Source organism: Pollachius pollachius, assembly GCF_949987615.1.
Source record: "Pollachius pollachius genome assembly, chromosome: 13".
NCBI classification, from domain to species: Eukaryota; Metazoa; Chordata; class Actinopteri; order Gadiformes; family Gadidae; genus Pollachius; species Pollachius pollachius.
The window spans coordinates 11,637,428-11,781,039 of NC_136946.1; the positions used below are offsets into that span (position 1 = coordinate 11,637,428).

The following is a 143,612-nucleotide window of genomic DNA, read 5'->3' on the forward strand; positions in this document are numbered from 1 at the left end:
CTCCAGAGAGCTGGGACCAAAGTAACAAAGGCTACCATCACTAACACACTACGCCGCCAGGGACTCAAATCCTGCAGTGCCAGACGTGTCCCCCTGCTAAAGCCAGTGCATGTCCGGGCCCGTTTGAAGTTTGCTAGAGAGCATTTGGATGATCCAGAACAGGATTGGGAGAATGTCATATGGTCAGATGAAACCAAAATAGAACTTTTTGGTAAAAACTCAACTCGTCGTGTTTGGAGGAGAAAGAATGCTGAGTTGCATCCAAAGAACACCATACCTACAGTGAAGCATGGGGGTGGAAACATCATGCTTTGGGGCTGTTTTTCTGCCAAGGGACCAGGACGTCTGATCCGTGTGACGGAAAGAATGAATGGGGCCATGTATCGTGAGATTTTGAGTGAAAACCTCCTTCCATCAGCAAGGGCACTGAAGATGAAACGTGGCTGGGTCTTTCAGCATGACAATGACCCCAAACACACCGCCCGGGCAACGAAGGAGTGGCTTCGTAAGAAGCATTTCAAGGTCCTGGAGTGGCCTAGCCAGTCTCCAGATCTCAACCCCATAGAAAATCTTTGGAGGGAGTTGAAAGTCTGTGTTGCCCAGCGAAGGCCCAAAAACATCACTGCTCTAGAGGAGATCTGCATGGAGGAATGGGCCAAAATACCAGCAGCAGTGTGTGAAAACCTTGTAAAGACTTACAGAAAACGTTTGACCACTGTCATTGCCAACAAAGGGCATGTAACAAAGTATTGAGATGACCTTTTGTTATTGACCAAATACTTATTTTCCACCATAATTTGCAAATAAATTCTTTAAAAATCAGACAATGTGATTTTCTAGATTTTTTTTTTCATTTTGTCTCTCATAGCTGAGGTATACCTATGATGAAAATTACAGGCCTCTCTCATCTTTTTAAGTGGGAGAACTTGCACAATTGGTGGCTGACTAAATACTTTTTTGCCCCACTGTATACCATGATAAGAATAGGCAAAATGTAAATTTGTCCCCTTTTTTATTTCACAAATACAACAGATCAGATATTTTGTTGATATATGGACCACCAAACCACAAAGTACTATACGCATAAGAAAAGTGTGCATGATTACACAGGTATTATTAAGGCAAAAATAATGAGAAATGATTGTGTGAAGCTGTATATCCATTTATTATGCAGGCAGAATTGCAATGGTACCACAATGCTGAAGGTATATCTGTGCATCCCTAATGAGGTGGCCCTTATTAGTCCCTGTAGGGGAATTTCATGGAAATCAATGCGCGTTGTGTTTTCATGTGTAAACACAACAGTTTCACAATTCAGTTCAAAGGCTAGCTGCTTGCTTCAGTGCATAGGTAGCACATGATCACTCATCAAGAGCCACCAATGGGAAATCTGATTATACTATTTCGAATCAACCAACCTCGTTTGTTGTTGTGACAATGTAGCTTTCAAACTGTGATGCTTGGTCCCCCCTCCCCCAAGCCATTTTTATCAGGTTTTTTTTATTGCTGTAAATGTCAGGGGTATTAACAGCGGGGAAAGGTGTGTGAGTGAGATTATCCTCTTGGTCTTCGTGCTCCTGATAAGGGATGAGTGAATCTCTGTGTCTACACGGTGTCTGTGCTTCGGTTGAAGGACATTTTTATACACTTGCTTTATTTCACAAATGTTCATTTAGCAGTTCGCAGAGCAAGAAACAGAGGGAGAGAGGGAGAGAGAGAGAGAGGGAGCGAGAGAGAACAAACGGGATATTCCCTTAATCAAAAGTTTGCATTGTAAACTTATTTCCCTACTCCATTGTCTGAACCATCAGGAGATTTGCTGTCAAACACCTTGCTCCTGATTCGCAGCCTCCCCTGGTTTGTCTAGCATTAAAAATGTTAATTGGAATTTTTTTTAAATGAAAGAAGAAAGGGTAAAAAAAAATATCACATTACCCATCCCACCTCCTCCAGTCACAGTCTGTCAGAATGCAATATTCCAAATTAGATTGTATTTGGATAATCTTTTGAACTGTAATGGGGCTGCAGCCAGCAGACATATTACTATTGGCACATCATTATTAAACAAAAGTGACACCCAACCATCACTTTGCAGGCGGCGCCAGATAAACGTTGGGCACCGTGCAAATAATATTAGTTCTGCTTCCAGAGTCGCCGGCTTATCTCTGGGATGCTATATTGGGTTCATATCCCTGTCGGCTGGCAGAGGCCTTCTGACGGAAGTGTCTAAATTTATGAGCAACCCTCATGTGTGAGTTGCATGTTTGAATAGGTGCTGCCGTGTGTGTGCGCGTATCTTTTTGTGTGTGTGTGTATGTGTGTGCAAGGTAACCCATGTGTCATGCATTAACATATCAGGCCTATGTAAATGAAAAGTGGAATGGTGTATGTGTGTGGGGTTGATGTGGGGTTGAGGGGATGGGAGCAGTGAATTTAAGGTGTGTGTGTGTGTGTGTGTGTGTGTGTGTGTGTCTGCATCTGCCTGTGTGTGTGTGTGTCTTCAACTGCATCTGTGTGTGTGTGTGTGTGTGTGTATGTGTGTGTGTGTGTGTGTGTGTGTGTGTGTGCGTGCGTGCGTGCCTCTGTGCGTCTGTGTTTGAGTGTGTGTGTGTGTGTGTTGGTGTGGGTGGGTAGGAGGCGACTGGATACATTCTCATGTAAATAAGCCAATGTACGTTGGTGGCGTGGCGCTGCAGACACGGCCCCGTATCATGGCGTAATGAGATCCAGCCGCACGGGTTCGCCTTCAGACAGCGGTAATTATGGCAGGAGTGAAAAGCGATGAGGGGGGCAGGGGGGGGGGGACCCGGGGAGACGGCATCGCATGCTGTCCGCGTCCGACTCGACTCACACATTCGGGGGGGCCCTGGGTGACAGCACCCTGCAGGCACCGCGGAGGCCCCAGCCAGAGCTCCAGGACGGTGGCTAAGTGAAGTTGATTAATGGGATGTGAGCGCTCTCTTCTAATCAGCTGGATGAAACCTGCTCACCTGTTTATATCCGGCCTGCGCCGATACGGCACGCTGCCGGGTTTAGACTGGGAAAGGGACACACACACACACACACACACACACACACACACACACACACATACACACACACATGTACACACAGGTACTCATTAATACACTGGCTTTGTGCAGCTGCAGCCAGGCCCGTAGATGGACAAACATGTGCACACACACACACACACACACACACACACACACACACACACACACACACACACACACACACACACACACACACATACAAAGGTGAGCACACACACACAGATAAGCCAAACATACATAAAGTCGAAGCAGCTCATACGCCAAACAACTGCCTCCTGCCTGTCAATTCCCACTACACATCACCCAGCACACAATAATACGCTTGTTAAGGAAATTAGGATCAGGAAGTACCTTGGGATCAGGGTTTGGGATAAGGTCAGGCCGCTGCCCCCACGAGCTGTGGTCCCCCAGTTTCATCATACCGCTCTCTCTCTAGTAAATCTTATTTTAATTGACTGTTTAATCGTCCTGTTCCATCGTTGCCATAGCAATACCCACAGAATGAAAACCCCTACGACTGCAGAGACAAAAGTTTATTTATCCGATGAGCCATAGACCTGGCAGTACTCACGCTGAACCCCTAAAGGCCTATAGTACCGATCGAGGCTTTTGGGTTTGAGCATTTCCTACTTCCTCAGCGTCCGTTGCTCGGTTGTCCTCCATCGCGACTGCCACTCGACCGGAATGAATCCTCCATATTCCAAATGGGTCCAATCAATGAGGGAGATAGGGTGTTATGTTTTGTATATATCACGATGGCAACGGTCTCTACCTTTCATCCATGGTGGACCGTAAAGGATCACAGATACGTGCTGCTGGCATAACAACATCAATTTCCTGCCGGTTGAAAATTCTTCATTCACAACGCGCGGATTCGCAGTGTGAGTGACAAATTCAAACGCGTGGCAAAAGGTCAGCCTCTCCCGCTCACAGACAGACGCTACGTTTCGTACTTGTTATTTCCAGGAGAGGCGAGTGGAGAGTCGCGGGGAGTTCTTATCAGCTTGCATCATAATTCCTCGTGATTACCCCGCCGTCCTGTCATGTATTCTTTCTTACCTAATGGTCTCTCCCGTCTCCCGGTGCTCTCGCAGCTGACCCCCCGCCACGCGCGTCGCTCGCCGCGGCCTCAGGAATGTTTTCCATTGACGCTTTGCGGGGGTTGACAACAAAAGAGGACGAAGGTCAGGCCACATGTAATTATCAAGCAGCGGTGATAATGACGACCGGGGAAACGTTGGTCAGATGAAATCAGGAGGGAAAGCGGCGCGCCGGGACAGACAAACAGACGTATCTGTCAGTCCTTTTGTCCTCCCGGTGGAAGCATTAAATTGCTTGTTAAAACGAGGGACTGGATTCACTTTTCTTAATGTCAAGAAGACCTCTTGATGCGTGGACCATTCTCATCATTATCGACTTATTAGCGAAACGAAGATTAACTGTTTTTAAGTAGAAACTTAAGCAGACTTCATTGTCACGAGGAGGGCCCTTATCAGGCCGGGGCCCTTCGTAATTAGCAGAGCGTTGCCCCCTTTACCATCTATACGTTGTAGCCTTCCTATTATAACAGTTCCATTATAGTGCATACCTGGACCGGGCCACCATCTCTTATTAGGATCTCTGGTAACACGTGATGGATGCCATGCAATTATGTGTTACTCACATATCTCTGGATCTTTGTGATCCCATCGAACAAGCTTTTTCATTGCGTCTCTCCATGCAACATAATGAAGATGGGGCTTATACAAACAAAAACAAACCACTCACACAACAAGAACTCAATGGCTTTCAAACAATTCAACTCAGTGGCTTTCAAAGATAGTCTGGCCTGGACTAAACTAAAGGCATGCTTTACACACGAGGGTCGAACCGCTACCCATAATATATGAATCACTTCAGTTCAATTTAAACTGTGTTTGTTTTGTTGTGTTTAATTTGTATTTGCAAATTGTACTGCATTTGAGAAGAGGCAAACGAAGGAAGCACATTTTAGTTATCAATGTTATGTTGTTTTTAATTGGGATTATTTTTTAGTTAGGGATATGTTACCATACAGAGGACATTGCAGTGTATCAAAAGAGGTGTAAAAAGCTGTGGTTGTAATTATGACTAATATAAACCTAGTGCCCAGCGTTCTAGGAGACTCTAATGTCCACATCACTTGCTCAGGAAAAACATTGAGTTGTTTGCTCATTATTTGATTAGAAAATATGTACTCACATGCACTCAAAATTCCAGCCAAGATCTCAAGTTTGGATGTGACCAGTTTGACATGTTTTCATCAAGGACCCGGTTGATTCTGATGGTTACAATCATAATAACCACAACAACAACAACAAAAAAAGAGGGAGAAAGCATCACATAAACGCCAACTGTCTCTCAGTTTCCATGACGAGGAGTCTTCCATTACGTGTGCGCCTCTGATTTCGTCCACAAAAACCTGAACCGGAACCAATGTTGGTAGTGGTTTACGGTGGGGGCCTACGTTTTGCACTGATGGAGGTGGCTGGAGGCTGATGCTCCATCCCGCTCCTCTGTGGAGGGAGGTGGTGGGGGTCTCGGGGATGGAGGTGGTGGTGGTGGAGGTAATGGTGGGTTGGGAAGAGAGGCAATGAGCAATTTATATGATCTCAACAAAGCTTCTTCCCCTGGGCCCCGAAGGCAGGTCTTAATTGTTAAGACCTGCTATCTCCTCTCCTCTTCTACCCCCCTCTCTCTTTCTCTATCTCCACTCCTCCCGCCCCTCCTCCCCCTCTCTTTCTTTCTACGGCAGCCCCCCCCCTCCCCCATCTCTCTCGCTTACTTTTTTCGTTCTCCAGGCCTCCTCCCCCGCCTCCCCCCTTCCCTCCAGCTATGATGAATTGGATTTGGAGCAGAACGATCCATTTAGTCACTCCTCCATCTCTATCCAACTCTCTCTCTCTCTCTCTCTCTCTCTCTCTCTCTCTCTCTCTCTCTCTCTATTCCCTTTCTTCCACATACCCTCTCACTTCTCTCTCTCTGCAGGCTTAATCTGTCTATTTTTACCTTAAGGAATGAAAGGAAGAGATGAGGTAATCTTTTTCCTGTCTATCAGGTGGGCAGCAGTGCGTGGTCTTCGTAAACACAGCTTGGAGATCTAGCCCCCCCGTGTGGACCAGAGCCTACGTTCAAAACAAACATGCCGGGGGTTTGGATATTGTTGATTGATGTTTAATTTCTTGGCGAGTCTATTTCGTTTTATTTCGTTGTTTTTTTTTAAGGGGAGCACGGTACATTTTCACTCTTCAGTTTGTATAAACGGGTCTGATTGCAGTCTTTCGTCGGTTGTCTCGGAAAACGTAGCAGATGTATTTTATTTCAAGTTTCGGACTAATTTCTATATTTCTAAATAATAAATCAGGCATTAAGCCCAAATTAGTTTATTTTATTTTCATGGTAGATGTGTCCCCATGTAACACATAAACCTACCTGTTAGGCCAAGGAAATAGATACTGGTTTGGTTGTGTTATTTTTGTTAAATCCATGAGTGACTTTTTCTTTGTTTAAACTATGGGCGGGATCAATAACCTCACCATTCATTTCCACCCCACAACCGCATGACTAACAAGACGAATAGAGCAACAAGTCTACACACACACACACACACACACACACACACACACACACACACACACACACACACACACACACACACACACACACACACACACACACTCTCTCTCTCTCTCTCTACAAACACGTGCAAATATATGTTCTGGTTAGAACAACTTATTTGTGAGAGAACAAAATGTTGCCATAACTGAGAATACATTTCATTAAATGTAAGCAACTAAAAGGGTTTGTTCAATTTAATGCTGCAGCTGCAGTTCATCGGGTTCAAACAAAACCGTCCACCAGGCCAGCTGAAGTGGCGTGAGATATCTGAAAGAAGAGCTCCATCCAGTGGCAGAAAGGGGACGTTTCAAAGGCACGAATGCAAGCTTTTTAATTTTCCAAAATAAAAATCTTGTATAACTGCATCCAAAAGTAAAACAAATGTTTTGACAAGAAATGAATGCATTAAATCCCTCACAAAATGAACTTACAAAATATACAAAAAAGATCTAACCTGAGGAGTAGAACTCCAGAATGTGAAGTTAAGCCATTGAGAAAAGAAAATAGTATTAATAAATCAAAGATCTATCTATTGTGTGCATTTCCTAGTCTGCTGGATTAACTGAATCTTCATGGCGGCTTTGGTCTGAAATCAGTAGGCTGGTGTTATATATTGTCATATATTGGGTAACATTGTAGGAGATCACAGAACATAAAGTAGCTTTTAAATTAAGTTTAGTCTTTAGGCTAACTGCCATGGGCCTTGGCCTTATTCACCCGGCGGCCATCTTGGTTCTGTTAGCTGCTTGGTGTGTGAGGCCCTTTGAAACACTCATATTTTAAAGATTCTCTGTGCCGTATGCTTAAACCCTTTTTATATTTTTCATATCAGATCAGAAGTAACCTATAAATTCAGTTTACTTCCAGTTCCTTGGCTAAATACTAAAGCTGATAGCTAATGCTATTGGTCTGTTGGCAGTAGTTTTGGTCTGGCAGATGCCTGCCAAATGTTGGAATGTTTTTGGTATGGCAAAGAAACTGCAAGAGCATTCAGTCATTCCTGATTGGTTATTTTTGAGCAGCATAATATTGTAGTAATAATGTATAGTCGATTATGATATTAGTCAACAATCATCTACCACTGATAATATTATGTTCCATGTAACAAAACCAACAATAACATAAAAATAAATGCTCTTTTTGTTAACTGGTACAATAAATATTCATAGTTTGACATAAGAAAATACATTTAGAAATATAGAGTCAGTGTAGTTGCAGCCCGTTCATTAAAAAAAAAAAAAAGAAGAAATAATCCATGCGTCCATAAATGGCCTTGGAGTCCCTAACACCCAAGAGGCAAAGAAGCAGAACCTATAGGGAGAGAGCAGCCAGAGCAAACACTTCCTGGCTCCCATCCAATCACACACCTGAAATCTTAGTCCGTCACCTTAAGTAGTCCCCCATTCTTTTCCTTCTCATAAACCTGTGCTTAAATTGTTCCGTTCTACAACGTTTCCTCTTTTTTTACAACGTTCTTTCATATTATTTTCAAGCGGGGGGGGGGTTTGGGGTCCTGCAGCCACCCGTCAGTCATGCTTCTGGTGGCCTGGCTGTCCGTTGGAGCCGTTGCTGGAGGTGTGACAGGGCGGGGGGTTGGGGCAGCCCATGCCCCGCCGGACCAGGCCTGGCTCCTGCTCCAGCGCCCCACGCAGACTGCCTGGAGGGAGGAAGGATGGAGGGAGGGAGGGGTCATTGTGTTGTAAACCAATAGTATTTTAACACCCGACAGATTCATCATCACAAGAGTACAGCCGTCAAGTCAGGACTATTTATGGTAGTGAGAAGGAAACCATGTATTTTTCCTCAAGTGCATGAACAAACTTCAAGTGGGAGCCGACGACCGCTTGACAATGCTCAACATCAGCATCACTTCCTGTCCGGTCAACAGCCTCGCTATGAAGACAGACCTAATAGATGTGTTCTCTTGAGACTATTTATTTTATTATGAGTGAGAGGGCCTTGATAACCAACACATATGGCTCAAGGATATCCCTGACTAAAAGGGTGGATGGTTTTCCTTAAAAAGAGGTAACTACAGTGTGTTGTTGCAGGCAAATGCCTCGTACTCCTCGTCCTCCCCTACCGTATGTGATCCCCCCCGTGGCCTCAGGCTGGACGGCCTTCAGGAGTTCAGAGAAGTCCTGATCGCTAACCCCCAGCATGGCTTCCAACACGGCTACCACGTCCGTGTCCTCCAACACTGAGTCCTCGTCCTCTCTGCGTGTTTCATACATCTGTCGGGGGATAACGTACAGCAGACAGGTTATTGCCAGACACAACCCATAAACAGGACAGATTGCAAAAATGTTGCGAAAACAAAACAAAAATGTCAAGAAAGCGGTGTTAAATGTACTGCTATAGCAGCAAGATGAATACATGTGCGATTTCTTTAAGGTGCATATCTATTGTGTTTGAGCGGGCGCCTGCCTCTGGTGGCTGAATCCAGGATTTTAGATGGCCAACCAACGTATGGAGGGAAGGAGCAAAGAGGGAAGGGTACGTTCTTTCAGGCTGTTCATTTTTTTCCCTTTGGTCAACGTTTTTCTTCAAAATTGTACCTACAGCACCTTTAGCTGTGTTCAAAACCATTTTTTGCGTGTTGAGGATAAACTTACAGACAGACAGAAAGACTAACAGTACAGTGTGAAACTTGACAGTTCCCGTACCTCAAAGGCTAGTTTCAGTGTCGCCATGGGCCGGGACAGCCGGCAAACTGCAGAAAGAGCGATGACGTACTGTCGCACATCTATCTTCCCGTCTCCCCTCTGGAAATAACAAGAAAACAGAACAAATGTTCAACAAATTGCAGAATGCTGTTTGAACGCCTTGTATAATTAGGGTACCTGTGCTAATCACTGCATACAAAACACGTCCTTTCTTCAACTAGCCCACACCAAAAACATGTTTCTTGGTTTGTAAATTTGTTAGAAAGCATTGAATCTTGTAACAATGGACTGTGATTGAGAAGCGGTACAGGAAGTAGTATTGGCAGCACGCATGCCTTCGGGTCATGAAACATGCAAGTTAAAGAACACAGAGGTACGGGAGCTTTTCTGAGAAACGCCTTTTGCAGAAAAGGGTTGTAATTTTTACAAGTGGTCGTTGAAGACAAAATCATACAAAACAAAGGGATTGAACTCCATTGTGTGGTAAAACAAAATGGGGCTTCTGAATGCGTGCATTTGTGTACCTTATCAAAGAGCTTGTGTATTTTTGATAGTGTGTCAGAGTGGGGTAGGCCTAGGTGTAGGGCAAAGTCATCTAAGCCCAGCCGGTCTTCCCAAAGCTTCCTGGCTCTGCTGGCCTGCTGCGCCAGCTCTGGGTCTGTGGTCTTCGCTCGCAGCCTGCAACCACACAAGACCTTAGACCAAACCCGCGGAAACGGTTGCTGGATTACCGGAACAAATGAAACACTCGTGCAAAAATATTTGTTTGACTGTTTTATTTAACATTTAACACAGCATTAGTATATTGCAATAGCCTTCCATTTGTAGTTGGCTGAAGTTCCGCTCTCCTGTCACTAGGTGTCCCTAGCAGATCAAATCCAGTTTGCATTTTCAAAACAGATAGGAGTCCCTCTGGTCCTCTACCCAGTTAAACCAGTTCTCCAGGTGCTGATAAACTCACCCCAAACGGCATATGTGTCGGTTGAAAGCAAGCAGGCTGCTGTTTCTCGGGATACACAGAGGCCCCTGTGATAGGCTCAACTGCAGGTCTTCCAGTGTCAAATCTGTGAGTGGCAGCTGCAGCGCCCTATCAGAAGGAGGGTTTGGGAATATGTATTAGTTTAGGAAAATATTTCCTTATCCATGTTATCCGTATCCAACAATAGGATGGCCAGGCAGCCAGGAACCCACAGGGAGACTCTCTCACACACACACACTCACTTGGCCATGACCTGCCTGACATTATTAGCGAACAGCGCAGGATCGCTCTTCTCTTCCTCGGAGGGTGTGTATACGGGCAGGTACTGAGAAGGAGGGAACAGAGGACTATTTGAATACAAGGGATCTGAGCCGACTGGGCGTGGGTGTTGGAGCAACGGGTGTGCCAGGGGTCCTACCTCTATCTCTATGGAGTTGTGGAGCTGGCACAGGGTCAGCCAGAAGATCTTGGCGCTGGAAGATAAATAGTGGGGGGGGAAGGCATGGATAGGTGGACGAGTGTGTTGATTCAACACGCAAGACAATTGGCAAGTGGGGACCACGTGGGAACCGAAACACAAGAGGAGTCGGAACAAATGATCAGTATTGGTTGACCAGCTAATTTACATAGTGACATCTTAGAGAGTGCTTGTTTGTACTTATGTGTTTACTTGTGTATGCGTGCGTGTGTGTGTGCGTGTGTGCCTTACGCGCCAGGGCCTTGCCACGTCCATGTAACCGTATCCTGTGGAAAGGAAGGGGAAAGGGAAATGGTCTTAAGAAACACACACTGCATGTGCACACAAATACACACACACACACTTACTTCCTAACACTCTTACACACAGTCCATTTTCCAATGACTCACGGCTCCAGTTTCGCGTACATCTTAGACTTATTTGGACACCCTGGTACATATTAACCACATCACAGTTCCCTACATAGCCGTCTGAGACCAAAATTCTACTTTTCCAATTGACCACACGGAAATATCCATCTTCAGTGTATCTCCTCTAGTGCTGACATGATATGGAAATTGAAAAAGTAACCAAGGGAACAAAATAATACTTTTGTATTCTTTTGAATACAAAAGGAGCAGAGCTCTGAAAGGCCCTCCTCATGCTCCACCATGTCGCTCAAAACTGAACATCTTAAAAGGTGACATATTGTACCACCAGGTGTGAGTGTGATTAGCCATTACAAGCCCTTATGAAAATCTGCCTCTGGTGACATCACAAGTGGGCGGTAGCTGTGTGCTGGATAGATCAGTCTACCAGCCTAACCAGTGGACTGTGGCAAACGTTGCTCATCTATCCGTCAAACATCTAGGTGGACACGCCCACTTGTGATGTCAGAAGCGGCCGATTTTTCCAAAACGGCTTGTAGCGGCTAATCAGACTCACACCTGGTGGTATAAAATGTCACCTTTAAAACTGTTGTGCAGCTCCTCAGGCTGTGCTATCTCATTAAAGTTCAACGGGTTCGTGTCCTGAGGACGACTAGAGAACTACTGAATCCTGGTCATTCGGATGTAGCCAAGATGTATATATAATATCATTATTAACATCGGATCACCTAACTGATGCATGTCCTGCAACATAACAAAAAGTATCCTCATAGTAAAAGAATGGATCTATACGAGGGCAGGGTAGTGCAGTGACTAGGGCGTTCTGACTCCCAACCGAAAAAGTACCGGGTTTGATCCCCAATGTGCATAGTCCGCCCGTAGGCACCCGCCCTTGAGTAGCATGCCTCACCTTGACCTGCTCCATTCTGACATGTATTTCAATTCACTGCAAATCCTTGGATAAATAATCTGCTGAATGACATCATTACCGTGCCTTTGGGAATAAACTGTTCACTATTGATTCAAAAGCTCTGATTATTTATACCTGTTTTGCAAGCTGTGAATTAATGAATTGAAGTTAAACTTAATACGTTTCCCTACACTTCATGTTCATATGGCAACGATGACAACGCTATTCAATGAAAAAAGTTTTGAAAGATCCATGAGGGCCAAGAGGCATTAAACCTATTGGAGGGGTGGGGATGTTTGTGTGTGTTTGTGAGAGAGAGTGATACAATCAGACTGACAGAAAGAGGGAGGGGGCACCGTGAGAGAGAGGAATGAAATTACATCCCAGGCGAACATGAAGTCATTCAACGCAAGACAGTCACACGCTATCGGGAGGGGTAATGAACTGTGTGTGTGTGTGTGTGTGTGTGTGTGTGTGTGTGTGTGTGTGTGTGTGTGTGTGTGTGTGTGTGTGTGTGTGTGTGTGTGTGTGTGTGTGTGTGTGTGTGTGTGTGTGCAGAGAAGGAAGGGGTCATGCCTAAACTTCAGTTACATCAGTAGGCAGTAGGAATTGTTTGTTTACTGTGTTACTAAACTCTGCGTAGTAGGAATGTGTAGCTAATAAAAAGTTAGTATGTAATCTGTATTATGGAATGTGTAAATAAGGAGGATACGGAATGTGAAGGTAATGAGATGTAAATATTTTGATTATTTGCAATTTGGAATCAGTGAGGCCCTATCTGATTTGGTTTAGAAAACCAAACCAGCTGATAACGTGGTAGAGAGATTGCTAGCTCCATCAGAACATCTGAGCTTTAATGCTGCCCAGAGTCGGACGGGGGGAAACAGTGAATTAAATATTTATTATCCTATCCATTATCATTAATCCTTATCGTGGAATGAAGGAATGTGTAGATCCTGGAAGGCAGGATTGAATGCGTAGGTCCTGGAAAGCAATATGGACTGTGTAGGTCTTGGAAGGCCAAATGGAATGTGTAGGTCTTGGAAGGCCAAATGGAATGTGTAGGTCTTGGAAGGCCAAATGGAATGTGTAGGTCTTGGAAGGCAGTATGGATGCACTTTTCTAGTATTTACCAGTTTGTTGGGATACCGCAAAACCACCGGCTGCACTGGGAGTCCTGGTATGAATGCACCTGGGAGGTAGAGGGAGAAATAAAACGAGGGCTCTTGTTTTGACCTTCATTGATAGCATCAGTGACATCAGTTAAGAGTGATGAGATTTTTGCAACTAGCAGCGGCCACGATTCATATTTGATTGAGGGCAGGAATTGAATTGCCGCCTCTCAGTAATCTTAGGCCAGAAGCCATTAACATTCCCTCCTTACCATCTCTTTAATGAAATTCAACAGTCACTCAAGATACATAATCCGGAGATTAACTAGTCACTGATTTCCTGACACAACGAAGAAGAAAAACGATTTTGTCTGTATGACGAGAAGGAAACGAAAACAAAATAAAAGAGAATCCCAGGAGCTGCAGAGAGTCAGGTGTACCGTCTGATAGGTGAGATAGGCACAACACACACACACACACACACACACACACACACACACACACACACACACACACACACACACACTCACCCCCCACTCAGGGACCTACATACAGGAGGGCACATACACTATTCATCACTGCACCCCCACTCTTCTTGTGTTATGTTCAGCTTTTCATCTCGTCCGTGGACAGAGAACCAACCATCAGCGAGCGTCGCATGCTCCGCTCCTCCACCGAGCTGACCCCAAACCTTCACGGACCTGAACTGGATCCAAACACAGAGGCCAAGCTTAACCTCGTGCCAAAGGAATACAGCTGAAAATTTGCCTGCTGGCTAACACTGGCACATTTACAGAAATGTAGATTAACTAACTGTCCTTAAAATAAATAAATGAAACAAAAATTTTTTTTAAAAATGCACTGCCCTGCTGCTCTGGGGGTTTCCTTGTTAGCGAAATAGCTACAATTAGCTGCCCCCCAGGGTGGGTCCAAACACCAATAATTACGTGTGCCCCCGACTGGATCCAAGTGTGCTACGTGTCTTGTTTGTAGCTAATAAATCATGCTCTGTCCATGTTCAGACAGAGAGAGAGAGACAGAGAGAGAATTACTATTCACAGGGTTTTTACATAGCATGTACCGCCCAGACACACCCACCCCCACACACACAAACTGCTGCTCTGCTGTCCTGATAGCCATTGAAAAGATCTAACCAGAGGAGACACATGCAGAGGCAAACAATAACCCACAGCAGACAGCTGGATAAACACCTGACACAGACACAGACACACACACGCTGGCGTCCAAGCACTGTAGCATTGTCAGAGAGTGAGAGCCGGGCTTGGTGGGAACAACGAGAGTGGAAGAGAGGGATTAGGCACAGAGAAAACAATGGACGACGGCAGCATCACGTTATCTTGAATCCCACTCGTGCACAGGCACAGACGCACACAGATAACATGTTATCGTACATCACAGGTAACCCAGAATGGCCTTAAACTGCAAATCACACAAACGCATCACATTACTTAATAGAGGAGGATAAATAGCAATAATGTGACAAATTGAGCTCACTCTCCAATATGCTGGTACCGTTTGTTATTTGCGCTTATCCACGTCTCGGCTCCTCAAGAACACATGACCTTAAATCCACACTGCCAGAAAAGTTCAAAGGACTCAGCTGTTTGCATTGCTAACAATAGTTGAACAAAGTGACATTGTTTGACAGGAACTATGTCATACAGGTGAGGCAGGTAGAAAAGCACACCAAAGGGGGAGTTTGTGTGTGTTTGCACTTGCGTGTGTTTGTTTGTGTGCTTGTGTCGCAAAGTCATACCTGGTTTGAATCGGATCACACCCGATCTGTTGGTGCACGTTCCCTCTGGGAATATCATGATCTAGGGCAAGCATAATAATACACTAGTGATAAAAATATTCATACCTGGGAAGCTGGTCATTCTCACATATACATATATATGTACAGTGGGGCAAAAAAGTATTTAGTCAGCCACCAATTGTGCAAGTTCTCCCACTTAAAAAGACGAGAGAGGCCTGTAATTTTCATCATAGGTAAACCTCAGCTATGAGAGACAAAATGAAAAAAGAAATCCAGAAAATCACATTGTCTGATTTTTTAAGAATTTATTTGCAAATTATGGTGGAAAATAAGTATTTGGTCACCTACAAACCAGCAAGATTTCTGGCTGTCACAGACCTGTAACTTCTTCTTTAAGAGGCTCCTCTGTCCTCCACTCACTACCTGTATTAATGGCACCTGTTTGAACTCCTTATCAGTATAAAAGACACCTGTCCACAACCTCAAACAGTCACATTCTAAACTCCACTATGGCCAAGACCAAAGAGCTGTCAAAGGACACCAGAAACACAATTGTAGACCTGCACCAGGCTTGGAAGTCTGAATCTGCAATAGGTAAGCAGCTTGGTGTGAAGAAATCAACTGTGGGAGCAATTATTAGGAAATGGAATACATACAAGACCACTGATAATCTCCCTCGATCTGGGGCTCCACGCAAGATCTCACCCTGTTGGGTCAAAATGATCACAAGAACGGTGAACAAAAATCCCAGAACCACACGGGGGGACCTAGTGAATGATCTCCAGAGAGCTGGGACCAAAGTAACAAAAGGCTACCATCACCAACACACTACGCCGCCAGGGACTCAAATCCTGCAGTGCCAGACGTGTCCCCCTGCTAAAGCCAGTGCATGTTCGGGCCCGTTTGAAGTTTGCTAGAGAGCATTTGGATGATCCAGAACAGGATTGGGAGAATGTCATATGGTCAGATGAAACCAAAATAGAACTTTTTGGTAAAAACTCAACTCGTCGTGTTTGGAGGAGAAAGAATGCTGAGTTGCATCCAAAGAACACCATACCTACAGTGAAGCATGGGGGTGGAAACATCATGCTTTGGGGCTGTTTTTCTGCCAAGGGACCAGGAGGTCTGATCCGTGTGACGGAAAGAATGAATGGGGCCATGTATCGTGAGATTTTGAGTAAAAACCTCCTTCCATCAGCAAGGGCACTGAAGATGAAACGTGGCTGGGTCTTTCAGCATGACAATGACCCCAAGCACACCGCCCGGGCAACGAAGGAGTGGCTTTGTAAGAAGCATTTCAAGGTCCTGGAGTGGCCTAGCCAGCCTCCAGATCTCAACCCCATAGAAAATCTTTGGAGGGAGTTGAAAGTCTGTGTTGCCCAGCGAAGGCCCAAAAACATCACTGCTCTAGAGGAGATCTGCATGGAGGAATGGGCCAAAATACCAGCAGCAGTGTGTGAAAACCTTGTAAAGACTTACAGAAAACGTTTGACCTCTGTCATTGCCAACAAAGGGCATGTAACAAAGTATTGAGATTACCTTTTGTTATGGACCAAATACTTATTTTCCACCATAATTTGCAAATAAATTCTTTAAAAATCAGACAATGTGATTTTCTAGATTTTTTTTTTTCATTTTGTCTCTCATAGCTAAGGGAAACCTATGATGAAAATTACAGGCCTCTCTCATCTTTTTACTTGCACAATTGGTGGCTGACTAAATACTTTTTTGCCCCACTGTATATGTATATGTATGCGTGTGTGTGTGTCACAGCTGTAAACCCCCCACCTGTCTGTGACCACATTCCTCTGCGTAGGGCAAACAATGCAACATGAACCTTCTGAACGTAGCTACTTTAGTCAGCATGGGTAACCCAGCAAGTGTTTGCTTTAGCAACCATACCTGCATGCAGAGGGGTGAGGTGTGTGTGTGTGTGTGTGTGTGTGTGTGTGTGTGTGTGTGTGTGTGTGTGTGTGTGTGTGTGTGTGTGTGTGTGTGTGTGTGTGTGTGTGTGTTACCTGGGGCCACTGCCCACTGGAGTGAGCTCTTCGCTTGATCTCCTCCACAGTCTTCCTCCGGGAGTCCTGGTCAGTGCGGAACACCAGCACTGGTCGGATGTAGCTGATCAGAGCTGGGGGGGGGGGGGGGGGGGGGGGGGGGGGGGGGAGAGTAGAGGGTTAGGGTTAGGTTTTAGGGATAGGGTTGGTACCATTGGGTAGGTGTCGTGGAAAAAATGTATCGTAATGATGGTTTAAACTTAAATACAATTGATATAACCTTGTTTTCATTGCCACTAATCAAGTTCTCCTTGCACCTAGACTAGAGGTGGTCCCCGTCTTCTCTCTAAATTGAAAGAGGTGAAGGCCGTCTGCATTTGCATCGCCACTGCAGCCAAGTCTGACACCGGGGCCATGCTAATCTCCGGGCTTCTTTGATGTGTGGATTCTTTAGATGCAGTTTTGCATCCGTGCTGACTGCTGTCCACTTCTCCCTCATAGTGTATTGCAAATTAACTTGGCCTCTGCTGCCATGGCTCATTTCCGCCATGGCTGATCCTCAACTCTCAACGTGGGCACTCCCTCCACCTTTGTTTTCTTTGTCGTCGGCCCACCATGGGAAAGCTCCCCTAAAATAGTCATGGAAATCCATTATTTGTTTGAAGAGGTTTGGTAAATCACTGCCTTTGTCTTCCAATGATCATGCAGCAGAAGTGTCCTAAAATAAATACATTTTCATAAGTAGGGATTGGTTTTGGCTCCTGGGTTAGGATATGGTTGGTGGGGGAGGGTGAGTTGCGAAGAGGAGAGGGGAGTGTTAAAACTTGCTGAGAATCTCTAACAGGTAGTGTGTATAATGTATGTATACATTAAAAAACATAATTTCAGAGAGTGAAGGCCAAACCCCAGTATGATGAGAAACAGGTTGCACAAACGTACTACACTTAAAAATTGACCCGCAACATCATTTTTCTTGACCCCAACACATCATCAGAGCAGTAAGGGTTCAGGAACCTCTGATACTGTAGTATTCAACCCCCAAAACGGTATTTGTCCTAAAAGTCCTGTAAGAAATGTGTGGCTTTTGCACTTCTTGCACTCACATCATCCCCTCCAAAGCTGAAACCATAACGATGCCCTTGATAGAACCGATATAGAACTAATTTAGGACCAACATCTAGCTCAGATATAACCTATACATTGGAGCGATCACTCACTTCCCCACACAGGGATGCTCATGCTCTCCAGCTTTGTGACGATGGAGCTCATCGTCATGGTAACCGGGATGGCATCGAAGTAGGTCGAGTGGGGGGCCATGGTGAGGATGGGCACCTGGGAAGGGGGGGCGGGCGTCCCTTTGACCCGGACCCAGTGGAAGCCAGTGCAGAACCACAAGGATCGCATGAGGACCCGCAGGCAGACGTCAACCAGCCTGCAGGGTGCCATAAGAATAGGTTGTAGAGATACAGAGATAAACATCTATAAACATCTTTACAAAAATGGCCATAGAGGGCAATCTCAGACCCTGTTTACGTCGTAGCCTAAGTTTTTAACAATTTGTACAATGAGGTGAAGATTTGGAATCAATTTAGGATCAATCAATAGCACTACTGTGTTAGCCTCGGTCTCTAACAAGCTTTCTTTTGTTTTTTTCGCTTTGATTATTGAAGTCCCACACACACACACACACACACACACACACACACACCTCCTCCAGCAGGACTGGGGCTCCACTGTGCCTTCCGAGCGGCCCAGGGAGGCGGCGAAGGCGAAGGGCCAGGCCAGCAGCATGAAGAACGCCGTCAGCAGCACACGCACCGGGAACACGGTCACCGACATCAGCCCGATCTGGAGGGAGGGAGGGAGGCAGTGAGTGAGTGTGAGCGAGAGAGAGAAAAGAGAGAGATAGAGGGGAAGAAAGCTGTGCAACACTGGGAGTGTGACATTCTCTGAATGCCTGTGTGCTACATGTGACGCACGCCATATATCCACCATGTCCCCGATGCTCTCTGCACACTCATGGTAACTTAGGCTCTGACATGGCACACCCCCCCCCCCCCCCCCCCCCCCCCCCCGCCAAATGGTTATCAGTCTATGCGTTCTCATGGCGACTGCAGACCTATTTTGTTCATGGCACCCAGAGAGGGAGAAGGAGAGGGAGGAGGGGTAAATTGATTTACAGACATCAGGAAGAAACAAGCGGCTATCCATCAGGGAAAGACGCAGAGCGGGAGACTGAGAGAGAGATTCCTTGGGAAACAGTCAGGAATGAGGCTCTCCGCATGTCAAATATGCACGTCAACACACACATCATCTTCAACACAGCAAGCCTCTACACATGGGCGTCAGTTTGGTTTGAAATGTGCTGGGGACAGAGACGCATTCCGACATGCATTTTCAGAAGTGCGGGGTACAATGAAGATGCACTGCTTTTTCTCTCTTTAGTGCAGGTAATGAATATATACAAAATCTGTCTGGCACGTTTTATGAAGAAAACGTTTCCAAAAAGCATCGGACATATGACCCACTATGTTCTGCTCCATGTATCCAATGTTGACAACGTGACATGACATGGATAAGCTACCAACATAAACAAGAGGAGCTAGGAAAGGAAATTAACTGCGTGTTTAAGTTCAGAAGGGCCAAACGTGTGGCCACACACACAGCACTACAAAAGTCGTCAAGATTGAAAAAGAAAAAAATATTTGTTGCACAGCTGAACGCTATATCACACCATGAGCTGGCTGTTCTCGATTCACAACACGCATTCCATCCAATCTAGCCTACATCAGGCATTCTGACCAAAACTCATGCACTCCCCACCACAATTATTCCAGAATTCAAGCAAAGCAAGAATGACCAAAAGTCACATTGTGTCAACAAGAGACTGACTCCACCGACTATCAATTGGAAGTTAAAACAGCCAACCACTTGAGTGCAAAAAACACAAAAGACCTCGCCACAGCACCAGGAAATCTTAAGCAATAAATATCACGTCTTACCTTTATTTATGTAGCAGTGGTCTGCAGATGCATCCCGTGGTGTAGCCTACCACATCCATTTAGTTCAACAGGTTATCGCTCTGATACTGTCCATGGTACTAGCAACCTGCTCTGGTGCTTTTTACCAATGTATTCAGGCTAAAATGACTTGATTGTCTGATGCCTCATGATTGCATCCCAGCCACAGAGTATTGGTATTATTAGTATTGGCTACTTGCCAAAACAAAAAAAAAATTACGTCACACAGCATGTCTCTTTGCAATGTATTTGTTATCATTCGTAGAGTTGATCAGCAGAGAAATATTTCACCTAAGTCCTTGACGTCGCTTAGCAACCGAATACGCTGGGGTTGATAAGTTACCGGACTGCGGAGTGATACAGATGACTTGAATCAGAGGCAAAAAATCCACTTTCCTAGACAGCGGTCAAATATGCTGGATGTCAGCATTCCACGGCATTGAGCAGAGCCGTGTAACAAACAAAAATATTTGACAGCTGAACGATGGGAAGGCCCATGCAGGTGAATGGAGCAGTCTACAGCATTGAGAAGAGCTGTGTAATAATCCATAATAATTCAACTCAAGTTTTTTTTTTTTTTTTTACAAGTGTTTTTTACAACATTAGTCTTGACGAAAACTGGGCGGAATTGACGCCTATGCCTCTACAGCATCTAGACGATGGGTCAGTCACTTACGATTAGAATTATTTCAATGAAGATTAATTGGATAATGATAATTATCAACATCAAAACTGTGTGGCCAGCTAATATGATAAGTAATTTGTGTGTGAAGTGTGAATGCGAGGAAAAGCTAAATAAAGAGGAATTTCTTCTCGCCTTTTATTTCCTTAAATTTAATAATGAAACAGGATGTCATAACCCTTCTCTTTCTATTTAATGAATACAGTAGAGTGCGTGTGCATCTGTGAATGCTGCAACAGGATGTCATACCCTTTCCCTCAGTCCATAATGAGAAAAATATAGTGTGTGTGCATGCATGCGCGTGCGTGTGTGCGTCATGTGTGCATGTGAACTCAAGAAGGTCCTTGACAACAGCGGCATAAAAGGTCAAAGCCTTATTCAGCACCATACCATACCTCCATGTGACTCTCCATTTCATCACCCTCATGTCTTTCTTTACAATCATCTCAGTAGATTCAACCTTTCTCCATCCATCCATCTTTCTCTCCATCCATACAAGCATCCATTTTCTCTCTCTCTCTCTCCCTCTCTCTCTCTCTCTCTCTCTCTCAGCACAGGTGCAAACCGCAACAGTGGATTAATAAATAAACAGTAATGGGGCTGATTTATGAGGCTCTAAAGCCTCCCACCATCACCTCCCTCTCTTCATCCTCCTCCTCCTTACCATAGATGCTCTCTTCCACGGGATAACAAATCTATCTGTCTGCGGTACCCCAGGGCACTCTCCAGTGGGGGAGAGGAGGGGACGAGGGGAGGAGGAGGATATGGGTGGGGGGGGATGGGCATTTACCATATTCTAACCTTTTGTTTTTGTGGTGTCAGCCCTGACCCACTCTCTACAGATCTCCTTTGAGGTCTTCTTCAAGCACCAAGGAGTGTTTGAGGTCTTCAACTGGCACAAGGGAGGGTATACAGTCTGCCTGGTTCTGGAGACGGAGCTGAGGCCACACAGAGCGGGCTGCACAGGCAGAGGCTAGCTGAGTGTTCAGTGAAAAGCAGGGACGCGCCCAGCAGAGTCCCGCTGTGTGAAATATTCAGGAGGCTCTGGGGACCCATGACAGTGCCATTGTCTCCTACTCTTGGCACGCACACACACAGACACACACACAGGCACGCACACAAATACACACGCTCGCGCATTTGCAAAACAATGCCGTTCACACTGAGTGCTACATGGGTGCCTTGAGGCATTAGGCCGTGCAACATCAAACCTGATTATTGCCGTTAAACATTGCAACAAGTGCAGACACACATGTGCACATAAACAAGCATGCAAGTGTGGTATGAAAGTGCAAATGACCTACACCACAACAGCAATCATACAGAATCTCACATACACACTTAGTCATTCACTCACACGCACGCTCAGACAAACACACACACCCAGACAGTATGCAATCCAGCATTAGAGACAGATGGGTGAGGCGGGTAGAGGGCCAGGGGGAGAGAGGGCCAGGGGGAGAGAGGGCCAGGGGAAGACAGCATGGAGCTCTGGCTCTCTTTTCACTAGACGCTCCTAATGATGGAGGGACGCAGATCCTGCCTTATGTTGGGTTTGCCAGATATAGAGAAAGCTTTCCTCCATGTTTCATTAGCTTGAACTGACAAATGAATAAACTCTTTCCCTTGAAGTGCAGGTATCTTTCAATGTTCAGTTACCTGAGAACACTGTCCATTCCAATTCTTTGGTATAGTTGACAAGGTCAGATTTTCGAACCAGATAAAGATTTTTGCTTGTTTTAGACACAAACAACCATCCCCAATACAGAAACAAGCAATTTAAGGGATCTATAATTTAATAATCTATATTTTAGACCAGAAAAGGAAGATCGGGTCTTGGAATAAATAAAAGCAAAGTAGAATAGCAATGAGGAGTTTGTAAACACAGTGTTTTAGGCTGCAAGATAATGAAGAAAATGATCATTGGGAACATTTTATTAATAATAATAATAATAATAATAATAATAATAATAATAATAATAATAATAATAATATATTTTGATGGGCGATCATGCCCAGATTATGCGATTCAATTAATATTCTGTGGCACTTACTGAATATGAGAAACAGGTAATAAGGCTATGCTGAGTTGGAAATGTTTGTAATTTGTTTTTATAATTGTTTTAAGTTTTTGGTTGTTGAATACATTAATTTCACTTTCACGATTGGCTAATGCAGAGGCCAAAACTGTGGTTTCAATTAAAAGGCAATTAAGTGTGCGTGCTGTCCTTCTGTGTCTACTATGAGCTCAACTGCAATCCACGAGTAACCCATGGTTTGTGTATTTCAAGCAGTACAGTGAGGAGGTTGCTTTCCTGGGAAGACCACCCTTCACTGTTGAAAACAGAGCACATTAGGCCCTGAAGTTGTTCTCGTCACATTAAAGCATGAGCTGCCGCAAGACTCAAGGCTCTAACTCACTGTGCTAAAGAACTGCAATATATAAACCCATCGATTTCAAATTCCCTGATGGAGAGCGAATCAATTTATACTTTTAAGGATTCCCCTTGGTTCTTCTCTGGTGTTGTGCAGGCTTGTGTTCTAAAAATATGTGGTTCATGTTTAGTACAGTGCCATTACTGCTTCTGGTTTCCACAAACCTTACCTGTACCCCAATCTTAAACTGAACCAATCTAAATATAACCCTATGTTTAATATATTAAAATCTTTAAAATCATCGTTTGTGACCCAATACACACATACAATAGTGACACTTCTGATCCATGATGTTCTGCTGGTCTTTGTTGTCAAAGTCGTTTTGCAGGAAAAGCAGGAAAAAAGTTGACAACAATCTTGCATAACACCTTTTAGGGGAAGAAGAATGGAAATGGCAAAATAATCGGGTGGGCCGGTATCTTACTACATGTTAACTGAATACTCCCCCTTCTCCCTTGCTCTCTCTCTCTACCGCTCAACACCTTATCCTTCTCTCTCCCTCCTGGCACCATTTCTCTCTCCCTTTACTCACTCGCCCTCTCCTCCCCTTATTTCTCGGTTCTACTCTCTCTCCATCCCTCTCTGTTTAGCCATACCATACCTCCATGTGACTCTCCATTTCATCACCCTCATGTCTTTCTTTACAATCATCTCAGTAGACTCAACCTCTCCATCCATCCATCTTTCTCTCCATCCATACAAGCACCCATTTCCTCTCTCTCTCTCTCTCTCTCTCTCTCTCTCTCTGAAAACCACTTCCGATCATTATTTCAAAGTTGATCTGCTTCCAGTTGAGAGAACAGCCCCCAGGGGTACACATTAATTGCTCCTGGCTAATTGTCAATGCTCAATAGCAAAGGGTACACAACCAATTCCACCTGGACTGCAAAGTGCACACACTTACACACTTTGCACAGAACACACAAACACACCCAGCGTGTTATACCCTGGAGGTGGTGGTGGTGGTGGTGGTTTCGGTGTGAGAGGCTCTGAAAAGGTGGAGGAGCGATGGGAAATCAGCGTGCACAGGCAGGTGGCATTTCCACTTATCAGCTCAGGTCCAACTCGTCAGCCTGCCTATAGAATGTGTGCTGTGGATGAACTTAGTCCCCATGGGCTCAGTGAAACAGCCCCAAACCAGTGTATCCTGTTTGACTTTTCTTTTTTTTTACTGTGGGGTCACACAAAAAAGACTAAGAGACACTAAGAATGCTGTGCTGCATAATCTTGGTTGATCTTGTTTGCTTCAACTAAAGTATTCCAAGTGTTTTTAGCCATTTCTATGCATAAGCAATACGTCAGGATTTATATTTTGTTTAACATCAGTATTCATCCAGTATTTATCTGGCTGATCCTTTAATGATGCTCTCTTGTGACAATTCCAGAGTTCTGGGGAAAAAAAAGATAATAACATCCAACATCCCTGCCAGCTCTTACTGGTTTGTGTGCCAAATGCAGGCAAACATTTTTAGACATCCCCAGGTGAGGAACTCATGTGTACTATAAAGCTCAGTTGGTGCCACACCCACATGCGTTCCACATGCACACACACACACACACACACACACACACACACACACCCAGGGAACATGAAGTAAAGAAGTGTTTGCCTTCTGTCAGAGTTTGTATGTATACACCCTATATATATGAGAGAGAGAGAGAGAGAGAGAGAGAGAGAGAGAGAGAGAGAGAGAGAGAGAGAGAGAGAGAGAGACGGTGGTGGCTATACTGGATGCGTAAACACTGCACATAACCCAACAACAACCGTTTGGATCAATGTGTTAAATTATGAATGAATCAAAGTAAAGGAATGCATCATATTCTGAGCCGCTGCTGGTTTCACAGTTCGCAGATATGCGAGAGGTAAATCGGGTTTTGAATCAAGCTGGATAGAATTCCCAGTGAAAATGTTTTGACACGCGTAAAGTTTGCAGGCTAATCAGGCTCCGTTCAGACACAGAGAAGGTGACTGAGCAGCACTCGGATGATCCTTCCCAGGTGAATGGGCGACGGCTGCCCTCATTAAGTCTTACCTTGATTTTGTCTGCGAGGCTAAATTTGACGTCGTGAACGAAGGGATTAATCGACGGGGGATCCAGTTCTGAGGCATCTTCATCCACCCCGTGTGTCAACTTCATTTCTAAAAAGAAACGGGGGACCTGGCGCTGAACCGACAAATGTCAAATTATACCAGCAAACTTGTAGGATGCAGATGGTCCAGCTCGAGTCTGGTTTGGCTTAACGCTGTCCAGCCTCAATGGAAGAACTGTCTGTCCTAACCCTAACCGATGGCAGTAGATATGCGCATGCGCAAGGGCGCACATACCCCTACATACACACATGTCCTCGTGTAAGCTACACTCACGAATATCACATCAATTCAATTGCAAGACCCGGGCGAGGTTGCTTTTTTGGTGCTTTCACTTTGGAACCATCCTCTGTACAACGTGATGAAGCAGTAGGAAAACGGTCTCTCTTGAGTGTAACATAGAATACACTCATGCGCTTTAACAGAGTGTAACAAACCGACGTCCGCCAAATATCTAAGCTGTTCCATGGTAGGCCTATCTATTGTAGACATAGGCCTAGATTCCTCCCACATTTGATGCAACCGCTACTCGACCTTAAAAATAAAAATGACGCAAAATAACAGACGAAACTTTTAATTTGAATGTATGCGCTTCTCCAGTTTTCTCGTGACGAAGGGACTCCCAATGCTTGAAATAAGCAGTGACGCCCTCGTGTGGTTTGTCTACCAACTTGCTGAGCAGAGACGATCAATGAGGCCGAATAACAGTAGGTTGCGTTTCAATTAAAAATATAAAATATACACATTTATAAATGAAAAGGGTTAGAACGTTACAAATCACGATATGTTTATATAAAAGAAAACCACAAATAATAAAAAAAACATAAGTGCACATAATAGAAACACATACTTTATTTTTTTTTAACAGAAATCATTTACATTTAGTCAAATTCTACCAAGCATGGCCTTAAACCACCGATCTCACTATTCTCCCTGATGGTTCAGCCCTGCCTCTGCTTGTGCCTGGGGTTTGTCTTGCAGAACACAAACAAGCGTCCCCTGCGTCGCACGATGAAGCAGTCTTTGCAGCGTCTTTTCAGGGCAGTCTTGGTCTTCATCCCAGCGCTTGGCTGGAAGCCGACGAGCTGCTGACAGCGGCCCAGCAGGGTGGCTCCACACCGGGAGGGAGACCCGGAGGAGGCTGGCGGGCTGAGGCTGCTGCCTGTGGGAGATGAGAGCAGTCTGCTGGAGGCTGCTGCGCTGAGGGTGGACAAGCTTCTGCAGCCACTGGGCTGAGCGGACGCTGATATCAGGGCTAACCACGGCACCCTGAGGGTAGTGGTGGAGGCTGACCTCAGGGCTAACCAGGGCATCCTGAAGGAGGTGACCAGGTGCTTGAAGAGGAAGGGCACCATGGTGACCGCACCTGCACAACAGGGGGTATAATGTGATTTTCCTTATTTGAAGATACAGGCAAGTGCATTTCTGCCCTTGACACTAAATGAATGCATTGGTTATTATATTTCACACTGGCTTGATAGAGTTAGAGTTATTGGGTATGGTTAGAATGAAAAGACAAAAGCTGATGAGAGAAGCCATTTGTTTGGAAAGTAAATACCAAGCCCAGAGTGCGGCACAAAATTAAACTGCAATCCACTTCCTATTGCCAAATAAATCGTAATTTTCTAGTTATTTGTGACTCTGAAACCCGTGAATTGTCACTGAAAGCAAAAACACACAAACATAACGATAGGTGTTATAGAAACTCTCATGTCAAAAATGTATAGGGGCATGCCTACACCAACTAGGCTTCTATTATACGTTAGAAATTGACAGAAAACACCACCGGGATTGGACCATAACAGAGTGAATGGCCTTTTAAATTGAAATATTGGCATCTCACATATATACACGTTTTATGCAATTATGTCAACTCCTCCTGACCCTGAACAGAATCTATGTCGGTTTCAAGACCCTGATACTGATATATACTGCAAGCATGTTGGATGTTCAAGGCCATTTGAAAGAAAATCAACAACATAATAAGGTTTCAACTTTTGAGAGACATAATCCACCAACAAAAACAAACCACAAACCTTTATAAAAGCAGAAGATATATTTGAACAGGGGTACGCCCCTGTAATAGTGTTTCAATAATCCACAGAACAGACAAGTAGCTTGACTTCTATCTGCACGGACTTCACCAGCAACCACGGAGTCCTTCCGGTGCGCCAGAAACTACTTCCGGTGATGTATATTATATTTATTATTTAGTAATCCTATGATATTCAGTTCTAAACAATAAAATGGAGATGTTCATATATATATGAAATATTATATATAGTATAAATATATATATACACATATAAAATCTACAAATTGAGCGTCTTGAAGTAAAATTAGGAAGTCTGTGCTGCAAGGCAGTCTGGGAAACACAAGTCAATTGTAAACATGGCGGCCATTGCGGGCAGGTTGCTGTCCTTCAGCAAGAATGCAAAGTTAATCGTTTCCCCTCTGAAATTGTCTGCTGTACCTGCACATCGCTACAGCGTCGATGTTTCACATACCGGCGAGGCAATAACCCACACTGGCCAGGTACGAGTTTCATTCAGAAATGCCTGATGACATTCACGTCAGTGAAGAACGTCCCTCAATACCATAAGCAGCTAGCCCAGATCTTAATGGAGAGTGCGCTGCTATTGTGGATATGTAATGCATTCTGTATTGAATGACTCTGAATCTTTCTCTCACTCAGGTGTTTGATGAGCACGATCCCAGGCGAGCTCGGTTCGTCGGCAGACAGAAGGAGGTAAGTCGCGTGTTTGGGAGCTCCGTAGTTGGGAGCCTTGGTTTTCACATTTAAGGTCACATAACGTTACATGTTATTGATCACGATTCGAATTATGAATAGGCCTAGCACTTTCAGTAACATGAGTCATTTGGCACACCCAACAATCAGAATACAAATAAATACCCAATTTTAGTCAGACGTACATTTTTATGAAACGAGGGTCGTTTGACGCACACGGTTTTAGTATATATATTTCTGTTTGGCGAGCAAGAACCAGTAACTTATATCATTTATATTGTGCCTATGTAGGTGAACAAGAATTTTGCAATCAAATTGGTTGCAGAAGAGCCAGTGACTGACGTCCATGCCAGAACGGTGTCCTGTGATGGAGGTGGAGGAGCACTGGGTCACCCCAAAGTCTACATTAACCTGGTTAGTCCCTGAGATGGCCTACCACTGTCCTCTGGTCTACATTAGGCTGAGCGATCTCTGCAGATACTAATGTCCTCTAGTCCAGCGGTCCCCAACCTGTTTCATGCCACGGACCGTCACTATGTCAGAAAATATTTTCCCTGACCGGTGCTACACCGTATTCTATTACCCATCATAGTGTGACACCAGGGCTCGCTGTTGCATATTTTCTGCAACATACACGAGCTTATAGCGTAGACGGCCATGAAGTCGTTCACGTGTTCAATACTATAAACATTGGTAGGTCCCTACAGATTCCTTACTACTGTCTTCTAGTATACATTGAACTGGTATGTCTGGTAGGGTAGGCAATATTTCAGACGCATTTTGTCTGTTGAAAGGTAGACCTTTTACTTGAGCTAGCACATGTTTTTTGGGAGTGGCTTTGGAGGAAGGCATGGGACGGGGTGGGAATTTTCTTGCAACCCCTAAAATGATTTGGGCCGACACACGCTGTGTTTTGCTACCACCGCCACCATGCACAAACCAGTGGTCTGTGTTTGTAAGCAAGCCAAGTCTAGCACTAGTAAGTTAGCATTATTCTTACAAACCATTTCTGGATAAGATGAAAAAATATATATGGATGTAAATCCTACTTTTTTTACAACTTGGAAATCATCTGATGTTCCCATTTGAGGCCTGTGAATGAAATGTACCCCATGCGCATATTATCCTACTAATGTCTTACTTCCTGGTGTTTCTGTGCTCAGGATAAAGACACTCGCGTGGGGACATGTGGTTACTGTGGACTGCAGTTCAAACAGATACACCATCACTGAGACCTCTCCTCTGGTCCTCCTTTGAATCTTGTCTCTGCTCTGTAAAAAGTAATTCTGGTTAATAAATGATATATACATACACCATGTTTTTTTCTGGAGTCAGCATTGTGAAATGTCCTCTTTTTGAATATGTTTCGATGATACTAAGACATTATTCCACACTTCACCATTATGTTGCAGAGGATATCAATTGTAAATTAATCATTTTATTTGCCTTTATGTATGTAAGTATGTTGTATACAATTGTATTATCCAGGCACCTAGATAACTTTTAGACTAAAGCTAAAGCATTCCAGTCAGGAACATTTCTGGGGAGCTATTAATTGCTATCTGTCCTTTCTTTTCTGCCATTTCATTATCTCCTCTGATGGTAGATAACGGCATGGAGGCCAGATGTTCGGTTCATTTCCTTTGTGACATTGAGCTTGGTTGTAAATGAATAACATTTTGCTGGTTAGTCTTGATGCCAAGGCAAAATACAACACAGCTTGCTCATAACAAATAAGCTATATAGAATTATGCCAAAAGGGGGAGCTCTAAGACTTGGAAGTACAACCGTGGACGTAAGAGTACAACGGAAGCCGTGAAGTGAACACTGGGGGGAAAGCATGTCATATCAATTCAAAACCTCCACTTTTATGTAATTAGGGGCCCGTATAAGTAAAGCATGTGAATTCTTCTGAGTTTGTAACTTTGATTCAGGGCTAAGCAAATAAATATTCTTGACATTCTTGACTTAAAATTTAAACTTAACAAAACAAATGGACCCATTGGTTGCCTCTGGATTTTCCCTAACATTTGTTTTACCAATTCCTATATTTTTCCATTATTTAAATATATATTTAACTATTATTTTTTGTCTTATGTTTTTAAGATTGGAGAATATAAAATGGGGTTACATATATAACTATTAATAATTAGGCGGCCAAACAAGACAGTGTCAATTCATGTCCGGGATGCAAAGTTCTGCACATAAATTCACCTTAAAAAATCCTGTAATATTCAAATATATTTTTGTAGAGTTTTCCATGCTTTTGTTTGGCCGTGTTTGTGTCTGTGTGCATGTGTGTGTGTGTGTATGCTTGTGTGTGTGTGTGTGTGTATGCTTGTGTGTGTGACTGCATGTGTGTGTGTGTGTGTGTGGGTGAAGGAACATCCTGCCAAGGGCCAAACAGAAGGTTGTGTCTATAAGAAAGCCTTGGTGAGCCATAGGATGTGATCTTTCTTTTTTATTTTGAGTTGTTGCGTCACAGCTTCTTTTGTCTGGCCTTTCCTCTACCGCTCCTCAAAAACATGTTTGTTTCTCGGGCCTATATTTGTGTGACCAAGTGTTACCAGGGAGGGAAATCCTGTGCGTGATCCCAGCCAGCTCTGATGAAAAACACTGACCACTCATTCTCAGTGACGTCTAGAGACTGCTCTCTCTCTCTCTCTCTCTCTCTCTCTCGCGCTCTCTCTCTCTCTCTCTCTCGCTCTCTCCCCCTCTATGACCCTAACCCCTGTGTAACTCAACAGCTCTAATCATTGTTTGACCAGGCTCTTCAGGTTGCTCTGCGGGAACACAGTACAGGCACTTAACTGGGATACGGATGCTTTTGTTGCGGCCTCAAATATCCATGCTATTTTATATTTGGCTTGCACAGGCACAGTGAATTCTTCACACACAGACACACACACACACACACAAACACACACACCATCGAGCATACACAGATGGTTGCAGTTAGGGATATTTAGATTACAGCTTTGGTCAAAGTCAATGGAAAAAAAGAGTAATGTTTTGTCAAATCATCTTTGATCCAATGTAGCGGTGGTTTGGACCAGAACCCCGTTGTTTCCGCCTGGTCTCCTAAGTGGATCCGGCAGATTAACGTCTCTGATCCCACTAACGCGGGTTCTCATCGATGTCCGATTTTGAATGGTATGTTTATGATGGCTACTCCCATCCAACCCGAAGGCGACTGCACTGGCTAACTATCCAAGATGGCTGAGGGCCTCTCCATTCATGTGAAGCAATGAAACCCACACTAGACCAGAACCAACGAGCACAGATCATTTCATCTCTCGCAACATTCCAACTCATTCCTATCCGGTTATCTGTCCCCTTTCCTCAAAAACTACAAACCACAAATGCGGTCGATAACTGCATGTTTGTGTGTGTGTGTGTGTGTGTGTGTGTGTGTGTGTGTGTGTGTGTGTGTATGCGTGCATGAATGTGTGCTTGTTTTTGTTTGTGTGCGTGTAACATTGCTATGTTTATGAAGGCTAATCATCCAACCCTGGCTAACCATCCAGGTGGCTGAGGGCCTCTTCATTCATGTGAAATAATGTAATCCACACTCGACTAGAACCAACAAGCACCCACCATTCGATCCCACACAACATCCCAACTCTATCTCATTAACTGTCCTAACCCTAACCCTAACCCTTTACTCCAAGACGACAACTGCTAGCATCACCTTACGGGGCAGTGTATTGAGTGCTCACCACCACGGCTCCTAACTAGCAGAACCGTATGTGGGTCAGCCACCAGTGGGTCCACTGTACCCCCCCCCGCTGTTACACTGTGAAGTGAATTGGGTCTCAAAGGATAAGCCTGTTATGCAGCAGTTCTGGCGTCTTATAAACACACACACACACACACGCACACACACACATAACACACACCCACACAAACAAACAAATACACATACACACACACACCACAAGTGTATGTGTTTTTCTGTTAACAGTACCACAAGGAAGCAGAGAACCATGTGTTTGTTTTTGCTTTGTGTCTGTGCTTGCATGGCAACAGAACTGTAGCAGAGCGGGTCATTGTGTTTCGGGTTAAGCCTGGCTAAAGGCTTGTTTTTTAGCAACATGAGTTTGGCGTCGTCCAACGTTGCCAGATGTCCCCAGCATCATTTTTGTCAATCAGTACTTGCTAGGGTGGGCCTATGTGAATAAACAACAAGAACACATATTTTGTTTTTGCTGTGTTACACAACATACTGCTCTTATGCTGGAATCAACATACATCATTTATTTTGAAATCGAACACATAGCTGATCAGCCATTGTTGTTTAAAAAGTGCTATTGCCATGCTGGCCCAATCTGGTCGATTAATGCAAACGGTAGCGATTCCTTTGAGAAGCAGACGTGTGTGCATGTGTGTGTTTATGCATGCCTGTTTGTGTGTGTGTGTGTGTGTGTTTATGCATGCCTGTGTGTGTGTGTGTTTGTGCATGTATGCGTTCATGCATGTGTGTCTGCGTGTGTGTGTGTGTGGCACAGAAAAATCCTCCTCCTTCAGGTTTCCCATGAGCCTGGCATGAACAGCCAGCAGACATGGAGTCATTTATGGTGGGTGAGAAATACAGCCAGCATGCGGGGCTGCACCCTCCCTCCACGGCCTTGTCTTATGTAAGCGCCACCGGGCTGCAGGGAGGGCAGCGACGGAGGGCCGGTCCTGGGTGAAGCTGTCATCAGCCCGGGCAGTAAAACAATGGGAGTGGAGGGAGAAAGATAACAGCAGGCCTTCCTGCTGTGATAATAACACAGCAGGACAGCTATATTTAGAGGCTTGCCCTGACTTAACTCACACACACACAGCATGTGTGTGTGTGTGTGTGTGTGTGTGTGTGTTGAGTGTGTTTGTCAGTGTGTGTTAAGTGAGTGTGTGTGTGTGTGTGTTGAGTGTGTTTGTCAGTGTGTGTTAAGTGAGTGTGTGTGTGTGTGTCTGTGTGTTTGCAGTGTGTTTCAGTGTACCCTTGTTAAATTAAACGTTTATTATTTTTGTTAACTTGAAATATCATCCATATCACTTCTTCTGTGATATTGCTATCCCTCTCATTTTACAGTCAGTACCTACAGAGAAAGGCCTGCTCTGTTCCTTTAAGAGAACGTGAGAGTGGCCACTTTGTTATGTAATCCTTGTGCTCTAACCTTCAGTCCGCAGGGGTAGGCCTACGTGATAACCCATGATGCTGTGTAGGAGTCAGTTGAATGTTACGAAAATGTTTTCTTGATTTCATTTCAGCAGGATCATCAAAAAATTGACCAACGATGGCAATAATCTCGGGTGTTGGTTAATCGCTGTGTACAACCAAATCCGGGATCTTAGCTTTGATACACAGCCGTGCATGCATGTCCTAGCCTCACCGAGAGCCCTATTGTAGAATCACAACTGGTGCACAGATGTAACTAGAAGAAGGCCTTCCTCTCCCTTCCTCTCCGTCTCTCTCTCTCCGTCTATCTCTCTCTCTCTCTCTCTCTCTCTCTCTCTCTCTCACCACACACACACGCACATCATGTTAAACTTGACCTTTTTTTGAAGGGACATTGTGGCCTTTCCCCTGCATCCACAGTGTAAAGCACACCACTCATTAAACTGGCCAGGAGGCCCAGGATAGAAGACCGGAGTTTCTATAAAGACAGCCGGAGTCCCAGAACACCATAATAAAGACCTTTCACTGGACATGCCGTACTGCGCCCTAAGTTGGCCCCCATCCTTCATGAAGGGGCAGATGACAAATTTGACCACCACTTTAATTATTTTTGAAAGTCCCAAACAGAAGCTAACAAACCAAAATCGATTTGATCCACCATAGAGTGTGACTCGTCGCAAAAAGGGGGGAGGGGGGGTACAGGAGTAGGGGTATGACTTTGGGTCTCCCATCGTCACCATTGTTTTGGCTCGTATGAAGATGTATTGAGACAGTGAGGATGGACCTGAGACATCGGTCCTCAGCAGGTCAAGCATGACTACGTTTGGTGTACGTGCGCGGGTGCAACGGCCATATTTGCATAATAGAAGAGGTTGTTTTAGACATGATTGGGTTTGTGTAATATGAGCGTGCCTATGCGTGCGATTTCCCTTCTTTGTTTTTATTGTTCCGATTGGCTGCAGTTTGCCATGACTCGACCAGACTTGCCTCTCTCCATCGACGCTCAATCACTGTGTGTCAAGTTTCATTTATTTGTACATCGTCTTCCTTTTTCCTCTTCAGGAAGCGTGGCCTCTGCTGCTCCAGCCTCCATCTCTAGGGACAACGCACTACCCGTGACTCACAGGTGGAAGTGCCTTGCTCAAAAACCACAGGCACAGAACCATCAACATGGATGTTGTGCTGCTTCCAGGGCCCAGGGTGGACTTGTTCACCAGATGAGCACTCCTGCATCCTCCACAACCCTTGGCCCGGTGTTCTTTCAGCTTCCCTCAGAACAGGATGTTCAGGATGCTTCTCCCTCTGTTTGGAGGAGGTCAGCCAGGGGTTCCATCAGGGAGAGATAAGCCAATCACAGCAAGTCCCCGCACCAATCCAATTGCTTGTAGAACATGTCCTATTGCTTGATGTGTGTGCGGATGAACAACGAGAACGCACACATTTCTCAATGTACGTATAATAAGAAACACACATTGTTCAATTTTTGTTTGTTTGTATGTGTATGAATGACAATATGACAAAGTGCCTGTTTGTGTGTGTGTGTAATACAATTGACTTTGTGCCTAAGAATGTGTGCATAAGTTGTCTGGTTGTGTGTGTGTGTGTGTATGTGTGTGTGTGTGTGTGTGTCTGTGTGTTTGTGTGTGTGTGTGTGTGTGTGTGGTGTGTCTGTGTGTTTGTGTGTGTGGTGTGTCTGTGTGTGTGGTGTGTCTGTGTGTTTGTGTGTGTGGTGTGTCTGTGTGTGTGGTGTGTCTGTGTGTGTGGTGTGTCTTTGTGTGTGTTTGTGTGTGCGGTGTGTCTGTGTGTGTGCGTGTGTGTGTTTGTGTGTGTGTGTGTGTGTGTGTGTGTGTCCGTTAGGGTTGAGAGCCTCTTTTCTTGTCATCGTTCCAGTTGTGTCTGGGTTGTCTGAGTTATACAGTGCAGTGGAGGATTGCTGTTATCACAGGAAGTGAGCCATCATGGAGGCTGCGATATCACTGGCTGTCTGAGTTTAGGAGAATATCTACTTCACGTCCTTCTCCACTGTTGACTCCTTATAACACCAGCTTCTCTCGGACTGCCCAAGACTCTCTCTCTCTCTCTCTCTCTCTCTCTCTCTCTCTCTCTCTCGCGCTCTCTCTCTCTCTCTCCCTCCCTCTCTCGGCTCCCCTCTCGCTCCTAAAAATCGAACATCTTCTTAAATGGTTGAGAAACTGCCAGGAAATTTTCCGGGCCTTCTCAGCAGGATTCCGTATCAGGGACCAAAACCCAAAGACAAACACACACGCACACACACACACACACACACACACACACACACACACACACACACACACACACACACACACACACACACACACACATACACACACACACACACACACACTATCCATGTTACATCATACTCTGCAGGTTAGCTCCAGTTTGACCTTTTCGCTCACACAACAAGCGGAAACGGTGTGCTGCGCTCACTCCCAATCATAATTCACAGTTTTCAGCCATTGCCTGCTGAGAGAGAGAGAGAGAGAGAGAGAGAGAGTGAGAGAGAGAGAGAGACAGACAGACAGACAGACAGACAGACAGACAGACACATAGATGTTACTGCGGTCAGGTTGTAGTACAATCGAAATGTTGTGAAAATAATGATTCAATGTTGATAAAGGAAATTTGAACATAATGGTGTCTTCTTCATCAAAGAAAAAGTTTCTACTGGCCTTAAATAAAACATAAGTACAAATGAATAGTGAGCAAGAAAGGACTTGCAACAAAACTGCTAATTCAGAGTTAATAGCTCACCTGTGTTGCGTGGAATCTGGAACTAAAAAGCTTTAACAGTGACACTAGGTGTCACTGTTACGGCCGGGGAAATCCAAAATTTCATTAGCGAATACCCGTGTGCTTTCAAGAAAACCCAAACACTCTCGTTATGGTCAATGACCTGAGCAGAGTAAGACACATAAAGGATGACACACACACACACACACACACACACACACACACACACACACACACACACATCACACATACACACACACATACACACACAAAAACAGAAAAGAAAAACAGTGCAGACAAAAAAATACAGAAAACATGCTTCTGAGACAAGGCAGGTCAACTACGTACAGAAAATCTCTAATCCATAAATAAGGGTGCATTAAAATGGATTAAGACAATTCTAAACTCAAATAGAGAGAGAGAGAGAGAGAGAGAGGGGGAGAGAGAGAGAGAGAGAGAGAGAGAGAGAGAGATTGATTGTAGAACTATACTAAAGAGTCATAGAGATAGGCATAATTATTGTCTCAAAGGGCTTCTGGTTGCTTGCTTTTACAGTTGAACTTCGCCCCGAGGGACCATCAAATCTCCCTCACTGTAAGCTTGGCTTACACATAGCAATTACAGTCCAAGTTCCTGGACCATGTCTGCTCACTAAACTCCCTGGTCTCCTGTGTTTAGATCATTAACCTCTTCAATCAAGTCCTTTCTCTCTCTCTCTCTCTCTCTCTCTCTCTCTCTCTCTCTCTCTCTCTCTCACTCCATGTTTCCTGGCACGCCTCCTGAGAAGACGTATGGTAAGACGTCTTTCCCTGTATTGTTTTAATCTCTGCCGAGCACGGCCTTGACCTGAACAAATGGGGTTTGGATTCCCGAGTGTTTGAGCTATTAATACCAGCAGTCAGCCCGTTTGGGTGAGAGATAGTTGATACTTAGAGAGTGCAAGAGACACACAGAGAGGGAGAGAGAGAGGGAGAGAGGGCAGAGAGACATAAAGACGCACCAGCATGAGTGGGATGATGGAAGGGCCTGCCTGCCCCACAGCCCGGGGGGACAGTCTCCACATGAGCCTGTCATCGCTAAGTTTAAATCGCCGGCGAGAAGGCAACAGCTGAAACTCTATAGGTAGACAAACTCATCAAGGAACAAAAAACACCACCAATGGTGTCATAGATGGAGGCGGGTAGAGGTATTCTAAGAACTGCTAAGGGTGTCACAATAGGTGCGCCGGTCAACGGAGTCGCCCTTCTTCATTCCAACGTATCCTTCAACCACTCCGGCAGTCACGTGCCGGCGATGCTATCAAATCAATCCCTCTCCCCCTCATCCTCCCACCCTGCCATATCCTACTGGACACATTTTCACCGGCAACAATGATTGCGATTCCTCGAACGATGGTTGCGTAAGCCCCCCGTATGGGTTCTCCTTCCAGGGCGTCGCTTGTTGTTAAACACCAGACAAGTGCAGGTGCAACGGGGGAAAGAGGAGGACAGCGCTCAGGTTTATAGTCCTGGACCAAGGAGGTGCATAAGGGGGAGGAGGAGGAGGAAGAGGAGGAGGTAGAAGAGAGGGAGGAGGTGGATGAGGAGGAAGAGGATGCGGAGGAGGAGGAGGAAGAGGACGCGGAGGAGGAGGAGGAAGAGGAGGAGGTGGAAGAGAGGGAGGAGGTGGATGAGGAGGAGGAGGAGGAGCAGGAGGAAGAGGACGCGGAGGAGGAGGAGGAAGAGGAGGAGGAGGAGGAGGAGGAGGGAGCCCTGTTCCCTGTGCTTCTCAGTATTCTATTCTTGGAAAGTTCCGCTCGCAGCGCCGCCACCGCTGCCTCCTCCAACCCAAACATCTGCCTGGCAAGGAGCACGCCGCCGAAGACCTTGGGGGTGAGACACAACACAGGCCCAAACACAGGCCGCGGTTTGAATCGTACACCTATGCAAAAACAGCACACATGCATGTGTGCGCACGCATAAAAGGCCCATACGTGTGTGCGTGCCTGTGAGTGGGTGTGGGCAGGAGCCAAAATTAGAAATTGATCCAGCACACACACAAACACACACACACGTAGTTTGGCATCGACACAAAGGCCTACACACACGACCCACCCCCTCCTCTCCCCCTTGCCCCCCCATCGTGCAAACTTTTGCGGGTCCGGCAATTAAGAGGAATGAATTTTCCAGAGGGCCGCCGCTTTGTGGGGACCAGCGGGGACCGGGGGCCCGACAGCAGTTACTTGGGTGACGACTGGAGGCTCGGTGCTCCGACGTGGAGCGTGGAGGAATGTTTGCAGCTGATGGAAAGGGTCCCGTTGTTATGGATTACTCTATACCGCTTCGCCACGTCCCTTTGATCAGGCCACCTGAGAGCAAAGCCACCAAGTGCTTGCATTTGTATGCGCACACACACAAACACGCCTGCAGGGAAGCATGCACATGTGCACGCACACGTACACACGTACACCCAAACGCACACACACACACACACACACACACACACACACACACACGCACACACGCATGCACGCACGCAACAACACAAACTCACACACAGACACATTTAGACATGCACAAATACATACATTCTTTCCAAATGCATGTAAACAAACAACGTGTGTGTGTTTGGGGGGGGGGGGGGGGGGGGGGGGGGGGGGGGCGTTTCGGGTTTGAAACATAGATGGCTCATTACATTCCAACCCCAACACTGGGGTCCAAAAACGGGGGTAAACAAGACTATTAGGTTGCTAAATTTAGGTTTCGAGATTACCGTACCAAGTGTCTCAAGGACCAATTACTGCAGAACGACCGAACAGCCCCAAGGAGCCAGCGCCGGCACATCAGCCAGCCTCTGGGAGCCAATGAGGCAGCATGACGTTACGCACAAGTGTTTTATGGGACACAGAGCTGTGGGAAGGGGAGAGGCGGGCCAGCGGTTCTCAAGAAAAAAATCTAAATCCACGTTATGGGAAATGGGTAAGATAACTGTGAGAAAACAAAAGATTATGATGAATAGATGGATATAAAAAAAAAGGTGAGCACCTATTATTGGCTGGTGCCTGCATTCCACCCTTGTTTTCTCTCTCTCTCTCTCTCTCTCTCTCTCTCTCTCTCTCTCTCTCTCTCTCTCTCTCTCGCTCTCTCTATCTCTCTCTCTCTCTCCCCTTTCTCTTTGTGCTTGCATTGTGTGTATGCAAGTGTGTGTATGCATCTTGTATCTCATGTTCCCCTCTCTCTCTCTCTCTCTCTCCTCTTTCTCTTTGTGCTTGCATAAGTGTTTGTATGTGTCTTGTATCCAATTTTCCTCTCGCCCTCTGCATGGACCGGCCGTGCTTCGTCTGGAGGATTCCAGTATTCTGGCTGTGCAGCAGCACAAACCCATCGCTAAGCCAACAGGACCGAGTCAACAACAGACCACCCAACGGCTGGGAGAGTATGACCGAGAGACTTCGTACTTCGCAAAGGCGTGCGCTCGCATCGACACGTGCACAGAAACACACACAAACATGCGTTCACGCAGATTTCGCCTGTGCCCGCTCACACATACATACTTGCACACTTGCGTATATATACAGTATATGCACAAACACATGAGCACAATGGCTCAACTGGTTCCATGTGGCTGGACACACTTGGATTTATTTACTCCATGCTATTCAGTCTTAAGCCGTTTTAAAGCCAAAAAAACACACAGGGTTGAGAAAATACCAGCAGCTATCGTCGCATTCCTGCGGACCGCCCCGCACACATGAGCAGCCTCGGACACCAGAGTGTTATAAGTCTTCTTTTAGCGAACCTGCATGCTGCTTATAGGTCAACTGTATTGTGCTGACACCTGGAGATAATCAACCCCATGGAGTTTGGTGGTGTGTGTCTGTGTGTGTGTGTGTGTGTGTGTGTGTGTGTGTGTGTGTGTGTGTGTGTGTGTGTGTGTGTGTGTGTGTGTGCGTGTGTGTGTGTGCGTGTGCGAGTGTGTGAGTGCCTAATGGGTTATATGCTTAACTACTGTGGCCATGGGTGTAACACACTTCAACACGTCAACAAAGTCTATTTCCCAATGAGGGTCAGTGAAATATTTTATGTAACAGTATTTCTGTGTTCATCAAAACACTGCTTGTGTGCATGTGCTTGTATGGCTCATCCCCTTTTTTCAGAGGAAAACCTTAAAGGAATACACCACACAAGGATCCACTAGCAATGGACCCCCTCCAAATAGAGAAGAATATATGAAGAGAAATGTATGATATGAGTCCTTTCATGATAAAAGTCCCCAAAAATAATTTCTGATGCAATAAGGTCAGATCCACATCAAAAACAACAGCAAGATAATGCAGTTTACACATACACTTGAAACTTCTCTGATGCAATTCCTTGGGTCCCCAAGACACACTAACATTTCCAAAGAAATGCTTAATTTCTTAATAAACAACAACAATTGTGTGTGTGTGTGTTTGTGTGTGTCTGTGTGTGTGTGTGTGTGTGTGTGTGTGTGTGTCTGTGTGTGCGTGCGTGCATGCGTGCGTGCACGTGTGTGTGTGTGTGTGTGTGTGTGTGTGCGTGCGTGCGTGCGTGCATGTGGGTGTGTGTGTGAAACCTGAGCTTACGTCATAATGGTAGGTGTGTAGATAGTGGAGGAAGGGCCTTCCAGTTTGTAATCTTTTTCTCTATAAATGATAATACAATACTTTCTTGAGTTTCAGGATAGGCTCCAAAGCAAAGCTGGACCCGAGGCTCGAGGTCTTAAGGTATCAAAGACCTCAGGCAGTTTGGAAGCTATTAGATAACATGTTAATAAGGCCATGGGTAAATCCTCAGGGCTCCTGTGGGTTAGCTGCAACAACGACCAGCTAAAACAGCCTTGTGTAAACACACACACACCCCGTAAGGCCAAATGCTTCAGAGACGTCACCCTTACTGGATTAGCTAAACGAGAAACGTTTACATTAGAGGTTTGCACTATTTTCAATAATCCAATACCACGCCTGTTAATCATTTAACATTCTCCTACCAAAGGCAGGTTATTCAGTAAGATAGTTGGCGACCTGTCATAGCTGTTGTATTCACACCCCGTGCATGGGGCTATATTTATAGACAAAAATCTAGGCCTACTTATGAGATCTGCAGGCTAATGATCGCGTAACCAAAACAGTAGACTCGCTCCACAATCATTGAACAATCCCTCTCTTGTGATTGTTACTTGGCCAGGTCATATCTCGAGGCTTGTCGTCATAAGATCATTATAAAGCAAGTATAGACACAACAATTCTGAGTAACACCTATGAGGTGATTCTGAGGTCCTTCTGAATCTTGTTTTGAGCTGATTGCCCAATAGTTCTAGTAGGAACTTGGGATATGGAGCTGAAACGTATGATTGCACTATAGTTATTATGCAAATTGAAATTGTGAACAAGATATAATACAGTAAATATAACGATTAACGGGGTCCGAGCAAAATTAAAAGTCAGGAACAAACGATATATAAATATAACATATAATTGTCATATTTAAGGAAAGATGTTCCACTTATAAACCTGAACTGCAGCCTCATTCACATGGTCAAAATGTCTATTGATAAACACACAACATCAAGAAAACTCAAAGCACACATTTCTCAAGTAAATTAAGGGCTTTCTTCAAAGCATATACCTGAAAAATCTTTGAAATTCTAGGGAAATTAAACATTTGTAAACAAGAACACTGACGGAAGAAATATAAATATGACAGAATTAATTATGAAGGAAAAATGGTGAATGAAGAAGTTGCCCTTAATGCCATACTGTGTCTTCGTAGTCCGATTCTTGGAAACAAATGAGCCGGAATGTTGATTGCCTGATGAATTTCAGGTGCTGTTCAATGTTGTGTTTCTTAAGTGGCATTGACAGAATGTCATGTTCAGCTTGTTCATAATGCTCTAATCAGGATTCAAACTCTCAACCGAATGATCACCAGTACACGGCATTATCCCGTTGAGCCACTGACATTCCAGAACTGTATGAAGCCTCATTCACATGGTGAAAATGTTGATTGATAAGCACATAACATCAAGGAAACTCCGAGCACGCATTTCAAAAGAGAATTAAGGGCTTTCTTAAAAGAGTACAGATCTGAAAATGTGCACTGTTAATGGTATCCACCTAATGATAGCCGTATGGTAGTTATACAATAACAAAATGGTCATATAGGCAAAATGGTTTGAGACTGGACGTTTAGCTTTTCTATGAAATTGTGAGAAAAGTACACAATTTTAGAGCAGAAGAGCCAGGGTTTTATAGATGCATCTGATTCTAGAGATTAATATTCTGAAATCATTTTGAGTCCAGGTCAATTTGGTGAGGAGAAATAAGCCTAATTCATGATTTTTTACAATAGCGCCACCTTTGGGTGCAGTACCACAAATCTGGGTTTATGGTTAGTGGGGGTTATTGGTAACCATATCTGAAAATGTCAAGAGTTTTCGACTTACGGTATAGGCTGCAGTATGACTTTTACAAAATTTGAGGGATTTTTTTTTTTTACAGAAACAATAGGTGACCAAGCAGCTTCGCTGCTCGGACCCCTAAATAGAACAAATTACAGCTTTAGTCTTGACAACAGCATCTTAAAATTTGGGAAATATGATTTTTGTTTTAGAGGTGACATTCGCATTGAGATTTAGATTTATGTTTATTTCAGGATTTTGATTTAGATACAATATGTAGATAGGCTTATCAAATAACATCTTTCTGCTATAATAGCTGGCCTGTCGCACCAGTTACTCAATTTACTCTTGTGCGCATGTGCCAAGCAGCCTGCAGCTCACACAGAAACACACAGCAAGCGCGAACGCATACATACACCGCAAGCACGCACATACACTCTGCATACACACACCGCACACACACGCACATGCGCACGAACATGGAAACACACACGAACACACACACACACACACACACACACACATGCACGCAGCACGCACACACACCATACGTCAAGACAAAAGGCCTTTTTATGGGCCCACGTTCCCGCAATGCAATGACCACGCAGACGCTTCGACGCAGTCGTGAACGTTTATAGTTCTGCGTCGGGTTTTAGGAAGCGGACCAATCACAGCCCTTGCTGCTGTGTCGCCTCGACGGAAGGATGCGATTTTTGGAAGGCGCACGTCCGGCCCTTGCGGTGGACGCAAGGAGGGTACGCAAGGATGTAAGGGGCCCGTAACCCCCTTGCGTTGCGGGAACGTGGAACCATAAAAAGCCCTTGGCAGCGACACACTCACCGAGCTAAGACGTCGTTTTTGCAGGCAAGGGCGTAGATTTGCGTGGGGAGCAGGGGACGTGCCCCCACCAATGTCAAATGACGACTGAAATGTCCCCACCAATATTCAGGTTGAAACAAAAGAAAAGCGCCTCATGCGGTACACACTCGTAAGGAAAGTTCCTCTGCGTCTTTCTCATGTATCGCATCATCTCTCCCCGTCTTCGTTTAATGCGCATGCTTCACCTTCTCTCCCATGATGGTCAGCAGCTCACGTCTTATCTGGTTATCCCTGGTTATCACTTGCTTGCTACTTCCTATATAATCCAGATAACCCAACAGACACATGCACACACGCAGGCACACACGCACGCACGCATGCACGTACAACCAGGTCACTATTCAGCGCATGAATTTGAGGAAAATAGTGAAATGGCTATTATAAAAACAACAATAGTAGGCTATACAATAGTATTGCTTGGACTTCAATAGAATGAACACATGCCCTTCTCCAGCTAGAACTACTCATGTTGATATCGCTGCATTATTTCTGTCTAGACAACGCAGAAACACCTCTACCCAATACCCCCCCCCCCCAAGAGCGCGGAGCGTCTAATCGCATTTTCATTAAAATGAAATCGCCAATGTGTGCAGGGTCCGGGAGCATAAATTGGGGTGCTAGCTCAAGCCGGCAATTTACCTCAGGCAGTGTAAACGCGCCTGAAAAAATCATGCCGGGAAAAAGGCGCATAAGACGGGCATATTTGACAGTGTAAATACTTATTTTGAGACAGATCTGTTTTATTATTCAATAGGTGGACAAAATCTTTATCTTTGCTTACCAAGCAGATGTGTACAATTGGAATGGTGCTATACATAATGTTTTACTGCATATGCATGAGCAGATAATGCATCAAATAAAAGTTAAAGTCAGGCGTGCATCATACGTTATTTCATTTAGTGTGTGTGTGTGGGGGGGGGGGGGGGGTGTCTGGGTAGTGTCCCCACCAAAGCTCAGACCAAACTTACGCCCTTGCGCGCAGGTAAGAACACATATGCACGCGCCCAAACCACAGCGACACTCGCCCACATCAGATGTTATGTTTTTAAACATAACTGCTCCACCATCGACACACGCGCCCAGGTAAGAACCCACATGCACACACCGCTGCGACACACCGTCGACAAACACTCCTAGGTAACACGTTCTGTCTATAGACAGCAGAAATTGCGATAAAATAAGGGAAGAGACAATTTCTCACCTTGACAAGCAAAGGCAGGTCGTTCATTTTGCCATATAAAAACCATTAAATTCAAACATCGCACCGACCGGCATATCAACACAGAAGTCAAGTGATTCTTAAAGAGCCAGTGTCCCTATAACACAGAACGAAAACATGTCAATAACACAGTATGGTGAATTATGTCTATAGAGTCCACCACAAGACTGCACTTTGTTGCTCAAATGTAATATTACTCTCTTCCTTGATCCTCTCGAAATGTCTTTACACTTTGTTGCTCAAACTTAGTATTACCCACCTCCTTGAGCCTCCCCAAATGTCTTGCGATATTGAAATTCCCCCCTCCCCCCTGCGGACTGTTTTAGTTGTTTTCTTATATTTTTTGTGTATGCTATGTGTGACTGTAGGCTACTGCTGCCTGTCTTTGCCAGGACGCTGGAAGAGATGTTGAATCTCAATGATGATTTTTATTTTTATTTATTATTAACTAACCAATAGTAGTTGCCTTGCATTTTAAAATGTCAATGCACTTTTCAGCCCTGAATAACAGTAGAAGCTATTTAATGATTGTATACTACACTTTCCATTGAACAGTTACCATAAATTGACAAATTTTATAATGTAATCAAATGCCCACACACTAGCCGCTTTCAGACACACATGTAAGTCCTGATATTCTCCTGATGGTCCGTATGTGTGAACGACATATCCTGATATTTGTACCCCGAAAATCTCCTGAATAATACTACCCCTACGGTAGTATTTTCTCTGTAGGAAATGCAAATGACCTTATATGTGAATGAGGAGTAGAAAGTCGGTATTTCTCACGCCACTTTCGATGACGTGTTGATGACGCTTCTGCATGTCATTGAGTGGCCCCCTAAATGATATTCAGCCTGTTGCCTTTTGTTCGCTGAATGGTTAAAAAAATAAAAAATGTTGGCACTGCTTTTAAGAGTCATTTGTGGTAAACGAATGTTATATGTTGTAAAATTATAGGCAAAATTTTATTATATTATGCGCTCTTAAATTTGTTACATTATCGACTGGGTTTTCCACATTATTGCTATGGGTTTAATTGCAATGCGCGCGCGAAAACTCTAGTTCATATAATGCATCTACATATGAGAAAAGTAACATGAAGCTGCAGTGACTTTGTGTGGGGTGTTTCTCTAGGTCACGGGGAAAGAAAGACTTCGGGCAACATGTGATAAAAAAGAAGCTCGCTTTGAGCAAGGGGAAGTTTACAAGCGGCGCCCACAACAAAGGACACGTTCAAATGACAAGCGGTGCCAGCACCTGAAGGGTTATAGTGGTCTCTGCTCTAAAAAAGTACAAGTGAACGGGCGCTGTGAACGGGGCGGGGCGGAGGGGAGATCTCTAGGGAGGGAAGTCGAGCGGGGAGTCAGCTGGTCAGTGTGAAAGTGAATTGCAAGAGCCAATGCGAGTGCGAGTGTGTGTGTATGTGTGTGAGTGAGTGTGTATGTGTCACAACCTGAGCACTTTACTACTTTAGAGGTTTTTTTTGCAGCGATTGTATAGATTGTGTATTTTTGTGGACACGCTCCTCTCAACGACCCGGAATCAAAGCGTGCCTTGGCTCGGGTGTCATTCGTCGTGCTCCAGCGTTCCCGAGGTGAGTGTTGCTATCTCTCTTGCGTCAGAAGAAGCATGTTGTCCTGTGTGTATGTGTGTGTTTGTGACGGGGTATATGGCTCAACACGCGGCGACTGTTGTCATACATTCGCGTTTGTCAATAGTAGCCTGATGTTCATGTCGCTCTACGAGGGGGGCAAATAAATAGTGGGTGGACATGAAAGGGAGGAGTGGTGGGGGACATGACTTTTGCAAAGGTCCGATCCGTTGCAAACGTCATCCACCCAGCATGAAGTTCTTCGGACACCCTTTGGTAGCGAGGCTTAACCAGCTCCCAAAAAAAACATGACCAGTAACAGTTAAATAAGTGTATCTACTAGTTTTTTTTTTTTTAACCTCTCCGTTAATACCTCCCCACTATCTAATGCAACTGCAATTTATAGATATTGGCGTGGCCAAGGAGCGCGCACAATCTGTTTGTGTCGGTCTGTCTGTCTGGCGTCGACACCGGATTGTCTTGTCATAAAAGTCGATTGGCTGTAACACAATGCTACTCTCAGCACGCCGCTCCACTTCCGTCCTCCTCCCCGCTTCACTGCTTGCCTCGAAGTCTCTTGAGGATGTGCTTTTGTGGAAGACTGTAATGATTCCTGTGCAACTGTATACCTACCCTGAAAAGCAGCCAGCCACAATGCACGCACGTCAGCGAGCACTCAATCACTCAATACAGGTTTGCAGGCCTACCGTCCTCCCTAACCTCAGCCGGCATGGCCTTCCTCCAGCCACTTGTGACATTATTAAGTGGCTACCTTTGTCATTTTAATAATCTATCTCTGGCTCACCAGTAAAGCTCAATTTACTATTTTACCAATGTCAGCCGATGTCACAAACTTGGAGCCTTGCTTTCGACAGACAGACAGACAGACAGACAGACAGACAGACAGACAGACAGAGAGAAGAAACAATTTCAGCCAACAGAGCAACCTAAAGATAGCCGAGTGTCAATGGAAACGGTAATTAGAGAGAGAGAGAGAGAGAGAGAGAGAGAGAGAGAGAGAGAGAGAGATTGCCAGGGAGACGAACACAGAGAGAGAGAGATTGTTAAAACCCACAGGTTTCACTTATATAACGACTGAAACCATCCTCACAGCGGCAGGAGAGAAGAAAAGATAAAACTACAAGTGTCCGACATGGGAGGTGACCAGTGAGAGTAATGGGTGGTGAGAGAGAGAGAGGGAGAGAGTTCGGTCTGTAGAGAGACAGCATATCCATGGTGGAGTCGTGTGCGACAGCCCGGAGGCTAAGTTTAGCAGCGGCCGGTCGCGGCCCCCTAGCGCCTTATCTCCCTGCGTGAGCCAATCCTCGCACAGTTGACTGGGGAACTTGTTCCACAGCTAAAAAGACAGAAAACCCCTAACACACACAAACAAACAAACACACATTCGTACCATAACTCTTGTTTCTCAATGGAGATAATAATTTCCAGTGCTAGGAGTGTGTGGGACTCTTATTTTGAAGTTCCCTAAGCCTCATCCTCTTTGCCTGGAGGCTTTACTGTTTACACTTATTTGCATTGTGTGTGTGTGTGTGTGTGTGTGTGTGTGTGTGTGTGTGTGTGTGTGTGTGTGTGTGTGTGTGTGTGTGTGTGTGTGTGTGTGTGTGTGTGTGTGTGTGTGTGTGTGCGCTATACAATTGGGTGGATTTGACACTCGCTTCACCTTTGACCTCTTTGAGTTGAGGAGGGGGGGTTGGGCTTTCTTGGTGGGTTTGACGGAAAGTCCATTCACCACTAGTGGCTTATTCCAGGTAAGCAGAGACGGGTGGATGCAGTGATTCCCTGCAGAGAAGGCAGCACCTGAAACAGAGAGGGGGAGAGAGAGCGAGAGCACCATGGCTTTAGCAGGATGTCCAGACTACTTCCTGCCGCACCCAAACTACCAGGTAGGCGACATCACAAGCTGCCTTGAGTGTGTTCCTTATTGTGTACTAGTGGGCTAGGAGCCAGCTGCAGCAGTTGTTGGGCTGGTACTGCAACATAAGTGATGGCTACACTCCACACATAAGGGTAGAAGTAATAGTGTCTTTGGCCTTAAAGGAAAAATGCCCCCCACCCCCTCCAGCCCATGTCAGTTGATGCCCTTTTGCCCTCTTTGCCTTCTCATAATAAAGTAGGCTAACTAGCTCGGCCTCTCACATAGGCTTCACAGACTCCCTAGCTCTCCTTGTGAGAAGAAGACAACAAAAGAAACACACAGCCAACAAAAAAGAAGACAACAAAAGAAACCCCCCCCCCCCAGTAAACCTGGTTATAATAAGACACAACACGTCTACACCTCAATGTCCCCATGGGGTACACTTCAGATACGTCTTCGTACGTCTGTAGTACGTCCATCGAAGTAAACCGTGTCCCTGGGGTCTTGTTAAGAAAGCGCCCCAACACAATACTCAAAGGGCGTTAGACGACGTCTGACCGTGACTTTGCTGCTAGAGAGTCCTGGTTGCCTTTGCATGAGATTTGATTCCATTCTGTCGGTTTGGCGAGGACCAGGAGAGGTAGGTGGGTGGTAGGGGGAGGGTGGTGGTGATGGTATTGGCCTAAGCTGCCCGTTTCTTCCTCTGCTCACAGGGTTTTAAATCACACCGCCTCCCGTCAGCGGCTTCAGCTCCGTTTGACAAATGTTTTGATTTCTGGTCGAGCGTTTTTAAATTTTGCACCAGGAAGGCTGCAGAGAGCAGATAATAGTATTAACCCTTTGAAAAAAGTAAGCCCTCCTCCGGCTCCCACATTCCATCACCCAGTCGTGTGGAGGTGGGTGGTGGTGTTTTGTGGGGAGGTTGGTTGGTGAACCAGTGGCCAAAGCCTAGCCTATGTGAGGCGCAATGGCGTGGATTGTTCCTAGACGTTTAGGGTTTGCTTCAAAGTGGGTCAACATAGCAGGACAGGGAACGTGTGTGTGTGTGTGTGTGTGTGTGTGTGTGTGTGTGTGTGTGTGTGTGTGTGTGTGTGTGTGTGTGTGTGTGTGTGTGTGTGTGTGTGTGTGTGTGTGTGTGTGTGGGTGGGTGTGCGCGCGTGCGGTAACAAGAGGACAGCCCAGAGACCCACTGCGAGACAGTTGCGTAACCCTATACATGACGGTGGGGATGTTTTGGAATGTGGGCCCCTGTCCAGGGCCGTCTCGGAACAGGGAGTCTGGCCATCGGCCAGCCATGTCTTGCATCGGGAAAGTGGCACAGAGAGTGGCTCTTGTGCCCCAAACCTGCAAAACCCACCGAGACCCTCGTGTTTTGGGTGTGCGGGTTTGTCCGCCCGTACGCTTGCGTTCAATGCAGCGCCGTGGTTCAGTCACACGTGGTAACTTTCGATGACAATGCGGCCGTGTTGGTGTTCCGTCTCCCTCTGGGTCGTACACGTGGAACACTAGTTCATTTGGGTCATAGGTTACGGCTGTCAGCAGCGGTTGCCAAGGAGACCAGCGTGCCCGGTCTTGTGCTTGTGCTTTCTAGTGAGGCTGAGTGCTGGACTCCAGGAACGAGGGAGAGAGAGAGAGAGGGGGAGAGCGAGAGGGAAAGAGAGGGGAGTGTGTTGAAATTCTTAGAGGTTGATGCTCAGGGCTACACTTTGGTTGTAAGAGTGTGGTTATATAGTCGCTGGGTTAATGCAACACCTACTAATGATGTGAATCCTCACACGTCCTACAGTCCATTCTGGACCGGCTGAACGACCCTGAAAGGTAGATTTGTCTGTGGTGTGAGTGTTTGTGGTTCCCGTCTCCCAAGATATCCCTGACGTATCCCGCGGGGTAGATCACCCGGCCTAGCTTTTATAGAAAGTTTGCCCGCTGGCCTTCGCTCGCTATGGTTTCTGAGCAGCCTCCTGCCAAATAGTGCAGTTTATGTGGTATGATGTCTTAATTGGCCGGTAGGTTAGGTTCCGTATTGAGGAGGGTTTTCTCAGTTCAGTCCGCAGCCAAGTCGCCTTCCTTGGAAAGTCTTTGGCCACTGCTTCCCAGAGCTATAAATCTTCTTCTTGGCTTTTATGGATGTTTTCAGAGCCAGTGAGGAGGAGAGAGGGGGTTGTGTGTGTGTCTGTGTGTGCGTGTGCGTGCGTGCGTGCATGTGGACCTCTGGGCACGCGCAGTTCTTGGAAGCAGTACATCCACGTTCCCGTTTTTCCTGGAAAAGTAAAGATTGAAAATAAATTTGACCCCCTTTTTCAGCACGCGCTCACACACACACGCACACACGTACAGACTTACACACACGCACACACCCCATATAATCCCCATCCCAGCAGTTCTAGCCTCCAGGCTGCCTCAAATAAGATGATGTGTGCAACATCACATGTGCAGGCGTGCATGGGTGTGCATGTGCAGACCTGCATGCATGTCTGTATGTTTTCTAGGCCTGAGATAATAGATAACAGATATCAGATATGCCCTATGGCAAAGTATGAAACAATTTTTTTCTTATCCCCCCTACCTCCATGTTAGTGAAACTTCCTGTATAGGACTTAGAAGGTGTTTGTGTGTGTGTGTGTGTGTGTGTGTGTGTGTGTGTGTGTGTGTGTGTGTGTGTGTGTGTGTGTGTGTGTGTGTGTGTGTGTGTGTGTGTGTGTGTGTGTGTGTGTGTGTGTGTGTGCGTGCACATGTTGGCGACTAGGCGTGTGTTTCCCCTTTTGAAAGGCTGCAGTGTTGAAGGGTCACCGGGTCAGGGGTGCGTCTGCCTAACCTTCTTCATGCTGGATGAGCCAGCAGAGAGAGAAAGCAAAGGCTACTGCATGGTTTCCAATGTCTCTCGCTCTTTCTCTATCTCAAAATAGCCTGTGAAGTGTCTGGTTAATGTAGGACTCCCAACATGGTTGGTCACATGATCTTTTGAGCGAGTGATGAATAATGTGTGTGTGTTTGTGTTTGTGTGTGTGTCTGTGTGTGGTGTTTAGGAAGCAGTGGATCGGACTCCTGCTCGCAGGCCAGAGGAAGGTTTTCAGCGCACAGACAAGCGCACCCATCATCATGGTAAAACTCTCTCTTTCTCTATGGCTCTCTCCTCTCTCTCTTTGTGTCTTAGTCTCTCTCCTCTCCTGCTCTCTCTGTCTCTGTCTGGCTGGCTGGCTGGCTGGCTGGCTGGCTGGCTGGCTGGCTGGCTGGCTGGCTCTCTATGTCAATGTCTCTCCTCTCCTTCTCAATCTGTCTCAGTCTCTCTCTGTCTATGTCTCTCTCTCTTTCTGTCTCCCACTCTCTCTGTCTCTCTCTGTCTGGCTCTCGCTCTCTACCTCGCTCTCTCTGTCTATGGCTCTCTGTGTCAGCCTCTCTCCCCCTGGGAAGTGGGTCGTCTGCTCGGCTTGCTGTGTGTGCGTGCGTGTGCGTGTGCGTGTGTGTGTGTGTGTGTGTGTGTGTGTGTGTGTGTGTGTGTGTGTGTGTGTGTGTGTGTGTGTGTGTGTGTGTGTGTGTGTGTGTGTGTGTGTGTGTGTAAGTAGGCCACAGGTCTTTTCTGCATGAGGCACAGTCGGAGGTGCACATGTGCCCGGCAGCACTGAAATACTGGCACCGCGGGTTGGGTTGGTGGGTGGGTAGTGTGTGTGTTTCCAATGCTTGTCTGAATGTAGGATTTGCCTGACTATTGTTCACAAACCTATATAAGTTTTACCCGTGAATTCACTGCAATAATTTTCTGCTATTATTTGTTCCGCTATATTATTTATTATGTTTCAATGATCACGCTAATGTTTTAACAGAAGTTGAGACTTATCAGATGATTGAGTAACACATTTGTCCAGAGGGCAGCTCTTCGACTGCACTATGCAACTATTTATAAATAACAAACAAATTTGAATAGTCTTGAATACACTGTTTTTCTTTGTTTCTTCCGTATCACTGCACTGCATTCCAGAGCTATTTAGCCTTGGGCCTCCCCTCGCAGTTTGCATTGTGCATCGTACAGTTTGACCTTGTGGTAGCTATACAGGTGTACCATGCGGTGTGTGTGTATACAGGTTTACCTTGTAGTATATCTACAGCTGTACCCTGCGGTATGTATACGGGTTGGCCTTGTGTTTCGAGGAGATCTCCTATAGAGATTGTTTGCTCTGGCTGAAGAAAGAACGTGCTGTTTCCTTTGCAGCGAGAGCTCTCGTCCTCAGCTGGAGGAAAAAACAAAACTGAGTTCCAGTTAGAAAGGGAGAACTGGAGGCTAATGATGAGTCGGCTCGGCACTCTGCCAGGCGCCGGGCTCCGGCCCCGCTCCATCAAATGGAGTGCAGTACATAGAGGGAGGAGCTAGGCCAAGGCCAATCCGAACAAGGAAGTGGGTAGGGGTCTTCTTGGAGTGTCTTCTTGTCTGGATTCAGATATTTTCCTAAGGCTTGATTCCTCAGGCATTGAGCGTGAGCCGCGATCGTTTAGCGTTGAGGTAAGGATCAAAATGGGGTTGCTAGAGATTGGGACAGCAGAGCTGCTGGGTTAGCATTCAAGGCAACGTCCATGGTTTAGGATCTGGTTCAATCATAACCTTCATATTTGTAGTCCCGTCTTTTTATAAGCGACTAAGCCATAGTCGACAATGACTAAGGATATTGCCGTTGATTGATGTCTGTTATTTATTTGTCCTCTAGTTCATTTGTTGTTTAGTAATAGTTAAATTACTATATAATTATTGCTCAATTTATGTAGCCTAAAGAAAGTGTGTGTGTGTGTGTGTGTGTGTGTGTGTGTGTGTGTGTGTGTGTGTGTGTGTGTGTGTGTGTGTGTGTGTGTGTGTGTGTGTGTGTGTGTGTGTGTGTGTGTGTGTGTGTGGCTTTGATACTGGGTACATCCACAGTCCTCCATCAGTGTTGATGTGCATGCACACATGTCTATGTTAGCTCTGCTCGTATGATTTAATGGTTTTACGATGTTCTTGTTACTGCAGTGTCAAACATGCACAGGTGACTCAGTGTCTCAGAGAGTTCTCTCCCCCTGCAGGAACACATGGTGTGTAGTTGAGGCGGTGTACTTTTGAATATACATTATTGGCTATGTAGCCTCACTCAGAATGGTCTTGACTTTATTCTTGCAACATCGGGAGAAATTCACACTTTACATGGTATAATATAAACCAAGAGGAACTAGTACTAGTACTTCTACTACTTCTACTACAACAAAGAACTACAAAACTTTTACTCAATTCAAACGACTACAATAGCTGCTTCTGTCCTTTAGAAAGTAAACATGGCTAGTCTGTCATTATGAGTATTAGATGGATTTAAGTAATAGCTTTGCTATTTTTATTTGGTCTATTAATCATTGACGATTATCCAAACTGCTTGTGTGCACGAAAGTTGAAGTGGAAACCATTGCTGACCCATTTCACATGTTTTGTATTTTAGTATCCAGCTCAACATTAAAATCATTTTCAGGACATGTCATAAAAATATATTTTGTTTGTGCAATTTCAGACATACGATTGACCTAGTCTCACTGTTTTTGTTGACATTGCAATTAGTAAAATAAATGAACTACCTCATTTGGACTTCCTATACAGTAAGCATACATTTATGTAACCGGTATATCTATAAATGAGACTGACAATAATAGATAGTGGCCTTTTTCACAGGTTGTCCCGATATTATACACGGACAGAGGACACATGAGGGCATGGAAAAACTGCAATCCAGTGGGGCAAACGGCTGGAACAGGGGGCTGGAGGAGGATGGTTCGCCTTGTGTAGCTGTTTGGGACACCACAGAATCTAGCTCTCCCAGCTGATCTCCAAATGGATAACGGCGAAATTGGGTTGCGTGTCATTCGTTATGTCCCGCAGAGTCTGTTCATTTCCTAGATGCCTCGTGAGGAGCTACTTGCGCTGCGGCGCCAGATCATGATACTGATTAACAGATGGTTTTAAGAGGGCAGGAGACACCGTAAAAACCATGTTGGACCGCACGGTTTCATCCCTTTTCTCCTTTTACTGGTAGGGAGGGATCGTTCATGAGAGTGACTGTGTGTGTGTATGACGGAGTGACTGTGTGTGTGTATGACGGAGTGACTGTGTGTGTGTATGACGGAGTGACTGTGTGTGTGCATGACGGAGTGACTGTGTGTGACCTTTGTGGCTATCCTTTCCCACCCGTCTCTGCCCGTCTCATCTGTGTGCCTGGCTGCCCGTCCCACCTGTCTCACCTGTCTGCCCGTCCCACCCGTCTCACCTGTCTGCCCGTCCCACCCGTCTCACCTGTCTGCCCGTCCCACCAGTCTCACCTGTCTGCCCGTCCCACCCGTCTCACCTGTCTGCCCGTCCCACCCGTCTCACCTGTCTGCCCGTCTCACCCCTCCACAGATGATGACGTGGACCTGGAGCAGCTGGTCAACGAGATGAACGCGTCGATGGAGAGCGTGCATGCTGCGGCGGCCGCGTGTGCGGACACTGTGCCGCTGCTGCACAACGGCCACACCCACCCTCCCCTCCACCCCCACCAGCAGCAGCCCCGGCACCACACCAGTCTGCAGCAGCATGTCCCGGGGGGGCACAGCCACGCCCAGCGGCCGCTGCCCCGGTCATCCAGCCGGGGGGCGCTGCCTCACTCGCTGCCCATGCAAATCCAGGCCGTCAGGTAGGGAGGGGTCTGCTCACACACACACACACACACACACACACACACACACACACACACACACACACACACACACACACACACACACACACACACACACACAGTCCAACACACACACACACACAGTCCAACGCACACACACACACACACAGTCCAACACACACACACACACAGTCCAACACACACTGTCTCCCACACTGTCACTAACCCCCCCCCCACACACACCATTTCTGATAAGAATAACAATGTATCTACAGTGCTGGTTAGGCTATACATTTTTGAGGTTCGAGTTGCTTGTCAGATCCCACCCTGTGAATTCATGTGTGTTTGTCTCCCCCTACAGGCGGCTCCAGGGAGAGCACCAGGTCCGTCCGTCCTCGCTGCCTGCCATCCCCAACCCCTTCCCTGAGCTCTGCAGCCCCTCGGGTTCCCCCATCCTCAGCCCCATCCAGATCTCCGACAACCACGTAAGCACAGCCACATAGAGGGGACAGGCTGCCCTAGCCGTTCCTATAAGAGGCTAGTAACCTGCTCATGAAGGAACAAAGTATTCAACCACAATGCCGGTGTGGGTACCAGATTGACTCAGCTGCCAGATCGACCCGGGGTCCTGCGCTTACAGATAGCGTATCGACACTTGACGTATCGACACTAGTCAACGGCCAAAACCCAGAAGGGTTGTTTATCAACGGGGTTCAATCATGGACATAAAAAGAAGGCTCAATCCGTTTTGGTTTTGATTTCATTGAACGCAGCCCGTTCTTTCGCACAAAGAAAGCCATTGGAAACACGTCTAAAAGCGCTGATGAATGCATATGTAACCCAGTTCCTGTTAGGGACTCTTATTCTGAAGGAACAGAACAGAAGTGTGCTTGTGAGGCGCTGTTTTGACTGTGTTGTGAGCGCTGGAATTAAAGTGGATCGCCCCGTTCAGCGAATGGAGTTAACCGATTCTTCTTTTATATATTACCCAAGTATAGGTAACAATAAAATGCTTGGTTACACATATATTTTTGTTTTCACATATGTTAAAATCACCTACAAAACTAATCCTATATTGATGAAAGCCCCCCCCCCCCTCTAACTTTTATTAGCTCAAGTTAGCCATCAATCTAAAGCCACAAATATTATCTGATCAATCTTTGTACATTCGATTATTATTCATAGATTAGAAAACAAAAGGAGATTGTTAATACTTGGGAATAACATGGGAATGAATGTCTACAGGAAGTGCGTCATTATTGCGCATCTAGGACCCCGAGTCGATCTGGCAGCTGAGTCAATCTGGTACCCACACCGGTATGAAGTGTATGGCTTTGTTGACGGCGACATCACGTCTGTCTCATTACAATACCGTGTTTTTCTCTTGCTTACTCTTAATTGTTTATTTTTGACGCCTTATTTTCCACTTGTGATTGTTGCGAGGGTTGGGTTTAGTGTGTGTGTGTGTGTGCGTGTGTGTGTGAGTGTGTGTCACTGGAAGACAAATTAATCTGTCAAGAGAACGACTCATTACTCAAAAGACCTGTGGAGCGTTGTGTGGGGTGGGCGGAGGGAGGGGGGTCAAGGAATTTGTTTTGTTGCCAACGGTAACCAGGATATCGTCTCTGTGCCGGAGTTCCGCAGCGAGTCTGGGAACGACTGGGCACCGGGGCTCTCTGAACCCCTCACACGCACACGGACACAGACACACAGACGCACACAAACATCACAACGCACTACACACGATCAAGGGGCTTTTCCATCCTCTAGGTACGAACTTCCTTCTTCAGGAATGCAGACCTTCTCATGGTGCCCACCATGAAGAATAACTTTATTTTCAGACAAGGTCCTTTTCTCCCACACGTTGCACAGCTACGGACGTGCACACACACACACACACACACACACACACACACACACACACACACACACACACACACACACACACACACACACACACACACACACACACACACACACACACACACACACACACACACAGAGAGCAGAGTTTGTTTTCACTGACCTCATCTCACATGTCCAGGAGTCAGAGTCTGTGTGTGTGAGAATGCCGACTATGGGTTACATCATGTCGTTCCCAAATCAACCCTAATCTTTAGTTCCTCCAGTGTCTGCTTTCCCTTCTTGGAAACTCTGCTAGAGACGTTTCCTCCTGACATTTATTCAAGGTGCTTAACGCTGATTTGTCTGTAATTACTGTCGTTTTGGCCCCAATTCATCGTTGAATGTGCGTTTTATTCTTTTCATGACTTAATTGATGGCCTTTGTGCTAGCGGCTGAACATTTCATGCAAAACATAAGTGCTGCCCTTTCATGCTAGCCACCGAAGCGTAAAGAACAGCTTTTCGTTTGTGCGTGTGTGTGTGTGTGTGTCTTATTGAATGATACAGTTGTGGACGCGAATCAGCCACAGGTTTTATTGAATCAGGGTGGAGAGGACACCATGTGTGGGCATTCGACTCCGGCCTTCTGGCCTCCTGTCTGCATAGGTCCTGTGATAGTCTGCTCCCTGTGAGAGAACAGCCAGCCATAGGGTCAAAAGTCGAGCTAAAGAAACAGATTTTATGATAGAATTATTACTTGCACAGTTTTATTTCATCCCCCCGATGCATTGTTGCCCTTTTGTTCTATTCATGTTCAATCCTCTCGCTTGGTATTCTGTTCCTTGGTACTTGGTCCTCCACTGGCCTGGGAGCACTAAGGCCAGTAGCACATGATATTGGTCTTAGTTTGGGCAGAGTTGTGTTGTAGACCAGACAGAATCTCATGCACTCCTCCCTCTACTCTTCTTCTCTTCTTATACACTCTGTTCTGTTCCATACCAGACAGAACCATTCTGTTCCCTCCTGCATCTGGGAGTACCAACATTCCTCGCTAAGCTACCATATTTTCTCACCCTTCTGGCTCACACGCTCTCCGAGAGAGAGTGGGGGGGGGGGGGGGGGGGGGGGGGGGGGGGGTGTGTGTGTGTGTGTTTCATACTAGTTTCCTTAACCGTCAGGATACTGGCATCTAGTACTAAAGCTCTGGCCAGGACCCCCAGGGCTAAGTGTCCTCTCCGTGGAGAGGCTACCTTAACCTGGGTGTCCAGAACACAGTCTGCAGAACAGTCCTGGCTGTCCCTGTCTCACGGCCCCGCAGCCAGACAGAGCGTAGGAACCTTCCACACACACACGTACATATGGACACCAGTGCTAACCCTAACCAATGCATCAGAGGCATTTACGGATCATTTAGTTTCTAAATGTGTGGTTGAGTGGTTTCTGTTGTGGTTGGGTTGTGGTTGTGATGCGTGATGCTTTGTCATGAGCACAGGGATGTGTGTTTGACCTGTTCACCAGGTCAGCGCTCAGGTCTTTCCACCCACAGAAATCATATGAATTATCGTTAATAACTTTTCAGTTGGTAAGATTTATGCAGAGCACAGATGTGGAAAAAAAAGTCCTTGAAATGAATCAAAATCTGCTCAATTACAGCAAACTTTAACCTAACACTTCATTAACAATTGGACTGTGAGAATCATCGCTGAACCCAGATGACTTTACTTTCCTTCCCTCAGAACCTTTTTCTTTCTTTTTCTTTCTGTTTGTTGTAACCTTTTGGAAGACCACTCCTGAATCCAGCTCAACGCTAAACAGGCCTTCCAATCCAAATTGAGCATCACATATTTAAGTGTGTACCATTTACTGGTCTACTGTTGATAACCGAGTCGTAAATATGAATTAATTTTGCACAAACCGCTGTGTCATGGATTTTGAGCGTCATGAAAGTTGATGGCTGTATTATACTACATACTATACTCGGATAGTATGCTAATATGGATGTTCAGATGTGGCCCTGGTATGGAACTGTGTCTGCTCTTATTTGGTTGATCCCCCCGACGTACCACAACATTGACCCCTAGAGGAGGAGTCTGGACTGACAGACTAGAGCTCTGCATATTTCTGTCAACCGGCCTTAACCAAGATTCTGAATGGAACCAGGACACTGCATCCTTATCCCTCTTTTTGTTGTGAAGCAAGGAGCGGGATCTCACCTGGTGATGGGACACACACACACGCACACACTGCCTTCCCCCATGCTCTTATTTCACACCAGGGGTCAGAGGGGAATTTTAGCTGATTGTCTGTCACCCCTGATTATTGTTGACCTGTAATAACACACAAAGTAATCTGTTGTCCACTTGCCCGAGAGATTTATGGCCCTCTAAACCCATTGTGCGATAAACACGCGCATTCCTTTTTATGTATGTCTTAAAAACTCAGTCAATGTCGCGCCAGTGTAAAAGCTGCAGTCCATCTCCCTAGTCTGTGACTACAGACACACACTTGTGTGTGTGTGTGTGTGTGTGTCTGTGTGTGTGTGTTTTATAGCAGCACTCCATGATCGCAGGCGCTATGGTGTTTCCCTCCCATGTGAGCGACTCCGTTGGCATCCCAACTAAAACCAGCCGACCTGTGCTAAAGAACCCAGCCACCCTTCCTCCATGACCGGAATATTATCAGATCTCGGTCTCGAACTTCTTCCGGGAATGCCAGGGAAATCATCCATTTGCCAGCAGGTTCTATGACCGTCCTGGCAGACATAGGTTTACACACACACACACCCTCACACGCGTGAGGGAAGAGATATCAGGAACCAGCCGTAGACCGTAGACGGACCAGGATGGATGGCTGCATCAGGGGGTCATGTGACCGGCTAAATTGGACTGATGAAGTGAATCAGAACTTCTGCCAGTGTCTGCTGGTTCCCTCCAGAGCTGATTAGTCCTGCCGGCAGACGGCCAAACCTAATTTGTGTGTGTGTGTGTGTGTGTGTGTGTGTGAGTGTGAGATATACTAATTTAGTATATACGGTTTGGTGTCTGCTTTTGACTGTATTTATGTGTATACGGTGTGTGTGCTTTTGATGTGTATATATTGCTGCAACAGAGGAACTGCCTGCCCAGCTTATTCAATATGACCCATGATGTGCATTGTGAGCATAGATCCATCCTCATGCACATCGTGTGTGTGTGTGTACATCTGTGTGTGTCTGACATTTCTGCTGCAGACTGTGTTAGGGCCAGCTGGGTTGCTCATTCCACACATGAGGCTGGTTATGACTCAGTTCAACATAGCCAACATTCCTACCAAGCTTCCTTTCCATGTCTCTTTCCTTCGCTAGCTCTCTCTCTCTCTCTCTCTCTCTCTCTCTCTCTCTCTCTCTCTCTCTCTCTCTCTCTCTCTCTCTCTCTCTCTCTCTCTCTCTCTCTCTCTCTCTCTCTCTCTCTCTCTCTCTCTCTCTCCCTCTCTTTCACTTTCTTTTTTTCTTCTCTTCTGCCACCCCTTCCTCTCCCTCTTTGTGAATGTATTCTTCCATCAAAACCCCTCTTTTATTTCTGTGTGTATGTGTGTGTAATGGGGAACCTCAAATGACAAAGTTTCTGTGTGTGTGTGACGGTCAAAAAAATAAAATATTTAGTATGAGACGGATAAATTGTTCTTAAATCGATCCCTCTGCTCAATTGAAATGTATATCCGGTGTGTGTGTGTTTATAAAAAGAGGTACGTGCGACGTAACTGTCTCCTCTGCACACTTCCACACTGGGTTAATCCATATGCTGAGTAGGGAGGGGGGATGGGGAGGAGGAGGTGGAGGAGCTATGGGTGGGGGGAGGGAGGGAGGGGAGCCCAGCGGAGACTTACACCACTTGCACCTCAGCCTTTATCCTGCCCAGCACGAGAAGCAGTGGCGAGCTCGCTCCTGCTCCATTTCCTCCCCCTCTTTGTTCTCTCTCTCTCTCTCTCTCTCTCTCTCTCTCTCTCTCTCTCTCTCTCTCTCTCTCTCTCTCTCTCTCTCTCTCTCTCTCTCTCTCTCTCTCTCTCTCTCTCTCTCTCTCTCTCTTTCTCTTTTCAATGCTTTTCTACCTCCCCTGTCTACGTTTTTTTTATTTCCTTAACGGCTTCAACTCAAACTCTCTCCTTCTCTTTTTTTTTTTCTCTACCTCCCTCTCCCCTACCTCTCTCGCATTCTCCTTGCCAATCTGTCCCTCCCTCTCTTCTTGACTTCCTGTCCCTTCCTCCCTCCTTTCCCTCTCCTTTTCCTTCCCTCCCTCCCTGCCTCTCTCGCTCTCTCTCTCTCCCCGTGCCTCTCTTTCCCTTCCTGCCTACCTCGCCCCCCCTTTCTCTCTCTCTCCTGCTCCCTACCTCGCTTTCCCCTCTCTCTTCCACTCCCTGCCGACCTCTCTCGGTCTGCCTGTGTCACTGGAGATTGTCTCAGTGTGAACATGCCATCGTGCTCTCCAGACTGCTGCCTCTTTCAGGCTGTGGAGGTAAGGCTTCGTTCTTTTAATTTCCTGTGCACGCTCACGCACGCAGCGGACGTGCACGTCAGGCTAACGTCCGGACAGATCGTTCTTTTTATGGATTTTTTCGGATTTTTTCCTTGAATGCTTTTTTTTTTTCCGCTCTGCTGCCAAACTTTGTCCAACAGGCTGTTGGACTTTGAGAGCGGGGCGAACAGGGCTGGAAGTGATGTGGTCCGGGGGTGTGTGTTAAGTTAAGGAAGAGGAGGTGCTGGAGGGTGGGGTGGGTGTATGTATGTAGCTGTTTGTGTGAGCGACCGTGTGCGTGTGACATCGTTGTCTCGTTGCCCCTGCCGTCCAGTTGGCGGTGTGTGTGTGTGTGTGGAATACCCCAGGGTGTGTGTGTGTTCACTCTCCGCGCCTCTGCTGCTGCGTTGGTCTTTTTTTTTCGTCTTCTTCCCTTTTTCTCCTTTCTTCTTTTCCTCAATCTTTTATGCGAGACTCCGGGTAGCGTTTTTTGTTGAGCTTCGTTTTACAAGCTCCCCTCCACTCTAGCCTCGTCTCCTCCTCCTCCTCCTCCTCCTCCTCCTCCTCCTCCTCCTCCTCCTCCTCCTCAGAAGCCCCTTCAAGCTTTGTGACTCTGCTCTTTCGTCCACTTCTCCTTCAGCGGACCTTCTGTCGCTTTTTGCCTGCCCTTGAAGCTCGCAGCAGATAGATTTCCCACAAATGTTCTGCAGTTCCTACTGTTAAGACTGTGGCTGGCATACGTTTGTGTGTGTGTAGGGCGAGGGGGAGGGCGCATGTGTGTATGTATATATACTTGCAAAGTGAGAGGAGGGGGGGGGGGGGGGAGGGGGGGGGGGAGAGAGAGAGTCTTTTGATGTGCGCCAGTACAGCATGTCACTCGTGATATGGTTGGTGATTGTCCAGTGAGTCGGGCGTGTGTGTGTGTATATATATCATACATATCATAATATATTGAAGTTTGGACGGATCTGAACTGACACGGGGTGCAGCCGTGGAAGGGCAGTTTTCTGAGTTGAAGTGGTTTTACAGTTAAGTACAGAGCAAAGTAGAGAGCGAAAGGAAAGAAACGCACACACAGTTCGAACGTCACTCTTGCCCCTCGGCTAAAATATCTCAAAATGGCGTAACAATGAGAGGGGTGCTTCGGCTGTAAAGTAGATCCACTGACCGCCGTCCGCCAGCGCTTTTTACTCTTGTAAAACAAATAGCTGCTCGTATAGTTATCTGACGCGGGCGTGTATAGCTGTATTGTCTCCTCCATGGTTGTTTCTATTATCGGGGTGTGAGAGAGGCCGAAAACGTGAAAATAGTGTGTGCTGTCTTGATGTGAAACGTCCGTAGCGGTTTGGTGCACGTACACTTACCGGCTTACACACATCCTGTAGCTGTGGATTCTCTGCTGCTGCTTGTGTGCTTGACAGAGGGGTAGATGAAGAGATACGAGGGATACATAGAGCGACGTGCATGTTTGTGTAGGTTTCGATTTGGGTTAAAGAGGGCATAAAAAGTGGCGCGAAGCGACTGTGAGAGGGGGGGTGGAGGTTGGGGGGTCAAACTTACGCCTTCCCTGGGTCTTTTTTTTTTTATGGTGAGCTTGAGACTTAAGAGTGGATCTTAAGAGTCCCAAGGGATGTGAGTAGGACATTTTCTTCTTGCCTACATTCATCTGATGGACATGACCAAGGACGGTGTAATGGAGGTAACGGTCGTTCCTGATCCGTCATTTTTCTTATATTCGTTCCTTTGTACGGACTGCTGGATCGGCTGCAGCATTTTGATTCCAGGCACATGTTTCCTCAACCACTCTTTCGCTGACACACACAGTATTTAACTCCTGGATGAGCCACTTAGGAAACACTTGGACACAATGTGACGCGACACCACACCACACTTTGTATATTTGTTATTTTGCTATCTTTGCAGCTCTTTTTACTCCCGACGTTTTGGACCTCAGGCAGGCATCAGGCATTAGCCACACCAAGCGTTTCTCTGGACAGGACCCCACCATCTCTCTCTCTGTCGCTCTCTGTCCGCCCCCCAGATAGTGAAGGTCTGGAGCGAGGATGGAGCAGGGAAAGTTCTTGAGATCCTGGCCGAAATGACGGCCCGTGATGTCTGCCAGCTCCTGGTCTACAAGAGCCACTGTCTGGACGACAACTGCTGGACCCTCGTGGAGCACTACCCCCTGCTAGGCCTGGGTATGTACCCCTTGGGGGGCGATGGTGGTGCGTGCATACGGTGTATGGCCTGGTTGGAGCTAAACCTGTGGTCTGTGTTTGCATGTGTACAAACGTACGTTGTACATGTATGTTGCTGTATGACTTGTGTGGTTGTGTTTGTTTTAAGGGGTAACTGGTCTAAATGTAGCCGTGTGTTTTGTAGGTATGTGTCAGTGTGTTCATATATATATATATACTACTACATTTGGTTGTTTTGACGTATCTATACTGTACGGTGTATGTGTCTTATTGAAGTGTGTGTCTTTCTTGTCCTGTGTGTGTGTGTGTGTGTGTGTGTGTGTGTGTGTGTGTGTGTGTGTTCAGAGCCTTGCGTACCATTCATGTTACAGTATTTGTATTCTCCTGTGTGTGTGTGTGTGTGTGTGTGTGTGTGTGTGTGTGTGTGTGTGTGTGTGTGTGTGTGTGTGTGTGTGTGTGCGTTTAGCATGTGTCTGTCAGTGTGTGTGTGAGTTGTAAAGTGTGCACTCTTCATGCCTACCATTACCTTCCCACTGTGAGAGAGAGAGAGCGAAAGAGGGAGCGATTACTTCTTTCAGCCAACAATTGATTTGTGTGTTGTGTTTCGGCCATGACTATTTGTCGCGGTGGCCTCCTATCCTCGTCACAACGCTGTATTTTTAGAATCAAAGATTCCTTTGTCCGCTTTGGTGCCTGATCACCGTTTCTGGAAATGAAATAAAATGGGGAGAGAGAGAGAGGAATGTGAGGTTAAGAGAGGGAGGGAGGAGGGCAGGGAGGGGGGGCGGAGGACTGGAGGGACACAGGGGGAGGGGCCCTGGCGTCATACCAGAGCAGCGGGGAACCAATCGGAGCCCGCCGTCAGACGAGCCCCTAGACATCCCAGCCAATCCAGCTCTCCTTCCCCCGCCACAGGAAATTCCCCTGCTAGCAGCCAGCGCAGCACACGGGCACACACCCACAAAGAAACACGAGCGCGCACGCACACACGCACGCCCACACACACGCACGCATGGACGTGACTGGTTAATCTGGAGAAGAATTACTGGTTAATCCAATCTGTAGCAATTTTGTGCCCATGCACACAGTCTATTTGTTCTGTACAAACAAATGTACTCCGGCAAATGTACTTCTAAAAATAACAAACAGTGATGTTTGTCGCTGTTCATTTCAATCAAGATGTGCTGATATCGTCTACTTTCATCTTTGACTGAGAATAAGGCATGGCGTAGTGTCAAGGATGTGTGTGTCTGTCTGTGCACTGTGCTCATGACTCTGCTGCCTCCAGCACTAAATACATGACATCATCCTACTGTAATGCTCAGTCTCTCGTCTCTCGTTTCTTTTGCAGTCTCAAACCTTTTATTCTTATCCTTATCCTATTCCTACCCTCCAATGTACCACTGCTCCCATCCTAGCCCATTTTATTTTTTAAATTAAAAAATAGGCGTGGCCTATTTCAATCTTTGTCTATCTGACTGTGTATCTCGTCACTTTCTGTCACTCTCAATCTGTCCCTCTTACTTTCTGTCCGTCTGCATGTGGGTCTCACTCACTCACTCACTCACAACCTCTCTCTCTCCATGTCTCCCTCTCTTTCTCTCTCAGAGAGGTGTGTGGAGGACCATGAGCTGGTGGTGCAGGTGCAGCTTTCTATGGGCAGCGAGGGCAAATTTCTCTTCAGGAAGAACTTTGCCAAATATGAATTCTTCAGGAACCCCCTGGTGAGTACTGCCCTCCCGGAAAACTGGAAGAGGTGAAAGAGAATCATTTGAACACAGCGTCTGATTCAACCGCTGCTAGCCTCTCCTAGCCTCCTACTGCCTGCACGGAGAATGGCTGTGTGGTTCTGTGTGTGTGTGTGAGCCGGGCTAGCTCGCCAACAGGACTTCTGCCATACCGTTGCACCCCCCCTGCTCTAGCCCATGTGATTCAGGGTGTGTCAGAGCTCGCCTAGGAGCTCAGCGCCCTGGTAAAAAGGGTGCTAAAACACTGCGGCACTATCCATGGCCTGTCAATCAATCGTTAAAGAGTATACTGTTCACCCCCAGCACCCCATCCCATCCACCTCCCCCCCCCCTCCTCCCGTCCCGTTCCCCCTCCTCCCCTCCTTGGTCCCGCCCCTCTGCTGAAGGGCATTACATCACCGGGTGAGATCATGCCTCATCTGCTCCGGGTATCTAGCTCTCTGTCAGTCTGCCTGTCTGTCTGTCTCCTCGAGTCCTATTTCTCAGTGTAACACACACACACACACACACACACACACACACACACACACACACACACACACACACACACACACACACACACTTAAAGACCTGTTCCTCGTCGGGAAACATGAGTGCCCACTGAGGCTGTATCTAAGTGCTTCTCTGTCTCACTCTCTCCCTCTCTGTCTGACCTTGTCTTCCTGCAGAACTTCTTCCCAGAGCAGATGGTGGCCTGGTGTCAGGAGTCCAACGGTTCCATTCCTCCCTCGCAGCTCTTACAGGTGAGAACACGCATAGCAACACGCTGTACATTCTGTACTGTATAAAGACTGTAGGACTCCTGATAAAAAAAATAAGTAAAGTTGGCTAGGAACAGGACATTTCCAAAGTTTGTTCTTAAAACGAGCAGCGATGGTGAAGTCACAATGGCTAAACACTTCATTCAGGTAACACGCGGTGAAAGGGCCTTCTATTGACACTCGTGACATCATCACAGCACGGCACCTCATTTAGTTTCCTTTATTGCAGAACTTCCTGAACTCCAGCAGCTGCCCGGAGATCCAGGGCCACCTGTACATGAGAGAGACGGGCCGCCGCTCCTGGAAGAAGCTCTACATGTTCCTGCGGCGCTCCGGCCTGTACTACTCCACCAAGGGAACGTCCAAGGTAACCCCCCCCCCGGGGCCGAGTTGGGCGGGGTTGGGTGGAGGTGGGCGGTGTTGGAACATTGTTTGTGGGGATGTGATGTAGTGGGGTTGTGGCTGGGATTTAACACTGTGCACTGGAAAATTGGACAGGGAACTGGTTCTCTTCTCATGCACGGTTCTCCACCCTGCAGGAACCCAGACACCTCCAGCTGCTGGCCGACCTAGAGGACAACAATATGTTCACGGCGGTGCCGGCGAGGAAGGCCCACAACGCCCCCACGGACTACCAGTTCAGCATCAAGGTAGGACTCAGAGGCCTCTCGGACCCCACTCTGTCCCCTCACTCTGTCCCTGCTCATACGGATGCGACCAACACCGGGGAACAAACTGTCTCTGGGGTTTCTTTGTAGACTCTCCCTATTGTCCTCTATACAGGGAATTGGATTGTGTGTGTGTGTGTGTGTGTGTGTGTGTGTGTGTGTGTGTGTGTGTGTGTGTGTGTGTGTGTGTGTGTGTGTGTGTGTGTGTGTGTGTGTGTGTGTGTGTGTGTCTCTTGACCTGTGTCAGAGAAAAAGCGGTGGTTATGCCCTCTGCTCACCTGCTGAGCCAGGATAATCTCTGGGGGATAAGTCGTTACCGGGGCAGGGAATCTGTGACCCTGCTCAAACACACACACACACACACACACACACACACACACACACACACACACACACACACACACACACACACACAGATGCAACTGTGCAAGAAACGGGATACGCTCACTCTTGATATCTTTGCACTGGGTCAACATTGTTGGGTATCTTGTCGTCATGGCGACATGAATGAATCTATTCAGCTGCTTCGGCTTAATGGAGAGAACATGACCGATGAGAGAGAGGGGGGAAAGAAAGAAAGAGAGAGAGAGAGTGCCTGACGATGACCTCGACGCTCTGGCAGACACTCCATGCAAACTCCTGTTTTAGCTCCTGGTTCCGTTTAGCGGTGCCCAGGCTCTCACGGGGCCGTCTGTCTAACGTGTCGGGGGGGTGTGCCCGCTGTCCCTTCCAGCCCAGCAAGGCGAGGAGCGAGTGTAAGGAGCTGAAGATGCTGTGTGCCGAAGACGAACAGAGCCGGATCTGCTGGACCACCGCCTTCAGACTGCTGAAGGTAGACCCCTCCACAACCCCCCTTCAGCTGTCACTCCACTTCAGCGTGATCCGACACACAAGATGTTAGTCCTGAATAGGGATGTCCATTTCGGATCATTTTGCTCTCAATAGAGCGGGACCCATTAACCGGTAAATAATAGTAGTACTATATACATCTGACTTGGTGGTCTTCCTGGAGGAAACGGCCCCCTACCGAGCTTCGCCTAACGCGCTTCCTTTTCTACCTTTTAGATTGCTAGCTAGCGATGCCGTGTCTATGAAGCAGTGTATATGCAAATGTACCTATAGACTGAATATTCAGTGGATTTAGCAGATTAACGGTCAACTGTTGACATCCCTAGGCTTGACGTATGGTGTGGTATAGTGAAGCACTAGCGCAAGATGTTGTCGTACATGTCATCCATTGCCGGTTGTGTTTTGACACGTTGCTGTTTCTTGGTCTCTGCAGCATGGGATCTCACTCTATCACAACTACACCGGTCCGCAGTCAAAGAAGTCCCCCCTCTCGTCAGTGGTGAGTCTCTCTTCCTTTGATCCACTATAAGCATTGATGTGTTTACCAACCGTCTGACAGTATAGACTGTAGTGTAGACTTTATACTATAAGCCAGTGCAACCATTTCACTATATTCTTATACAAGAGAATATTGTTTGCCTGTGGGGATGTTTTGATTCCCGGCTTTAAGGCTTCAGGAGCATGTCCTGTGTGAATGTATGGATTGCTGGTCTTTCTTGAGCCGGTCTCATGGCAGCTTAGGCAAGAATGCAAAGCTGTGAATACAGCAATTAAGAGCTCCTTAAACGTACTTAAAAGAAAAAGTACATTCAACAATCTGCGGTACATCTTGTTCCCCCGGCTCTTAAAAGTAAAAACCACGGGATATAATCAAGACAGGAACAAGTTACACGTCAGAACACCATGGAAAGTCGAGCTTGACACGTACATAACGTGTCGGTAAGCAGGTGATAAGCGGCTTTGTGCAGATTTTACTATTGTAAAGTGATTTCCCTATGAGAATACGCTGCATGCGCGCTTGTGCATGCAGCGTATTGAATCCAACCCAATTGACTCATGTCGCCTTTGCTTGGTTCAATATGCTGGGCTTGAGCTAACAAGAAGCTAATGGCAAAGAAGTGTTAAGGGAGGCCAACCCAAGGGTCATTGTACTGGGTGAATGTCCTTCCAAAATTCCCACCCTGCTTATCGGTTGGTACTTGGCTGAAGGCATTAACATTGCAGATTTATATAGATATGATGGATAGACATGATAGAGATATCTATAAATCTATCTGTCATTGTGACCATCCACGAGCCTTGTCCAAATGCTCCGGGGCTGGGCTGTGGTAGCATCCTGTGGTAGCATCCCCCCCCCCCCACACACACACAGACACACACCCTCCTGAAGGGCTTGTGCTTCTCTCCGGCAGACAGGATTTGTCTCGCCCCGGTGACTAGTGTCTGGTCTGCCTCCCCTCTGATCTCTGCACTCCCACCCTCCCCCCGGCCACAGCATCCCCCGCAGCGGAGCGTGTCGGAGAACTCCCTGGTGGCCATGGACTTCTCCGGGAGGACGGGCCGGGTCATCGACAACCCTGCTGAGGCCCAGAGCGCCGCCATGGAGGAGGGACAGAGCTGGAGGGTGAGGAGAGGGGGAGGGAGGAGGAGGGACAGAGCTGGAGGGTGAGGAGAGGGGGAGGGAGGAGGAGGGACAGAGCTGGAGGGTGAGGAGAGGGGGAGGGAGGAGGAGGGACAGAGCTGGAGGGTGAGGAGAGGGGGAGGGAGGAGGAGGGACAGAGCTGGAGGGTGAGGAGAGGGGGAGGGAGGAGACAGGAGGAGGGACAGAGCTGGAGGGGGAGGAGAGAGGAGGAGGGACAGAGCTGGAGGGGGAGGAGAGAGGAGGAGGGACAGAGCTGGAGGGTGAGGAGAGGGGGAGGGAGGAGACAGGAGGAGGGACAGAGCTGGAGGGGGAGGGAGGAGAGAGGAGGAGGGACAGAGCTGGAGGGTGAGGAGAGAGGAGGAGGGACAGAGCTGGAGGGGGAGGAGAGGGGGAGGGAGGAGAGAGGAGGAGGGACAGAGCTGGAGGGTGAGGAGAGGGGGAGGGAGGAGGAGGGATTGAGCTGAAGGGAGAGGAGGGAGGAGGGAGCTGGAGGGTGGGGAGGAGAGGGAGGTAGGGACAAGAGAACCGGAGGATGAGAATAGGAGAAAGAGTAGCGGAGGGTTAGAAGGAGACAAGACCAGGGAGGAAGGAAGGAGGAGGTGGGAGGCAGGATGGCTTGATGAATGGAGGGAGGGAGGGAGGCGGAAGGGAGCGAGGAAGGATAGAGGCAAATAGAGGAAGAGGAGGGAGAGTAGCAGTTGATTCTTTCAAAACTGAGGCCCCATGGACTTGACCTTCAAGGTGTGTGTGTGTGTGTGTCCCTGCATGTCCGTGCGCGTGCATGTGTGGAGGGATTAAGTAGAGGGGACCTTTTATTTGCGGGGGGTGTGATTGTTTACGTTGGGTCTTAACTTTGACCCCCGCTGACCCCCTCGCCTTCCTTCTAGAAACGGAGCCAGCGTCTCAACGTCCTGGGCAGCCCAGGCCCCCTGCACACCCCCTCTCTCAGTGCAGGTAACCATGGTTACTACCAGCCAGGAAACACAACCACAGTAATCAACTCACACAGGCTGTTGCCTTCTATATTCGCACAAGTAATTGGTTCCGTGCATCGGGAACAAAAAGTATGCTTGTCCTAAGAGCAGAGGTTTATTTTCCTCTCCAGATCGAGATGTTCTGGACATTGTCATGCATACCATACAAATGCCATTTGAGTGACATCTGTGAACAAGGAAAGAAGAGAAAGAATATACCCTTTTACAAGACAAAAAAACCCAAGCATGGATAGGCCTGTCTCAAAACGTCTTTTGAGGAAGACATTTGTTATGCAGAGAGTTTGGGTTGTACTTCATTCTGTTGGACCGGCAAACGTGATATTGATGTTGTACAATGTCGAGTGCCTACAACAACAACGTCACCTGTAACCTTGGTGACATACGATGACTTAATTGGTATAATAAGGTACTTAATCTCAGTGGATATCTGGGTGCTATCGCCACTCCTCTGTCAAATCGTCCATTATTCAAAGAACCGTAGTTACAATCCTAACTCTTGTTTCTATGTCTCACCGTCCCTTTGTGTGTTTGTGTGTGTGTGTCTCAGTGATCCACAGAACCCAGTTGTGGTTCCACGGCCGCATCGTGCGAGAGGAAGCCCAAAGAATGATGGTCCAGCAGGGCCAGGTGGACGGGTAAGGGCCGCCTGTCCTTCCTTCTGTCTATCTGATGATGATCGTCATCGCTGTCTGTGTTGTTGTTTTATGGCTTCCTCCATCCTCTCTCCCCACCAGGTTGTTCCTGTTGAGGGACAGCCAGAGCAACCCCAAGGCCTTCGTGCTGACGCTGTGTCACCACCAGAAGACCAAGCACTTTCAGATCCTGCCGGTCAGTCTGCGTCCTCCATCTGTCTGTCTTGTTCCCTGATATGTCGGTCTGTCGCTGGTCTGCCTGTGTCTGTCTTCTGTCCATTTTTTGGGGGAAATTTGGTTTCCTTGCATGCTCTTAGAAGTTGTACAGAGTTTTACCCATTGTAAGTTAAATAATTAATTCCACAATTTAATTAACTTAATTCGGACATTATGCTTAAAATAAATCAGAATGGATGGCTGTCATCTATTGATAGAGAGCTCACTCTCGCTCTCTGGTATGAGACTTGGCTACCATCAGTGTGAGATCCTCAGTAGCCCATTTGAATAGAATTGTAAGCAATTTACTGTCAAGAGAAACAAACAAATGCATGTGAGGAGTGAATAATCAGAAAGGATAAAGATGAGAAAAACAACAATTTTGCTAGCAATTCTAGCAAAAGTTTGTCACATGTTGTGATTGGATAAAAAATTGATCTCTCGCTCTCTCACTCTCTCTCCCCCTCTCCCCCTCTCCCTCTCCCTCTCTCCCTCACCCCTCGCTCTCCAGTATGAAGAGGAGGGCCAGGTGTTCTTCAGCCTGGACGACGGTGCCACCAAGTTCACAGACCTGATCCACCTGGTGGACTTCTACGAGCTGAACCGTGGCGTGCTGCCCTGCCGCCTAAAGCACCCCTGCACCGCCGTAGCCTTGTGACACTACCCCTTCCTGTGACCCCTGCCCCCCCTGATGACTCCTGGACCCCAACTCCCACTCCCCAACACGCGGACACAAACCAACCACCTTAACCTTCTTCCATCTGTAGACTTTGAATGTACAGACGCCAAAATACACACAAACGCATACATGCATACACACACGCACACGCAAACACACACGCGCATCATTTTTGGATATTTCAGCATTCCCCAACCCCTTTCCTGGGCCAGATAAGCTATGGTGCCCCCCCCCCCCCCCCCCCCCCCCTTTGGGGCACACCCACCCTTCCACTAGCCCATCGATTATCAGGGATAGACAAACGGAGACCCCTGTAGTGGGTCTCTGGAGATTTCTGAAAACCTGTGCAGTCCAGTCTGGATAAGCTGACCCCCATAACCCCCGCTCCGCCCCCCAACCCAACCCAAACAGACCTTGATGTGGCCTCGTGCGCTACAGCACATGCACCAACACACCAACCCCCACAAACCCACACGCATATATACACAAGACACTTGATGTGCAGCCACAGCGCGAGCCAGGCGACAGCAGGCATTACCAGAGGAATGTTTAGCAGGAAGGCCCAGGCTGACCTTCCCTTTAGAGTTGATTCATTGATGTCAATTTTTTTATTTTAACGAATGCTGTTTTAATTGCTGTTAAGTCAATGCAAAAGTAGTTTCTCTTGTTTTGCACTCCCGGGAGAGATAGTAGTGAGCTGTTGCCTCGATCTGAAATGAAATCGTTTGGCTTCTAGGTTCTTTCTTTTCTTTGGTAAAGGGGCGACCTCATCATCTTCATCATTGTAAACACCCCCCCCCCCCCCAGGATCACACGTGAGTGCACCTAAGCACTATGAAAGTGTGAAAGTTCTTTCCCTGGGTTGAACTGCTTCTGACAAATGTCCGGTTTTGGGGGCTTCTCAGATAAAACAACAGCAGAAGAAGATTGTGCTTTGGAAATTAGATTTGAGCAAAACTCTATCAACCCTCCCCTTGCTTAATTTTCTTAAAAAAAATTCTACTTTTTGCTTTGTCTGTTTAAAATGTATAGAGTCTAAAAGGATCTGAAAGTTTTTCTCAATTTGTATTTGGGTTGTGTGTGAATGTCCTTTTCCATTTCCTCGATTTCCGTTCTAAACCTCACTGCTTGCACATTGTGAATTTTCTGTTTGGTTGGTGGGGTTTGTGTGTTTGTGTGTGTGCGTTTGTGCATGCGTGCATGCGTGTGTGTATGTGTGTTCCGAGGATTTGGGGATGCACATGCAATTTTTTTCAAGGAAGGACCCCGGGCGAGGATAGTTTGAGTAAGCGTGACCACTCCTGCAGTTTCTGCCAGATAAAAAAAAAGTAACATCCTCTTTATTATTCTTTTACTTTATTGAACAAAACTTGACTTGAAATGTGGACAATGTTGACTGCCTATCCAAACAGTCCGGTTTCGCACGCCTTATGTGAAATTATGAGCCTTTCAAAAGAAAAAAAAATCAAAACTTGATCCTTTGCTTTTAGATCAACAGCTGTCTGGTTTGACAAAGATTGACATTGTTAGCTTACCTTTTTTTTTGTTCACTCCGTTAGATAACATGTAAATAATAGAATTGCCTAGAGTACCGAGGTAAACCAACAGAAATACATCAACAACACAAGAAGGTATCCGGAATGGAGGCCCAGAAATCACGCCAAACATGGCTATCGAGTTCTATCTGACGTTCATGTGACTAGCACACTTGGGAGCTGCCCCCCTGTGTGTGTGTGTGTGTGTGTGTGTGTGTGTGTGTGTGTGTGTGTGTGTGTGTGTGTGTGTGTGTGTGTGTGTGTGTGTGTGTGTGTGTGTGTGTGTGTGTGTGTGTGTGTGTGTGTGTGTGTGTGTGTGTGTGTGACATCACACTAACTGAAACAGACGTACCCGCCTATCATCCATCCTGTGCCAGATTTACAGTCAATAGGGTTAGCACTAAGTCGTGGAGCTACCTAACCAGGCTCTCCCGTCTCTCGCTCTGTCTCTCTCCAATCCTGGGCCTCGTTAAGTACTAACCTCACTGACTTTACGGCAAGGCACCTCCACCAATCAGGCGATAGTCAGCCAGGACGGACTCCAGGAACTGGATAATGCTTGAACACTCCCCACCCCCACCCCCTACTCCTGTCCAGCCAGTAAGCTACTAGACTGTGGCAAATATGTGCGGTTTGCCAGAACTTAAATATATATATATATATATATATATATATATATATATATATATATATGTGAATATAAATATTATAACTTTTAATACAACTTTGTCCTAGTTTTTCTCCCTGTTTCCTTGTTTGGTCCTTGTCATTTTTGTTGGTATTTTTCTGTCCTGTGAACACAGCAGTTGGTGTGTGTATGATGGGGGGGGGGTCGTGGTCCTGGCCCACCACAGTCGCCCACCCTCCTAGAAGGGGGATCATCCTGTTTCTTCCATACAAAGGAAGCCCTCTTTTAACATTTTTACACCGCACACTCCCCTCCACCCTTCCTTAATCACTGTGTTTTGATGTTCTACATACCAGTAGTCCAAGCCATGGTGTACAATGTTTTTTTGCTTTTTTTTAAATTTTTCTTCTAAGTATGTGAAGCAACAGCAAAGACGTAGATATCACACTGTACCTTGGTCACCCAACACACAGATCACTATGCACGGGCCGCTGTGATTGTGCTCAAATCTCTGTGTAAAAAGAATGAAGAATGATATTTCTTTTCCTTTTTTTCTTTGGGTTGTATGTGTATATTGATATTATTGTATATTTTCTCTTTTTTTTGGCCACAAAATTACATTTTATATAAATATATATCAGAAAAAAATATACCACAGTATATACAGTATTAAATTAAGCTTCATTTTGTTTTTTAATGGTGATCAAACTGGATTTTCTTATTTTCGGTTTGTGTTCGAACAATTCAAAATGGCTTCCTAGACTTCCAAGATTCTGAGGCCGACCGCTTTTAGAGTCTCGCAAAATATCTCCTGTGATTCAATCTGCCAGTTTCCATTCACTTTTTAGTTTAATCTCGGCTTCCTATTGTCTGGATTTCGGAGCATTGACACACCATTGACACCCCCCCCCCCCCCCCCCCCCCCCCCCTACCCCACCACCACCAATGCACTACTACATTGTAGGCCTATATATTAAAAAGTGACAAACTAACAGATTTAGTTAACCCCACATTTTCAGCTGCAGTCTGTGGGTACAAGACTGTTTCTGGAACTCATTCTTGGTGTATTTTCATTGTAGGTATAGGCCCATCAATTTCAGCTGGTGCCTCTTGTTTTATGAAGTGTTCCGATACAGCCTCTAGCCAGTCTGCTAGAAATATCTTGACATGAATTGCATACACACATCAACATTGGGGATTTTTCTATATAGGACGCACCCCCTGCCTTTAATAGCAAAAACATCTTGATTTCAAGTACTTATAAGCTTTTTTTTTTCTTTTTTAAGTGATATCAACATTTCAGGGAATTAAAAGTAATATTAAATGGACCATATTCAGTGAAACAAAACAAAAAGTGTGCTTCACCTGATTCTGGGAAAAAAATGTCTGTATGGCTCCTGAATTTATTAAATGTGTTCTGTTCAGGTATTTTTGTACAAATAAGGGACTGATATATTCTCTGTTTAATGGAAATCAGAATAAAAGACCACATTGCTATGAAACAAATAACCGGTGCTTTGCCAGGTGTGATCTTTGCTACCTTTCTTTGCTACACCAACAAATAAACAAATTGGAATAACACATATGTCCTCCGAGCTCATTTTTCAAACGTCCTACTGGCCTAGACCATTGCTGTGACATAAAACCCTTGTCTAGTCATTGTATACACGACGTCCAGAAAATGATGACTGTCATGAAAGTTAGCTACTTTAGCTTTTGCTGCTAGCGCCGCTAGCTTAGAAACCGTTTGTGATTGTAAGCTCTGAAATACGTGGTAAGAAATAAAGTTAAAAATAACTTTTAAATATCATGTTGAAATATTATTGAATACATTTTTGTGAAAGATAAATATCTGTTGAAGGAATCCAAGATGGTTAACGTAAAAATAAAAGTAACCGGAGCTCGCCAGAGCGCTAGATCTCCGAATAAAACTCATGGTTGACTGTTGTGCTCTTTAGGTCAGCCTGGAGTTATTAAGAGACACTCTGTCTAAAAAGCTCTGGGTCAGCCTTGGCTCTCTCCCATCGGGGAGCGCGGAGAAGATCATCGCGGTCTGCGAGGAGACGTAGCAGCCCCTCTTCTGCTCCTCCTTCCCCTGTCAGGGTGACGGAGGAGGGTCAGCGGGCCCACTGACTTCTGCTTCCCAGCGCTCCTCACCAGGCTTCCACTCTGTCTCCCTGTATAAGTGGCCTAACTTTAGATAGATTAGTAACATATCCATGTGTTTTGATATGAAACCTGCAGCTGGTTATCATGCAAGCTGCCACCATCACCTTTAATAAAGTTGTAATGTTTAAAAATAAATAAATATTCATATGTGTCCTATGACATAGCTTAAAGGGCTAGGGACCAACATGCGTGTGTATGTCATGTGTTTGGTTAGGTATTCTCCTCAAACTGGTTGAAGGATGGAGTCGACTCCCGTCACCATGGTGACGGTCAGCCGTGACCTGTTTGGCGACCTGCCGGTCTAGCTCATCCTGAGGCTCCTCCCGCTCCAGGTAGGTCCTAGTCATACAACCGCACTAATGGCAGTACTACTGCTGTACTACTACAACCAGTAGGGGAATCACAAACGGCACAAAAAGGTTTCTGACACATGGCCCATGTTTATAGGTTGGGATTTCTGCTCTCTCAGCTGACTCTTCAAATGCTGTAGACCCTGAGGAAGATACCCAGGGTTTGCTGAGGACACCGGGTTCCAGCGTCCCGGCTGGAAAACCAGGCAGCTCACCTTCCTGGTCCAGAGCAGCCTAATGAAAGGCTTTGGGTCGGCCCCCCAGCTACTACTGGTTTCCAAATCGCAATCGAACCAACTGTGTAGAAACGGTCAACCATTGATATTTTTATTTTTTAAGTGATGTAACCTTTATACAATAAAATCCTTAACCATGTGCTTACCTAAATAATCAGAATAATTCTAAGAACAGAACACCTGATGGAAACATTTGAGTGGGTCCTGTGTGATCGCTCGCTATACGGGCACTAGGCTCTCCTCCTCTCCCATCTCTTGAAGCTCAAGAAGCTTCAACTTCTGAGCTTGGGGGAAGCTGATCTTTGGTGAACCCTGATCTCCTTTGCTCCATTCGGGGGAGGTCCTGCTGGCCCAGTGTCAGACTCTGGCCCAGTATCGGTCGGGCATCCCGGAAGCAACCTCCTACCCCACTCAAGGTAATCGCATGACTGTTGAAATAAATACAATATTATTCGATTTTTTGATTCATTTTTTTATGTCCAATTCTGATAATAAGGTATTGGGTGATATAAATCATAACATTAAATGGCTGAGTGTTAGGATTATGAAGTTGACAGCAAGCAGTTGTATTGCTTGTCGAATTATTTAGGATCCAAGTATAACTACACATCAACCCCTCTCATTTGAATAATCTTTAGAATTGAAGTATATATTTTAGTTACATTGCTATTGAATTTCAAATGCTATTAGCCCAGTGTCCTAATAATTGTATTGGATAAAGGCTGTTGTTGTTTAGTTAAACACTGTGCGAATGTAAGAGTCCACCTCTTATAGCTCTGTGGCCACTCAGCGACACGCTCATCTCGGTGTACCGCCAGAGCCTCGCCCTACCAGGCTTCCCCACCAGGGCGGCGAGGGTAGGTCAAGGGGTTAGTTCTTGGTCGGGGACCACCACAGCGAGGTGACTTCGGCGGTTAGCAGCAGCACTATGTTCACTGATCTGCTGGCCTTGGACTGCAGCCTGGATCCTCTCCAGAGCAACTACCCAAAGGCCCACCTCTTTTTGACAAGTTGATGCAGGACCACGTCTCTGCGGCCAGAGGCTGACGGAGCTCTGGAGTAGACCATGGGGGGTACAGGGGATCTGGGACGACTGAGCCTGGCTGGTGGCCCTCTGCTCCCTGGAGCCCTGCCCCTTCATTCAGCAGCCTGCCAGCCGTCTGAGGTCTGCTTTAGGTTTAGTGCAGTCATAATATCCTCAGTGAACTCACATACATAGGAGTAGCATTTGCAAAGACAGACAGTGTCTCCTCCCTTACATAAAAGTGTTTAGACAAAGCCTGGAGGGTTTTCTTCATCTAACGAATGGCATCCATTGCAAGGCACTGTCCCCAACAAATTAAAGTGCAAGTACTTGCTACATGGCTATGATGTGATTTGTCATCAAAACGTATTTAAATCGTTTATTTTTTAATTAGACATGGTATCCATGTTTAGTTATTAGGCTATATCAGTACAGAGAAATTAAAGATGAGGGTATCCAACTGGTCAAACGTGCCGTTGTATTTGATGTTGTAGTTTTGTGTTTAAATAAATACACCATAATAAACTGTAAGAATGTAGATTTACTAATTTCGATATTGTCCGTGGTAGGAGTATGTCCTACACCAGAGGATCCATGACCAGTGTTAGTAGGGCACACCAGATATTCAATTTTGATGTCTGATGATACTGGTCATGGCTAGGCTTCTGTTTAGTTTAGGGGTCGGCAACTATGGGTCCTAGACTAGAGTTTTTAGATTTATTTTAGTATTAAATTTTGAAGACCAATGTGTCGATGCTGCCATCTATTGGTCGATAATGGAAAAGCAGGCGTACAGCAGGCGTAGAGCAGCGATTACTTGCTTTATTTTAAATACAGTACGTCATGTTCAGTGCTGGTTCAAGTCTATTGGTTTCTGGTGGCTAGATTTTTCTTAATTTGGTGTTTACTATTGCTGAAATGGCCATAATAGAAAATAGCAGCTTTATTTTAAATTTGATTATATCTCATGTGTTTTGCATCGAAAGCTGCCTTTAACAGGAAGGCCAATGAATAATGCAGACCTGCATTCGTATTTACTTCAGGTTGTTTTGGTTTACATAAAAGAAAGAACGTTGTGAGTTCTCATTTGGCTACAGAACGCTTGGAAAGCGATGATTCAACTGAGCGAGAGAGAGGGGGCGGGTCTTCCAGTTGTTTCCGCTACATGTTTCGGATATTTTGGGGTAAAATGATCCATGAACACTCCAAACTATTTTTTTTTGTCGTTACAATTCTGGATCCTCTCTCGTCCTATGAAATATGGGGATCGTCTGTGTGAGCGCGTATGCAGGGTTACTGAGCTTTGCTATAGAAACGGTTGCTATAGAAACGGACTGTAAACGCTGGTGGTTGGCATAGCGGTTTAACGTGAATATACACTTTGTTAAGTATGGAGGAAACATTGAATGGTAAAATACCTAATGGAGCTGTTAACATTACAGTTCTGCGAGGGAATAACTTGGTGAGTGTCGTTTTTGTTCTGCAAAACCACAACGTTAACACAGGTCTCAGTTTGGACTTCACACACACACACACACACATACACACGGTAACAGACACGCACGCACAAGCACTTGGTAGGGGAACTGTGTAAAACAGCCAAAGATAATCTAAATTAGGGCTTCAATGGAAACAAAGGTTGAACGTAAACATGAGCAAAATCGTCAGAGGGAGTTAGTAAGCAGTTGTGATATGTGCAAGTTATCATGACTGTGACCAGTGCTATAACATTATAGGCCTTAGCTAGAAGCGGTCCTGTTTAACATTGCAGTCGTAACTCAAGTTAATGAATGCAAATTACCATTCATTTAAATCTCATGAATATTGAATCAAGAATTGTCTATTTCCAGCAGGGCAACAAACACGAGCCCTTACACCACTTTGTGCGTGTTGAATTTAACGGTGCGGTGGTGGGAGAGTCAGCCCGGAGGCAGGAGGTTGACGTGACTGAGGGGGTGGTGGACTATGACTTCAGCTGCAGCTTCAGATGCCCTGACGAGAGACTCAGCCTGGACGACATGGCCCACAAACCTCTCATATGTAAGGAACACAGAGTTGTAGTTTCGTTTCACTTTTGCATTATAGTTCTTTTTTTCCTTCATCCAGGCTTTGTAGTAAAGTTCTGACAGATTTTCCTATTTTCTTCCCATTTTATTTCAAATGATAACATTTTCTTCAGAAAGTATCTGTTTAAACAATCCCAGAGATGAAACTTGAGTCGTTTGTGTGTGTGTGTGTGTGTGTGTGTGTGTGTGTGTGTGTGTGTGTGTGTGTGTGTGTGTGTGTGTGTGTGTGTGTGTGCCACCTGGCTGGTTGTTGCGTTCTCTGGGTCAGTGACAGTGATGGAGATCCTGCCCAAGGAGAAGAAGCAGAAGGAGGAGAGGACCGCGGTACTGGGCCAAGCAGTGATGGACCTGCTGCCTCTTCTCCATGGTAACAGAACAACACATGTTACCCTTTGTCCTTTAACTGATTGCTATAGCATTGCTATTGGATATGTCCAAGGATTGTGAAAATGGTCTCATGCGCTCTCTCTTGTTCTTCTCCTGCAGGTCAGTGCAACATCTCGTCACTTGTTCGACTGCATTGCGCTGCCGGTTCCTTACTGGAGACGGTCTCATTGGACAACCACACTCTGGTCAGATTAATATACATGCAGTGTGTCACAGGGCCATTTAGATAAGCTTTTTTAGATAATAAGATCCTCATTATGTTCTTTGGGCTGGTCCTTGGGTGTATCAGATTCTTATTCTCAAGACCAAGCAGTGCAAATTACCATCAAGTGTTTATTAAAAGCTTAAAGATTCATGATGCAATTCTTTGTACCAACTGTAATGATACATTACACTTGCTTAACCGACTTATATAAAGTGATTGCACCCATATAGGGACATACAATGAATTTAATCCAGTTTTACTAAGTCAGCTAACTGCATTTCCATATGGATTTCATCCATTCCTGATGAATGTTTCCCATAAATGTTTGCCTCCCCAGTGGTTGTGAATAAGGATGATGACCCGCGGTGGCTCAGCACGAACCTCTTTCCTTCCCAGCATGATAGGAAACCAGTCCATGAGCTTCTCTCCTTTTAAGCAGCTGCCCTCGCTGGAGGTGGCTGTCAGCGTCGCCACGCCGCTGCTGTCTGAAGCCCAGCGGCTGGCCTCCAACCTGCTGACGGTTACCATGGAGACCGCCTTCAGCGTCCCGGAGGTGTGGAGCCTGACCATCTCGCCAGGCCCTCCTGCCTGCTGCTACACAGCGGCTCTGCAACTTCCTGTCACAGCCGAGGTGATGCGCTCTTCTGCCCGGTCAATACTATCGCAGTGAGCTACTTACCGTATATCAATACTCAGTCTTAGGAGATGCAAAGAAGATTGGATGACATTCAGGAACACCAGTGCAGTGCCCGTTCAAAACGGGCCTTTTCGGAAAAGGTGGATTGCTCAGCAGCCCAGTATTGCTTCTTGCAGCCTTCTCGAGAAACAAACTTCCCACTCTGTGCTGCACTTCCTTGAGTTCTCCAAGTGGGAAGTTGATCGGATGAACGGTTGTGGAGAAAAGCAAAGGAAAGCCTTACAGATACTCCTTTAATTATACTTAGATATAGGGGATAGTTAACTACTACTACTTAAGGATACCAAGAGGTACGGGGGGGACTTAACCCAGAACCTTCTGTTTGTGAGAGCAACACCCTATGGATTCTACACAATTCGCCCATCTTTGGTGTGTTTTTGTTGCACATGTCCACAACAGGCGTTTTCTTGCAGAAAGAGGAGATTCTGATGTTCTCTGAGGGTCAGCTCAGAGCAGGGGATGAGAGGGAAGCCCCAGACAGACCCAGGAAGTGGCCCCAGGTGGGGTCTCTGGCCCCTGGGGCCCAGGTCTTCTCTAGGGCGGTGGCCACTCAGGAGGAGCTTGAAGAGGAGGAGTACGGAGACCTCACTAGCCCGGAGGTAGGCCCCCCTTCAGGTCAGCTGCTAAGCAAGCATCCACTGAAATAAATTGCAATTTACAATTGAGCCACATCACAATGCGTCTCTTGCAAGACTGCCATCTGTGAAAAGGTGAATATACCACTATTTGCCATCTGGGATGTCCTTCCTTCTTTCCTTCTTTCTCTCCTCCCTCGATTCCTTTTTATTTATATTTTGTTACTTACTTACATACTTAGTTATGAAGTTCCTTCCTTCAATCCTAACATTGCAAATGTCTTTCCTTCCTACTAGGAGGAAGCTTAAAGATTGTCAAGTCAAAATCACACACATGCAAACCGCTGGCTATGCATGACACTTGTCATCTTGGCTAGCAGATCTGTGTAGCAGGTCATGCTTAATCTGCCTGTACGCCTGCAGGACAGGGAGTTCTGTCATGTGGCGGAGACGACCAAGAAGAGAGTGTGCTGGGACACGGTGCGGCGCTGCTTCCTGGACACCGGGGGCTCCTCCAGGTTCATAGTCTAACTCCGTGGACATGCGACAGATCGATGTCCTTGATGATGTTTTCTGTTGTCGGCTGTGTATGTGTATCTTAATGTTCGTCCTGGTTCGTTCCTGGTCATTGTGGTTTCAGGTTGTCAGAGAGGATCGAAAAGTGCCGACTGTGGCCGCTGGAGATCATGAAGGCCCCGCCTCCAGTAGTCCAGGGAGGAAAGGCCAGTAGCCAATCAGAGAACAGGCCAAATGTCCCCCCTCTTGTTATGAATACAATCCACTCTGAGAGTGGATAAGTATGATACTATCAAGTATATTAATACTTGAGTAGAAGGCTCAAGGGCTTTAACTTTAACTTTTTAAAACTGCTGCATGTAAGAACTGTAAAGAGAGCGAGCTTCCCCTTCCCCTCGTATCTCCAACATTGAGTGTTCAAGTGTTGCATTCACTGTGAGTGACAGGCAAGATGGATTCCCTTGAAGCACTCAAGGAACAGATGCGCTGATTGATCAGGAGATGAGTGGTCTCAAATCTGAATTGGCCTCTACAGACACAGGCGTAGTCAACTCAAAACAATTATTCTCACTGCACATTTCTCTCACTATTTGCAGACAGATTGCTGTTATTTCTTACAAATGACACTAAAATACTAGCACTTATATCTTCCCTACTGTAGGCCCCCTTAGGTAATTTACTTAAAGTAATATTGCCTTAGGATGTTTAACCCTTATTTTATACTGCTATTCCCATGGCTGTTATCATATTGATAAATGCATCCCTGTCCGTGTGTTTAGGTGCCTGAAACTGAACCTGAGCAGCAGATCTCTTTTCACGGCGTGGCCTATGTGGACATGGGGCCCCTGATGTACCCGGGGGCCACCCGCCTCCGAGGGACCTACAGAGTCCACCCCTTCTCGGAGTCCGACCTGCTCGCCAAGGTCAGACGCAGGCCAGCACAACATGATTTAAGTTGTATTTATTTATTTTTGTATTTATTCTAATAGGGTTAGACATACTATAATTGGACCCATCTGCTATTAATAATGTGCCTCTTATCTTATCTGATTTGACAATTGTTGTACAATTTGAAAAACAGACACACCACATATTATCGCAGACCAATTCAAATCAAACTTTATTGATTAAGCACTTCTGAGCCAAACAGCCATTAAAATTCTTATCAAGCGCAGCAACATTACAAGAACAAGAAATGTCTTTAAAATAACAGCAAACTTCTGAGTCACAAAGATACATAAGCAAACCGCAATCCTCAAACAACTTTTACACCGTACCAATGTAGCTGACAGACATCTGTTCGCTATCCCGGTTACGCAGACCAAGCGGACGGGGAGTGTGTTGAAGGAGCAGGCCAAGGCTACAGCCCCTCAGGTTAAACTAAGCCTTAGCCCGCCAGCAGCCTCCCCCAAGGGGGCTCCCAGCAAGGGGCTGAATGGAGGAAACAAGGCTGGGAAGGAGACAACCAAAAAACTCAGCGCGGTGAGGAACATACCCGAACATATAGCTATAGGTTAGCGCGATAAATCGCTTGAGGTGAAATTTGTTTTAGATTTTTTTTGGAATACAAATAATTGTTTTGAATAGCATTAGTAAAAACTTTTATTTAAACAGGGAAAATGACATTGAAACCAAAGACTCTTTTTCGAGGGAGCCCTTTATAATTCGACAGAAAGGACATTGTAGTCAAGTACTTGAGGCAATGATAAAGATTTATATATATTCTATATTGTATAAAAGAGACAATACAACATAGAACAAATAAAGAAATGCAAACGATAAAACAGGTTCAGCGAAGATATTCATGTGTTAGTGACAATAGGTAGCGGCGTTTGTAATACTGCACTCTTCCAGGTCGCTGAACAGACTGAAGCCGTGACTGAAGTGGACCCACTGGTCATTGCAGAGAGACAGGTAGGCTGCCGTCTCAACTTGGCAACCACAATGTCTGCCAACAATAATGTCAACCCACCAACCGCAGCAATTTCAAGTCAGTCACATAGTAGCGGTGGCATAAGTCAAGGACCAAATGAGTGTGGAAGGGTTTGGAAAGTAATTTTAATGTGATACCTTCAAGTTAATATGCATGCATTTCAGAGCCAAGCTCTACCAAGCCAATGGCTTTGCGGTATACATAGTCCGTTTGATTCCCTAACCTAAACCATCTCCTAGATGTATGCGGATGCCAGAACCTACATCGTTGTTGAGATCACCGTAGAGAAACCCCTGGTCCCCAAGAGACCGCCCGCTGAGCTAGCCAAAAAGTGAGTAACAATAAGTAAGTCGGTGCCACATACTACTCTCCACATTTAGAGATATGTTCAGCGTCTTCTTCTGGGGTTTTCTTTGCAGAGTGATGGAGCTGATTCCTCTCAGACTTCCGTTACCTCGTCACCCTGCCGGGGCTGGAAAAGTAGACCACACGCACACAATCACAAACCCACACGCTCACAGACAAAAACACATACACACACACACCCTCAGACACACACCCACCACACACACACACACACACACACACATGTTCACACACAAACACACACACACGCTCACGCACAAAACCACACGCACGCACTCTCATAGATATAAATATAGCATGCGAGAGTGAGCGCTCTTCCCTTGCGTGTGGAGGCAGTGCAGGAGTTCCATCAAGAGGTCACCAGTGTGGTGGGCCAGGTCTTGGATCAGTACCAGCAGCTGTTTGGGGCTGCCTTCCAGCCCGGGGCCCAGCCCATGGACCCCAGCACCCAGGAGCACCGCCGGAGCCAGCTGCTAGGGGAACTCAACTACTCCGGGAAGTACTTCGCCTTAAAGGAACAGATGAAGGTCAGAAGAAACAGAGGTCAAAAAGGGACTCAGCCTTACGGTTATTCACAGTTAAGAAGGACAGGTCACAATTGTTACTGAGCTTTTTAAAAGATTTTACTTGAACCTTGTACCTCATGTAAAGTCAGCCTTTCCACATATAAACACACGATATTGTATTGCCGGAGAAAGGTTGTGAGACGTTTCAAACTAAGTTTTTGTGAGGAAGTCGGACGAAGTGAACAATAAGTGATCTCAGCCCGTTTAACAGAGTTCAAGTGTGATCTATTGTGGTTCCAGAGCTCCGTGGTGAAGATAGTGCGTGAGAAGATGCTGAGGACTGAGGCCTTCTCCCACCCAGAGCAGCTGCAGGCCTTTCTCAGCCAGCTCTACGTCTACCTGGTGGATCAGATGCACCTGGCTCTGAACGTGGTAACAAGTCACCCATCGCCCCCTCTGCCTCACTCTGCTTCACTCAGCCAGCCAGTGGCAGGGATCCTAGTCCCAGCAGTACTCTCATCCCCCCTTCCCCCCTCTGCTCAGTTGTATCATCTCTTCACCTGTCCTTCCTTTCATCTCCCTTGTCTGGTCCCTTCCCCTCTTCGTGTCCTCCTCCTCCCCTCTCCTCTATCCCCCTCCAGACGGAGGAGCCTAAGGAGGCAGCGGAGGTGCAGCCCGTCCTGGACGTCCCTCAGCTCAGACACTTTGCCAGGGAGGCGGAGCATAACGGAGACTTCCAGCTGGCTGCCCAGTACTACCAGGAGGTGACTGCGCACCCTGTGCTTTAACTCACAACTCAAACCCAATGTTTGCAATTTTGAACGAAGTGTGCGACTCTGCTGCACTCTCATTTTGCAACTGGTTGTGCTATGGTTGTTATGGGGTTGTGTCATGGGGTTTGGTTATGATTGTGCTGTGGTTATGCCACGGGGTAATGTTAGTCGTTACTAACGCTATGCTAATAGTTAGGTAGTTATAATATGTGATAGGCTTACGGTTAAACAGTAATGCTACGTCATATGCTAATAGTTCAATAGTAATGCTTTGTGTTCATCGTTGTGCTCCTTCAGCGGTTGGTCCGGGGGCCGACGGAGCCCTCCCATTGGTTGGACTACGGCACCTTCTACATGCGTACCGGGGACCACGTCAAGGCTGAGGAGTGTTTCCACCACGCTGTCTCCCTCCAGCAGACCCACCTGCCCAGGTATGCGACCGCTCCCCGTCACCTCCGCCCTCTGTAGGGACCGGCCCCCTGAGTCCCCTGTGCGTGTCCACAGCCTGGTGATGTGTGGGGTCCTGGCCGAGATGGGGGAGCGCTACGGCAATGTGGAGACATACCTGGAAGCAGCGGCCAGCGCCCACCCAGCCAGCGTGGTGGCCTGGACCCTGTTTGGTGAGGAGCTCCGTCAGTACTCTGCTGACATGCCTTTGTCCTAAACGGCCGCTGTAAAAAAAAATGGCAAAGTTCCGTCAAGGACATTCATGTATTTTGGTTTGATATTTTCATTGATGCTAATGAATTGAATCACCAAATAATAAATAAGCCAATAATCCTAAAAATGGACCCCCGGTGTTGTGTTCCTCCTCCTTATCTGGGGGTCTACCCTCCAGGGATGTTCCACCAGGGGCAGAACAACCACTTCAAGGCCGAGAGCTGCTTCCTGACGGCGGGCAGGCTGCTGAGGGCCAGAGAGGGGAGAGGGGGGCCCCAGGAGGGGAGGGGAAAGGCCAAGGAGGGGAGAGGTGAGGCCCCTGAGGGGACCGGTGAGACCCGGGAGGGGACCCAGGGTGAGGAGCCCAAGCTCGAGGGACAGAAGGATGAGGGAAAGGACAAACAGGAGAAGGAGGGAGAGTTGATGGAGGAGAAGGGAACGAAGGAACGGGAGGAGGCCAAGCCAGGTGAGTCCGGTGTATTGGTATGAACATAAATATGTATTGTGGAAAACCACAATGGAACATTAAGCCTTTATTTATATTGAAAGGTTTTACGTATTCTATTAAGTATTCTAATCTATACATTAGCTGAACGTAGCTGAAATACTGCCTGAGATACTGCTGCACGGGCCCACGAAGGAAACCTTATTCACTGGTGCGGTGCCTGGTGATAAAGACTGTGGCCTATATCATTCACACAGAGCGTGTTGGCGTGGAGCCAGAGAGAGAGAGGCAAGCTGACGCAGAGATGCCAGCTGCAGCTTGCAAGCCCACCCCGGCGTATGACAGGACACAATCCACACCCCCTAGGTCGTCCATCTACATGGATACCGCCCAGTTCCTGCTGCGGCACCATGCCCTGCAGGTATAAACACACACACACACACACACACACACACACACACACACACACACACACACTCACACTCACACTCACACCGACAGGATCATTACACTGCCTGATGGAGCAGTCAGTTGGACTTCATAAAGGAATGGGTTAGAATTCACCATTGGTTTGTGTTAGAATTTTCATATTTACTGGCTGTAATTTAGTGAGCTATGATGAAGCAAACTTTAGTTATTATGTTTTATATAGAGTGGTTTTATTTTCTCAACTGATGGTTATAACGCTGATCTGTTTTTGTGATTGGGTTTTCTTTGTGTGCGTGCGTGCGTGCGTGCGTGCATGCGTGCGTGCGTGCGTGTTTGCCTTTCTGCAGATGGCCCAGAGAGCTCTGGCCCAGGAACTGCTGTCTTCCGACGGGGGTCTAACCCATGGTCTGACCACCGCTTACCGCCTGGCCACTGCCAAGATGCATATGCTAAGCGCAGACTACTGTAGTGCTGCTGCCATCCTCAAGGAGGCGCTGGCTAACACTAGCAAGGTACTCACATTATGCGACAAAACAGTCCTGGCTGTGGGATGTTACAATCAAGCAGTTAGAATGATTGTTCTTGTCTTTATTCTTCTATTGTGGTGTTGTCCTCATACTGGAATATTTGCTTTTCAGTCACTTACCTTCCTGTAGTAAATACTTGACCATTCATGGTGGTTTGGCTTTCTATTCGTCCCAGAGAGAATGTATAGATGGCTTCTGTATCTCTTCCTTTTCTGTAGCTTTTTTATTGTGTTTGCAGTCCCTCCCAGGCAGAGGAGTGAAAGTTGTAGTATTTGTTTGGCCTTAGAACACCTTGTTGTACTGTAGTCACCTTAAGATGGACAGCAGGATGTGAAAAGTAAAATAACTACAACATTTCACAGAGGGATGTATCAACTTCACACCTACTGTATTGAAAATCAAAAAGTATATCAATATTCAGCTCGAATTCAGCCAATAAACCCTCAAGTCTTTGAATGGAAGGAAATCGATAGACTGAAAATATTTTCTAAAGCACACCCTGATAATACTTAATAACATCATTAGAGGTCAAGTCCGTATTTGTGTTGTTCATCACTTTAAGCCATCCCAATGGACTCCAAAGTCCCGCCTTACCAGCTCTGAATTCCCCTGATTCAACCTGGATGACAATCACCATTCTTGTTGTTTGTCAACATTAAACCGCTCAGGGGTTTGTTGCTTAGCAGCGGGTTTGCCGTGGTTGCTGCTGTGTGCAGGAGCCCGAGGCGTGGGCCCTGCTGGGTCACTGCAGCTACCTGACTGGGGACTGGGCCAAGGCCCGCCAGTGTTACCAGAGGTGCCTGGAGTACCGGCGGCAGCCTGAGGACACACACCCTGTCTTCCTCCGCCTGGGCTCTGTCTACCTCCAGGAAGGGAAGGTGAAGCCCCCCCTTCCATCCCATCCCCTCGATTCAACTCTGTCCTCCTGATAAGGTGGCGAAAACCAACGCCTGACTGACGTTTTACGCCTTGTCCACATCAACGTGGGTCACTTTTAAATCTTTTATATTTTCATAGCCCGTTGTAATTGGATGGATTGGGTTTTTAATATGTTGCCGAAAACAGGGTTGTTTTATTTTTATTGTTTTTTTACTTTTGCCGTCATATTTCGCCAGTGTGGACATGGTCCCAACGGCCTGATAAAAGATCAGTTAAATCTGTTATTAAGCCTGTTAAATCACCAATGCGTCAGGACCAAGAGATCAACCAAAAATGTTCATAAAGATTAAGCATGAAACCAAGAAAACGCCTGACGTTGCGGGGTTTCCCCTTACAGTTCCAGAATGCCAGAACCACATACCTGCAGGCCTGCAGCAGCTCCCCATCCTGTCTCACCTGGCTGGGGCTCGGCATCGCCTGTTATCGGGTAACAAAAAACAAAACAAAAAAACAATCTTACACGATTTTCCTTAAAAATGTATAGGCTATTATTGTAAATTGTGTGTGTGTGTGTGTGTGTGTGTGTGTGTGTGTGTGTTTGCGTCTGTGTCTGGGCACATGCTTGTCTGTTTTTGTGTGTGTGAACGTGTGCGTGTGTGTTTGTGTGTGATCATAGCTGGAGAACCTAAGTGAGGCTGAGGAGGCTCTGACGGAGGCAAACACCCTGAACAACATGAACCCAGATGTGTGGGGATACCTGTCTCTGGTCTCCCTCAAGGTGAGGCCCGCCACCCCTGGGTGACCGCCAGACTCCTGCTTTGCTTTTTAACAATCCCACATGGTCACAGTAGACTGACATCCAGTCCTCTCCAGGTGGAAGAACCATTTGGGGTTTTCTTTCGAGACATTCAATGGATTTGAACCAGCAGCACCATTTGCTTGATTAAATGGGCCAACCACATGGCTTTCTGTCTGCCTCTTTTTATTAGATTGGCCGGAGATTGGAAGCAGAGCAGTCATACAAGTATGCTGTCAAGGTATGCTACCACATTGTTCAGTTCATCTGCTTGGAAAAGGAGCCACATTTCTAAATGGTACGTTGTTGGTTTCTGAAGGCCTGATTGTTTATCATGGTTTTCCTCTTCCAAGCTGAACCTGCAGGACGAGCCGGTCCTCAGGGAGATCAAGGAGCTACAGGACCAGTTAGGCTTTGGGGATCCTTCATTCTAACTTCTTTCAGTGGTTCATTATATGATGTTGTAATGTTTTTTTTTTTAATGTTGCAATGAATACTTTTTGGAAAATATTGAGTTTTGCTACAGATTATCATTAACCTTCAACTTCATATTACTAATGAGTACATGAATAGTGATACCGTTTTGATTTGATTTGTGAGATGTTCCCTGAAATAAATGTACAATATAATATGTTTATCTGATATCATACCTAAAAATGTTGAATAATGGAGATTATGGTGTTTGACTCCCAGTCGAAAGGTTCTGAGCTTTGAACCCCAATGTCTGCTGTCTACCTAAAGAGTCCTCCTTGAGCAAAAAACCCGACACGACATGTACGTTAATGACTATCATTTGTTTTGGAAAGGTGTCTGTTATATACAATTTACCAATACAGGTATATTTTTACATGATTTGGCAGCAGCCTGGGGATGATTTGATTCCATGAAGTTGTAGTTGTAGGAGATATTTAGGTAAATCTAGATCATTATAATAATAACCTATGATTATCATGATAATAAATGTTATGTTATGTTTTATATATATATATATATATATATATACAGTGTTCGAAATACGGGGGGGTCCGATTTACCAATGAGACCCCCTGAAAGCCTCAAAAGCAAAGATTGAGGGTGGTCTCAAATTTTGTCAAAAAGTAATATATATTGTCACTAATGGTCACTTAAATGTTTTTAAGCTCACCATGTCCAGTATTAAGAATTCAAAACATTTATTCACAAATAAGTTACTTTTTGCCAGCAGTCCTGTGTGCGATCGAAATTAGCCATGTTCGCCAAACAGAAGAAAGACGTAATGTTGAAAAGTCATACTAAAAACGGATAGCTAGCGAAAGCTAAACCAGAGTGTATCACTCACACACTTTGGGTCTATTCTAACTTAAGGTAAGAGGATATCTTTTAAATCTTTGCAGTGACTCTTTGATTGTGATGATAGAACTGGGACATAGGGTGCACTGTGCATAAAATGAGTGTGTGCGACTGTGCATGCATGTCCTTTCTGGCTTCGGCATACTGCATGGTTATGAAGGCGTTGTGGTTGGTTGTGGTCCGAATGTGTGCGTTCATGTCCTTTCCGGCCTCGGCATACTGCATGGTTATGAAGGCGTTGTGGTTGGTTGTGGTCTTATTGAAGCAGCCTAGCCTTTCAAGTTGGAGTAGGCCTAATTGTTTACGTGCGTGTGAGAGAGAGAGAGCAGGCGAGAGAGGGCGCACTTGCCTTGGTGATGTTTGGCTTGTTGTGTAAAATGTTGTCAGCATCCACCGTGGTTGGACGCATGTGCTTTGTGTATGAGTTCAATGATGTATCTGTCTGATCGGATGGTTAAATAATGTCACACGATCAGTCATGCAGGCTTTCATTCGAAAGTGCACTGATTGCGTGCCAGTCTCCGATATTCAGTTGTTGATTGCTCTTCTAAGTGCGCCATATTGGTGCCAATTATTGTTGTGTTTGCATTGTAATGCACAACTTTGCCTCTCCTTGTTCTAAAACATCGTGCATCCAAACAACTTTAGCCAATGCAGCCTCCTATGTCAGTACTGACATAGGAGGCTGCATTGGGGTTGCATTGGTGTTGCTTTACGAATAGGCTACTATAGCATATCGGATTATCAACAATTGTTGTGTGCGTGTGTGTGTTGTCATGTAGGCGATACAATGATTGCTTGCATCCATGAAATATTGTAATGTTATAGGTCAACTGCATATTGAGATAATTTAGATCGGTATTGCGCAACAATCGGGGGATGGGGACCCCCCCAAATATTGACGGGTATTTCGCACATTATTTATATATATATATATATATATATATATATATGGCACAGAATTGGGGCAAGTCAAATATTGTAGCCTTCAAATCTGTATGCTATGAAAATTAACCCTCCCTTATTTTCTTACTTGAAAGAAACCTTTCCATAAGTAGACGTTATCAAGGTTTAAATTAATGTCATTATTAAGACCCTAAAACATAATTTCTACGCCTCCCGCTTATCGACTCAGTGCGCATGTGTGGATAGCAAGCGGAAAACGTATGTGTGCGTTGGGCGGAAGTGGGGACGTCCTTTCTGCTCACGAACAGCCATCATGGTGAGATCGTCGTGAAATTGTAACATCTCAAGAATTGAATTATTTCTATATATATTACTCCAATACCATAAAAACCGCAAGTATAATGTTGCTAAAACCGCCCGTTCTCATTATATGTCCGTTTTCCTGTGTTTTTTATGTTGATCTAAAGCTATATTCGATTGCGGAAAAATGTGTGCCATTGCCGTGTTGAAACGTGGTCCCCTAGCCAGGGACGGCCTATCCATCCACATGAGAGATTATCATTTCTAACGTATAATGGTCCAACAGCTTGGCTAACTCTTTTCTATCATATTGTCTCACTGCAGTGTTGCCATCCGTATTCGTCTGTACGGTATGAACAATGCTAACTAAACATTTGGGTGGCTGGTTGTAGTGAATGCTACATGCTAGCGTCAAATGACAGTCCTCCTGCTCACCGTCCAGTGTTCACCTCTATGTCTCGGATATGTAAACTAACTTCAAACAACGCAATTGTTTTCCACAGGTGTTCAAGCGTTATATTCAGATTGGCCGCGTCGCCTACGTTGCATTTGGAGCCAACGAGGGCAAACTGGTGGCCATCGTTGATGTCATCGACCAAAACAGGGTAAAATGGGGACTTACTGCAATCTCAAACCGCACTCATATCAAAGCACCACACGAACAGTCACTAATGTCTTGACCCGTTTAGGCTCTTGTTGATGGACCCTGCACGGGAGTGAAGAGGCAGTCCATGCCATTCAAGTGCATGCAGCTCACCGACTACGTTATCAAAGTACCTCACAGGTGAGGACATCTTCCAGGCTCCCATCCCAGAGTTCATTCTAATGTAGTAAAAGATGAAATCCTTATATTCAGAAATTATTTTCCTCTTTATTGAGAGGCTAGACCTATGTTTTAACACAATTGAAAACGGAAAGTTAATAACTACAATCTGTCAACATCTTTGGCCCATAAGCCTGAAAAGATTGAATGTCATTGAATACTAAAATTTCTTATGTTCCACAGTGCCCGTCAGAAGTTTGTCAGGAAAGCTTGGGAAAAGGCTGAGGTCAACCAGAAATGGGAGCAGAGCAGCTGGGCTAAGAAGATTGAGGCCAAGAAGAAGGTAAGCAGTGTTGCAGTCTCACAGCGTTGAAGTTTTCTTATTGGTACTGAATATTGAAACTCCTTGTTCTATATATATATATATAATTTTATGGGTCATGGTTTTTTTTCTTGGGCATGTTCAACTCTAGTTCATTAAAATGCTTTCTTGGTGGCCATTTCTATCTAGCATGAATTGATACTGAAACACTTTAATTGCACATTTGTTTACTTGGTCTTGATGCACTGTTTATGAAGGTTAATTGGGTTTTGTGGCATTGATGGAGAGGGAGAATTGGGTAATTCTGGAGATGTTGGGGGTTGGAAGTTGTGTTTATGGAAATCCACATCCGTTAAGCCATAACCTGAATGTACATGTTTATTGATGTGTATCAAAAACTGAGACCAGTCCCAATCAGTATTGACAAATGTTATGCGTTGTTCATTTTCTCCATGCATAGCTGATCCAAAGTTTGATATTTGACACTAGATGTCTTTTCTGAATGGAACCATTTTGTAGTCAATCAACGCTTGATTTATGAATAAAAATGTGTTTTATAAATGTGGAGCTGCATGACTCGTGTATACTTGTAGATGGTTGATCCCTGGCCATCAAGTTTGTTCATATATTATTTGTATAATGAAGATCTAGAGAATTAATGCATGTTTTGTTTTTTTATCTGCAGAGGGCTCTAATGTCCGACTTCGACCGCTACAAGGTGATGAAGGCCAAGAAGATGGTAAGTTTAAACTTAAGTGTTTTCATTTATGAACAGCTGAATGAAAATATAAAAAAGCTAGCAGTTTGTGACACGTGTTAATTTGTTGTCTACAGAGGAACAGAATCATCAAGCACGAGGTGAAGAAGCTCCAGAAGGAGGCAGCAAAAAAGTGATCGGTTCCACAAATAAACATTTTGAAAGAAACGTATCTGTGGGCATCTGTTTTGTTTTTACAAATTGCACAATTTGGTGTGGGTGGTAGTCAATATGGATTTCTGTTTTGGTGATGGAGGAAATGTAAATTAATTGGGAAATAGCATAAATAGTTTCTGCCTCAGTTGGGTATTTGCAGAAGCTGAGTCATGTCTGACCAGTCTAATGTAATATAACTAGTTGTATTTGCTGTATTATAATGAGGTTATTGACAAGAGGCAAATTCAATTGATGCAGGTATTATCCCTCTATTTTAACTAATTTGTTTCGATTAATTGTCCATTGACTAATTGTGAAGAACACAATCTACGCAGGTATGTAAATTAGGTATTTTGTATGGGAGGAATGAAATTATGACATCCACCCAGGCTTTCTTTATTGCAGTACTCCAAATATGGAGTCAAATATATATTTTCTATGTAATTAACTAGAAACGTTAAATGAAGGCATATTTTTCTAATCGAATTACTCTAAATGCGTGTAATTATAGCAATCTAATCGCTTTAATAAATGCCTGCTGTACTGCACTTGTTTCGCTAGGTGGAAGCAAAAAGGACCAGTCTTTTATATCCCGCTAAAACTCCTTTGCGTTTTCCGTGACCGAAACCCAAGTGTGATACATTCTCCAGCACTGCCTGCCAATTGTACGTCATCCAGCAGCTCTTTGGAGGGAACATGACGTTCCTAAATACAGCCTTTCTCACAATGTAAATTAATTGTTTTAATTGAAAGGCATACATTTAATGGTTTCAAAAGCACGGATGCGCGTAAGCAGACTGAAAGGCTTCAATGAGTGCAGCTAATCAGACATGCAAACAATACAGAGGTATAGTGCAACATTGCATACAAAGACGAATTAGGAATTATAAAATAACATCGAAGGAATAAAAAGAACATTCTTAAGAATGTTAAATATATTTATATTGATATAAAAGCGACAACTAATTGGGTAGATAAACTATTGTCCATGCGTTTCCATGAATTGAACACATTAAACACGCATGCCTCCTTGGATAGGTCTACGTGCTTCTGACGTCAGAGATGAGTTAGAACTATCCAAGTATGCGCAGTAAGGTGGACGACAGAGCCGGAGTTGCGAGATTGGAGGATATTAACGGATAGGATCCTGACAGTTTCTAGTTACGGACTACACTAAATAGATTTATACTGTATTGCATGTTCAATTGAGACACGCTGTACAACAGTCCATAGTGAAGCAATGATCTAAACGGGCAACGCAGAAGGAGAGGCGTTTGGCACCGATTCATAGAGCGCCTCATCCTGGTAAGCAGTATTTAATGGGATATTTATTGTTTCAAAACACATATTAGGCCTTTCATCTACAACGTAATTGTAGCAAGCTAGAATCCGTATTGTAGGCCTGTATAAATACAACGTAGGTTATTCTAGGCTCCACCACATGTTTCTTTAATGCGTTTCAAGGGAATGTTTGTGCGTCGACCCTTCTTGTGTTGTTATTGCTCCGGATGCCCAGAATGCGTCCGTTGTTGACAGCGGGTGTCCCATATGAGCAATAGAGCCTCTGCGCCCTGTTTTCATACTTATTTGTTGCCTGAATGGATAACATGTAGGCTATTCAAAACGCAATTTTAAAATGTGAACTGAAGAATGCAATTTGAAACAGAACTCCTCTGACTCGAAATGCATGTGCTCAAGCTTTTAATTACAGAGCTAAAGGTTAAAATATGTGTTTTGACTTGTCTTAGTCACAAATGAGACAATTGATGTGTGACGAAGAATCCAACATAAGCTATCTGTCAGAAAGGCCATGGTCATTTTCTCAGTTATCAATCTTAAGGGCCATTAAAGTCCACAGTAATCATATCTGCCTCCACCTCCCCCAATATATCTACCCGAGCAATCGAGTGCCATCTGTGTGCTTGGCCCTTTTTAATATAGCCCTGGGTGTGTTGAAGATGCCAGGCAACATGGACTTCACTCTTCCTCACCTGTCAATAAAAACACCTCCATCTTCTGGACGGCCTGCCCTAAGTACAGTTACACAACCAACCATCCCTCATGGTGTGTAGTTGATTGGAATGGTGTCACAAACAGAGATACCGTGAGGGCAAGGAGGGAAGGAGGGAGGGCTGGGGGGGGGGGGGGGGGGGGGGGACACGCCTATGCATCACTCAAATAGGTGCTCTGAATGGTACAATGCATACCAGACAAGGCTGATTAGATGACGGCTTGGCTAAGCTTGTTAGCCCGAAGACCTGCGACCTGATCCCACATTCTGGCTGAAACTGAACTCCAGGGATTCCTACAGGGAGGCCCACGTGGAGCTGAGCAGCAGGACATCCCCTTAAAGGGCTTTATGAGCTCAAGACAAGTGTTGAGCACAGTACAGAGTAGGCCTACAGGGTACTGTCTTGGCTAGTGCCTGTGTTATAAGAATGAAATGAATGAAAGCATGCAGAAAGTGTCCGAGAGGTAGAGAGTGAGAGAGAGAGGGATGGCAGGCTGCTATTAAAAGCCACATGAGTCACTCTTCTTCACAGGTACGCTGGCAGTCTCCGTCTCAGAAGCTCTTTCCCACAGAGCGTTTCTAAAAACCTTGATATTTTCAGAACACAAGAGCTATGAAGGCCAACTGCCATTCCCAGCCATTGTCATCATCATCATCACCATCCTAATAATCATCATCATCCTCAGGCCCAGAGACCCACCTTTTATATGTTTGGCCGTTTCTTTATGCTCGTGTGGAGTTTAAACTTGTAGGTGGATTGTGGGTTTGTGTCGGATGGTGGTTGTGGTCGATGGGTGCGTTCCCCGACCACGGCGGCGTTGATTGAATGCGTTGCACGCACACTCAGTGTTTTGAGGACCCGCCTCTTGGACACTCACCTGTCAGGAATGTTCTTGGAGAGCTTGTGTCTCTGCTGGATTCCAGTTTATACACGCATGGCCTCCTCGAAACGGAATGTCATGCCTGCCAGGCTAGAGGGGGTTGCTGAGGTGTGTGTGTGTGTGTTTTTTTTTTTTCGTTAACAAGGTTGCAAAGTTCACTGACTTCTAGCATCTGGTAAACTTTGCGTCAAGTGCCTACAAGTGGAATGAGTTTAGTCAACATATTCCTGGAAACAAGTCCTTTAAGTTTATTTTATAGATGTATTTTTACCTGGCTTTGCTGTTCCTTGTTTGACTGAGCTGGTTAGAAATTGAATACCTGTCTGGCATCAATGCGCTGGAAGAGATAAGGCATTAAGGAGGCCTGTTCGGCAGCTGCCTGCCTGTTCATTGTTTGAAAACCTCATGACACTAACAAAAGTAAATATCAAAGTAAATGTTATAAATGTAATTGTGGGAAATGTTTGTTGATCCAGTTACAACGTCCTGAATTCGACCTGTTGGATGAACATGGAGAACTGACCGGAGAGACACCAGCTCACTAGCGAGAGAGAGGCAACTTCTCTGCCCTACCTGCAGCCTCATGGCTGGTCTGAAACGTGGCCACGATGGGAAGATCGCCGGCCTCTACGACCTGGACAAGACCCTGGGCCGCGGGCACTTTGCTGTGGTCAAACTGGCCCGGCATGTCTTCACAGGGGAAAAGGTACACGACACACACACACACACACACACACACACACACACACACACACACACACACACACACACACACGCACACGAAAACCTTGAAATCACGAATAGAGCCTTGACATTCAATGCCTGATTAGGTTGAGAGGAAATGTGATTGCATGTGGTCAACAATTTGAGTCCTAGATGATATAACCTTTTTATAAATGCTAGAGTTTATAAACAGCACGACGTGTCTCATGATGTCTGGCCTTCCCGGGCAATGGGATAACAAGTGAGGGTGAAGATGATGAGGAAGGGCACTTGGTGAAAACGGGAGGTTCACTCCTCTTCCTCGTCCTCTTCCCCCCCCCCCCCCAGGTTGCCGTGAAGGTGATCGACAAGACCAAGCTGGACGCGGTGGCGCGGGGCCACCTGTTCCAGGAGGTACGCTGCATGAAGATGGTGCAGCACCCCAACGTGGTGCGTCTGTACGAGGTCATCGACACGGCCACCAAGCTCTACCTCATCCTGGAGCTGGCGGACGGCGGGGACATGTACGACTGCATCATGAAGCATGAGCACGGCCTCGGCGAGGAGGTGAGCCGTATATACAGTATATATATATACAGTATATATATATACAGTATATATATATACTGTATATATATATACTGTATATATATATATACAGTATATATATATACTGTATATATATATACTGTATATATATATATACAGTATATATATATACAGTATATATATATACAGTATGTCATGGTGGAAGAAATAATGTTAATTCAGAACAAAGTCTTAAGTAACTTAACATAAACCTAATTGTACCTTTATCATATTAATCCTAAACCATCTTTTTCAACATAGAATATTTTTTCATGAAGACATTTAAATTATGATTGTATGTGGTTTCGTCAACATAATTAGTAATCAACACAGGTGACCAATATTTGACTAATGACTCAGGGAAAACAAGTAGTAAATGAGGCTGGGGCAGTATCGGGACAATTAAACTGATAATTAAACTTAGCTACAAAGCTAGCTACTGTTCACTTACATAAAGAATCCAAAGTCTCCCGTGTATAAAACATTACAGGCTAGATTCGATTTTTATATTCAACTCGTATACAGTTATATTTTTTATTTTATTTTTATTTTTGTTATTTTCATATTCATTCTTTCTTTCATTCTTTTATCTTGCATTTCTGAATCAAAACACCACAATCAATTCCTATGCAATTTTAAATACATAAATTGCACAGCTTTGTTGAGTACTCGATTCTGATAAGCAGACCACTGCCATGAATAACAGACCGTTGCTATGGTTGCTATTTCCGAGCATAGAACCTAACCTTCAATTATCTTTGCAGAAGCAATTTTGAATTAAATTACATATATTTTTGGGTTCATATTCTGTGTCAAAGTATTGATTTCTTTAGTAAGTAGCCGGGTAATAATTTGAATTATGTACAGTGAGCCGGTAATTATTGTAAAATATACCCAACAGAGTAGGAGAGCAGGAGACTAAAGACCCTTCGGGGGTCCTGCGTCACCTTACACATGCTGTTTCTAACCTAAACAAATGGCAGTGCGACTTTATTTCAGATTTTAAAGGTGACATATTATACCACCAGGTGTGAGTGTGATTAGCCGTTACAAGCTGCTTTTCAAAATCTGCCAATTCTGACATCACAAGCGGGCGTGTCCACGTAGATGTATGCTGAATAGATCAGTTTACAAGCCTACCAAATGGACTTTAGCAAACATTGCTCATCTATCCAGCACACATCTAGGTGGACACTTGAGATGTCAGAAGAGGCCGATTTTCAAAACAGCTAATCAAACTCAAACCTGGAGGTATAATATGTCCCCTTTAATCTACTTTGATGAATAACCACACCCCCCATGCCCTCGTCCCATCGTCCTCCCCCTACAGTTGGCCAAGTGCTACTTCGCCCAGATCGTGCACGCCATCTCCTACTGCCACCGGCTGCGGGTGGTGCACCGCGACCTGAAGCCGGAGAACGTGGTGTTCTTCCAGAAGCAGGGCCTGGTCAAGCTCACCGACTTCGGCTTCAGCAACCGCTTCCGGCCCGGAGAGAACCTCAGCACCTCCTGCGGGTCGCTGGCCTACTCCGCCCCCGAGATCCTGCTGGGGGACGAGTACGACGCCCCCGCCGTCGGTGAGTCCTAGGGCTGCATGGAAAAAAATCACAACCAAGATTATCTTGGGAAATATTGAAATCGCGATTGTTTTATTTTTTTGGAGTTTGAAAGCATGATGCATTTATTCAGCATTTCTCTCCAAAAAAAAATAACGTTTTAACTGAGAACTTTGAAATTTCCCTTTCAAAATGATGCACAAAATGTTCAACAAGAAAATGTTTAAATCGAAAGGAATGTACAAACATGTATCCAGCTGTTCTTTGAATGATAAAATAAATAAACTAAGAAATTAATTCAACACGATTATATTAGTTTCGAGATCGTTTGACCCAAAAATCTAAATCGCAATCTAAATGCGATTAATTGCACAGCCTTAGCAGGTCCGGAGAGAGAGCGTGCGAGAGAGAGAGAGATGAATAATCAGCAGTGGCTTAGTTATTGATGTGTTTACCTTAAGCTCATATTGCCCGTCTATCAGTGTGCATGTGTGGTGTGCATTTGGGCTCTTAATTTATTATGTCAACCCTGTGTGTGTATGTACATGTTTGTGTCCTACTGCTCTACTGTGTGGAGTTCAGAGTCCAGGTTGTGTTCCTTCTATATGCCAGAGAACAGGACGTGGTGTCCTCTATAGCTGTATGACCTGTGCCAGTGTGTGGGCCTAGTGTATACACATCTCCTGAACCAGAGGGTAATGCTCAGCAAATCAGCTCTCTACGATTGGACGAGAGTTGTGAGAGCAACACAATGAAAAGGAAATGAGGTGATATTGACAAAAGCCATTCAGTCACCTAGCCATTGATGTTTTTTAAGATGGCATATTTATTTACTCATTTATTTGAAGAGGAGAGAGGAGTTTTAGCTTCTTCTTTTATCATGATCATTGAAGGCCACTGTTTGCCTGCATGTAATGAAATCTGATAGTGGGTCATCGTGAAATTGGTTTCTGTTATTTTCTCTCTGATGTGCTTTTATCTCATCTCTCATGTACAACTGTGTACTTTAAGATATTAAATAATATAGAGCTGGACTTATTTTAGCCATTAAATTATAAGCAACTCCACCATTCAATTTACTATTGAATTATATGAAACTATATCAGTGAATATACTAACAATTAGTCTATGTGTCTACCAGTTTAAATATCAAATGAAATGCAATCAGGCATGGATATTTGGGGGGGAGGTCGTGTTGGGGGTGCAGGTCTTGTGTTAGTGTGTGTGTGTGTGAAGGAGGGGCGGGGGTGTTGTCAGCTAGGGAACTGAGTGTGAGGGAAGGGGAAAATTGTGAGGGGGGAGAGAGAGAGAGGAGTGTTTTTCCATTTTTCCATTTGAGTGGATCTGCTGTGGCTATTTTCTGCTGTCTCCTCTCTGCTTCCTCTCATCTTCTCTTTGCAGAGCAGATGCGAGCGAGAGTGAAAAATCGGGCGAGTGGCCAAGCGAGAGAGAGATTATAGTGATTTATCAGCAATGCTATAGTTCCAGCCTGAACATAAACATCCACCACAGTGGATATGCGTGTGCACGTGCGTGCCCCTATCTAATCAATCAGTTGCCCTGACGGTACGTGGCCAGCTTTCTAAGACCACAGAGTCAGCAATCCCTTTGAAATCCCTACAAAAGATGCGCTTGACCCAGATTACGACCAAGAAATGTACAGTTTTGTGTCTCCCATTCATGGGTGCTTGCTTGTTCATTCATGCGGTGCTGGTCTTACGGTCATGTGCACTACATGACTTGCTGCCCGCACCGCTGTCTGTAATTAGGATGATGATGATGGGTTCATTAGCAAGGATTACCCATCCGACCAGAGAGTCATTAATCGGGCGCGAGCACGCCAGCGGACCGTTTGACGTTGAACGAGGCTCAGCACAGCAGCGAGGTCATCATAGAAAGCTATAAAGTTGGTAGGCCTTGGAACTGAGCCAGAAGGGAGGGGGGGCCAGGGATTATTGTGGTCGCCACGGTTAATCCTGGAGGAGGAGATTACAAATAGGGGGAGTATCGGTTCTGAAAGTGGGGACAGTTCTGGGGGATGCTGTTACAATCTGCTGCTAATGATGATCATGGTGATGAAGAGCTGAAAATTGCCTTTAAAATCTTTATTCAATGGACGAATAGCAGCAAGCGTATCGTGAAGTGTGTGCACATGAGTGTGTGCTTGCCTGGTGTGCGTGCGTGTAGGGTGTGTGAATGATTGCAGAAGTGAGGGACGTAAAACTAAAAGGGGTACTTTAGACGATTGCAGCTGTCGCCGCTAATGGCTAAGCCGTTTGCAGCAGGGAAACGGACTGCTTCGTATAAATAAACCCATCCAATAGCCAGTTGCTTGACCACCGGCCGCGAAGCAGTGATGGGGTTGGGGGGAGAGGGGATGGGGGATGGGGGGGAGACCAGCGGTGGGCTGGGACGGATAGGGAGGTTGCTAGGAAACGGCAGGGACTGCAGCAACACTTCTCACCTCCCCTGGCAGCAGCGAGCTGACGCACACTCTTTCACAGCCGTGGCGATAAATAGTCACCACCCACAATCCACCTGCATCCACGCCAGGCATCGCATCGCAGGCCAAGAGGCACGCTGGGTAGAGGACTGCTGAGCAGCCTCACCAGCGAAGACAATCAAAATCAAGTACACGCGCGAAGGCCAATCGACTAGACATGCAGAGTCCAGTCAGAATCAATTATACGTGCAAAGCAAAATCGACAATACCCGCACGTAGAATAATGAAAATCAACTGTATAAACATGGGAAAGATCACACGCAGCGATACACGCAGAAACCATTCAAAATCTACTGCGCACACAAAGAAAAATCAATCATCGGAACACAAAGATCTTTAAGAGTCATGTGGATGCTCACAGCATGAAGAAAATAAGGGAGGGAGGCCATAAAAGCGTACAATATTAATTTGTAAGGGCTATCTTGGACTTGAACCAGTTTGTTATCGGCGCGGTATGCCGTTCGCGTTGCACACCGTATGTGTGCTGGGTATTAATGCCGTCGGCAGACTAGCGTGGAATGTGGGTCAGTGGACCATATTACCGTCAAACACTGTTCTGCATGCCTGCAGGACTTTGCTGCTCTCTTCTAGCACCGCTTTGCAGAAGCCATAGATAGAACGGCTGTAGTGAGCAACTAGCAAGCGTATGAATCAATGACAGATGAACACGTTAACCCACTTCCTTGGTGTGTGTGTGTGTGTGTGTGTGTGTAGGAGAGAGAGTGTATGCACACGTGTGCATTTGTAGTGCCAGCTGGCAAGGAACAGCTTCAATGTTAGAGCAGATGTGGTTTGTGCATATTTATGGGAACAGCTCTTTGATCAAATATGAATCATGTTTAATTTGTCAATAGGATCAGAGAGCTTTTGTCTGTGTATGTGTGTGTGTGTGTGTGGGTGTATATATATATATATATATATACATACACACAATGTGCACTACCGTTCAAAAGCACAAGGGTTTTTTAATCATCAATTATCCCTTTAAAACAATGTGCTAATCAATGTACCACAGGAGTGATGGTTGCTGGAAATGGGCCTCTGTACACCTATATAGATATTCCATAATATATCTGCCGTTTCCACATTAACAATGTCTACACTGTATTTCGGCTTAATGTTATCTTCATTGAAAAAAAAAAAAAAAGTGCTTTTCTTTCAAAAATCTGGACATTTCAAAGTGACCCAAAACTTGTGTGTGTGTGTCACTAAACATAAAGGCAGACCGCCATGCTTGCTTGTCTCTACCAATCCTATCATCCCATATTTCAATCTGGCACTTTCTCTTTAGGAGATGTCTGTTGTGTTTACTACTACCATTCCTGACACTGTTAAAAATGCAATGCAAGCCTTATTCGCCTCTCTCCCTTGGTCTCTCTCTCTCTCTCTCTCTCTCTCTCTCTCTGTCTCTCTGTCTCTCTCTCTCTCTGGTCCTCTGCAGATATCTGGAGCCTAGGTGTTATTCTCTTCATGTTGGTGTGTGGTCACCCTCCCTTCCAGGAGACCAACGACAGTGAGACCCTCACCAAGATCATGGACTGCAAATACAGCGTCCCCGCACACGTCTCCAACGCATGCAGAGAGTAAGACATGTGCACGCTTACATGCACACACATCTCCGTACATGCATCCATACAAACGCCTTAGTACAATCAAACACATCCATCTCATCCGCACACACACGCAGGCACTCACTCACTCACTCATAGACACAAGTGTGTGTGTGTGTGTGTGTGTGTGAGCTGGAGGGAGAGAGCACTCTTCAGGCGCTGCATATTTCATGTTTAGAGACGAGTGAGGAACGAGTGGAGAGGGAGAGAGAGAAAGGTGGTTGAGGGACGAGAGCTTACCCCCCCCCCCCCCACCACGCCCTTCATCTCTCACATTGTCCTGCCTTCCAATCTGTTTTCCCAGAGATGCAGTGCGGTGTCTAGTGTAGTCTTATGCAGTCGTCCCCCGTCCCTCCACCATTATTAATCTTCCATGTTACCTTTCTGTTCAAAAAGCCTTCTGAAGCAAGCAGAGTCTTCTGCCGGGTTGCGTGGGGACATGAATACTTTAACAATGCATCCGCTTGTTCTTCCTTCTGCAAGGCGAGAGTTTCTGGGAATTACGTTGATTTCTTGTGAAAAGTCTTTACCGCTTCCCCCATCTACTGATTGAAAGTGGGGTGAAAATTACAGTTTAGAAAATAGAAGTCCTGCTATGGTGTGTGTGTGTGTGTGTGTGTGTTATTTATTTATTTTTTACTCAAGTCGTGGCTTCAACTACTCGGTGGTGCTAATTAGCAGACTGTAGACTCAAAATGCAGGGCAGTACTTTTACAGTGGAACTTTGCTGAAGTAAAAATATGCTTACATCATCCGTACACATTCTGTCCAGCCTTGAGTTTAAGTTCATTTCATGGATAGTTCTGAAAGCTGTGGATCCAAACAGTGGATCAGTAGAACCGCGCCGGCTCACCCCGCTGACAACCGTCTCTTGTTCCAGTCTCATAGGCCAAATGCTGCAGAGGGACCCCAAGAACCGCACCTCACTGGAGCTCATCGAAGAACACGAGTGGCTGCAGGGCGTCGACCCCTCTCCCGCCACCAAGCTAGCCACGCCCCTTGTGTCCCACCGCAGCCTATCAGAGGAGGAACACGGCTGCATCGTCCAGCGGCTGGTGCTGGGGGGCATCGCCGACCGAGACGACATTACTGAGTACGCGTCTCCCACTCGCCGTCTTCACGGTTCAACCAAAGTTTCTGGGCCTTTTGTACTAGAACTGATGATCAACATTTGGACGTCGGTAGCCAACACTTTCAAACTCCACATGATTAAATGTGTCCACTGCTACAGCCACTTTGTACTTATCACTACCACCGACTGACATTAACTACTTACCACTGATCCTTTCTAATTTCATAACAACGTCATAACCAAAGTCCACTACTGTCACTGCAGGCGAAAAGCCCAATGTTTGTTCCATGACAACAAACACCAAACTATTTAGCAAATCCTTCTCATCTGGCTGGAAAAGCGCCATTCTGTGCTAGCACAGCTGGTGGCGTGTCTAACTGATTGCCGTCATCTGTGTAATTGCCGTCAGTCGCCAGTTGGCATGGGCTATTCCTAGATGGTGCCTCGTCGAACTAGACAGCCAGCCTGTCAGCTCGTTTTGAGCGGATCTCCTTGATGCCTTGGATGAGGGGTTGTCTTTTAACGGTGGTTTTGCGTGTTTTGGAACGAGACGCTCACCTCTTGCTCACGGTGTCTCAGGGCGCTGGAGGCCAACCGGTACAACCACATCACGGCTACCTACTTCCTGCTGGCCGAGAGGGTTCTGAGGGAGAGGCAGGAGAAGGAGAACCACAGCCAGATTCGCTCTGCCAGCCCCAGCAAGGCTCAGTTCAGGTATGGGGCTCACCGACCTTGACCTTTGACATTGTCCTTCAGGGGATTCGCCTGAAGGACATTTTTCAAGGAAGTTTTCCGAAATGGACGATTTGAGTCACTGATCTGCCGTTCCCTATGTTCAACCCCTCCGCAGGCAGTCGTGGCCCACCAGGGTGGACGTGCACCAGGACATGACGGACGGCCTGGGAGGCCCCGCCATCTCTCACCCCGGGGGTCCCCAGTCCCCCGCCCGCAGCGCAGAGAGCCTCCACAGAGGACCCAGGCCCAAGACGGCCCTGCTGGACCTCAGCCAGAGGAAGGACATGGCCGCCCTGCTGCAGCCCATGTCCCAGAGCCACCAGAGGGTCCTCCGGCCGCTGGCTGTGCCCCAGCCCAACCCTCTGAGGCTCGGCCCGCCAGGGCACCACGCCAAGACCAGGAGCCCCAGCCTCCTGAGCGTGGAGGAGGACGAGGAGGAGGGGGGCGAGCCCAAGCCACTCCCCTTCCAGGTGGTGCTTCGCCCCAAGGTGGGGTCCTCTTCGCGCTCTCCGGCCAACAGGCTGACGTGTCGCATGAGCGCCCCGATCCTCAACCAGATCCACGAGGAGATCAGCGACGTGGAAGAGGACGAGGGCGAAGAGGCCGACGAGGCAGAGAAGAGGAGGGTGACCCTGCGTGGGCTCGCCGCACCCAGGAACCTGAACCTGACCTCCAGGCTCTCGGCTCCGCCCTGCGCTACCCTGTCCCCCGATCGCTTCACCGGAACGACGCCGGGGTCCTTGGCGACGCCCAGCTCGGAGACCTCTGAGGACGACACGCAAGACGACTCCTGCGAGGCGCGACCCCACGGCGGGATGGCGCCGACGCTCTCCTTCGGCGGGGGCGAACGAGAGCCCATCGTCCGAGCTCAAGGGCGGGAGGAACGGGGCACCAATGAGCCCGCCAGCCCCCCCAATGGCGGGGGTCCAGGGGACGCTCGGGGCAGGGGTTCGGCCAAAGCCCCCAGCGGCCTGGTGGAGAGCCTGAAGCTCATGAGTCTGTGCCTCAGCTCGCAGTTCCACAATCTGACGGGGGGCGGCGACAGGAGTGAGGCGGCGGACCACCGGCCGGAGCGGCCCGTGTGGAGGATGTGCATGGGCGGCTCCACCGGCAGCCTGGACAAGGTGTCCCTGCTGGGGGGGCCCACGCCCAGGGTGACCCTCCACCGGTCCACCCCTCTGGGGGACTCGTTCCTGGGGGACCCCCTGCTGGATGGGTCCTGCTCGGGCAACCTGAGGCTGAGCGAGCTGGACCTGGCCAGGGAGAACCATCGGAACCTGAAGAACCGGGTGATGCAGATGCCGCTGAGCGACAAGACTCTGTCCGTGAACATCCAGAGGAGCCCCAAGGAGGGCCTGCTCTTCCCTCCCACGCCCCACAGCTGCTGCCAGGTCATCTGAAGGCCTGTGGACCCCACCGCACCTCACCCCCACCCCACCTGCCTGGCTGCTACCCCCTCCACCCAACACCAACCCCAGGACTCCGATCCCTCTCTCCTCTACCTCACCCCACTCTCTTCTACCTCACCCCCTGTCTTACTCCTTTTCCCGCCACTTTCTTTCATCCCTTCTCCCCCTCATCCCTCTGTCCTCCGCCCTCTCTCATCTCCCTGCTACCCTCAGAACTATCACAGTCAACGCCCTTACCACCCCCCTCCCCTCCCCCACCACCCCCATTCCCCTTTCACCCGATGGTGGGTGAGGAAACGCAATTCACCTTCTTAAACACTATATTAGAGTACAGTCAGTGTTTGCGTGTCATGCACTCACTGCACAACCTATTTAAGCATCTTGTGTGAGGATATCAGGGGAAAATACATAACACTAGGAGCAAGAAGACCGGATAAGAGACAATGGCTTGCTGAACCACATTGGCACCACAATCCCCCTGGGGCGCAACAGGAACCGGGGAGGGAGGGGAACCATGGTTTCCTCAGTCCCGAGTGACCATGAAAAGAGTGACCAGCACACGTCTATTGACTGACTGCTCTGTGGACATGTGTCAGACTTTACACACACGCCAAGCAACCGGCGTCTATAGGTAATGCACATCGGAACATGTAAGGTAGACGGGCGTTAAATCAGGGTTTTTAAAGTTGTGTCTTTGGCCCTGGCTATAGGAGAGAGTGAGAGTGGAAGAGAAGAGAGAGAGAGAGAGCAGTGTTATTTCATGTCGATCACTCGTATGTCTTGAGGTCTTTACTTTTTTTGCACACTCCGGCCTTTACAACCATGCATATCTGCCTGTACACACAGGCACACACACACACACACACACACACACACACACACACACACACACACACACACACACACACACACACACACAAGATGTTTACACATAGGGTTTTATTTTTATTATTCATGTGAAACCTATTTTTTTAATAAATATTTTAGGCAGTTGTCTTTTTTTAAATAATTATGGCTGACTGATTTGCATATGACTTCTTTAGTTTTTTCAGATGGCAGGAATTAGCACCCAACAGAGAGAGACTCTGGCACTTACTTTGAAGTCTGGCCCTGTTGTTGTGTTTGTCTACTTCAAATGGGCTCTGTAGTCTCAGACAGCAAACACATAGTCACTTTGATCAAAGGTCTCTGTGTCTCCACTACACTAAGGCAGTGTTTTGTACATATTGTGAATATCCAAAGACCTTTTAGGGTTATTATTCACTGGCGTAAATATAGTAATAGTTAATAGCAATCAGACTTTTAGAACCCTCTAGAAGGCTGCTGGATGTGCTTTTCATTGTTTAAGAGCCAAACGCAACAGAAAAGGGGATTTATAAACGAATGGAATTGGTGAGTTGAACATTATGGATGGAGAGATGGCAAGAGACATTTTATTTATTTATTCATAGGGGATAAAACAAACGAATATTTTTGAAAATATATATTTTAACTATGTTGAATTATATTGAGGTGGCTAAAATCTATGGATTATAAAGATAGTATATTTAGATTTGTTTCGTTTTTTCAATTCATTTATTTATTCATTTATTTAAAAATGGACACTAACGGAACAGGGAGGCCAGTGCAGTATGCACTGTTGAAGGTCGGCTTGCTAATCACACAATCCCGTACCCAAATACGCCACTAGAGAGAGTTATCTAGCTGCTAATATTAGCATTGGGTCAGAACCAAAAAATCGCGCATGTCCTCTAGCTTTCAAGGACTAGCCACTTGTTGTGTAGCATATTCAAGGACCTATAAAAAGAAACAGAAACCAACCAAACAAAATCGTGTGTGAATAGATATTTGACTTAAGTGGTATGTTTACCTTGACAGTGCATGTTTTTTGCTGTTGCAACTTCAACGTCATACAGAGGTCAACCCACCTATAGCGTATCTATCCAACATAAGCTGATGTGTCACCTCACTGTACCGTATCCGCACACAGCAATACCAACGACGGAAAAACGTACCAACAAACATGGGTGTGCCATAAAATTGGTTTTGAACATATTGTACTGTAAGAAATATGAGATATATAATACATGTATATTGAAATAAAAATCATGTGAACGGAATAGGACACGTTTTATTTTTATTCCATATGTCATTGGGGTGAATTTATTTTAAAAAACTTATAACTTAATACAAACAAACCATCAAACCTATTGGGGTGGTAGTCAAGTAAGTTGTTTGACCCTCCCGGCTAATAGGTAATGTTGTAGGCTATAGGTTATGTTGAATATTACTCCTTCCCACTCCTTAAGGATCTTAAAATCCACTGTTAATCAGATATATTAAAGCTAGGGTAGGCATTTTTGATGGAAGCATTCTTTTTCATATTTGTACGTATTTGCATATTTGTATTTGTATTATTTCTACGTCCAACAGCAATCCATAAATGAAATACTCAGACAAAAAATAAAAACATCTGGTGTCTCCGGCTGCTGTGGTAGCCGTAATAAGCCATCCAATCATTTTGCACAGCTAGTTCTGTGCTGTGGGGGAGTGGCTTAGTAGGGAGTTCTCAAGGAAGGGCTGTACTGTTAAGATTCAACACAGGCAACACAGGTGTCCCAAAACCCTACAGGGTCAATCTATACTACAAATCACACTTTATAGATATATAAATGATTGTTCTATATGGTAAACAACAGTTGAGCCCCAGACCACACTCTCACAAGGTCAGCTCAGACGATGGTCATGTTATCACAGTCATGTTTTAAACTGGATGTCATTAAATGTGTTGTTTAAAAGGGCAAAGAGGACAATTTTACAATTCAGGGCCAAAATAGAGAGATGTGAGTCGTACTGGAATATTAATTAATGGTGCATGTTTGTGAAGTTATTTATGTGAATGGTTTTAAAGTCATGGTGTTGAGAGCAGGATTCTCTGGCACATATGTGTTCCTGATCCTTGACAGCCAGACTGAATCACACCAGACCATATGAGGTTCGCCATGGAGGGATGGACCTGAATCCACGCACGCACAGGTACAAGCATACATACACACACACACATGTACACATAGACACACACAAATATGTAAATGTATGCAGGACACTGAGACAGGTGCATGATAAAGATCAAATCCTCTTATCCTTTGTATCCTATCACAAATCCTCTCCCTCTCTCTCTCTCTCTCTCTCTCTCTCTCCCCCTCCCTCCAATACATTATTGTGGTATCGGGATCAGGCATTGCATGAATACTAATCAAGTGTCAATGTGAATAAACAAAGCTTCATGCTGTGTGGCGTGTTGTTGTTTGGGGCATCAGGAGACCCAGCCGGCCCTACGTCTCTCGCTGCTGCTAATCAGACCCGAGATGAGCTGCTGATGAGGGCTGGCCGGCTGCCAGAGGCCCGGTGATGGAGTCAGTGATGCAGGTCCCGAAATAACACAAAGCAACTCATCACCTCGAAGCGCTCATTCACACGCCCCCTGCTCACATGTGAGGTAAAGAGACATAGAGATGGGGAGAGAGATAGGGAGATAGACAGAGTGAGACACTCATAAAGCTAATGGCAAAGAGAGAACCGATGAGTGACAGAGAGAGATATAGAGACCGAGATAGAGAGCAAAGGGAAACCGTGGGGCATAGACAGAATGGTCGTGTGTGTTCAGACTGGCAGACAGGTCGATTGTGTGTTAAATGTGTTTTTATTGTCACTGGCAGCCTGGAAAAGGCAGGAGGCTACCGTGGGGGTTGAACAGAAGTGTATAGGAAAGGAGGATGTTTCTGATTAAAAGACATTTCAACACAGTAAACAGAGTAGTTAGATGGCAGGGCAACACACACACACAAAAACGCACAAAAACACACAATGAGCCACACTTCATGTGGGAATCAAAAACAGATTGTTAGTGGATGACAACAAAAGGCAGACACATCTTATAGACCAGCCAGATATTTCTCACAAGGCTAAATATAAAGGCAGCCAAGAGAGAGAGGGATGGCTTGTTTGCTTTATCTTTGGTCTGGAAAAACAATCTCAATGAATATAATAGGATCAAGGCGTGCATGAATGTATTGCAGAGAAACTCAAACAGAACATACCATTCATATGAAAGCATTTATTCCTTCCCCGAATATGATGGAAGGAATAACATTTTGGTTTTGATATATTTAAATCATACAATATAATATGACACATTTATGTTAGTTGAAGGGCTTTGGAATGGCTGGGTGTCTTGACACATGAAAATCAATAAGTATTTTTCTGTTCAGGTTGTATTTGTTCAATTTGAGTTTTGAACTGCGTGGAAAAGTTTGTTTCAAAAAACATTTCCTTTTTGATTAAAAAGAGAAATCTGTGTTTGGGAAACATATTGGATGTCACAGATTGGTACATCAAGAAAAAAGGTTAATCTTCTCGAAAAACTGTCTGAAAGCTTCTGAAATACGAGCTGTGGAGTCACAGTAAGTGGTTAGAGAATGAGCTGATTTTGGTTATACTTTCTTCTTTGTGTCCCCTGTTTAGATACTGCTGCTCCCCAAAGCCCATGAACCCTTTCCACAGGTCGTCAATTGTGGGGTAAATATTCATATTTGTGGCCGACCAATCAGCTGTCAGCCTTTTCCGACCTGTATCCAGTGACATCCTTATCCCTCACCAGATGGCTTTTTGTGACTTATTTTACACTTTGCAAATTGTGATTAATATACCAATGTATGATTCATCCTGATGCCTGGCAGATAACCACCGCGAATAAACAGTCATCCATAACCAAACAACATTACCACAAAGAAAGGTGCCATTAATTTGACCTAAGCGAACAAATATCCACAATCAGCGAGAGAACAAACCTTCGTCCACACAAAGTCCTAACAAATTCTGACAAAGTGAGCGTAACTTCACCCTGCCATCCCCAAATGGAGAAGCATCATCCCAGCTGCTGTTGTTCTCAGTAGCACTGCCAACCATAAAATAGGAGATATGCGCAACGCCCGCCTTTACCATCGATCACTCAGCTGTGAGTTACTATTGCTGTGTTTGGAGACGGGAGAAGGGGTGGAGCTGGGGAGGGATGTGATCTACACCCCTCTTTATAGCGTGAGGTTGTCGCTGTGGGAAAATGAATGCAGCCTGACGCTTTGGGTCTACTCCAGTGGGACTTTTCTCTGTGCCGTGTTGACAGCTCATTTTAAAGCACTGAGCTCGTGGTGGTGCTGTGTTGAGGTATATTTGCTTACGCAAACATAATCCTGATAGAATTCAATGCCTACTTTCTACTCTCTAAGACACATTGAGGCCTGTTTTGAGGGATACCTGCGATAGCGTGTATCTTTTATATCACTTATGAGCTTATTTGTTGTACTTTGTACCTGGCAGACATTGGACAAATAGTTAAAAAGTATACGTTCATTGCAAATGCCTGGGTTTGCTATTTTGGTTTACAGGGACAGGGAGATACTGAGATAGAGAGATTGTATGGACTGGACATCAGGCACATCTAGTGTGCATTTTGGACACGGGGCCTAAGAGGCCATTCATGTGTCATCCTTATGCCTCACTGACCGCACCCCGCCAGTATCCCCTTGAAAAAAACACCTATATTAACACCCCCCCCCCCCCCCTCTCCCCCCACCACCACCAATTCATTTCCTCAACAGAACGCTACATAATTTCCTGACGTTTCTTTTTTTCATCCAATCCAAAATATTTCGCACGCTGGTCTCCGTGGCTACCCTGTTGCCAGGAGACAGGGTTCGGAAGGGGGGAGGTTTGATGTCGAAGCCGGCGACAGAAGTTGCGAAAAGTGACAGAGGCGGCTGTTAAATGTGGCTGTTAACGCTTGAACACCGCAAATGTGTCTCTTTATGTAGCCCATCCGCTTGGAAATCAGTCACTCTCCAACTCTGAAGTGAAGATATTACCGTCATCTGCACTCTTTTCCTTGCCCGTCCTTCCATCTCCATCAGTGCATGAGAGAAATAATCAAAGTAAAGTAATGAACAACACATCTGTTGATTTATCGTCCCTGTACAGCTTAATAACGGATCAGTGTTTTGCTATGACATGTTATGAAAGCAGGAAGCAGAAATGGCTTTGATTGTGTCCTTTTCATTCGTTGGTAGGACCTTGGACATAGGTAAACCAACATATCAATCATTGAATCACTATGGATGATGCTGATACCCCTCCAGATTTCCTTCAGTTGGGAAATATAATTTTTCTTACAATAACAATGTGCTATTCCTGTGGTTCGAAATAACGATATGAGCAGACTATTAATAACTCTTGAAAGGCGCTTGGGGACAACACACATATAATTGCTCACACCAAGGCAGGAAGTAGGCCAACTTCTGGCCCGATTGCAGTTGTGGTAAGACGGTCAGACACACTTTTGACCACTTGATAGCTAGGTTCTTTCTAGGCACATCCAACTGCCACACAAAGCGGAAGGACAGGCGCATGAAGAGCGGCAACACTGCTCTCTGCAGGCCGTTCCTTGAGACTGCACCTTTCGGGGCTTTGTGTTTCCGCACGTGGAAAAGGACCTTTGTCCTATATATAACTGAACAGTTTGCATCTGTGTCAAAAATAGGGAGCATCCAGACCTCCTTTTCTGCAAATTGTCTGGATCTGGTTAGTCTTTTGGGGGTGCAGTCAATTTGGTCACCTGTTGCCCTACCGTTTCACAGAATTGGTACTACTCATACTAAAGTGTTTGCGCAAGAATCTATCCACACAATAAATAAGCCACCAAAAAAAACCCATGTGAGATAACAACTGCACTAAATGTTTATTTACAAAATCACATTTACACGCGAAGACTTTCACGCTAACAACCCTTGCTGAGAATCCAGTGCTGAACTTTGACCCCAAGGTTTCCACGATCGCCAATTCTGTTGATTAGACAGAATACCAAGAACGGGTCCGATGTACAGGAGATAATAGATTTCTCCGTATGCAGTCTCTGTCTCTCAAATGTGCGGTGCAAAGGCAGCATAGTGAAAAAGGGGAAGGAGCTAGTCTTTTTGTTGTGTGTAGTAGGGTGGTGGAAGGGGGCTATACGATTGGCTCATCCCAAAGCCTGCATGGTCTCTATAAGGTCCTCCTCAGCAGACCCTACAGCCTCCCTGGTACGGTACACAGCAAGAATCTCAAGCACAGTCTGGTTGAAGTCCTCCGGCTGGTCAGCGAAGACGTAATGACCCGCTCCTCGGATCACCTGGGTGGGGAACAAGCGAGCCCCCCCCCCACACACACACACACACACACACACACACACACACACACACACACACACACACACACACACACACACACACACACACACACACACACACACACACCCAAACAAACAACAAACACACAGCAGTCAGCTGTGTACAGATAAGGACATGACTGAACATGTTTTCCATTGCCAGCCTTGACTCATTCATTGACAGATTTCCCCTGTTTGTGTTTTCAGTGTTATACCACTCAACTCTTCAGAGGGCCTGTACCTTGATTTGCACATCAGGCCTGTCTCTCTTCAAGGCGGAGCCCGAGTCACTGTCGATGCTGGAGCGCGACCCGTAGATGAAGGCGATGGGGATGTCCGGCTGGATGCGGCCCACCCTCTCCTGCATTGGGCGCTTGGCCCAGCCATACGGGATGGTCATGTTCTTGAACGCCGTTTCCCCGCTGGGTTACAGAGCAACAAACAGACAAGGTTTGGGGAGGGAAATTGTATGGTCTGGCCTCAGGACTTCCCCTTTTTTCCGTTTCTATTTAGCAGACACTTTTCTTTCAAAGTGCCTTACGGTGAATTCAGAAACAGCTCATTAAGCAGGTAGGACTTGCTGACCTGGGCGTCTGTGCGTTGAGATGGTAGATGTAGTCCGACACGGTGTGGTCCTCAAAAACCGCCGAGTACTTCTGCTTGAAGTCCGACCTGATGGTCTGTACCAGCATGGGGCCTGAAGCCCAAAGACATGAGAACACAGAACATACCACTGATTCATGGCTCCAAAGACATCCCAATGATCATAAGCCTCTTTTCATAATGTAGCAGGTTATTTTTAAGCCCTCAGTTGTATTTGGACCACCCAGAGATAGTCTTTTCTTATAATCATATAATGAAGGTTTTTAGTTTGAAAGGGCAATATTATTGAACATTAAACGTGTTGAATGGAGTTAGTGGTTGTGTGTGTGTGCGTGTGTGCGTGCGTGCGTGCGTGCGTGCGTGCGTGCGTGCGTGCGTGCGTGCGTGCGTGTGTGGGCGTGTGTGCGCGTGTGTGTGTTCACCGAGTCGGCCGGCCAGTCTCAGCCCGGCCAGGGGGTTGAAGGGGCTCATGGAGGCCCCCATCGCTCTGATCCACACTGGGATGGCGCCGTCTTGTGGGCTGTCTGGCCGTCCTGGGAACCCCCAAGGCTCCACCAGGAGCAGGTGCTTAACTCTGCACACGCACACACACACACACACACACGCACGCACACACACACACACACACACACACACACACACACACACACACATTGTATAATATAGGTGTGTGTTTGTGTGCAGGACCTCTTTGTACAGTATGTGCTAAACCTAGATTCCACATCTAGTGTAAACACCACACAGACAGAAAAAGCACAAAAACGCACACTGACATGACACACCTACCCCTAGTCAAACCTTTGACCGAATGCACACATCTATAAGACACACCTTGACCGCACTGCATACAGAACACCCCCCCCCCCTACCTGTGTGGGTGTTTGAGTGTGTAGGCCGTGGCCAGGTATCCCCCCAGGTTGTGTCCCAGCAGCACCATGTCCTCCAGGCCCACCCCCTGCCTCCACTCCTCCAGGGCCTGCACAAACTGCCCCTCCGCCTCGCGCGGGTCCCCGCTGAACTGGGGCCGGCTACTGCGTCCGAACCCCAGCAGGTCCAGGGCGTAGACGGGCCCGCAGCCAGCCAGAGAGTCAAAGTTCTGGATCCAGAGCGCCGACCCGCCCCCGAAGCCGTGCAGCAGTACCAGCGGGGGGGCGTGCCGGGCCCGGGCCGGCGGCTGCTGCGGGGGGGGCTCGGGCTGAGGGAGGGTGTTGAAGGCCAGGGTCCACAGGTAGTTGTCTCCGGAGATGCGCACGTGCTGCCTGGAGAAGGGCTGCCTCACGCCTGAGGGTGAATAGAGAGAGGGAGAGAGGGAAAAGGTCGGTGGATGGATGGGAGACTTTTACTCTGAAGCGGTGGTTTACGCTCAGCTTTCACTATGTCACTATGATACCTTGAGCGTCAGATTGTGTGCCCATTGTGTTTTTTAAGTTACAGAGGGACAAACAATGAGCCATTAGCCTTGGCTTTGCTCTTTGTGGGATGGACTACCTATTTTCGACTTTCAATTCAAAATGTTAATGAATGGATGGATGAATGGCTGGATAGATGAATGAATGGACATGCAGACTGAATCCAACGACAGCAGGTAAAGCAGTAGGAGATTCAGTACTCAACCAAACGCATGCTTACTCTTGAGCATTTTCTCCTCTGCGTCTTTCAATTGAGAAGAAGAAGTGGGACACCAGGAGGGCAGCCAACTGGATAGCCAGGAGCTGGGAGTGATACACACACGCACACGCACGCACACAGAACTTTGACCTCAACAAATCCTTTTTGTTTGCGTTCAATCTAGAAATGTTACTTTAACAACAATGACAACGACAAAAGGAAAGTGGGACATGATGTCAATGAACTCAAATTGAATTACATAACTTGGTAAAAATGTATTATTGATTAAATAGATTACAAAATGTAATAGAGTCACTCATGTCAGAAGCAAATTTCTATAGTGGCCATTTCAAAGCTAGTTTTGAGCATCGATTCGAAAAATCGTATTAGCTACTACACTGATTTCAGACAATCTCCGTTGGTTACTAATATCGCCCCCAAGAACGCGTAAATTGCATAACACTAGTTCTGCAGCAATACAGACATTATTATCAAAAACATAACGAAGATACACCACGAGATTACTTTCTCCAAAGTATCGCGACGTTTGTCTAAACAATTAGTAATGTCGATTTCCCCAACGCGCAGAATCCCAGGTAAACACAAAATCAAAAACTATCGAACGATTACACGTTTTGAATTACGTTTTATACTTTGGACTGCTACTAAAGGAGGCCTGTGTCACTAACAATAAGCAATATAAATAATTAAATTTAGTCAAGAGAGCACAAGAATATATTTCTAACAAAGTGTCTATGATTCATTCAAAATAAGAGCCATTAATCAGCATGCTGAACGGGGCGTGGGATCAAGTCGAGTATAGTTTCTGATACTGTCGATGAATAAATATATAATAAAGTTACCTCTGCTCTGTGATAGATGGGACTTCCTCCGCCATCCTCCGCATGGTGATTGAGGGGACCGACACGTCTCCATGACACTAACCTGTTTGTCAAAGTTCGAGTAGGAGGAGGAGTAGTGATCTGACATGTCTAGTCGATGGTAGCCCCGGACGACGTCATCTATATCTACAAACATGTATTGCACAAGTGGACTGGAAGTATACGAGGGCAGGGCTAGGTCAGGTGTTCCTTTGGTACATTGAACTTCATGAGATCATTGGTGTGGGGATAGCTATAACATATTTATATTTCAGACAGATTCGTTTTATTCTTTGTTGCACCATAAGCCTAACACGCATACACGCACGCACGCACGCACACACACACACACACACACACAAACACACACACACACACACACACACACACACACACACACACACACACACACAACCCTTCTTTAAAATGGTTATGTCGCAGTCTTGTACCTTTTCCTTTTTTTCTGTTTACCAATGTTATTATATATATCGATATTTTTATCTTCATTGGAATAAATTAATGGGAAATTTCACTTCCTGAACAGGAGCCGTTCAGAATAAGCTGTCACTGCTTTACAACAAGAACCCCTTCATCCCGAGAGGACCCATATCCAGGTCAACCCCCCCACCCCCAAGCAAAGAGATTTGTAAGGCATGTAAACATGACATGTTACATGTCATGTAAGACACCCATATAGGTCGATTCAATTCTCAACATTTTATCATAACTTCCTAAAAAAGATTAATGTTACAACAAGAGTTATCTATTTCATAACTATGCGTTGTGCAAAATCACAGCGATATCGATCTTTTTCATCATGTTATCAACACAAACTATATATCATAATAACCTTTAATCAGAACACTTTAGGCTATTGCCATGTAATGGCCCTATTGTGCAATTTTGATGGTAGGGCCAGTTGTCACTAATTTAATTTCACCCTGACCTTTTCTATAGAGGCGTTCAAGATTGAGCAATGAGATCTCGAGATATCCCTTCGTTTGTTTCTGATCCTGTTTCTATTTTTCATTTTTTCATTGGTTTGCACTGGATTTATGGTTTTTATTTGGTGTTACCGCCTTAACCTGTCCTTACTTAAACCTCTCTATCTCTGCTGTACTTCATTTATTGGCCGTCAAATCCTAACCCGGGTACTGATCAGATGGATCAATAGGACGATAGGGCTACCAGCTGATAATGCACTGTGTGGTGTTCACTCAATTTATCTTCCATTTATTCTGTGTCATCACTTAAACCCCTCTGACCCAGTAGTATCCACATTCCTAATTTCACAATAAACACATTATTTTTATTTCAGTAGCAATATACATAACTTGGTTTAGCCTTTGTAATTGTGGAAATCTGCTCTATTTACTGTTTTACTGTGACTGTTTACTGTATTTTTTTTTAGGCAAAAACCCTGGGAAAGAGGCCTAGTGGTGATTTTCCTTAGCATTGCATGAGATTAACATCTGTGTGGGTGTTTTCTTCTCAAGGAACGGTTCAGGTGACGAGTCGGCTCAACGAATCGGGACACTGCGAGACGGCGCTGTGGCAGACCTTCACCACAAGGTGGCACTCAAACTCACCGGGAGGTATGAACACAATTAAACCAACATGGCTGGGAGCTTCAGACACAATTTCCCTGTTCTACCATCTGCTTTTAGTTGCTCGTGGGTTGAGAAACCGACTTGAGTGCTTCCAAATAGACTCAGAGCACTCAAACACCTTCACCGCGAACTTAGCATACACCACACTCAAAAACACAAACTCATTACCTTTCTCCTCCTCCTAATATATCCCGCTCAACCACTGTTTCAGCCACACCACAAGCCATTTGATTGTTTGTTGTGGAAATCTGCGGGCTTCTTATTGCATGGGCCAATAGACAATGAGGCAGGAGCCGGGGCCCACAGCAGAGTCACCGTTTTTCCCAGGTTATGGCCATGTAGTGAGCACTGACTGGGGGGGCTTTTATTGTGGCGAATGGGGCTTTTGCTGCAACATGCTGCCAGCCTGCAGTGTCAGACCACGCAATGCGTCTCCGCAATTAACTTGTCTTGTTACTGAAGGTTGGCAATTACTCCCTTTCTTTCATATGATAGAACAGCACATCTCTCACTCTCTCTCTCTCTCTCTCTCTCTCTCTCTCCTCCATGTCTGTTTCTCTGTCTCTCATCTTCCTATCTCTGTCCTCCTATCTCTATCCGTCTGTCTTCTTGTTTGGGTGGCCTTTTATCTTTATATACTAGTTTTTGCTCCCTTCGTCTCATTTAGAGATTTATTCAAATTAAAGCATGTACTTCACATTTTCTACATTTCTGCTTGTCGTCCAAAGCCAGCATATTAACGACATGATTTTACACTAATTAGTCTGCCATTTTTATCTGACATTTTGCAGCCTCGGTTCATTATAAAGAATGAGCTCTTTTATTGACCCAGAAGCATATGATAAGATAGCCTTGAGGTCATGGTCATTCCAGAAGGTCTCTGTAGGCTGTGGAAGTCAAAACAGATAGGGGCGTTATAAATAGCAATAATAAATTAATCATACCTATCATATGATTGAAGGATTTGTTAGATCCAACGTAACTAATCATTATTTAGCATGTGACGCATTTCGTTAAAATCTACAATGACATGCATCTCATTACATTGTCAGATGCAGTAGGGGATAGGAGGAGGTAGGCCTGTCCTGTCCAACTGCATCCATATCTCATGAATAAATCACAGCCCTCGGCCTCACAGCCAGCCCTTATCCACTTGACTGGGAACATAAAAACATGTCATCAGCATCAACCCAAGACAAGGCTACACAGGCAATATCTTATTGTCATATCTCGCCATATCTTTCATGTTGTCTTCTTAATGCGACAGTAGCTACAAATTATAGCCTGTATGTTGTTTATTTTACAGTGCGCACGCACACACACACACACACACACAAACACACATATTGTCGTTAATATTAATATTTGTTCTTTGTTGTAAACCTATTATTATTATTGAGTGAATGACTTTAATTGAGAAGCTTATAACTTTATAAAAGAAAAAAAAAAGAAACTCAGAAATTATAATATCGTCTTTGCATTAAATTGAGGGAAAAAAAAGGATTGTTCGGCTATTGCCATTAACGGATAATGGCCCTCACTAAAATGACTTGTGCTGCCATCCAGTAAGAAATAAATGGGGGGGGGGGGGGATTATAAAGGAACAGTCAAAGGATCAATGTCTGGAAGAGGAACCATAAAGCACCCCCCCCCCCCGCCCCCCCCCCCAACTTCCTGTTGTCTGTCTGGGATAGATCACAGAGACAGACCCTGAGCAACCTCACAGCAGCTCTCATCCATTAGTTACATCATCACAATATGGCTGGAGAGATAATTCGTTTTTTTGCCCCGGGCCGGTATTCCTTATGGAGAGAGATGAGCTGATGGATAAATGTCATCATGATACATTATGTGTATAATGAATATACCCTAGTTGGAACGTTGACGCTGGCAGGGAAGGCAAAGGAGGAAATGTATCATAATTCCACTTTGTGTTTTCACTATATAAATAGCAAGAGGATCAACACTAGAAGAAGTTTTCTTCAAAGGTGCCCAGTTCAGTTTAGTCAAAAACCATACTCGGATGAAAGCCGAGTACAAGACATCTCCCAAAAATAAGTATCCCTATTTTTTTCATCTCATGTGTTTTGTTGTACTGTCACGGCCGTTGCCACTTTACTTACTATTTGTAGTAGTGTGACTTAATGGGTGACATATTTAACATTGCCACACCTCAACTCATAAACTAAATAAACGTTTCCAAAGATCAGCACCCATTTTGACCCTCCACCCCACAGGATCAGGAGGACCATGTGTAGCTAATTTAGGCCTCATGCAAATCCCAGTCTGCGTTAGCCGGCGGCGGCGGCCGTGTACGACAAGCGTCGGCAGCTTGACTTCCTCCCATGTGTACAACAGGAGATTGACGTCAGCCGACTCCCGGTTTGATCCTTGAGGCAAACTGTAGGCATTGAACAACTATGGATTTTTGTTTGTGTGAGCACAGCAAAGCACAGCACACAGCACCGAATATTATGGGTAATAAGGTATAAGGAGAGAGCGGAAGAGAGGGAGAGGGCGAGAGAGGCTGAGAGATACAGAGATGGAGAGAAAGGATGGAGTGGGGGCGGGGACTGGCTGGTTGCTAGGTTACATGGCTGGCGCCAGCAGCGGATATGATTTATAATGGCACGTCTCACTGTCTGCCTCTCAGTTACTTTCCCCTCACTTTCTGCCCCCCCCCCCCCCAGCTCTGTCTGCTGACTCTCATGCAGCATATAGAAAATACCTTTGTGTATGTGTGCATGCACATGCAGTGTTTTTTGTGTGTGTATTTGTGTGTATTTTTGAATGTACTTCTGCTCACCCTGCGAATGCTTCCATAGATATCTGTGTGTGCTCGTGTTTCGTCCATGTCTCTATCTGTAAGTGGGATTGTGTAGGCATGTCCATGTGACAGTGCGTGTAACGTGTATTTACATGCATGTATAGATAAATGTATTTCTGTGTGTCTCTATGATTGTGTGTGTGTGTGTGTATCGCTGTCTGAGTAAGTGTTCCCACTATATGTTTGAGCATGCCTGTGTGTGTGTGTGTGTGTGTGTGTGTGTGTGTGTGTGTGTGTGTGTGTGTGTGTGTGTGTGTTTCTCCGGACGACCGGTTTTGTTGCGTGCCATCTCATGCACTTGTAGAAACACAGTAGCCCACATGATGGGGAGTGAGCGCCGGCCAGATGAATGGAGGATATTGATCTGCAGGGAGTTGATCCACAGCCTGGAGCTGATGCCGGCCTCAGGCAGGCAGCACAAGGCTAGACCATGAGGAGGTGGCGGCCATAGGGCGAAGGCTGCACGGGGGTCCGCACCATCAAGGCCCGCACACCGATACACCGCTTAAGACGCCTTATATATCTTAAAAGCGCCGGGCTTTTTTTCGTCAGGCGTATCACATCATTTGATTACCTCGCTCCACAGTCATGCTCCTTTAATGCCGGAATCGCTCCAAATGTGCATTATTGGCAGAAGAGAGGGCAGGTCTTCCCAGCATGCTTCTGAGGAAGCGATATCCGTTGCGTGGTTTAGCGGCGAGATGCTAGAGAGAAAGAGGAGAGCGAGGGAAATCCGTCTCTGTCACGTGTTTTGGATATTGCTTTGTCAAAGCCTTCGTCAAAATGCTCTGTATTTACCCTCCTCGTCTTCGTTGTTGTTTTCTTGTCATGTTGTTATTCTCCTCACTCCGAGGACAGTTAACTGGCGTACACAGCTCACAGGAAGTAAGATAAGGGGAATTGCATTTACGGTACTGTGGGATAACGCTGCTATTCCCTGATCCTCTTTCTGCCTACCCCTACTACTACACGGGTCTGCTCTGCTCTGGGCTGACATGTTCATTTAGCCCCGCACAAGGTGGGGAGCTCATGCACTGCGTCACTGCAAACCACTGGTCATATGGTGGCAAGCGTTTTTAGACAGTTGATCTCAAATGGGGGATGGGGATTTCGGGGAACGAAGGCCAACTTAAAACGGATGCAGAAGGGCTATGCTAAGACCTTGGCCATAATCTGCTGGGACGTACTTGAGTCTGGGACTATTTGTTCTTCTCGTGTGACATCTTGTGTCGCGAACGTGTCTCGCTTTCAATGCTCACATAACTCCAATGATCGCTGCCTGGTTAAAGGTATACGCCGAGATATCTGTAAATTGTCGTTTGCCTGTCTTTCCCGGATTCAGACGAGTAGTTTCATTTAAGTTGTTTCATTCAACATCATCTTTCTGAGCTGTAATCATAAGGCGACCTGTGAGGCACCTGTTAGCAGCGCATCACATTTGGCTAATAATCACAGCACCAAAAATAGTGCCAAATGATCTGTGTGATTGGAGACCTCAATCGCGTTGTGTTGATACTGACACTCGTTTTTAATACATGACTAATCTGAACGCATTGGAAATCTTTGGGCAGTAATTAACAGTGTTTTCCCCTAACATAAACAGGGACTAGACTACTGTAACCCCCTGCAAGCCAATAGTAGTGGTCTACGGAGAGCAAATGCTAAGCAAGCAAACTCCCCTTATGGACTCCTAGTGGTGAATTTGGATTCAAGCAACTCTTCTTAATCTGGCTAAGACAGGCAAACGACAATTTACAGATATCATGTCGTATCCCTTTAAAAACGGGGAGACAGAAGTCTGTCTTTTACTTCATTTTGGTTGATCAGCATACATTAAGGGAGGAAATACGGATTAGCTGCATTTCTCCATTCTGCGCTCTCTCTTGCTCTCTCCTTCTCTCTCCCTCTCTCGGTTGCTCTCTCACTTCCCCACCCACTTCACCCAGTATCTTCCAGTAAATGGGAGATAATTTTAGAGTGATAAAGAGACCAGAGGATATTGAAGGGAGGATCTCACACACACACACACACACACACACACACACACACACACACACACACACACACACACACACACACACACACACACACACACACCCACAAAATAAGATGGCCCCCTCATTCGCTTTTGCACCTGCTGACCTCACAGGATCCACTGAGATGTGGTGGTGCTGAGTGTGTGGCTTCTATATACACACACACACACACACACACACACACACACACACACACACACACACACACACACACACACACACACACACACACACATACATACACACTTTGACTAATAGTCCTAATGCTTCCCCCGAACTACATTAGCTACGGTGTGGGATTGATTTAGAAACTGAAAGCCTTTTTCCTGTTTTTGTGTGTGTGTGTGTGTGGTTGTCTTAGTGTTTGTGTGTGTGTGTGTGTGTGTGTGTGTATGTGTGTGTGTGTGTGTTTGTGTGTGTGTGTGTGTGCGTGTGTGTGTGTGTGTGAGTGTGTGTGTGTGTGTGTGTGTGTGTGTGTGTGTGTGCACGTGTGAATGTAAGACAAAAAAAGCAAGGCAGGCCACTGTGTAAATGTGTCATTTTGTGCGCTGTGTGCACATTCTTGGCTGCCCGCAACCATAACATCTATCTGTTCTCAACATGCTTCTTGCACACAAACACACACACACACACACACACACACACACACACACACACACACACACACACACACACACACACACACACACACACACCTGCCACACGGGCGAGGCTTTGTGCATACCACATGAGAGGAACAGAACTGGTGAGAGATTCCTGTTTGCGGGGCGAGGATGGTCGGGGAGAAAGGTTGGTAGGTTTTATAAAGTGGGGCGGGGTTTGAAAATGATCCCAATCTATGGAGATGGTTGGGTGGGGTGGGGAAGAGGACCGGAGGGGCTGGGTGTGAGGTGGCCTGGGGAGGAAGGGAGCGTGGAGAGGGCGGGCTGGTGATCGGGAGGAAGAAGAGGACGACAGACGTGGTGGAGGCGGGGGAATTGATGAGGCAGAAAGCTGGGTTTATCCCGCTGGGTGTGTTCGTGTGCGTGTGCATGTGTGCGTTTGTCTTTGTGTCTGTGTGTCTGTGTGTGTGTGTATGTGTGTGTGGACTGATGTGTGTGTGTTTGAGGAAGCAAGTGCATGCAAGCATTTATTTTATTTCTCTGTAATCGTGCAAACATAAATTGTGTGCATGGTTGTATCTGTCGCTGTCTGTGTGTGCATGCGTGTGATTGTGTGTGTGTTTGCGTTTATGCGGGTTTCGGTTTGCGTGTGCGTTTCTGCGTGTGTCTGTGTGTCAGCTTGTGTGTGTGTGGCTGGCTGGCTTGGCAGTAAATGAAACTGGTTATCAGATCAATATGGTCATCATCTCCCAGATGACTGTGGCCTCTACTGAAGAACAATCATAAATCTCAACCAAATATGAAGGGTACTGATCTACACAGTATATGATGGTGTGTGCATTTGCACATGCACGGCTGCACACAGGTGAAGGTGTGTGTGTGTGTGTGTGTGTGTGGTGTGTGGTGTGTGCCCAGATTGCTTTCTCTGTGGGATGTTGTCCATTATGCGTTGTAGTGTCTGTGCATGTCTATATGTCTATATATATGTGTGTGTGTGTGTGTCTGTGTGTGTGTGTGTGAACTCGTATCCTCCTTCTCCTGGGCATTTTGGGATTGAAACGGCAGGTGGAATAGTCTGAAAAAGAATGAGGACAGAAGGACGATTCAACCCCCTTTAGATACAATGCACACACACTTCCTCCATACAGGCAGCCAATCAAATTTCACCGTGTGCAACTCAGAGAGGGTCACGATGATAATGATGGCAATGAAATGAAACACCAGTCTGTTTATTCCCATAGGTCAGTGGAATAGAAAGTATAATGTTTCCATATGGATATGTCGGAAGGTACGTTACCCTCCACACAACATCTGCGCTAGTGGACCAAGGAACCGACGAGCGAGACATAAACGCTCATAAATAAAGGAAGTGGTTGTAACTTTTTACGGCGACAACCATGGATAAATAGATAAAGGTCTGAACACATGGGGAGGGAACCTTGTGGTCCGATGGAGGGAAATATTATAGCTCGACGTGTGTGTGTGTGTGTATGTGTGTCCATGTGTGTGTGTGATATCAGTGACAAGATTCTCTGATCCTGAAATAGCATCATGGGCCATGTTAAATATAGAAGGTAATTAAATCGATGCAGGGGGGAGGAGAGAGGGACTGAGGGGAAGGAGAAGTGGTCTATTTTACATGTAGAGAAGTTGAAACGGCTCGGAGATGGCCTGCCACTAGAGTCAGGATGTATAAATGCATCTTTGTTCATGTTTGCTGGAAGAGTATTCTGGAGACAAGGTTGATCGTGTGTGTTTTGTGTTTAGATTGTTTAGAGTGTTTCCTTATGTGTGAGTGCATCTAGAAGGGTTTAGAAATTGGTTTGGATGTGTCTGTGGATGTGTAGAAGTGTTTGTGTGTGTGTGTGTGTGTGTGTGTATGTGTGTGTGTGTGTGTGTGTGTGTGTGTGTGTGTGTGTACGTGCCGTTTCAAAGTGTTTGGAGAAGTGTGCAATCTGGATTGTGTGTGTGTGGCCTGTCACAAGCACAGTGAGTCAGCAGTATTACCCTCATCTGCCTCTTGCTATTCTGTTGCTCTTTTTGTTTCTCTCTCTCTCTCTCTCTCTCTCTCTCTCTCTCTCTCTCTCTCTCTCTCTCTAGGCCCGTTCCTCAGGTTCGACACCTTCTCCACTACCTTTCACCTTCCCCTGTTTGCCTCTCGTCTTTCTCGCGGTGATAAATCTCCTTCCTAGACGACGCTACCAAGGCGGCCATTGATCCCGTCCTTCCGTGTCCAGCGATCGCAGGGCGGACAGGGGTTAAAGGTCATTGTGGCTTTGCATTCTGCGCACACTGAGGATATGGAGACACTGACATCCATGACATGCTCTCCTTCAGGAGTATGGAGACGTGTGTGTGTGTGTGTCTTGTGTGTGTGTGTGTGTGTGTGTGTGTGTGTGCCTGAGTGCATGCATACGTGTGAGCGTGTGTGTGACTCGTTCACACTTGCTGGGACATATTGTGACTGGCTGACTGACATGCCCCCTCGCAGACTTACAGAGATGAATTATGACAGCTCGCAGTCCATGCTGATACACACACAAGGACACACACACACACACACGTGCGCACACACACACAAACACGCTTACAGAGATTAATTATGACAGCTCTAGGGCCATGCTGATACACACACGGACACACACACGCGCATACACACTCACTTCCTCTTTCCCTCCCCCCCCCCCCCCCCCCCCCCACACACACACACACACACACACAAACACACACACACCCCATCGGTCTCTGAGTCCCTCGCTCTCTTTGTCTCTGGCTCCACTGTCTCTCGCCCTCGTCTACCTCTGCCTGAGTCACACGCCCACTCAGACAATAGCATTCTGTGTACCGGCTCTCCCACACAAAGGCACCAGCACATTTTCATGATCACTCGCTGCACGTCAACCAGTAAATGCAGTGCAGAAAGAAAATTGTCCTTGAATGTTTTTTACTCCATGCCACAATCATATCCCCCAAAAAATGCCGGCACACGGAACAAAGGAAATGATGCACATACATGCACGAGGTCATGTTGCGTCTCTTTCTCTCCATCTCTCTTTGTCTCACTTGTACATGCCGGCATGCACAGATACGCAAACATGCGTACAGTACATCCACACACACAGACAAACACCCCCCCCCCCCCCCACACACACACACACACACACACACACACACACAAACGGAGAGAGACACGCACATACACACTGCTCTGATCTGCTCTCTGTCTTGGAATTTTACATTTTGATGAAGGAGGAAGCGCGCGGGCCAATCAGGGCAGCCGGAGGCGGGAGGAACCAACTGATGGCAGACGGCGGGGTGGTTCCCAGTCACCCGCGTGGCTGCAGCACAAGGCACCGCTTGACGACTCCCCCTTCGTCTCAGGGCGCCATGTGGTGCGCTCCGGCAGTTGGAATAAGACCCCTCCTCTATGTCTGCCTCTGTTCTGTCAGTGCTGGGGTGTAGCAACTGATCTTATACTACAGCAGGAAGAGAGCAGGAGAGAGAGGGGGAGAGAGAGAGGGGGAGAGAGACAGAGGGGGAAAGAGAGATGAGCGACATCAGGTGTCAGTGCACTGAAAAACCTAGATGAGGCTGCATTGCCACGACAACCAACTCTAGGGTACCGCCAGGTGAGTCTGAGGGCACACACAGTCACAGACATTTGCACGTTCACACATTCACACACTCACCCACAGACACACACACGCAGACTCTCTCACACACACATACACGCGCACACGCACATATCTATTTATCTATGTTTTCGCCTCAAAACACACTTTCTTTCCGACCAATTAAGGTGGCATTTTGAATCATGGGAGTTCGTTCCACAGTGACTTCCACATTGCATTGTCATATGACTAACACATGCGCTTCAGCATTGGGATAGTCACCAGACCTGTAGTTTGCGGTACAGTCACGCTGGAAACAGGCCTTGGCACACAAAGCTGATTTTGTTCTCTGATTGATTGAATGCTGTTTCCTTGGTATAGTAATGTATCGAAGTGTGTGTGTGTGTGTGTGTGTGTGTGTGTGTGTGTGTGATTTTGTGCGTGCGTGCATGTACGTGCACGTTGCCGTCTCTCTTAGTCAGTCGACTAAGACAAAGAGTTCTCCAGTCTGTCGCTGTGGCTCTGCTCCACACATCCACGGAGGGGTGGCAAAGTTCTCAATCTCTCTCTCTTTCTCTCTCTTTCTTTCTTTGTGCCTGTCTCGCTCTCTCTCTCCGTCTCTCTTTATCTCTCTTTGTGCCTGTCTTTCTTTCTCTCGCTCGCTCTTTGTGCCTGTCTCTCTTGCTCTTTGTGTCTGTCTCTCTCTATCTCTATCTCTGTGCCTGTCTCTCTCTTTATCCCTTACCCTCTCTCTCTCTTTTTCTCTTCATCTTCATCCCTGACTCTCTCTCTATCCCTCTCTCCATGCCTGTCTCTCTCTCTCTCTCTCTCTCTCTCTCTCTCTCTCTCTCTCAATACCTGTCTCTCCTGCTCTGAGCCTGTCGCTCTTTCTATCGCTTTCTTTACGGCAATCTATCTCTCTCGCTTTCTCTATCTTTTTGTGTCCGTCTCTCTTTCTCACTTTATCTCTCTCCTCTCTCTTTGTTTCTTCCTCTCTCTCTCTCACTCCATCTCTCTCGCTTATTGCCTGTTTCTCTCTCTATATGGCTTTCATCTTGCCTGTCACTCTCTCTCTCTCTTCGTGCCTTTCTATCTCTCACTCTTTATCTCACTCTTAGTCTCTCTCTCTCTCTCTCTCCTGCTCTGAGAACCTCTCTCTATCTTTTTCTTTCTCCTGCTTCCTCTTTCCATCTCTCTATCTCTCTTAGTACCGTGCTCTCTCTTTCTCTCTCTCTCTCTCTCTCTCTCTCTCTCTCTTCGTGTCTCTCTCTCTCTCACTCTTAGCGTCTGTTTGTCTCTCTCTCTCTCTATCTATACCTCCGTCTCTGCATCTCTCTCTCTTTCTCTACCTCTCTCGTACACTCTGTCACCTTTCCTGACTCTTGTCCATTTTTTCTCCTTCTACACATCCTCTCCTTCGATCCAGTTGGGTGGGAGAGAGGCAGGGGGGTGAGGGATGGAGCCGATCCCTCCGGCCGTGCAGGGGCTCAGCCGCGGTGGAGCCCCCAGGCAGGGTCGTGGTCTACGGGCTGACACAGCCATCCAGCAGATCAGCCGGGGTTTGCGTTGGGGGAGGGCGGCGCTGGGGGGGGGTGTGTATTGAGGACACTGCCGACTGCTGTGCACAGCGGTTGCTTGAACCGGGGGTGGGGGGAGGCAGGGGAAGTGTGTGGGGGGGGGGGGAGGGGGGGAGGCTTGCTGGAAAGCGCTCTTGTCATGAGTGCATTGATGGATGGACTAGATTGTATTCCGTGGTGAACGTAAGGGAAATATATGTGTGTGTTTGTGTGTGTGTGTGTGCGTGTGCGTGCGTGCGTGTGTGTGTCGAAGGAGGTTCATCCGGTGTCAGTCTGTGTGTGAGCATGCATGTGTGTGTGGCCAGCGGGGGGGGGGGGGGGGGGGGGGGTGGGGTGTGTGTGAGAGCATGTGGGTATATGTGTTTGCGCGTGTGTGTGTGTGTGTGTGTGTGTGTGTGTGTGTGTGTGTGTGTGTGTGTGTGTGTGTGGGTGGAGGCAGAGAGCAGTATGATTCAAACTGCAGGCCATTATAGGTCTGGTGATCGGAGACAAAGAGCTGCCTCACACCAGCTAATCATATACATGGCTTCCTTATTGGCCGCGGACGCATGCACACACATGCATGCGCGTGCACGCGCCCGCCTGCGTGCGGGCGCGTGCACGCGCATGCATGTGTGTGCATGCGTGTCCGTGCGTGTGTGCGTGCGCAAGCGTTGGTTCCCACCCGAGCGTACTTTGGTGAAGTCGTGCACATGTGCACGCACGCGTGCTCGGGCGGAGCGTTCGGCGGAGAGAGAGAGGGAGAGGGAGCCAACAGGAGAAAAGGGACACAATGCGAGGAGCGTACGCGTCCTCTCCGCCCGCCACCGCATCGCAGGTGGCGGGCGCGGGGACCGCATGTGCGCATTGCGCTGCCCCGCGCCGTGATCTCCCTCCCCCCCCCCCCTCCGCTCACCTCGTTTAAACCCGGGCTCTATACCTGCGCTCGATCAGTCAGCCGTTCCTCCTCATCCTCATCCTCATCATCCTCCACCTCATCCTCCTCAACCTCATCATCATCATCATCATCCTCCTCCTCCTCCTCCTCCTCCTCCTCGCCGTCGCCATGGTGCTGCTGGGCTGTCTGTCTGACTGTCTGACACTCAAAGGCTAGACGCCTTAACCGCCACCCCCAGGGACACCCACCATTATCAAACCCTGTGATTTGCCTCCGCTTTAACAGAGTGCCCTCACTCCGCCTGGCACTTTGTGAAGATCCACACGGTGCAATGTGTTGTACTTGATCAGGGAGGACTCGGAAGGGTTTTGAAGTGCATTATGAGATGTTAAGGCCTCCGCTGAATTATCCCATTTAGGACATGATTCAGATGAAAGTAGAGAAGCCGTTTCTGAAAGGAAACCGTGTGGTCGTCGCACAAGACCCAAAACGCTCTGCTCCCGTGGGGGAACTCGTAAGTGCCGTGAGTCTCTATATTAAGAAGACGCTATTCATATATTCCGTCGGGAAACAGATTTCCTCCGGCATATCTGTGCTCCTTCCGACGGCCGCGAGGAGGAGGAGGAGGAGGAGGAGGAGGAGGAGGACACACGAGGAGGGCCGCCGCCGCGGGGCCGATGTGGAGCTCCTCTGTTTGTGTGGCTCAACGGGTATTTGGACATAGCGGAGAGCCTCAGATCCTGGGCTGACACCAGAAGAGAATGAGCAAAGGGAGAGAGAGCATGACCATGTGAGTATGGACCAGCGCAGGGCCTCTGACACGGGGTGGAGCCCAAGAAAAGACATCATGTCCCCAAGATGGCCGTACATTAAGTCTGTCGTTCTGTACGGGGGGAATTTCCTTTTTTGTGTCTCATGACCAAAGGTAATAAGAGTTTCATGTTTGCTGCAAAAGATGATGATTCCATACCTTTAAATATATATGCAGAATTATTCCATAATACGCGAAAGTCTGGTATGTTCTTTAATATATATATATGTATATTTATACAAATATATAAATGGATCTATCTTTATGAGTAGAGATTGTCTTTGAGGTCGGTGGGTTATGGAATGGTTATGGTGTGCAAAGATGGCGGAGGAGAGAACCAGCGGTATACGTCCCTCGCTTCGTGTCCGTCTCTCTTTCTCTTTCCCTCTCCTGTTTTTATTCTATGGCGCTCTCTGGCAATTTGAGCTCCCTTTTCTTCGAGCCTAAAGCCCACATACACGTCCATATAAAAGTGGTGTTAAGCTTTAAGGTGTGCCCCCCTTCCCCCCCTCCTCCTCTTCACATCATGTTACACACACACACACACACACACACACACACACACATACATGCATGCCGAGTCAAAGACGGCAGAAGGATTGGTGGAGCTTGGCCAGAATAAATATATACATGCATAATAATACATATCTACAAAATATCTATATTATTTCACTACATTTCACACTATGAGGCCTCTGGGATTTTGTGGATAAATATATACATTATTTCACTACATTGCACACTATCAGGGCTCTGGGATTTTGGTTGTTTTTATGGAACGCAGTGTATATGGAATAATAATTCAGGATGGAGAAGGGCAGAGAAAGGGCTGCAAATGCAACGGTTAACCCTAAATGAATGTTCCAGAACAGCCCTGCAAAATGGCTGCCATACGGCACACTGTCTGTGATGGCCGACAAGCCTGTGTGTGTGCGTGTGTGTGTGTGTGTGTGTGTGTGTGTGTGTGTGTGTGTGTGTGTGTGTGTGAGTGTGAGTATGAGCACAGGCGTCCGCTCACGTTCGGGCGCATCTGAGTCTCTGTATGCATTATGTTTATATATGTCGCAGAATATGATCGTGCTTTTCGATATCAACCCTGCCACCGTGATTCAAAGGAAATACGGGTTTAATGGAGAGGCTCTCCTAATCCATAATTACAACCCACGCACAATAGACGGATCATCTTTAATCCGTGTTCTTTCGTAGTTTTACATGCACACTAAATAAAAGTCATGCTCCCTGTATGTTCAATGTTTGAGTGGTTTTACACGTGAGGCCACACACGCACTCTGAAGACAGAGAGATACGATTCAGGTACTCTGGATGGATGCGTTGCCGGGAGAAGCTGACTTTTTTCATTTCCCTTTACAGATCCTGGCATCAGCGGACAGACCCGAGACCCGAGTCCAGTCTCAGCCCCAAGCCCAGGTCTGGTCCGGTCCGGCCCCCCTCCACCCCCTCGTCCAGTCCTGCTGTGCTCAGCAGCCCCGGACGCTCCGGGAGCCATCAGGGTTAGTGCACTTTTGGCATTGCCGTCTGTGCTGAGGCCTGAGCTCGGCTCTCTCTGGGTAGAGGTTATTTATTCCCCCGTGCCCACGTAGGTTCCTTGGGTCTTCCAAAAATAAAAAAAAAGAAGAAAAAAAAACTCTCGACACTCGCACTCCCGACGCTACGCAATCCAATAACCCACTCAGCAAGTTCCCTGCCCAGAGCCTTCTCCAAAAAACGCAGCGGATTTATACCGCTCGATCGGACGATTACATCGACTTAACTCTCCAATGTGCTAGCGAATTAACAAAATGGAAATGTTTGGTTGTTTCCATGTTTTTCTACTGGGTGACAGAGAGGGGGAGGGGTAACTACGGCCTCTGGCTCCTCTCGCTGTTTTATCTCTTAAAGGAATCTCAGACAGTTTTATCTTTGAAAGGTATCTTTATTTTTTTTCTCCAGAAACATAGCAAATATTGTATCTCCGGTGAGCGGTAGCCCCCGAGGGTAGGGGGAGGGGTCCTTTCTTAGGTGCAAACACACTCTCTTAGACACACCGAACACACACACCAAATCGAGATTCTAAGAAGAAAAGGAAGGCTGCGCTGTTTGACTCATAATTCAAAATACTGCACGTTCAGCATTTTCCCGCAGTTCAATGGAGGACACAAAGCTAAACTAAATGGCAACCAGCATTCTGCTCTTATAACCACAGTGTGTCTGAGTGTGTGTTTGTGTGTGTGTGTGTGTGTGCATGCGTGCCAAGTCTTAGAAAGCGAAGGTTTACACATTCACATGTCGTTGCTCCTTTTAATGCTTTGTCAAACAGCGCAGCCATGCCATTGGATGGCCATAAATAAGACAGCATTGCCCTGTGCACGAAACAGCACCTCGTCCATTCAGGCAGGTGAACCTAATGTTGTACATTTATATCCAAGGGGACCATTAATGTGTGTGTGTGGGTGTTTGTTTTTCTATAGCAATAAAATAGTATACGTGATGGGTATGCCATTGATTGGAATCATCACCTTCCAATGTGATTAATGAATCTCTTTCTTTTCTCTCTCCTCTCTCTCTCCTCTCTCTCTCTTTCTCTCTTTCTCTCTCTCTCTCTCTCTCTCTCTCTCCTCCCTCTCTCTGTGTGTGTCTCTCTCTCTCCTCTCTCTCTCCTCTCTCTCTCTCTCTCTCTCTCTCTCTCGCTCTCTCTCTCTCTCTCTCTCCACCTCCCCCTCGCCCATGAGTGTGCCGATATGCCCGTGAATATAATGGAGCCATTAGTTTAGTCTATTACTATGAGCCCGCAACAGCTCAAGGCAGGCCTGAAGGCAAAAACGCTCCCTCTTTTTGTATCTCCCCTTTTATGCTATTTTTTTTTCTAAAAAGGTGTCTAATCAAATAAACTGACAGCTTCAATAACAATTGGTTCTTTGTGTTTGGGTTTTAAAAATACATATGAATGGATTTATAATTGTATGTGTCGTGATCATCCCTCCCCTGACAGAATGTCCATTTTGAGTTATAATTAACGTTTCTTCCGGCCTCTGGCATCTTGTCGGCATTCCTCCAGACGGAGAGACAAAGAGTTGTTCCGTGGTATTGCTTCAATGCACTGTCGAGCACCTTGAGGCCGTCCACCACTATGAAAGGTGCTCTACAAATAAAATGTTTTATTATTTTTATTAAGAGATGGAGAGATGGAGAGAGACAGGCCGGCTAACAAAAACCTAACATGTTCCGCTTTTTCTATGTATCGTTTGTACATATCAGTGAGGTGGCTGGCAGTCACTCTGCACACATGCATGCGTCAGCGGGCACATATGTGTGTGTGTGTGCTGCGTGTGGAGGACTAGTAGGTGAGACACGCAGTTAACCGTAAAATGGCAACCCTGCAAGTTGCACCACCGCTGGGGTGGGGGGTGGATCTGGATCGTTTGCTGACCACACCCCTACAGTGCTGTGTAATGGACAAACATAACCTAATTTCCTTCTTCTGAAAGGTCTAAATGACCCCCCCCCCCCCCCCCCAACACTCGACGGCAGGATCGGAGCCACGCCTAAACTAACGTGTAGTCATTCATACCCCCTGCATCATGATAGCACTGTTTCACGTATTATTATATCATGTAATCATTTGTTTATTCTTAGAGACACAGGAGGTGAGCGAGAGAGATACCATCAAATAAACGTATTTAAACATAAGCAATTTGGGATTTTCGTTGCGTTTCCGCCCTAGCGCATCATGATGTCGAACAGAAGCCTCCAGGGTGGGTGTGGAGGAAGTGTGTTTGTGCGTGTGTATGTGTGCGTGCACGTTGTAGGACTTTCGGGCCCACTCAAGCTCTTTTTACCAGCGTGGTCATAGTGCATGCAGCAGACCTCCTTATTATCCTCCAACTCAATTTAGAGATGCATTAGGGGAGTCTGAGGCGCGCCTCGTTATGCTCAGATGCAATCAGACTGTCTGTGTTTTGAAAGGAAATCAAAGTGGTGGGCACATCTCTATTGACTCTTTGTTGGCCATATATCTGCATTTAAATGGAGCTATAGCTCCGTTTATGTGGATATAGATACATTAATGTATGCATATCTACACTTATGTAGATGTAGTTTAATGTATAGATGAATATGTGTATTTATATCGATACATTGATACATACATGATAATACATTTATATTGATTCATATTCAGGTCACTATTCAATTAGTTTAAATTGGATTTGTATAGCCCTTAATCACCATTACAGTCGCAAAGGGCTTAATAGGGCAAATATTTATGACACCCCCTGACCCCCTTAATCATAAAGGAAGAAATCTTGAGTAACTCCCCAGAGCTGGTGATCGTAGTGGAGTACAGGAACGTAGGCCGAGTGGAAAATTGAAAAGTTCACCTTACGGCTCAGCTCTCCCTTTACATGTACAGAACACCGCATCACTGCTGGTCTGTCTCACACTCCATTTACTCTCACTGGGGAACTAGATCCCGAGGTACTTGAGCACCTCCTCTGGGTATAAGCTAGCCCCCGCCCCAGCCTGGGAAGGGCAAACGGGGCTCAAGACTAACATTTCTGGCGGCACTAGTTTTTTCTTTTGGTTGCACCCTGAACATTTTAGTCGCTTAATGACACATTTGGTCGAACCGCATTGTCGCAGTATTGGCATTTCCTTTGTCATGTACCAGCCATCTTTGTGCATTCATTCTAAAAACGTAACCACAAATGAATTGTAAAAATGTTATTATTGCTTTTTATTTTTCTATCAAAGGTGCTTCGGCAGAACTTTCCTCACAAACCACCTCTTCGCGCTTCTCCTCTTCCTTCTCTGCTACAGTATAACAAAAGCTATTTCTACTAATAAAAACAGGCTGGTTATTAGGTGATACAGGCCTACACCAGTTACCATTTTTCTTTTCCTTTTTTGTCGATCCATTATCCACAATAGTGTACACTTGAATAGCGCTAGTGCTGCGTTGCAATTTCATTTAAACTTTGCCAAGGGTACGAACTACCTTTTTAGTTTCACGATCATTTGAAGCACCCCCCATATGTTCCAAGCCGTGTGTCTTTATGGGAACCTGGGTGGTTTGCATTTCCAATGAGAGCACTCACACTGGCACCGCTATAACTTCCCATACGGCTCGAAACCTTGGCGCACAACGCACCGCCATCCATTACCACCCATCATAAAGAACACAGAACAAGCCCTTAAATAGAACCTTCCCAAGTGTTGCCCTTTCTCTCGCTTGTCTGGTGTGTGACCCGCTTAACATTGATCCTCTGTCGTAACCAAGTCAGATTCAGACAAACAGAGGATCCCAAAGCCACTGGCTTCCACCAGACAGCACTAACGTGTCAATTTCGTAATTTTTTTTTTATGCATTGTTTAAATGAAACATGCTTAAATCAGGGTTTTGTGTGCAATTTGCTGTGTTATGTTTTTGCTTTCAATACACCTCCTGAGTGATTGTTTGATATCCCCTCTGTGTAGCAGCAGTTGAAACATCCAATAATTTTCTATCCGAAGAATAGCACATTCTACACAATGTCAGGAGCAGAATTTCAAAACCATTAAAGATGATACCAAAATGTTCAGATGCACACTGTGCAGCTGTCATTACACTCACGCCGGTGAGAGATATTCTCTCTGTCTGTACTCTGTCTCTTTATTAATGTGAGTTTTGATATAATCGGATGTGATTATCAGACCAGTCCAATCAGACAGAACGGAGTTCTCTCTTTTTACTGTCAGCGATGCAACCTCGGTCGCATTCTTGAGCACCGGCACGCCATGCTTTCCCCAGGAGAGAATCAGATCCTCAGAATGGATGGTGTTGATTCTTATACTTTCCTCAACACAAAATGCTCGGCTTCAAACAGGACATAATCTGCCCATAACAGAAGATTCCACCCGCTTGCTGCCACATTGGATACTCTTCGAGCCACGGCCATACCTTGCTATCCTGTCTGTGAAGATCACGAACAGGAGTCCAACATCGACTCTGAAGGGGCTTCCCTTAATGCAGAGACACTCCCACAGAATCTCTTGGGGAACTCGATAATAGGCTTTCTCCAAGTCAACAAAGCACATGTAGACTGGATCGTGAACTCCCAATCCCAAATCATCTGAAAGATGGTGAACAGTTGGTCCACTGTTCCTCCTCAATCCGAGGTTAGACTACTGGTCTGCCGATCCATCCAGCTCAGATGCCTTGTCTCAACAGAGCTTCCTCACAGCCCCAGTGACTTTGGCCAGAGGGATGGGTTCCGACCCCCCAAGTGCTTCTGCCCCAGCCTCCTGTATGGAGGGGAGCATCCTCCGGATGGAGGAGATCCCGAAAGTGTTCCTTCCACCTACCGAACAAAATCGCAAGGTGAACTAAGCGTTCCGCCGTCAGATTGGGCAGTGTCCCACTTTCACCTCCAGAGGTACAGATGGTTCTGTTCAGAGTCCTCTGAATCTATTTGATTCAATCTGGGTCCTCTGCCAGACTTTTCCAGCAGAACCTCTCTGTGCACTTCGGCCATCCAGGGCTGGCCGGCAGTCTGATCCAACTTACTACCAGATGGGGATCAGCTGACTCTCTTTACCTGAACTGGTACTCTGGTGTGACAATACAACTATATTGTGGGCCATCGGCTTTTTGCACAAAGTTCCCTTTGTGTACCAAGTATACTTATTAGCAACCTTGTGTTCCAAAATGGTCTTTCTTGTGGCCAAGCCCTGACTGGCACAGAAGTCCAAAAGCAAACCAAGTGCCAGTGCCTCTGATCTTGGGTGACTCCTCAGTCCGAGACGGACCCAATGAAGTCGAGAAGTTTAGTTCCAGAGGCGACGCTCTGTGTGATGGTGAGCCCAACTATATCTAGTTGATGGAGATTGTTTGCTCAAGGTATGATCCACGTACCCTGAGTCTCTTTCTGCTGCCAAGGTCCGGAACACACTGCTCCCAACCGGCATTGCACCTGTCCCCTAAGACCCTGCTCATGGGTTGTGGGCCTTCAGACCTTCACCCCAGAACTGTTGGCCTTGGGTACGCCCTGGCAGGAGTATAAAGCTCCAGAAGACTAAGCCCTCGAGATCGTTGTGACAAGGCTCCGGTCCAAGCAATATCTATGCATACAGTATACATATGGACTTTTCATAGAGTCATAGATAGATAGATACTCCTCCCTTTCGCACACACTTTGTCTAAGTCTTGAGTTGACATCCTCAAGAGGTGGCACCATGCCCCATCTTCTATTTAGAGATGTCTCATTACTGGAAGAATGCTCAGAGGCTTGATAAACTCATTCCCCCCCGCCGCCCCTTCTCTTTCTCTCTCTCTCTCTCTCTCTCTCTCTCTCTCTATCGCTCTCTCTCTATCGCTCTCTCTCTCTATCTCCCTGTCGCGCTCTTGCTGTGATTGATTTCACACCTTTGAGCACCACAATGGCTTTCTGAGTGCACTTAGGGGAGAATCAGGACAAAGCCAGCATCAAAAGTACAAAAAAGGAATACGCAAGTGATTGTGCAAGTGCAAAACAGATTTGAACACACACACACACACACACACACACACACACACACACACACACACGCACACACACACATACACACACACACACACACACACAACACACATGTGTACCATGTAAAAAAGACTTTGCATTGTTAATCCCTCTTTTGACCCCAGACTAATTGTGAGCTTGTGTAAAGCGCAGGAGGGACGGATGAGGAGGGCAGGATGAGGGGAGGGAGAGAGGAGGGAGCGAGAGGATGAAGGGAGACAGGATGGAGGAGGTGGGGGTGGGGGGAGTGATGGAATGTTGAAGAACCGTGCAACGGGAAGATGCTTTTGCTTTCGCTGAAAAATAAGACTGAGTGAGTGAGGGAAAGAGAGAGAGATTGAGAGACAACTCGGATGGAAGCCATACGTCTCCCAGTTCCCCCAGCTCCCCCTTCGAACAAAATTGTCACAGATCATTCACTCTCTCTCTCTCTCTCTCTCCCTCTCTCCCTCTCTCTCTCTCTCTCTCTCAAATCCCTGCTACCATAGGCTACCATCTGGCCATTCATCCATTTCACTTTTCATCGCATCTTTCCTCCCTTCCTCATCCCATATTTCACCCCATAGCTGGTTCCCCTTACACCCCCTCCCCGCCTCCCCCAGGTTTATCAAACACCTTTACGTATCCTTTACGTCTGTCTCTAGCTCTTCCCTTTATGTTAAACACCTTGCTATAAATTACAATTGGTGCTTCCTGTATTGATCAGGCATACCGTTTTATAAAGGCATGATCAATACACATTCCCAAAACGCAGACACACACACACATGCACAAACAAAATAATAGCACAGATGTTGATCGATTTTTTTCATCCATCACACATTTTCAGTTTAAAACCATGAGCATGTATGCGTGCGAGTGCACATATGCTCCTTCATATCCGTGGGTAAGTGGCTTCATCTGCTCCCCAGACGGCCAGCGGCGGCTTGATTCGGCACTGCACAGGTATAGTGTTGCTCCGCTCCAGCATGTGGACGTTGTCTCGAAGCCGGGGGCTGGCTACCATGGCAACCATACGATGAGGCAGGCAGGGCTATTTAAAGGAATTCCACAGCAGCTGCTTGTGTTGCAATCAGCTCGCTCTGGCCCTGAGAAAAACTATGAAAAGATAGAATCTGTACTTTGAGCCAACAAAGGACTCTATGTGTTTTGTGTATTTTATCTCATGTAGGGTGGAAATATCAAAATGATCATGGGGTTTCTTTTTCAAAGGTTGGCTAGCGCTGCACACAAGTGTAATCTTGGTAAAACACTGCAATATTGCACCTAATTGAAACTGAGTTACATTAAATTAACTCCTCTGCTGTAATTCAGCTTTGTACAACAATTGAATGGAAGAAAGAGATGTTGACTCTGTGTTTAATTACAAGAAACAAGAATCGTTGGAAGTAACATAAGCCCAAACATAAATAGATGCTTTAAAAAAACAAGAGGATCTTCTGAGCTGTGTCCAAGTATGCATTTGTAATGCCAAAGTGTCTTAAGAATGGGACTCCGGTCCTTTTCTTTCAATATGTATTGGCTTTGGTAGCGAAAAACCTCCGCTGCAGAACCTTATGTCTGCTAAATGTCGGCGGTATGGACAGAGATGTTGTTAATCCTAACAAGACTTTGAAGTTTTAGGTTCACAGGAGTGTGATGAATTGAAACTTGACATTTGAGACTTCCAGTATGATAATATTCTCAATTCCTTTCAGGTTAACTCTTATTTTCCAGGTGTGTGTGTGTGTGTGTGTGTGTGTCGGTGTGTGTCGGTGTGATGTGTGTGCGTCACCAAACCGATGAACTGTTATAAGTGGTTTCATGGAAGCGAAATTATGAGTGACCCTTCCGTTAACACATCTTTTCGCTCTCTCCACTTGAATATTTTATTTCACACTAATCCGCAACTCAGTTAATAAGTAAAGAAGGCTTATATCCCTCTACCTCGTCTTAGCACATAGGCACCTCACTGCTTCACCCTGATTATAAAATCTGCATAGAGACAGAGAGGTGGCATTGACCTGCCTGTCAGATATTAATGGTGGGGGGGCTCAAATATTTTGGGTTTATGTTTAAGAAGCGTGACAAGTAATACTCTGAACACACACACACACACACACACACACGCACACACACACACACACACACACACACACACACACACACACACACACACACACACACACACACACACACAGACACACACACACACACACACACACACACACACACACACACCAAAAAATGGTAACCCGTCCCGCTCACAGGCTAATTTGCGTCTTGTTGTTTCTTCACAGCTGTCAAAGACATACTGGGAATTAAGAGCAAGAAAAAGGGAAGAAGGAGAGAGAAGGCAACGAGATGGAACCGCTTTCTTCCCTCTGCGTCCCTGTGGAGCGCACAGCATTCAGCCTGCATGGAGGCGACACGCTGCCACCTGGTGGCTTGGTGCGGTGGGACAGCTGGTGTTGTGAATCAGGCCGCCACAATGCCCGGACCGGCTCCTTCCCAACACCAGGGTCTCACCGTCGCCCCTCTCTCCTATCACCGTGCTATCCTGCATACATATTGTCGCAGACTGCCGTAACTAAAATTGCAATGAATGTATTTAAGTACAATGTGTGAAAAAAACGATTTAGTAAAAATCTTTCTCCAATGACAAGTAAGTAAAATTAAACAGACAATGAAAATAAAAAATGTGTGGGGACATGGGCAAATAATGTCTCTTAAATAGAATGTTTTTTTATTGGATTTTTTAATTGAATCATCCGATTAAAAACGCCACCATGAAACTCATTGTTTTCTTGTATTAAGATCCATTTGTAAATGTTGTCATAAAACCTATAATACCTGGACTTTATGTCAACTATACTTGGTGACGAGTGTGTGTGTGTGTGTGCGTGCATGTGCGTGTGCGTGTGTGTGTGGGTGTGTGTGTGTACACCTAGGCCTAGTATCAAACAAAATAATTTGATGTTTGATGTTATTGTACACATGAGCTTATGAATATAGTCAGGCTATATAACGGTTTAAATATTTTGAGCACGAGGACAAGCACAATATAATATACATGACCACTATATTAAAATCTAAAAAAATACATGTATAGAAATCAACTAAATTTGCTCTGGTACATAATTCTGCTACATCCCAGGCCTGTTGCCCATACACCCATGACCCACTAGGTGGCACTAAAGTGTTTTCAATACTGTATGATCAATATGCAACGTAGTCGAGACGATTGAAGAATCGGGTTTGGCGTCCACTTCTCATCAGTCTGGTTTGCATTGGCTTCAATAATGCTGGCTCTAAAATATAAACTATTTGAATACCGCTGGTTAATTAATATGTTCAACAGCATCCCATTTTATCATAGGCCTACATATTTGGATTGTGTTCAAAAGTCCACGCTCATTTAATATGTTTCATGATATCCATTTTATTCAGTAGCATAACATGTTAAACTGGTAAAATATTTTATTTGTTGGATTTCTATGCGCATGTGCAGTGCAGTAGTGACCCTACTACCCAAGTGTCGGGGACGATTTAGATCAAGGGGGCCCAAATTTTTCCCAATGGAGGGCCAAAATGTAATCGTGGGGAGGCTCGTGGGCCAGAATTTAAAATTTTCAGTATATTTAGTCAAATATGTGGGAGGCGGCTGAACAGGATAGGAGCTCAACAGCGCCACCCTACCATCAATGTATCACAATGTTATTCTAGGGTCAGGAATGGAAGTGCACCAATAAATAATATTCAATGAGAGCGAGCGCAGATTCCGAGCGCTGATGGCGGAAAACAATCATATATACAGTGGGTAAGGCGCGGGCCAAATAAAATCGGTCGCGGGCCAAGTTTGGCCCGTGGGCCCCAAATTGGGCAGCCCTGATTTAGATGAAACACGGAAATTAGTTGTTCAGTCTAATTTATAATTAATTTATAATAATTTAATCTAAATAATTCCTAGGGCAAGCAATTGGTGCGATGGGGATAGCCTGGGAATATTCATTTTGTTGACTTTCATGTCACCAAGTTTGCCATTAACTGCTCGTGCTCAGTCCGGAGAGCCGATTGACCTCAACGACCACCGCAAAGTATAGCTGCTAATTCAGCCCATGAAAGTTGCGTCGTGAAATTAGATGCAGTCCGGAGTAGGGCTGACATGATAACTGGACTAGGTTAGCCGTTGGGAACCGTCTTAATATATTTACTAGTGTTGACTCGTTCGCGAACGAATCAGTTCGAATGAACGAATCGTTAAGACGAACGAACTGAACTGGTTCCTCTCTCTCTCGTTCGTCTCGTTCGCCTCGTTCGTTCTTAGACTCGACTCCTCCCAGACCCACTAGTCGCTGACTCGCTGACAGTTCGTTCACTCACTGTGTGAGTGGTGAGGAGGGACTGACTGAGAGACTCACGAGAGCCAGCCAATCGTATGCTGTTCTAGGACTGAGTCTAGGACGCTCTCGTTGAATTTTAGTCAATGAGAGACAGAAATCAACCGGTTTAATGGGGAAAAAACAAATGGGCTTAGTGAGCGAGCTATCTATTATTCACATTGGCCATCTGTTGCATGGACGTATTTAAAGGATGCATTGTACATATTTATAATTCGAAATTCGTCCCAGCCTTTATACCACATTTTTTACAACCTACCAGCTTTCGTTGACAGTATACTTTCAACATAAAGTGTACATATTTATCATTTGAAATTCGTCCCAGCCTTTATACCAGAAACTCTAGAGTCTATAGTGTAGCGACCCTGGGACATTTAAAGAGTTTGTGTGTTATGTGTTGCATTGTATTTCGTTGTCCGTTATGCCAGTTGTTCTCTGTGCATGCATTGGATGTTCTTCTTGTCAATCAGTGTGGGGGGCGAATCATCAGGTCAGCTGGGGGAGGGCCTTGGGAGAACAGGAGGGTGGTGTGGTGTATCTGAATACAATACATTAAGGGTTAATGTATTACGCAGGTTACGTTACAGTAGACCAATAGGATTATGTGTGTGTGGTCACATGATGCTGGGTTCGTACGTCTTCATGGCAGTTTAATAAAGTGCCTGTAAAGTCAAGACACAGTTGTCCGCGCTGAATTAATATTCCTCAAATAGAATATACGACATGGTGTCAGAAGTGCTGTGTCTATGACCCGAAAGAAAAGGCACAGGACACAACGGTCCACGGCGACAGAGACAGAGGGAGAGACATTGGTGGATGTTAAGAGCGAACAACGTGAGGGAAACGTTAACGTGCAACAAGCGAGCATGGCGGCTAGTGCACCAACTGC

The 143,612-nt window shown here is 46.1% G+C and overlaps 7 protein-coding genes across 8 annotated transcripts; 5 read left to right on the forward strand and 2 right to left on the reverse strand.

Moving 5' to 3' along the window:
- Positions 1-7,004: 7,004 nt before the first annotated feature.
- Positions 7,005-25,390, reverse strand: LOC307085193 (lysophosphatidylcholine acyltransferase 1-like). The gene is made up of 14 exons (XM_079749882.1): positions 25,148-25,390; positions 18,685-18,824; positions 18,194-18,408; positions 16,998-17,110; positions 14,980-15,040; positions 13,224-13,282; positions 11,044-11,078; positions 10,753-10,807; positions 10,577-10,659; positions 10,317-10,442; positions 9,880-10,033; positions 9,356-9,454; positions 8,773-8,923; positions 7,005-8,346 (listed from the first exon to the last, which is right to left on the reverse strand). Exons 1-14 carry the CDS (start codon positions 25,250-25,252, stop codon positions 8,216-8,218), a joined length of 1,527 nt encoding a protein of 508 aa, XP_079606008.1. The 5' UTR covers positions 25,253-25,390; the 3' UTR covers positions 7,005-8,215.
- A 2,203-nt stretch (positions 25,391-27,593) lies between these two features.
- On the forward strand, positions 27,594-29,282 carry ndufs6 (NADH:ubiquinone oxidoreductase subunit S6). The gene is made up of 4 exons (XM_079749900.1): positions 27,594-27,738; positions 27,899-27,952; positions 28,244-28,366; positions 29,116-29,282. Exons 1-4 carry the CDS (start codon positions 27,595-27,597, stop codon positions 29,182-29,184), a joined length of 390 nt encoding a protein of 129 aa, XP_079606026.1. The 5' UTR covers position 27,594; the 3' UTR covers positions 29,185-29,282.
- A 16,473-nt stretch (positions 29,283-45,755) lies between these two features.
- On the forward strand, positions 45,756-74,917 carry LOC307085203 (growth factor receptor-bound protein 10-like). 2 transcript variants are annotated; one of them, XM_079749896.1, is made up of 17 exons: positions 45,756-45,961; positions 47,728-47,862; positions 50,861-50,936; positions 54,235-54,508; positions 54,852-54,975; positions 62,866-63,022; positions 64,631-64,746; positions 65,439-65,513; positions 65,761-65,898; positions 66,071-66,181; positions 66,933-67,031; positions 67,482-67,547; positions 68,544-68,672; positions 69,578-69,644; positions 70,233-70,320; positions 70,420-70,513; positions 71,045-74,917. In XM_079749896.1, exons 2-17 carry the CDS (start codon positions 47,812-47,814, stop codon positions 71,189-71,191), a joined length of 1,812 nt encoding a protein of 603 aa, XP_079606022.1. In that variant the 5' UTR covers positions 45,756-45,961; positions 47,728-47,811; the 3' UTR covers positions 71,192-74,917. The 2 variants fall into 2 exon arrangements, with proteins under 2 accessions (XP_079606022.1, XP_079606023.1); XM_079749897.1 differs by lacking the exon at positions 47,728-47,862.
- A 3,627-nt stretch (positions 74,918-78,544) lies between these two features.
- Positions 78,545-89,397, forward strand: cfap70 (cilia and flagella associated protein 70; the record flags this gene model as incomplete). Its single annotated transcript, XM_079749664.1, has 26 exons — positions 78,545-78,616; positions 79,005-79,194; positions 79,489-79,587; positions 79,707-79,792; positions 80,252-80,443; positions 80,923-81,108; positions 81,508-81,602; positions 81,725-81,806; positions 82,380-82,523; positions 82,921-83,082; positions 83,455-83,514; positions 83,773-83,864; positions 83,953-84,013; positions 84,232-84,426; positions 84,706-84,837; positions 85,047-85,169; positions 85,476-85,609; positions 85,683-85,798; positions 86,017-86,304; positions 86,541-86,704; positions 87,060-87,224; positions 87,956-88,117; positions 88,516-88,605; positions 88,795-88,896; positions 89,108-89,155; positions 89,268-89,397. 26 exons carry the CDS (start codon positions 78,545-78,547, stop codon positions 89,346-89,348), a joined length of 3,321 nt encoding a protein of 1,106 aa, XP_079605790.1. The 3' UTR covers positions 89,349-89,397.
- A 2,039-nt stretch (positions 89,398-91,436) lies between these two features.
- Positions 91,437-93,463, forward strand: rpl14 (ribosomal protein L14). The gene is made up of 6 exons (XM_079749899.1): positions 91,437-91,465; positions 91,953-92,054; positions 92,139-92,233; positions 92,456-92,555; positions 93,220-93,273; positions 93,369-93,463. Exons 1-6 carry the CDS (start codon positions 91,463-91,465, stop codon positions 93,426-93,428), a joined length of 414 nt encoding a protein of 137 aa, XP_079606025.1. The 5' UTR covers positions 91,437-91,462; the 3' UTR covers positions 93,429-93,463.
- Positions 93,464-94,573: 1,110 nt separating this feature from the next.
- LOC307084428 (SNF-related serine/threonine-protein kinase-like) lies at positions 94,574-107,878 on the forward strand. Its single transcript, XM_079748803.1, has 8 exons — positions 94,574-94,752; positions 96,816-97,045; positions 97,390-97,608; positions 98,960-99,206; positions 103,130-103,271; positions 104,179-104,391; positions 104,950-105,084; positions 105,221-107,878. Exons 2-8 carry the CDS (start codon positions 96,923-96,925, stop codon positions 106,503-106,505), a joined length of 2,364 nt encoding a protein of 787 aa, XP_079604929.1. The 5' UTR covers positions 94,574-94,752; positions 96,816-96,922; the 3' UTR covers positions 106,506-107,878.
- Positions 107,879-113,583: 5,705 nt separating this feature from the next.
- On the reverse strand, positions 113,584-116,887 carry LOC307084869 (1-acylglycerol-3-phosphate O-acyltransferase ABHD5-like; the record flags this gene model as incomplete). The annotated part of the gene is made up of 7 exons (XM_079749373.1): positions 113,584-113,733; positions 114,011-114,191; positions 114,355-114,466; positions 114,795-114,946; positions 115,242-115,653; positions 116,002-116,084; positions 116,844-116,887. 7 exons carry the CDS (start codon positions 116,885-116,887, stop codon positions 113,584-113,586), a joined length of 1,134 nt encoding a protein of 377 aa, XP_079605499.1.
- Positions 116,888-143,612: the final 26,725 nt, after the last annotated feature.

Bases quoted from the DNA above. Each gene is read 5' to 3' on its own strand.
- LOC307085193 (XM_079749882.1), bottom strand. From the start codon at position 25,252: ATGAAGTTGACACACGGGGTGGATGAAGATGCCTCAGAACTGGATCCC. The intron at 17,111-18,193 runs GTGAGTGATCGC...CCCCCCCCCCAG, and splicing joins GAGCATCCCTGTGTGGGGAA to CTCTGATCAGCTACATCCGA. The intron at 8,347-8,772 runs GTAGGGGAGGAC...TCCTCCCTCCAG, and splicing joins CACGGGGGGGATCACATACG to GCAGTCTGCGTGGGGCGCTG.
- ndufs6 (XM_079749900.1), top strand. From the start codon at position 27,595: ATGGCGGCCATTGCGGGCAGGTTGCTGTCCTTCAGCAAGAATGCAAAG. The intron at 27,739-27,898 runs GTACGAGTTTCA...TCTCTCACTCAG, and splicing joins CAATAACCCACACTGGCCAG to GTGTTTGATGAGCACGATCC. The intron at 27,953-28,243 runs GTAAGTCGCGTG...GTGCCTATGTAG, and splicing joins TCGTCGGCAGACAGAAGGAG to GTGAACAAGAATTTTGCAAT.
- LOC307085203 (XM_079749896.1), top strand. From the start codon at position 47,812: ATGGCTTTAGCAGGATGTCCAGACTACTTCCTGCCGCACCCAAACTAC. The intron at 63,023-64,630 runs GTATGTACCCCT...TTTCTCTCTCAG, and splicing joins CTACCCCCTGCTAGGCCTGG to AGAGGTGTGTGGAGGACCAT. The intron at 67,032-67,481 runs GTAGACCCCTCC...TGGTCTCTGCAG, and splicing joins CCGCCTTCAGACTGCTGAAG to CATGGGATCTCACTCTATCA.
- rpl14 (XM_079749899.1), top strand. The intron at 92,234-92,455 runs GTGAGGACATCT...TATGTTCCACAG, and splicing joins GTTATCAAAGTACCTCACAG to TGCCCGTCAGAAGTTTGTCA. The intron at 93,274-93,368 runs GTAAGTTTAAAC...TGTTGTCTACAG, and splicing joins TGATGAAGGCCAAGAAGATG to AGGAACAGAATCATCAAGCA.
- LOC307084428 (XM_079748803.1), top strand. From the start codon at position 96,923: ATGGCTGGTCTGAAACGTGGCCACGATGGGAAGATCGCCGGCCTCTAC. The intron at 103,272-104,178 runs GTAAGACATGTG...CTCTTGTTCCAG, and splicing joins GTCTCCAACGCATGCAGAGA to TCTCATAGGCCAAATGCTGC. The intron at 104,392-104,949 runs GTACGCGTCTCC...ACGGTGTCTCAG, and splicing joins GACCGAGACGACATTACTGA to GGCGCTGGAGGCCAACCGGT.